General features: G+C 42.7%; 1 long non-coding RNA gene across 1 annotated transcript; it reads left to right on the top strand.

Annotated features, from left to right (window-relative positions):
- Positions 1-25,049: 25,049 nt before the first annotated feature.
- On the top strand, positions 25,050-98,548 carry LOC149857259 (uncharacterized). Its single transcript, XR_016444332.1, has 6 exons — positions 25,050-25,177; positions 25,867-25,967; positions 27,622-27,718; positions 31,081-31,135; positions 46,157-46,310; positions 98,387-98,548. It is a non-coding gene; the product is annotated as an uncharacterized LOC149857259 (long non-coding RNA).
- Positions 98,549-144,179: the final 45,631 nt, after the last annotated feature.

The raw sequence follows: 144,179 nt of genomic DNA, 5'->3' as shown, positions 1-144,179 counted from the left end.
GGGCCTTATATGTACCTAGGCCCTGCCTCCTTCCAGTCAACTGATTGGGTGCAGGTGCTGGCTAATTCCCTCATTAGCCTACTGCCAAGGCCACCTGCAGCTGTGGAGCTCTGCCTAGCTCCTAGAGCTCTCTAGCTAGGCTGCTTCTGGTCTTAAAGGAGCAGGCATGCCTTAGTGCCCTGCTGAACTTGTTCAATATACTGTCATTGGCACTGGACATTAATCAGAAGAAGCTGCTAAAGGACAATCCACATTTGGCACAATTTTCCATGACTTTCCCCATTAAAGTAGCACAGTTAATGGTCATCTTATGCCCCTAAATATGAGTTTTAATATTACTAATAAATGTCTTTTCTGATATAAATTTGGATGGTCTTATTCTTTTGCGCAAATGTCTAATGCTTTTCCAGGTCCTGATAAGCTCCTGGCTTTAATAATATCTTGTGACTGTAAGTTACACACACAAATTTTGTGTTGTATAAAATCTCTCTAGATTTGGTTTATTTTAATTTTCTCGAGTATTTTTTTCAAAGACTAGAGCTTACTGAAAACAGGTTAATAGATGCACATAATTACATAAGTGACTCTAATATTTTCATTATTAGTTTTTCCCTGCTTTAAAGTCATGAAATTAGGAAGTTCATAGGGTCCACAGGCCATCATAATAAAGGCCACTGGCAACACGTGTGGGTATATAAGGGCACTTTGGAGAGATGCCTCCCCTCATATCTCTATGTGGGGGTGTTAATCAGAGAGTTTGTTTGGGAGGGGGTGTTTTGGGTTTTTTTGGTTATTCAATTTTAGGTTTAACTTTGGACTACAGCACTTGAAAGTACTGTTGGTTTGTGTAAGTACCCACTTATGTAGATATTTACCAAACATATGGGTTCCCCTGAATCATTGTTGCCCATAGATGCAATGGACATTTTATGCAATTGGGCTTTCCTGTGAGATTTCCAGTTTTTAAACTCTAGGTTTCCAGGTTTTAAACTCTAAGGTAACTGTGAGCATATATTATCTTTAGAATGGGTACTATTTACTCAAAAACCTGTTAAAATGCCTGCTAGTTCAATCCATTATGTGGTCCTTTGTATAGATCTCTATTTGATAGAACAGCACATGGACTTGAACTCTACCTTATTTTAATTATGCACCATTTGTAGCCCTGGCTGATATCTAAGGGTCAAAGTGTATCCTTTACAGACAACTTCTCGGGAGCTATTTCTGCTAGAAATTATTTGCAAGAAAATTATTTCTAAGCAAATTTCCAAGAAACTTCCAGCTTCTACAGTAGTCTGTGGAGAGCTCTTCTTTTTTTTTTTTTAATGACATTTGTCTTTTAATATTTTAATTGCTTATACTTGAGTGTAGGCTCCTGATTGCAATATGAAACTTGGGTGAAGTCCTGCTTCTGTGAAATGTTGCCACTGACTTGAGAAGGGCTAGGATTTCACACTGGAGGGCCTATTAAAACAGCTTGAAAAAAAGGGAGTAGCCAGCCTTAGTCCCAATAGGGACTACTGCTATATAAGAAGAGGAAATAAGACTAGAACTGCCCATCATAGTCAATTGTCACAGGCATATTATAAGATCATGTATGTCTCTTGGCTCATAAACTTGAGGGAAATTGTCTAGGAAATATTTCCTGTATGACAATGTAATCTGTGCTAAGGAAGTGTCAGCCCTTGGGCATTCTAGGCTAAGTACAGATGTTCAAAAAGCCTGATGCAGAAGCACTGTAAGTGTCGCACTTTACTCAAAGCACCCTAGATTAGAGTGGGAGCCAACAGAACTAATATTCAACCTTGATGTAGGGGCAGGGGAAGCATGGAAGCAGCCTGCACTGGCTAAGGTCAGCAGGCTGGGGGCACTCTTGAATGCCTCCCAGGACACTGCCAGAAAGACCCTTTTCCCCAGGCCTGTCCCCCAACAACTGGTGGCTATCAGCAGTGGCTGGGGAGGGGGGCTTGGAATGGAGCCACCCCTACTATGTGGGCTACCTCAGTTTGCTGGCTCAGGTCTAGGGGATGAAAGCTGGGCCAGGTCTGGGCAGTGGAGGGGTCTCCTTCCCCCCTCCCCCAACACCTACCCACTCTCTAGCCTCCTGACAACTGCAGCCAGGAGCTGCAGCTCAGGGCTGCCTGGCACAGCTTTTCACCATGCTGAAACTGGGGATGGGAGGCCAGAAATTGAAATGGAGCCCCCTGCCATTGACTTGAGAAGGGCTAGGATTTCAACCTGGAAAGCCTACTAAAGCAGCTGATCGGTTGGGGTTTGAGGCAGGGGGAGTAGGCTGGGCCAGGTCCGTGAGGTGGCGGTGCTCCATTCCCCACACCCCTTCCACCCCAGCCTCCAGACAGCTGCAGCTTCGAGCCATGCATGGCTGTTCATTGTTCCAGGAGCTAGGGCAGGGGGTAGAAGAGCAGAGCCCTTCTGCTTTGGGGTGGAGGGGAGGCATACAGCAGGGGACTCTGTTTTTCTCCCTGATCCCAGTTCCTAGCACAGTGAAAAAGCAGACTGGGCAACCCTGAGCTGTAGTTCCTGGTTACAGTTGTCAAGAGGCTTGGGGAGGAGAGGTAGGGTAACAGAGCAGCCCCCACCAAACAAATCCATCCTGGCTTTCCTCAAGACCTGAGCCACCAAGCAGAGAGGTAGGGGGGATCAGGTAGCAGGCAGGCTCCCTTCCCCAGCCTCTAGACAGCTGCAGCCAGGAGTTGTGGAGCCATGGGCAGCTTTTCACTGTTCTGAAACTGGGGACTGGGGATGGTGAGGGAATGGAATCCCCCTGCTATGTGGAGCTGGCCTGTCCCCCCCAAGAGCCAAGCCAGAAGACTGGGGGGGGCACAACAGGGTGCTCCATTCCCTGCCCCCCTTCCCACCTGGCTGTGCAGGAGGAGATGGAGCTTTTTCTGAGACTGCCCAGGGGCAGGGCTGGGCTGGTGTCAACTTGGAGCAGATGAGCACCAGTCTAGGCTAGCATGCTGCCCTGGGAACCCTGGGATGCTGGAAGACTGTGACCTAAATTGAGTCATGATGGGCTCTGGTACAGGCATTTAATAAAGTGCTCGAACTTAAAGAGCTTTAGTCTGACACCAGATCCATCCAGGGTTACCTTAGAGCAGGATCCACCATTTTTAAAGTTCTCTACGTGCCTTGAACATCTGTTTAATTACAGATGTAGAGCACTCTCTGCATGGTTATCGCACAATAACTCTAACACCTGTACCTAGTCCTGAGCACACAGCTTGCTGATACTCACTGAGTGAGCAGAGTGCTGATCACTGTGCTGCTGTTTCTCACAATACTGGCCTGGGTTTCAACCCCTGGCTCCTGCCACTCAACAATAATGGAGATAAGGAGGTAGAAAAGATTCCCATTTGATCTGCAGTCTGTTTCACTAGTTTCCTTTCCATTGTCATATTCAAATCACTGGTAGAAGGTTATATATTTGCTGAGCACTTTTCTCTAACCTAAAGCAGTCCCACTGCTTCTTCCTGCTTCAGAAAGGGAGAGAAGCAAAAAAAACCCAATTTTTTCCCTTAGGGAAGCAGAAAAATAGGTTACTACTGCTGCTTCTGCTCCCACTATTCAGTGTTTATGTCTCATGTTTTGAAGGGGAATATGCCAGCACCAGTGGAGCTAGAAATAAACCAACAACTGTGGGTTATCAGCCTAATACAAAGATCACTGCATTATGCTGTCTCTCCTATATAAGGCAAGAATGGAGTTTTCCTGAGGAATGGATGCAGCACAAGTTGGATATCCTTAAGTTTACTAATGGTGAATCTCCACCCACCCACATTTATTGAAGGTGACTAATGATGACATTGGAATAATTTGAGTTCTAACCTTTGGGATCAGAGTACATGGAAACAATTGTTCCAAAAGGGACTTTTTCAAATAATTGATCTGACTGGCTTTTGAGAAAAACGTTTTATTTTTCAACTGTGTAAATTATGATAAAGAACAAGTCCTTTCTTTTATAAATGCATGTACAAACACTGAACAAAACCTGCCTCAAAGACTTTACAATCAAAATATAAGACAACAAAGAGATGCAAGCAGACAGGATACAGAATACAAGGAGACATGGCAGTGGGCAAGCATGAAAGGCTGGGAAATAACCCTCTTCTAACAGTTTTAAGAAATCTTTTTTGCAAATGCATTTATTTCTGGAAGGACTTTTTAACCAAGTCTCATATTGCAGACAATTATGAACCTGAAAGTACAGCCCTATACTAAAGGTGAGAGACAATGAGCTGAAATATAGCAGTGTGGATGCTGCCAGTAGAATGTAGGTAAATGAAGAAACACTTGTGATTCTCTTTTTAGGGGCTGGCAGCTTTGAAAACTGGCTTTCATGTGAATATCAGAAACTTTATTGCCTTGACTTGGGTGACCTCATCTACTAGAATGAAGTCATTCATCGAGTCAGGAAAGACAAACCTTCGTTCCAGAGAATTAATCAAGTCCATCAAGTGCTCTGCTTACATCCTTATCTCCAGCCAGTAAGAGAGCAAGCAGTTATAAACTTGACAGCCACCAGATAGCCTCCTGTTCTTCATGTTATGCTAACATCAAAAAGGAGCAGAGAGGCTTCCAAAAGCTCAAACTTGCTACTGGATAAGCACAGCTTGACATAATTTCTGACTTGGGGATTACATTGTTTCAAATCAAGGTATTTCTTAGAGAACAAAAACATGGCATTCCAGTGAACTTTAGCTTTTTTTTTTTTAAACTATTAACTCTGCCAGATAGGAATGCTGAGCACATAATTGCTCACCCTGCCTTTTCATCCCAAGCTATCGCAGAACCCATAAACATTCCAATTAGGCAGCCAATTAAAATGAGAAAGAACCCTCCTGAATTATACAGCAGTTGGAGGCTGTTCTGCTTTTTTAGTTGTCAGCCAGTGAAAGGTTTTTATTGCATTTGAACTGAAGGAGGTGAAAGAATTAAGTGAAACAGTGATGTTTGAAAGGCCCATGTGAAGGGGCAGAGCAGTGATAATAGTTCTCAGCACTAGTGACAGGGAGCCATTAGTAAGCTATGAAGAGCTTTGTTATGCTAAAAGGTGGACGTTATAAAAGGTAGAAAAAACATTTACTTTTTTTAAACAAAAAAAACCTTAATTTTATTATTTTATTGCTGTTGTGGCAAGTGATGGAGAAATGCACTGGGAGATGCTTAAAGGGGTTGTGTGAACTGAACACCTCTTTTTACTTCATAAGAGAGGCATTTTGAAAGGTTGTCCTGTCCTCTGAATGTCAGACAGTGATTTTTTTTTTCTGAACAATTATTTTGGATCAGAACAGTATCCATTAAGATATTAGACAGTTATTCTATTATTATTAGGGATATACAGATCCCTAGCTAGAAAGAGCGAGGTGAAGAGTTAAATATTTTCAGGTTTAGAAAAGAAGATACAGTCTAAAAAGAGGAATCAGAGTACATAATTTTCCTTTGGTTTTGTCCACAGTGTTCAGAAGGGTCCTCCTTCATCCTTCTGTATGCTGTAAAAATCGCCCTACTTATTCTGCTTTGTGCCCTAAAAGATCTATTGTGATGGCCAGGGCCCTGCTGACATGCTAAACTTAAATAAGGTCCCTCAACATCTCTCTCTAGTTAGTCAGAGAGGTGCCTTTAGAATCTTGATGACTGTCCTTACCCTCTCAAACATTTTTATCTGTTTTATTTTTTCTGCTCAGGGTTAACATTCAGACTCAAGGGGCATGTCTACACATGCATTTATTGTGCAATAACTTACTGTGCAGTAACTTACTATCAGTAAGCAGCTTTTAGGCCAGTGTCTACACATGTAACCATAACCATTAAAGTGCAGAAACACTGTGTGTGGACTGACTTGGAACTAGTTAGTCCCAAGTCAATTCACACACAGTTACTGCACAGTAAAGCATCTATACATGTATTACTATGCAGTAACTAATCAGGTGTAAATTTGATACCTGCATGATGCAGGTATTAAATATATGGCCAAATCAGTGTAAATCACCATAATTACTATGCAGTACAGGCATGCATGTGTAGATGCACCCCCATACTGTGCAGTAATTTTCAGTTACTGCATAGTAGCCTAAATTACAGTAAATGTGCATGTGTAGATGAACTCAGGGTTATTCTAGTTGTCTTCAGTGCCCTCTCCTAACAGTAGCATAAAACACAAGAAGCCAGTTGGAATTGTGACAAGGAGAACATTGTCAGTATTTTGGTCAACGTGGAGGAAGAGACATATTCCTTGTAGAAACAGCTTTTCTCCAGAAGGTGAAAATCAGACTCTACGCAAGAGTAGGCACTTAGATTATTGTTGAAGGTGGAGGCTTTGTAACAATTTATTAAATTATAAGATGCATCTGATCTGCTGTTGCATAACGTTTAGAAATAAGACTTTCATGGTATACAGGACTAGGATTACCATATGTCTGGATTTTCTCAGACATGTCATCTTTTTGGATGCTCCCATCTCTGTCTGGGCAGGTTTTTTTTTAAATATGATCAGCTCAGTTCCAAAGTTCTTTCTGGAACCTCCTATCTTGCCCTAGCAAGGAGCTGCTTGGGGCTGGGGGGAGTGGGTGAGGGTGACTAGAGGCGTGGCACAAACACACAGGGCTGGCATGCACCTGGCAGGGGAGCAAGAGCAGCCCTGCAGCTGCAGGGAGATGAGTCTGTGGGTGGGTTGGAGGGCCAGGGCTTGGGGACTGTTGGGGGGGGAAGGGGAAGTATGGGGAGGTGCCTGCCCCTCCAGCAGGGGAAGGACATGGAGGAGCCCTTCAAGGGCAGCAGGAAGCTGCATGGCCTGGCTGGTGGCACCAGGGCTGGTGCCCTTGTTCACAGGGGTGGGGCAGTAGAGAATGTCTGTAGGGTTGCGGGGGGGGCAGGAGGCTGCAGGTTGGGAGTGAGGAGTACTGGCAGGACTGAAGGGGGCAGGGGGCTACAGGTCAGGAATGATGGGCACCAGCAGGGCTAGGGGGAAGGGGGCTATGGGTTGGGAGTGAGGGACCCAGACAGGGACTCTGGGTTGGGAGTGAAGGGAACTGGCAGGGCTGTGGGGGCAGGGAGTGCCAATCAGGAGTGAGAGGTACCAGCAGGGCTGGAGGGTCAGGGAGCTGCAGGTCAGGAGTGAGGGGCACCAGCAGGGCTGAGGGGGCTGTAGGTTGGGAGTGAGGGGCACTGGGGGAGCAGGGGACTGTGGATTGGCAATGCAAGGAACTGGCAGGACCAGGGGGATGCAGGTTGGCAGTGAAGGGCATCAGCATGGCCCAGGTGGGCAGGGGACTATGGGTCAGGAGTGAGAAGTACTGGCAGGGCAAGGGGTCTTCAGGTCAGGAGTGAAGCGCAGCAGCAGGGCTGGGTGGGGGGGAGGCTTTGGCTTAGGAGTGATGGGCACTTGAATTGGCAGGGACCATCATATCACTGCCCCCCACAATCATATACCCAGTGAACCCCGCATACTATTACATGTATAATTAACAGCCTTTTGTCTATAAAATCATATAGCTGTGATGGGTTATGCACGGTCATATAAGTAAGAATGAATGGCATCATTTAAATTTAAGAGTTCATTCTTTGGTATCATCTTCTATTTTGTATAATGGTTCATAAATTAATACCACTGTTCAGCAATAGAATTCTTGTCTGCCACACACTGACCGAGGTTCAATTTCCAGATGCACATATAACAACAGCTTTTGAGGCGCTGAATGTCTGGACTGAGTCTGACCTTTAGATTCTGTCTCAATAGTCTAAGGGGGGGATGGCCTCCACTCCTCCATACTCCTGCCTATGTGCACATGTCAAAGGTCTGGGTGACCTCTCAAGCATACACCATGATCCAGAAGGATCAGTGGTTGCCTACTACTACTAAACTATGTGAGCAGAGATTTTTTTCCTGAATTACCATATTCTTTCAAGGTCATGCTTTATTTGGGGGTGGGAGGTGTCCACACACACGCATGCACGTATGTACATACGTATATGTATATATGTTTTTGATAAGGAGTTTTCATTATGAAATTAGACATAATTTATTATTTATTTTCACAAAATCGAGGGCATCTGAGAATGAAGTTTATTTTCTGATATGTAATTGTTTTTCTCCTTTTGTTTACCTCAACAAAATGTAATTCAGAAAAGTTCTATGGTTGAAGTTCTATGGATGATATTATATAAAAAGTCAACCTAGATGATCCAGTGTCCCCTTGTGCACTTAAAATAGGTGAATATAAACTTTTTTGCTTTTGTATTAAAATATAGTAGTTTTCATGCAGTAAATTGTTTCAAATTGATTTGATTTTGCAACGTTATGATAGCTAAAATGATAAGGGAACAAAGAAGACACTTGTGTTAGGACTTACCAAGCTGTTAGCCTAAGTCTACTCTGACTGAGCTCAGTGTTTAAACTTCCATTCTTTTTAGTAGGAGCAGATTTGGACCACTGCATTTCAGTTCTAAAAGATCCATGCCTTAGATATTAGTCATTCATAGCAATATCTAATTTTTAAAGTCTTGATCCATACTCACTGTAAGCAATAGAAAAACTTCCTTTGACAACAGTGCAGCTTAGATTAGGCCCTAAGTAAGCAGAAGTTCACTTATTTTATTTTAGTGTTTATCGATGCAGGTAATACCTCCACCAATAGGTGGTATTGCATCATTATATAGTTTTTAAAAATATATTTTTACTATTATGTCTTTCTTGAAAAGTTATGAATGGGTTAATAAAGAAACGTCATAATTTCCAGGTAAATTAAGGTATGGAAACATCCGTGGACCAAATTGACATACCAGCTGCAAATTATTCATCACATGGTTATTCCTTTATTCTTAATGGAATACTGCAAAAAAATGATTGCAAGTTAAAAATTAAAGGAGATCCAAGTACAAAATATTTGTGTGTCTCTTGTGAGTTGGATGACAGGGATTATTTCCTGAGTGGGTCTCAGGGCAGATGGGATTTGTTGCAGTGTGGACACACCATGGATACTAATAATGGATGATGCAGTAGAAACTTCTAATGTGACCTGTGTGAAGTGAGCTTTAGTATTCATTACTACTTGGAGATGCTGATAGCTAGAAAACCCCAGAACTGCTGGGCTCATGATCTGAAATAATTCTGATGAAAATACAGTTTGAAATGCAAGAATTAAATTAGTTACTATTCTTCATTAGCTCTGCAGACATCTCCCACTGAACTTAGGGGCCATGTATAGACATCCACTTGCCACTGGGAGAATCACCCAGTAATTGTTTTTCTCCTTTTGTTTACCTCGACAAAACTTTCAAGCTTTTCTGTCTGGTACAAAAATGGCCTCTTCTGGAGCAAAATAACTCCATCACAATGAGGAAGCAAGAACTCCTGGGAGATTTTTCCTCAGAAGACTGAACGTCTTCATGCTTTCCCCTAGCTTAAGTCCTCCTGGAAACCAGAAGGATTGGAGCCAGAGAAAAGGCTCCCATGCCTTCCAGAGACTGGGGTTACCTTAGTTTGGAGACGGCATGGGGACAGCTGCTCTCCCCTTCCAGTAGACTGGGAGGAGAGGAACAGCTGTCCACCTGCTTCTTGTTCCCGAGTTCCCAGTGTCAGGAACAGGCAGGGCCTTTGCCCTGCTGCTCCCTCCACTCCACAGCTGGCCACCAGGTGCTGTGTGCAGGGAGCAGCACAGCCCCTCTCTCTGCTTACACTGGGAATGGGAAGACTGGAGTAGCTCATGCTTTCCCCAGACTAGGATTGTCCCTATCTCAGGAAGGTGCAAGGGAGCAGGGGAAAAGGGGCAGGTTGGAACTGAATATCTATACTGCTCCCACTCCCAGAATCATTTCTAGCAGTGGAAATTTTCCACCACTAGAATTGAACATTTGTACTCAGCCAGTGTCTCTTAATATGAATGGTCTCTTGTTGCAGTGACCGGTATTTCTAAAGCTGCTTGTACTAAAAATAAATTTAGAATGCATTACAAAAACTCCTGAGGTGTTAATAGAGTGAAATTATTTGTATGACAGTATGCAGATACCCATGCTGGGTGTTGGTGGAAGGAGGTATGGATTCTGAGATGCAGTTCTTAAAGCCTTTGTCATACCCAGCAGGTGACTAAGGTGCTTCCTGTGGTGGCTCAGGATAAAGTAGTGAAGAAACCAGGTCGTGATGCAGTAGTACCCATGATGATAAAATACCATTTGAAGCTACAGATATCCAATCAGGATTGCTGTTTAGCAGAGTTCTCATTCAAACTGGACCAAGGGTGAATTCTGTGTATGAGCAATTAAGGAGACTGACCAGGAGGTTCTGCTAATAAAAAAATCAGACCCTGGGGACAGTGCTGATATAGCTGGTGTCTCAAAGACTTTCAAAGGGGTAGAGGTCAGGAGCTGTGAAGCAGCTAAGACAGTAAAAGAGCAAGGGGATAACTTGACAGAAGTATCAGTAGGAAATAGAGGGAAAAATGCTATTAGACTAGCTCTTCTTATGCTCTGTTCATATGTTCTCCAAGAAAAACGAACATTTTGGGAAATATGATCGCATGCAATATCAGACTGTGCTTAAACCATGGAGTGTTTCTGAGTCATTGTCTACAATCCACTGAAAAAGATGGTAAATACCCTGCTGGACAATGGCTGGATTGCTCAGTCTACATCACTTAAAACATCCACAATGACAAAAAAAAAAATCCAACAAAAATTCATTGATAGAAGTTGATCACAGGAGACTTAATTCACAGACAGTTCATAATAGCAGACATCTAGAATAAAAAGTCATGAACAAGGTATTTCATTAGTTCCAATCTGGTGTCTGGATACCAGCAGATTAAATTGACCTGTATATTAAGAAGAAAATGTATTTGCAACACCTTGCACCCTTTTTCAATTCTGAGGATGACTTTTGGATACCTGAATGTCCCGTGGATGTGTAGAAGCATAGCACAATGGTTCTCAACCTTGTTAGACTCAAGGCACCCATCTGAAAATGCCAGTTCTTAGTTTTCACTCATTTTTTGATGACAGAAAAATAATAGAGTGATTTTTCTGTTGCAAAGAATTCAGAAAGATCACAATAGGCCAGAATGTTTTTGACCCTATGGATTCTGTTTGAAAAATCTGGGTTACCTTGTGCATTATGTTTGCACTTTGCAGCATCCTGATTGAGAATCACTGCAATAGCATATGATTTAACCCATATTTTGAGAACAGAAGACTGCTTCACAGGCTTAGATGTCTTCATTTCTGAAAACATAAAATGTAAAAGGCATCTCTGGAAAGAGTAGAAATGTTTATAAAACATCATAATCAGCATCCAAACTTGCAGAAGACAAATATCAGTTTGTGAGGAATCTCATCACCTCCCTGGAATACATAATCAGCTAGGGTGGGTTGGAGCTTCAGTCTTAAACTCAATGTTACCAAAGGCCTGGAAGGTTTCTAAAAGCCTTGAGGAGATGCAGGTTTGTTAGCCTCTGCAGATTCCACAGAACTTTATTTTTTTGAACAGCTTGATTACCAGAAATACCATCTGGAAATCAGTATGCACTGATAGTGTATGACACCTTCTCAAACCATGAGGTGACACAGCCACTGTAGAGTAAAAAGACTGAGATTGTGAAAGATTCATTAGTGAAACATTCAGTGTTGCACATTGGCCCACCACAGTGCATTTGAAGTGATCAAGGGAAGAAATTTGAATTGTGATTATTGTATTAGGTTTGCTGACAGCAACCTATGGATAACCAGCATCAGAGTCAGTGTTGCCTACCATGCCAGCTTAATGATAACTGAAGTGCAAACCCATCCTCCTTGTGACCTGATGATCAGGCCACAAGTCCTTATAAAGCCCCATATATGTACACAGGGTGTGAAGTGAGATGGCTGACCCTTACATCTATAGCTTGAGGACAGTATTCCAAAAGATGTAATCTAGTCACACATAATAAATGCAGCTATTTTATGAGTTGGAAGTGAGCATGTTGGGCAAGATGCCAATAACAGGAAAATGATGTGCACACCCAGAATGGACAGAAGGTGCAGTTTTACAACTGGAAAAAGCAGCCACAATTTTTCCTTTTTGGAAAGGTTCTTAACAGTGGTTAAGAAACTAATCAACATCTTTGCTGGTACAAAAAGGAAGAACTCTTTCCTTTGTCATGTAGAAAATGACTGAAAGCAAGAAAAGTGAAACACTGAGGAAACCAAAGACTATCACAGCAAGAATCAAAAGAAATATGCTGGCTGGTTCCTTCTAATGGAAAACTAGTTGTGCAGGAAGAATGGCTGATTTGTCTTCTGGACCTCAGCTCATTTGGAGTATTCAGCAGACCATCTGCCCACAATGGACTGCCCTGGTTTGAAGAGGACTGATAATATGGTACCCAACTAAAGATAATGGACATTTGTACATGTGACAGGGAGTTAGTCCTCAGTGTTTTATTCTATGCGCCTCAAATTGAAATGGTGGGTTTTTAGTTGAAATCCACCATATCAATTTTTCTGTCACATTATAGTGAGGGGCCTGATCCCGCTTCTTCGTTTTTTTTGGGTTTTTTTGTCGGAGCTGGAGCCTACCTGCAGCTGGGGGGGGAAGTGGGGGCTGGGAGGGGTGAGCTGCCATAAGGCTGAGCAGCCCCTTAGCTACAGGGGCCCCTGATCCTTCCCTATGCAGCAGTAGCACCCCGTAGGGCTCCCCAGGTGGGCTGCTAGCGGGCTGGGTGCTGCCCCAGCCCAGCCCCCTTGCCACTTCTGCATTCAGCAGACTCCTGTGGCTGGCAGGATATCTGGAGCTGCCCAATAATTACCTAACTTGCCCCTGGGGCAGTGCAGGAAGGCAACAGGAGGGCGGCTGGGTTTTCTGGCATCTGAAGAAAGCAGGGATGGTGCACAGAGTGCTAGAAACCTGGGTGGACTGCAAGCTGACCAGGTGCTGCCCCAGTTCAGAGGCATCTGATCCAATGTTTCCCCAAGCCTGCCTAGGCTTCTAGTGCCTCTTGCACCATCCCCACCACCTTCTCTGGCCGCCAGTAACCCCAGCCCCCCTCCTGCTGCCTTCCCATGCTGCCTTCTTCCTCCACAATGGGCAAGCCAGCTAATTCCCAGACTGCCCTAGGCATCCTGCCAGGCTCAGGAGCCCACAGAAAGCAGAAGTGGTGATAGGCCCAATCCTGTTTTTCTGTGGAGTCTGCCTGCCTCTCCCACAGTCAGGGGGTGAGCTGATAGCTGCATCACTGCAATTTGCAATGTTGCAAATGAAACTACATTGGGATGTTGTTTAGTTTGCAATGATGCAAACTCATTTAAAACCCCCAAACTCTTGCATGTGTACAGTGTGATGCCAGTAAGCCACACAAAGTGACATTTTTGTCATGTGTACATGGTAATGACGTCATGTGTACAAGCGCCCATTGTTCTCATAATTGGATAAATGTGCAAATGGACAGACCAACAAATAAATATGGTGGGCTGTTTGGATTCTCAAGGCAATAAATCTCTGTTGCTGCTTCAAGCTTTTATTAAACTACAAGGAAGAAAGTTGTAATAAGGGTTAATGTGGACAGAACATCACCAACAGATGGTGCTGTATCATTATAGAGTTTTATGTCATGACATCTCTGATCAAGGTTTAGGTCCTGCCTATCTGCTAGCTTTTTCATTTACTGCTTTCCAATACATCATATGATTTATATCACTGAACGTTAAAGTACCTTGCTTCTTGTTAAATGTACCCTATCTGACCTTAAGTAACCACTGTTACATTTCATAATCAAGGCACATATAGGGCACATCTACATGTGCCATTAGGGGGCAGCAGTAAGCTGTGGAGCTAATTCCATTGCACTTTATTGCTCCCAGGAAGCTCCCAAGCACACATCTGCACATGTACCCAGACCACAGCACACTAAGCTGGGTCACAGCAGCCCTTAATGGCAAAGGGTAAGGGGGTTCAGTCTGCCAGCCTAAAGCTGCTCCAGCTGGGCTCAGTGTGCAGTGGACGGGCAAGCTGGGGCATGAGCATGCTTCAGTTTGGGGCTAAACAGCAGGCCGGCCCAGTACTGAAGCACCTTTGTGCCCCAGCCAGCCAATCAGTGTCTACACATGCACTGCTGTGCATAAAAAAGCTCTGCAGCAGGGTAGAACTTGTATTTACAAGTCCTACCCTGCTACAGAGTGTATTAGTTTTGTGCACTCTAATAGGGGCTCATGTGTAGATGCTGAGACATTTACTACACAGTTAATTAGTTAACTGTGCAGTAAACATCTTGTGTAGATGCAGCCATAGTGTAATAAATATCATATTATCTGCATGGTTTGTCTTTAGAAATTTAAATATCTTGCTGTGTAATTTTAAGTGACCATCTGGTGAGTTCCATCCATATTTTTTCAACTGTCAGATGACAGAAATGGTGCTATGATATGGAGGTGTTTATATATAGCCTGTGTTCAGAGTACTATATAGATGATAATTGCATTTTCCTCATTTTGGGGAAACCTTTGTAATAGTCTTTCAAGGATAATTCCATGGATATTTTAATTGGCCATTTTAAAAACTGTAACACAAATTTATTTTTTAACAGTAGGGAAAAAGGTATTATTTTGACTCTTTTTTTCTTCCTTTCTTTCTTAATCCTGTAAATTTACTGGAGAGATAATGCGGGAAGAAAGGATGACATCATGCATATACAATTGCCTTTTAAGTGCCAGGGCTGGAGGAACCACTTATAGTAATTAGGAAATCCTTAAACAAGTGTTTGTGAAGTATTGGCTCAACCTCACTGTTTGCTTTTTTTTTCTGGCACCACATTTGAAAGGTTTGACCTTGAATAATTATCTACTCACTGACTTTCTATCTTTTCCAGTTACTGGAGCACATAGGCTGCTGGCTGATTGCTTCATTGTAGTATGATACTTTCCATATTTTAAAATACAAATATAAGGGTTCAGTCCTGTGGCCATTTTCAAGCAAGTCCCGTTAAAGTCAGTAGGACTGCTCGTTTGTGCAGGGTTTGCAAAAATCGGGCCTTGAATAGTTATTACTAAGTAGCATTTCAGAACTGGTAAAGACAAATTAAATGTATTATTTTTCTGCAACATGGTTTATAGTAAATGATACAACTCTTCACATTTTGGTTACTGAAACAATTTGTATACATTTTAAATGTATCATCTCCCCTCAGAAATCCTAAAGAGCACTGAAACTATATATTTTGGGTTTTTTAAATTCAATTATAATAATTTTCATTTGTTTCACCATTTTATAGTTTGTAGGTGTCATATGAAAAATCTGTGCATCCAAAAAGAGTCCGGAGCCAGTTCTGAGTATTCAGCTCAAATGATTTAAAGTATTTTTTTAGATGGTTTTGAGATGAAGGGTTAATAACAGCATCTTTTGTCTGATCCAGTCAAGTTTCAAACTTGTCATTTAAGCATTTTAAATTCATTTCCTTATTCAGCCTGCATAGCATTCAGACTTTGGACCACTGGATGCAGAAAGCCTAGTTCACTAGTGCATTGAGCCACTTCACCAATTGGTCAAAATCATTCTTCTCAGAATTACATTATCTCACATAACAGAATATCTTTTTATCTGAAAAGTTATCACATTTTTGTGCATATGATGAAAAATGCCTTTTGGACATACTGACAGAAAACAAGAAACCAAATATTGCAACATGAATATTTTTTCCACCAATTTAAATTCATATAAGCCATTTTCCCCAAATCTAATATTTTTAGGCTAAAGAATATGAAAAAAAAATGATTAATTTTTCAAAGGAAACTTATTTTTTAAATTCTACTTTACCTCACTTACCTATTGAACAAATTCATATGATTTTCATTTATTAAATCTTTACCTTACAGTAACATTAAATTGTGTCACCCTCAGTATTTTTAAAGGTCTTTCATCTACTCTAATATATCTAAGAATCACCGCTACTGTCAAAAATCAACTAATTAAAAATGCAATGCCGTGACACTACCTCTAGAAGCAGCATCTTTTAGGAATGAGAGTGCCAGTTAAAGGGTCGAAGAACATGGCATCAGCTGCTATCTACATACTGGTACAATCTCATGGCTAAGCAGGGTTTTAATTTTCTGTTTTATATTCCAGACAATGTCTGCATAGCCCTCATAGACATCAGCAGGATTGAAATCCAGAACTTTCTATTTCTAAACTGCAGAATTTTGCTGCTAGAGTGAAAGCCATGTCTTTGTAAGTCATATTAGTACTGAGATTTGCCATGTATATTTGTGTATATAATTTATATCTTCATAGCCCTAAAATACACATATTAGGTGAAATTCTTCTAGAGGCAACTAGGGTTTCCATAGGGTCCACTGAATTGCAAGAGCAATCCCAGCCTTGGCTATTTATTTGACTGGAAGGTGGCCAGGAATTGCTCTGGTTCCTTCTTACTGTATCAAAATAAATAAATAAATAAATGAAAGGCCCGCTTAGAGCTATTCTGTGAAGAGTGGATAGGCTCTTCACAATTCACAGTCCTCACTTCTTTCTCTGTCCACTGAAGTTTATAAATTTGGTATACAATTATTTATTCTCTGTCTTACACAGAGCACCTAACTATACATATTTAGTTATTGAACAGTAATTGTTAAAATGATGCAGAGCTCAAAACAGTCCTGTCCCTTCATAAAATCATGTCTTGTGTAAGGCGTCTGGCTAACATCAAGAACAACACACAGATGGTGTTTTACTAAAGCATAATTAATGCAAAAAGCCTTTCAGCATGATCTTAATCTCAGTTCAGGCTTTCCTCGACAGGGATAGGGGCAAATTCCAGATATGGAAACCTGCAGTTGAGAATGCCAGTGGTCTAAGAACTAGCAGTGTAGGTTCAAGGAAAACTCTTCATGGTCTGTGCTAGACTTGGGCCCTCAAAGCGGCTATCTTATATTACACACAGGTTGTACACCTCAGGTTCCTATACACATGCAGGGAGCCTGCTCCAACACACTGGAAATCCAGTGCACTGGAACAGACTCGATTAACTGAGTCTACTGGAGCATGGAAACTGACACGCTCCAGCAGCCTTTCATATCATATGTATCAGTATTCTCGTGTGTGGCCGCGCTGAAAAAATGGCAGTGGGGCATTTTGAAATAAAACACATTCAATGAGCTTTAGTTTAAAGTGCCCCATCACCATTTTTTCAGTTCAGGGATGCTGATGCACGTGGGCACTTTTAATTTGTGCAGGTTGCTAATTAAAGCACCATGTCCCAGAGCATGTGTAAAAATGCCCTCCAAGTGTGGTTTTTGTAGAGCCCAGCAGCTTTTTGTAGAAGCCCTGTTGTCCCCGGATCATGTGGGTGGCCCTCCTCTGGACCCTCTCAATATTGTCCACATCCCTCCTGAAACGGGGCACACAGAACTGGACGAGTACTCCAGCTGTGGCCTGACCAGTGTCGCATAGAGGGGGAGGAATCACCTTCCTGGCTCTACTTGAATTGCACTTGTGGATGCACGACAAGGTCCAGTTAGCCCTGCCAACCGTGACCTCGCATTGTCAGCCCATGTTCTTCTTGGAGTCAATAATGACTCCAAGATCCCTTTCTGCCTCCATGCTCTCAAGAAGGGAGTTTCCCATTCTATAAGTGTGCTGCTGGTTTCTACTGCCCAAGTGCAGCACCCTGCACTTGTCAGTATTGAAACACATCCTGTTTATGTCAGCCCACTCCTGTAACCTATCCAGATCTTGCTGCAATCCTTTCCTCCCTACTAGCGTGCTCACCTCACCCCAAATTTTGGTATCATCAGTGAATGTAAACAGGTTGCATTTCACCCCATCATCCAAATCGCTGATGAAGAAATTGAACAGCACAGGCCCCAGGACCGGGCCCTGGGGGACTCCGCTGCCCACTTCCCCCCAGGTTGAATATGACCCATCCACCACCACCCTCTGAGTACGACCCTTGAGCCAATCTGCAATCCATCTGACTGTGTAGGCATCAGTGCCACAGTCACCTAGTTTTTTAATGAGGATGGGGTGGGAGACGGTGTCAAAGGCCTTGCTGAAGTCTAGAAAGACTACGTCCACGGTGACACCTGCATCTATTGCCTTTGTGACCTGATCATAAAAGGCAATCAGGTTGGTCTGACATGACCTGTCCCTAACGAAACTGTGCTGGTTGCCTCTGAGCATCATCCCTGAAGCCAGCCCATCACAGATGTGCTCCTTGAGGATCTTCTCAAAGAGTTTCCCTAGGATTGAGGTAAGACTGACGGGCCTATAGTTGCCCGGGTCCTCTCTCTTCCCTTTTTTAAAGATGGGGACCACGTTAGCTATCTTCCAGTCATCTGGCATCTGGCCCGAGCACCATGAGTGCTCGTAAACTTGTGCCAAGGGCCCTGCCATAAGCCCAGCTAGCTCCCTCAACACCCTGGGGTGGAGAGCATCTGGACCTGCTGACTTGAACACGTCCAGCCCCTCCAGAAGCTCTCTAACCCAGTTCTCCCCGACCTGAGGCCTGGAGGCATTCCCCTTGATTCTGTCTGGCATCACAGCAGGGGAGTCCCAGCCCTGCACAAGAAAACGGAGGTGAAGAATTGGTTAAAGAGTTTCTCTTTCTCCTCTAGCGCAACCACCAGATTGCCCAGAGTACTTTGCAGGGTCCCCATGTTACCCGGTGCCGTCTTCATCCTCCCTACATATTTGAAAAAGGACTTTTTATTATCCTTGATCTTGGACGCTAGTTCTAGCTCTATGTCCTCCTTAGCTTTCCGGACAGCCCCCCTATGAGCCCGAGCAGAGGAGGTATACTCCTCTTTGGAGTTAGCACCCCCCTTTGACTGGGTGTACGCCACGTTTTTGGTAAGCAGGCATTCCCAGATTCCCTTTGTGAACCAGGGGGTTTTCGGGCACTCTTGCCCCCCTTGCTTCTTGTTGGGATGGACTCCCCTTGGGCCCTGAGCATCGTTTCCTTAAGGAACGACCACTTGTCCTGGACACTGAGTTCCCCTGCCTTCAAGGACCGCAGCGCCTCACCCACTAGTCTCCTCAACTTGTTGAAGCTGGCCCTCCTAAAGTCAAGGGCTACCATCTTGCTTCAGGCCCTTGACACCCTGTGCTGGATGGTGAATTCCAGCAAGTGATGATTGCTATCGCCCAGGTGGTCAAGAACCTGGAGGCCCATTACCAGGTCATCGCCTGTGGCCAGGACCAGGTCCATCAGGGCATTTCCTCTGGTGGGACCGTGCACCTCCTGAATTAAGTGGAGGTCCTGTATCTCAGCCAGAAACCTCCTGGAATGGTCCGTCCTGGCTGACTGTTCCTCCCAGCAGATGTCTGAGTAATTAAAATCACCCATGACAACTACATCCCTTGCCTTAAGTGCCTCTGCAAGCTGGCCCAAAAATTCCTGGTCCAGCTCCTCCCCTTGGTTGGGGGTCTGTAGTAGACCCCCACCATCAAATCGCTCTCCCCACGGCCCCCTTGAATCTTGACCCAGAGCACTTCAGCCTGCCCCTCCTCTGACCCCATTCTGCTGGCAGAGGATGCTCCTTGACATACAGCACCACACCCCCACCTTTCCTTCCTTCTCTATCCCGCCTGTAAAACCTATACTCCCTAATGCTAACTGCCCACTCATGGAACGAATCCCACCATGTTTCTGTTAACCCTATGACATCTGGGTTTGAACTAGCTATTCTGAGGGCGAGTTCCTCCTTGTCCCGGAGACCAAGGTGAAATAAGACACTTACCTCCAGCAGGGGACGATGAGCCAGCGAAACCCGTGCGGCTCGTGAGCCGGCTTTTTATACAGCTGTGGCCGGCTGGTGATGTCAGCAACAGATGCCGGCCGGCGAGGATAAAAGTGGCGGCGGCGGCAGAGAGAGGGGCGGATGGCCCGAGAGTGGAGTGACTGCAGGGATCACAGCAGGGGCAAGCCCTGGAATGAACCCTACCCAGGGAAAGCAAGCCGGGTTGCAGCTGACACCACCGGAGGAGCAAGCCAGACGGCAGCAGTCACTGCCGGAACAGGAAGAGCGGGAGTGGGGGAACCAGCAACAGCTGCCAGGAGCCGGTAGTGGACGGACAGCATCTGGACAAGACGACGGGGTAGAGGAGGCATTGTGGAAGACCCACAGGAACCAGGTGCACATGGGGCATGGCAGGGTGGCAAGGGTCCTGAGGGAGGAGCCAGATCGAGGCAGGGTCGCCGCCAGAACCACAGGTGCCCGTGTCTATTAGGGACAAAGGTCCTAGGGACTGAGGGTCCGGAGCCAAACCTGTAATTGTAGAGGCTTGACCCTTTAGGTATAAGGGATAGGGATAGGGAAAGGCTGCGGAGGGGCAAGAGGAGCCACGTGTCTCCTCCTTAGGGTCTGCTTCTGAAGGTGGCGTGAGGCCGGAGTGCAGGGGTGGTTGGAGCCCTGTGTACACCTGCCAGGTCAGACCCGGGCTACGAGGGACTCGCTAGACAACCCCCACCATTGACGGTACAGCAAGATGTGGCAGGCGAGAACAGGGGTGGCGAGGCGGAGTAAGAACACGCGCGCTACCCTCAAGGGTCCTGGGGCGGGACGACATCAAAAGGGTGGTACCCTACGGAGTGAATAAACCCCGGCGGGCACAGTACTTGGTGCATTGGCCAGGAACAGTGGTTTGGGACACCAGAGATGCAGGCATCTGAAATGGGTCCCGCTGATTTGATCGCCCAGAATTTGCAGGCCTTAACCCAAATTGTGGGGTTGCAACAGAGGTGGCTAGCCCAGCAGGGCTCAGCTACCTTGGGGATGCCGAAGATGTCGGTGGAGGATGACCCCGAGGCCTTTATAGAGGCATTGGAGCAGCACACCATAGTGATGGGTTTGGATAAGCGACTGGGCAGGCCAACTGGGAGCACTGCTAGTGGGCAAGGCCCAGGAGGCATACAGGTCCCTGAATAGGGAAGAGGCCCAAGATTATGGGGCAGTGAAGGTGACGATAGTGTACTGCCTGGAGTTAAGCCAAGAACACTTCCGGCAGCTCTTCCAAGCCCGTAAAGCACCTGAGGAAAGGGGGCCACTTTGCCCAAGAATGTCCTGGGCGTGGTTGGGGAAAAGGCAATACTATGAGTATACCCAAGGGGATGAGGGAATTCCCCAGAGATGGGAATGGTGGGGAGCCAATGGATTGTAGCTTTGGGGCAGCGAATGAGAGCCCTGTGTGGGAGCGCCCTGTAGTACAGGCGTGGATAGAGGGCAGACCAGTGTGAGCTGTATTAGATTCGGGCTGTGCCCAGTCGGTGATCTGGGCAGATCTGTGGTCTGGAGATGGGGTTGGACAAGAGGATTCGGTGAAGGTGTCTTGCCTTCATGGCAACACCCAGGTCCTGCGCCACGTTAAGGCCCAGGTGAAGGTGATGGAGCATCAGGGGGAGCTAGTGGTCGGGTTGGCACCCCACCTCGCATGCAAGATGCTGCTAGGGCGAGATTGGGCCACTTTATATGAGGTACTAGATAGGGTACGAGACATCAAGGTGGCACGATGGGAGTGGAAGTACCAGGAAGGTTGGCTCGGGGATGCGAGCGGCCTGGCCAAATTGACTGAGGAAGAGGAGAGTTCTGGGGAAGAATGGAGAGATAACATCAGTGGACCTCAGTTCCGGGAAGCCCAGAGAGAAGCTTCCGAGCTACAAGAACTGTGGAACAAGGCAACGGATGGGGCCCGATGAGCATCGACGACGGTGGGTGCTGCAAGCCCCTTTGAGGTGAGACATCACCTTCTCTATCAGATAACACCAGGTAGAGGGGGACGGGAAAGTGTAGACAGGCTGTGTGGCGTATGGCCCACGCCACTCCCATGGGGGGACATCTGAGTTGGGAGCGGACCATAGATAAAATCACCCAGTGGTTCTATTGGCCTAAATTGGGGGATGATATCACGCAGCGCTGCGCCGAATGCCCGGTGTGCCAGAAAACCCGAGATGAGAGGATAGACCTCCCCATGCCCCACTTCAACCCATGCCCATCATAGATCAGCTGTTCTCTCGAATAGTGATGGATGTGGTGGGACCCTTACCGCGGAGCAGCAATGGCTACCAATTTATCCTAGTCTTTGTGGATTATGCTACTTGGTACCCGGAGGCCATACCTCTACGGTCAGTGACAGTGCCGCGCATTGCAAAAGAACTAGTGAAATGGATAGCCCGCATGGGGATTCCACAGGAGATCCTCACGGATCAAGGGTGGAATTTTATGTCGGGGGTGTTGCGAGGGGTCTGTCGGACATTATGGATTTGCCAGCTCAAGACATCAGTGTACCACCCTCAAACAAATGGGTTAGTCGAGCAAATGAATGGGACGATGAAGAGTGTGCTGCGGCGGTGTATCCAAGGCGACCCCCACCATTGGGATTTGTTGCTGCCACTGGTTCTATTTGTGCTACGGGATGCCCCGTCGGAGTCGTTAGGATACTCCCCATTTGAGTTGGTATTGGGACACCAGCCCCGGGGCCTCCTGCAGATTCTTAGGGAAGAATGGGAACAGGGCCTGGAGACCGTCCCCGAGTGGTTGAAATATCAGCAAGCATTTCAACAACGAGTGCAGATGGCATGAGAATTTGCCGTAGGGAACTTGAAACAAGCCCAACAACAGCAGAAAGCCTGGTATGATACTCGTGCGAAGAAAAGACAGTTGCGACCAGGACAGAAAGTGTTAGTCCTGTTGCCTTCTTCGACCAGTAAAGTATTAACGCAGTGGCAGGGGCCTTTTGAGGTTATAAGGCAAGTGGGGCCTGTAGACTATGAAGTATATTGCCCGGGACATTTAAAACCAAAGCAGATCTATCATATTAATTTATTAAGAGAGTGGCGGCAACCGGAAGGCTGGATGACCTTCAGGGGAGAAGACGGAGAGAAGAGTAGTGAAAACAGTAAAGGCGCCGGAACCGTCCAAATAAGCGGGGACTTGAAGCCATCGCAGCTGATGGAGGTAGACAATATTCTAGAGGAATTCAAGGCGGTATTCTCGGAGGAATCGGGGTGTGTACGGGGCACGCATCACGTCATCCGTACCCCACCTGGAGTGGTAATACGGGACCGGTGGCGGCCGCTGCCGTATCACTGGAATGAAGAGGTGAAGGCCGAAGTGGAGAAAATGCAGGCACTCAGGATAATATGACCATCCCAAAGTCCCTGGAGGAGCGCATTGGTGCCTATTCGGAAGACGGATGGGTCCCTGCGACTCTGTATAGACTTTTGCAAGTTAAACAGTGTAGCAACGTTCAATGCCTTCTGCATGCCGCGAGTGATTGAGTTAGTGGAGTGGATAGGAGCGGCTCAGTATATCACTACCTTAGACTTGGCCAAGGGATATTGGCAAATTCCCCTGAGACCCTGTGACTGCTCCAAGAGTGCTTTCGGGAACCCGTGTGGACTGTACGAGTTCATAAAAATGCCGTTTGGGTTACACGGTGCAGCAGCCACGTTTCAAAGGCTAATGGAATGACTCCTGGCACCCCATGGATGAGATGCGGCAGCGTGTATCAGTGATATAGTCATCTTCACCCGGACGTGGGACCAGCATGTGCAAGCTCTACGGGCAGTCCTGCAGGAACTAAAGGAGGCGGGCCTGACAGCGACGCCCAGAAAGTGTGCAATCACCCATAGATATACAAAGTACCTGGGGTTTCTCGTAGGACAGGGGACCATTCGACCATTACAGGACAAAGTCCAGGCCATTCGTTCCTTCCAAGCTCCCCAAACTTTGAGGTAGCTGCGGTCCTTCCTAGGGCTTGTAAATTATTACCAGAGGTTTGTTCCCAAATTTGTGGAAGTGTCTGCACCTCTGTCGGAGGCGCTAAAAGGTCCACCAAAAAGCGGGGTGCAGTGGACGGCAGACAGGTTACGGAGCTTTCAAACATTGAAACGTGCGTTGTGTGAAAAGGTAATCATTCATACCCCTGATTTTAGGAAACCCTTCTCATTGCAGACCGACGCACCTGAAACAGCTGTCGGAGCAGTGTTGACCCAGTGCGACACGGGAATAGATCGACCGGTAGCATATGCTAACCACAAGTTACTGCCCGCAGAAACCAGGTATGCGGTAATTGAAAGGGAATGCCTAGCAATCAAATGGGTGGTTGAGTATTTTAGATACTATCTCCTCGGTAGGGAATTCACCCTGGTGACGGATCACCTACCATTGAAATGGCTTAACATGGCAAAGGTAGAAAATGCACGTATCACGCGGTGGGCCTTAGCTCACCAGCCGTTTAAGTTCCGTATCCTATATCGCCCGGGGAGAACTAATATCACCGCAGATTTCTTGTCCAGATGTTTTGACAAGTGGAGCCAGGACTCAGGACAGTGAGAGGTGCAGGTCCGGCAGGAAGACACCGGTAACGGGCACGCACGATCATGGGAACCGCCACAAGGCAACTGGTGGGGGGGTTATGTCCTGGAGACCGGGGTGAAATAAGACACTTACCTGCAGCAGGGAATGACGTGCCAGCGAAACCCACGCAGCTCATGAGCCGGCTTTTTATACAGCTGCAGCCATCCAGTGACGTCAGCACCAGATGCTGGCCGGCAAGGATAAAAGCGGCGGTCGTGGCAGAGGGAGGGGCGGATGGCCTGAGAGTGGAGCGGCTACAGGAATCACAGCAGGGGCAAGCCCTGGAATGAACCCTACCCAGGGAAAGCAAGCTGGGTTGCAGCCAACACCGCTGGAGGAGCAAGCCAGACGGCAGCAGTCACCGCCGGAGCAGGAAGAGCAGGAGCAGGGGAACCAGCAACAGCTGCCAGGAGCTGGCAGTGGACGGACAGCATCCGGACAAGACGATGGGGTAGAGGAGGCGTTGTGGAAGACCCACAGGAACCAGGTGCACACGGGGCACGGCAGGGTGGCAAGGGTCCTGAGGGAGGAGCCGGATTGAGGCGGGGTCGCCGCCTGAACCACAGGTGCCCGTGTCTATTAGGGAGAAAGGTCCTAGGGACTGAGGGTCTGGAGCGAAACCTGTAATTGTAGAGGCTCGACCCTTTAGGTATTAGGGATAGGGAAAGGCTCCAGAGGGGCAAGAGGAGCCACGTGTCTCCTCCTTAGGGTCCGCTTCTGAAGGTGGCGTGAGTCCGGAGTGCAGGGGTGGTTGGAGCCCTGTGTACACCCGCCGGGTCGGACCCGGGCTACGAGGGACTTGCTAGACGACCTCCCCCATTGACAGTACAGCAGGACATGGCAGGTGAGAATGGAGGCAGCGAGGCGGAGTAAGAATACGCGCATTACCATCAAGGGTCCTGGGGCGGGACGACATCAAAAGGGTGGTACCCTACGGAGTGAATAAAGGCCGGCGGGCACACTCCTGTTTATTCCTCATACTGCGAGCATTGGTATATAGGCATTTAAGGCTTTGCAAGACTGTGTGTGCCACCCCCCGTTTAGGGAGACTGTCTGGACCCCTGTTCCTTACCTTAGCACTCCTTGCCTTTGTCACCTGTCTTGCTCGGATGGCGTCTCCTCATCTTCCTGTGGCCCCGTCCCCCAGCAAGACTAGTTTAAAGCCTCGCTGGGGGAGTTTAAAGTCCACCTGGCCCATTCCTGGATGCTGCTCCTCGCCCACCTGCAGCGCTACCCCGTCTACCCAGCTGAGTACGCCCTGCCCATGGTGGTCCCAAAGCTTGTTTCAATGAAAAACCTGCCTACTTGTCTGTTCCATCTAATTCAATAGGTACATAGTGGATGGAGCTGGATAGGATCAATTGACATCTCTCTGTCCCTTCCCCACCTGCCACACTGGGTAGTATAAATAGCCATAATGGGGGGGAGGGGCGAGGCTAGGTCAGCACACCCCTTCTCTGGGCCTCCAACAGCTCACCAAAACTCCTTATGTGGCTCTCCAACCCAAATAATTGTCTATCCCTTGCCTTACAGCTTACTGGGATAATGACTCAGCGCCGCTTGAAAAGGGAAGATTTTGCTGAGCCATCGGTTCAACACCTTTGATATTTCTTGATGGACTCCTGTCCAATCATGTATCCTATCTGAGTCTTAACTTGTGGATCTACAGAGTTCAGGAAGGGCAGGAAGAGTAAAAGTTGTTGAACACTGTGACAGGCACCTTTTATGGCAGCCTGGGAGATAAGGCGATGAATACCTCTCAGAATTATCCCTGAACATATGACTATACATTTAATGTGAACTTTATTAGTATTCCAGTGAAACATCGCAAATTCATCTGGATGCCTGTGTTGTCAGACAGCTGGGGAGTTCAGGATATCCTCTATAGGTGCTTGGGCATATAGAAAAGACAGAATATTATTTTGAGTCAAATTCAAGAGTCTGACTCAACAGAAAAAAAGGTCTGAATATATGCCAAAGTACTAATGTAAGTAATTGGAAGAGGTTCTAAGTGGCTTTAAAGTACAGATATTTTAACTACCCATTTTAAAAATATAATATACCCAACTGGAAGGATTTAAAAACAGCATGTTTGCTTTTTTAATTGCAGCCCCCCCCCCCCAAACAAAACTTTGTGCATGATTTCACTAACTATTTAATTATGTGGATTGACAGCCAGGAAGACCTAAGTCCTTTATCTGCAAAAGTAAATTGTGATCAGTGGCAGTGCAAGGTTGTCTGGAGTACACTGAAAAATATGTTCCAGTCCTGCCTTGATGAGGTTAAGTCCTCCTTACTGAGCCTGCCAACAATGGCTGTATCCACATGAGTGTGAACATTTGGTTCTCCAGGGACAACTAGCAGCAGGACCTTGTGCCACTGCTAGTTATCCCTGGGGAATGACTATGCCACGCACCCTCTGGCATTCAGTAGGTTACCCTGGGTGGGGTCGCGGAGGCACTGGGCTGGCCCCAGCAGTCTTAGGGGGGCCCCTGAGGCTGCAGCAACGGTGATCCTGCCACTTGGACCCTAACCAGCAGCTGGAGTATGGCTCCAGCTGGCCAGGTTCTCTTTCTGAGTGGTGCATGCTGTCCCCATATGCACTGCTCCACTTTTTTTTTTTGCATGGGTTTTATCCAAGGATAAAAAAACCCCACTGGACTGCTCCCTTGCAGCACAGAAAACAACTTAATGTGCAGTAAGTGGTACCAAAGACGTGCCTGCTGCACCACATACTGCACAGCCATACTCCTCTGGATGCGGCCAAGAGTGCTAACTTCAAACCCCATGTCACTCCATGGTCTTCAAGTAGCTCATTGTAAGATCAGCCAATTGGTGGTGATGTTTCTGAGAGCTGGAATGTTGTCCGTAGTATCTTGGGCTGCAAGCACTAGGCTTATTTCACAGAGACGATTGAACTATTGTGAAATGCTAAGAATTCTGATATACTGGGCTGGATTTGAATTTGAGAAGTTATTGATTTTTATTTTTTGCTATTGTGTTCAAAAGCAGAAAGAAGGGGAGACTATAGAAAGATGAAACCTCATTAAGCAGTCTAAAAGTGCAATACAGGGCCATTGCAGTCTCAAATGTATACATCAGATTCCTAAACCTTTAGCTGTATCCCCCAATATCTCAAATTTTTAAAATCCATGGTTTTGTCAAAAGATAATTAGTGCTGTGTTGGTTCACCGAGCTTCCCCACACTGACCCTTGCCTCAGCCTTTTATTTCAAGCCAAATCTGCATGCTCGCAAAACAGCCTCAACACAAGAAATTCCTTGCCCAGGAGAGCCTTCCATCATCCATCCTCCTGTGAAATGTGAAACATCATAACAAGAAAGAAGCATAATTCAATGGCCTGCTTGCCATCAGACAGCTCTGAGGTAAATAGACTGCTCCAACTTTTATCTGAGCCTATTTTGCATAAAATGAACTTTTCCAACAGGAGATCTTACGCCAGCTTTCAGCTCTCCTGTGAAATATGAATTGTTATTTCCACCTGGGAGATATTTTTAAATCTTTGCACTCCTATCCTGAGGAAGGGTACGTGTGCCTGAAAGCTTGCAAATAAGGACATTGTTTGCAACCATCTAGTTGGTCTAATAAAAGATCAGAACTCTTGGGGAGTGATATATACCATTAAGTATTTGTTGGGTTTCTCAGCTACTCCTTTTCATTTCAGCCTTCAGTAAAAATGGTACACAGTATCATTTGTACTTTCTGGTAGGACTGTGTGAAGCTTCGGTCCCTTATTCAATTCAGAGGAGATTTGGCCTGATCTCAAGTCAGGAGACCCTTTAATCTCTCTGAATCAAATTGGAACCCTCTGAATCAATTCGGGGAGATTCAGAAAGATTCGGCGATTTGGATATAGGCACAGCTTTAAATGTTTTTTCTACATACCTCAAGATACCAGATGGCTCATGAATGCTGCGATGGTAGGGTGGATGAAGTGTCCCCCAGGAGCTCAGGAGGCTCTCCAGCGCTCTTGGCAGCAGACCCAGAAGTGGACCAGAAGCACTTCTGGTTCACTTCTGGGTCCCCTGGGGAGTGCACTCCCCCCCCATGCCCTCCTGGCTGGGTGACTGATGCCTCCTGGAGCCCCCTGCATTGGACTTCCAGCATTGGTTCACTGCCAAGCATGTGGGGGCTCCCCATGCTCCTGTGGGATGCTCCATCCACCCCAGCATCACAGCATTTAGAAGCCATGCCTGGTACCTCGAGGTATGTAGAAAAAACATTTAAAACTGTGTCTATGGCCAAATCACTGATTCTCCAAATCAGCATTGAATCTTCAGATGTAGATTCAGCTGAATCAAATCAGGGACAGTGACGCAAATCAACAAATCAAATTACTGTCCCCGATTCAGACTGAATCCAAATTGAATATGGCCCATTTCGCACACCTCTGCTATCTGGCAAAGAACAAACTGTTTTTGTTTGCTGAAGTGATATATTTTGATATTCCAGAGCAAGGACAAGAAACCTTGGTGAGAAGGGGGGAGAAGAGGAACTCTTCTATGGTATTTAAGCCCCTGGCGGCTTAACCTGAGTTACAGTCAAGTGTCAGAGACTAGTTTCAAAACGTCAGAACCCAGTCCAAGATAAACGTGGGTGGATGTAGTATTGGACTCAGTTGGTTTAGGTTAGAGTAGTATTTCAAACTTCTGTCCCAGATTACATAGCAAATCACCTTAGTTCACGGTCCTCTGGCATCCCATGTGCGCCCATTGCAGGGTGGCATGCTAGCCTTGGCCTGTCCCTGTCTGCTGGGCTGCAAACTGGGTGTGGGCAGAGGAAGGAGTCAAGTCCCCAGCTGCACAGATCTGGCCTGGCCCCCTCTAGACTTGAACCAGCAAGCTGGAGGGTCCCATGCAGGGGAGGCTCTACTCCCAGTTCCTGGCACAGCAGACAGATGCACAGCCCCAACCCCCTGAAGATCTGAGCCAGCATAGCTGGGGTGGCCCAGGCAGTGGGGGGCTCTCTATTCCCCTTCCATACCAGTCACCACTCACAGCTGGCAGGGGGTGGGGCTAGGGCTGTGCTGGCCAATCAGGGGTGACTGGTTGCTCACCTACTCAGCTGGGCTTTAAATTCTCCAGTGGCCTGCTGGGAGGTACATGAGAGTGCCTGCAGCTGGCTGGCCTCAGCCAGTGCATGCCACCTCCATGCCTGCCCCTCCCCCCCCCACAAGGAGCAAATGTGAGTTCTGTTAACTCATGAACTAGCCTAGGGTGCTTTTAAAAAGCTGCAAAAGTTACTGCAAAATTGCCTCAGGAGTTTTGAACATCTGCACCTAGCCAAACACAAATATCAATGATAGGCCTGTTCCCTAGTTCCTCATAAATTCTCTTCAGTAAAGTTGGACTTGAGGTTGTTTTAAGAAATATGGCTAGTCTTTTTCTCCATACCCTCATTACAGAATGAGGAGGGGCCATATCAGATAAGGAAGAGGACAGTTCTGGGTTGGGGACTACTATCTAGTAGTAAAAGCGTCATCTTCCATAACTTGCACCATGCTCTGGTTCAGCCTTTTGTAGTTTTCAGAACCCAGGGTGTGAGATGGCTGCAAAAAGGTAGGACCTCACAGACAAATGCACATACTGAGTTCTGCTTGAGCACAACTGTGCATCTAGCTTTCTAGCTCTGTGTCTATTTTCTCACCTTCTTTTCTCATTCTACACTTACCTTGTACATCTCACCATGTTAATAAAATTATGTTAAACATCTTGTATGTTAAACATATTTACACTGAACATACACTGCTGTTCAATATTGTGAGGCCTTCATTTTAATGAATATTTTTTAAAATCATCTTCAAATAAGTTATACTGTGCTTTATTTTGTTTTTAGCAAGAAAATGATAGCCCTAGAACCACTAAAATTCTTAATAAATTTCAACAAAACACACTATAAGGAGTATTTTAAAATGTTCCTTGGGAAAATTATTCATTATTTTTTTTACATTCAATTCATCTCTTTAAAAGATTTTTCCCCACATATGTATGGTATCATTGATATAATTTACACAGCATCCCTCATATTAATACTCTGATCAATCATTGCTGACAATACAGTGTCTTTGTGTGAGGAGCTGTAGGACAAATGTTTTAGCTTGTGAGAAGAAAATTGTTAGCATTTGAATAGAGAACAGTAAGGGAAGGATTAATAGCCTACTTTGATGGATTAGAATGTAGGGAAATTGCTCAATATTAATATGAAAATGTTTGTGAATTGGCTGCATGGTGCTGTCAATGGAAAATGAAGGCCAGTGATTATGTCTCCAAGGCCTTATCAGTTCAGACTTGACTCTCACCAAAGACTTTCACACAAAAGACTGATGAGAGTACTAGAAAATAGCTGAATAAGACCTGCTACAATAGCCGAGCCATTCAACCACTAGTGTCACAATGTCAGTTTTTGTGCCCTTTATGTAATATTGTACATCTTTATATTAACATATCTGAATATGGATTTGTAATAAAACAGGCAAATGAAACTACCTGCCAGACATTTTTATTTCTATAATTTTGGTTTATCTCTGTAGTATGATTGGAAAATAAAACAGGGTTAGTTTTAATAAACAACTCTCTCTACAGATGAGATTCCTGTGTGTACATCAGGTTAAGGCTTTCAAAATATGGTTGCATATTTACACTAATATTGAAGTACTGTTTGGTCCTGAAAGGAAAATCTATTTTATATGTCAGTAGTTTCTAAGCAGATATATCTTTTGTGTCCCTAGCTCCAATTAGTGCCATTAAATTGAGTTGCGATGCCTGATTTTCGATACTCCAAAGGTAACAGTATGCCTATTTCTATGTTTGTTTCCTATGTTTTGCATTTTTTTGTGATTTTCTGAGTATTAGCCAAGCAGGTTTTGCTTCAAATGTAGTATATATCTTTACATTTTGTATCTTTAAATTGTGTATATACCAGTGAGCCACAACAAGGGTTTTCAGTATAGGTATATACTTTGTTTTGAAGCAGAAGTCAATATATTCACCATTTAAGAGGCAAACTGGCATTCTGCTATGGTACATCCTGGACGTGTCCATACATGCACTTGATTGCACAGTAATTTACTGCACAATAAAGCATCTCTATCTACATGTGTGCGACAATTCAGCCAGTGTAGTCTAATTTACAGCACTGTTGGATAGTCTTGTCAAACACAGGTACAGAGTAAATTACTGAGTTTAAACATACATGTAGGCAGTGAAGTTAGGAGTAGTTTACTCCGGCTCAAATTTCACTGGAGTTTATTTAGTTGTATTAATTGAAAATGTAGATATGCCCCCTGGGAATGATTTATTGCTGGTAGCAATATTATATTGCTTTTTTGATGAGCTTATATAGGGCATCTTTCTGCTATGAAATATAATTCCTAATAAAATGATAAACAGCAGGGAAAAGACTATGTGTATGTCTGCTATTTTCTAATCCTTTTCCTTTCTGTGCTATTTGGACTTGTTCTTCACCTCCAACACCAGAATCCCAGATTCCCTATCAGCTGTGGTTTGGAGCCCAATAATCTGTTCCAATTCATCCTATTGTCTTAAATCAAACCCTAAATTTAGAATAATAATCCCTTTCTAGTTTAGCATTTAAGCTCAGTCACTAGAGTAATGGGCCATTTTTAACAAAAAATATTTTTTAAAAAATGGCAGTCAGATGTGTTCATGAAAGTAAGTAACAATGATCATTTTTAATATTTAGCAAAAGAGAGCTGAGAATTAAATGAAGGCAACCATCAAAACATGTCCTGAAAATAAGATGAGATTTAAAATATTGGTCTTAAACCAAGTTATCTATCTCTATACTTAAACAGGATACTAGAGTTTAGTAATTAGAAGTAATTAGGACGACCCAGCCAGTATTTATAAAAAATTAGGTACCAGCAAATATAAATACAAATTTTGGAATGTAACTTTAAGTTTTTATTTTTAAAATCTTAGCTCCAATTGTCTTCTCACACTAATGTAAAATCAGGTAAAGGAGTTATCTGCAGTGGAGCTAGTATGAGTAAGAATCCATATGATATAGAATACATTAATCAGCGTACACACTCAATCTGTATACTGGTACATTAATTAAATTGCAGATCATTCATAAGCCATCAAAAATTAGGCCACGTACAAGCAGAAAACAGGCTTACAAGGAGAGCATGATGGAAGCTTATGGGGAGGAACTTCTAAGATTCCTCCTTTAAAAACAATTACATGCATATGATTTTGCTTATAGAGAAAGGATTTAAGTATAAAAAGCTGTCCTCTTGAGTATAGAAAGACTATTTTCAATTACAAGGCCATAACAGTAATTGCACAGCTTTTCTTGAGGATAGGACTTTGTACATAATTAACAATCTAGTTTCCTTTCCCTAATTATAAATCACAATTTGGTGCAAAGGTACTCTTGGCACAAAGCTATTCATAATGTAGTCTGTTTAATACCAGATCACTAAATCTTTAGAAATGATGCCTCCACTTTGCAGCAGTCACGCAGGGTATGTGTCTATGTTGTAATGAACCTAAAGTACTGGGCTAATGTTAACTGTTCCAGTTAATGGGCACTTGTACACATAACAGGGGTTTAGTTCTCAGGGTTTTATTCTATTCCTCCTACATTGAAACAGTGGTTTTTTTATTGAAACCCACCATTTAAATTTTTCCACCACATTACAGCAAGGGGCCCAATCTTTTTTTTTTTTTTGTCAGAGCCGGAGCCTGCCTGTAGCCAGGGAGTGAGCTACTGGTGGGCTGAGTGGCCCTTGAGCTGTGGCGGGCCCCGGTCCTTCCTTCTGTGGTATTAGCATACCCCTGGAGCTGCCCAAAAGACTGTTAGCAAGCCAGGTGCTGCTCCAACATGGAGGCAGTACCCAGCCTAACCCAACTCTCCACCAACCCCGACCAGCTAGCAGCTCATCCAGGTGGCCTTGGGAAGGTACCACTGCCACAGAGAGAAGGCCTGGGGCCCCCCACAGCAGGGTTCCTCATGGCTTCTTTATGGTTCAGGGGTCAGCAGTGCATGCTTTGGCCATTGGAGATGCAGGCAGGCTGCACCCTCCCCCCCCAAAAAAAGGATCAGGCCCCTCACCACTTCTGCCTTCAGCAGGCTCCTGCAGCTGGCAGGATACCTGGGGCCACCCAGAAATGGGCTGGCTTGCTCCTGGGGCAGCGCATGAAGGTGGTAGGGGGACAACTGAGTTTGCTGGTGGCCATAAACAGTGGTAGGGATGGTGCAAGGAGCCTGGGGCCACCCTGGAAGGCTGCTATCTGGCCAGGTGCTGCTCCAGCTCAGAGACACCCAATCCAATGCTTCCCTGAGCCTGCCTGGGCTTGTTGTGCCCATGCACTGTCCCTGCCACCAGAACACTGAGCTTGCCCCTGGGGCAGCACTGGGAGGAGGCAGGAGGGTGGCTAGATGTGCTGACAGCCAGAAAAAATGGTGGGAATGGTTCACTGGGTGCTAGAAGCCTGGGCAGGCTTGAAGAAGTGTTGGTGAGCTAACATCTGCATCATTGCAATTTGCAACATTGCAACCTAAACTACATCAACATGTAGTTTAGTTTGCAATGATGCAAACTAATTTAAAAACCTCCCAGACTCTTGCATGTGTACAGTGTGATGCCATTAAGCCGCAGAAAGTGACATTTTTGTCACGTGTGTGGTAATGACATCACGTGTACAAGCACCCTATAATTTAACACTGGAGAAACTGTTTAGCTTTAGTAGCTGTAGTGTTGTATTTTGTGTTTCAAAAAGTCAGCAGCTGTCAATAAAAATCTTAACCAATTTTAGAAATAAAGACAGTATAATATATATATTTTTAAATAAAGACTGTAGATATGAAGGCCTGATTTAAATGAAAAATGAGAGAAAATTTATCATGTAAAAAAAGGAAAAAAGGAAAAGTAGAATTTTAAGTAAAGTATAATTTGTGTATTTTACATGCATATAATATATAAAATATTAAAGACGTTTCATTGGCTATAATAACATTATAATTTTTACCTGTTTTTATTCAGATTATGATTGCTGCATGCATAAACCAATTGCCTCAATATTCTCTGACAATTGTAGATTCTAGTACTGGCAAAAAAATGAAGACCTTATTTTTCTGAAATAGAAATGGGTATAGCTCCATTGAGGCCAGATCCTCACTTACTGCAAATTGTCATCATCAGCATAGTTAAATCACCTATTAATAATGTATATTTTTTCAGATTAATGGTACCTAACTGTATTTCCTAGCAGTTCCAAAATGTTAATAGATGTACAAATAAAGCCAGAGAATTTTTTTAGAATGAACTATAAATACCAAGATCTAAAACTATGCCGTCATTTTTTCTATTACAAATAATGTAGTTGTTCCTACAGCAGCAACCAGATGCATTCAGCTCAGAGTGGGAGTTGTTGGTCTAAGGGTGGGAGAGTTGCAGGGATATGCAGAACACAGCCTTGGGACTGGTGGGACTGGGACTGGGGCTGGGGTTGAGGCTGGGGCTGGGGCTAGTGGTTCAGCTTTACTTCTAAGGGATAGGGATAGACATTACACATAAACTGGTTTAAGTGATCAGAAACTGGTTTAAACCTGTAACAGAACAGATGTTCAGTGCCCATAAATCTTTGAAAATGGCTGAAACCAGTTTGAGATAAACCTGGTTGAATGTAGTATCAGACTTAAGTGATTTGGCTCAAACTGGTTTATACAATATCTGTCCCAGCCCCCTTGCTGGTTTAAGTTAAATCAGAGTCCCCCAGCATCCTGGCATGCTCTCTGGGCTGGGTGGAGCTCTCTGCTCCACAGCAGAGCTGGCCCCTCCCCTCTGCTCCCTGGCCAGAGCTCCAGCAGACTTGCAGGCACAACAAGGTCTGCTGGCTTTCCCATGCTCCCCACCCCTGCCCCCTCACCACTCACTTCTTGAGCAGGGATCCCTTTCTTCTCTCTGCCATAGCATGGAGCATAGCCAGCATGTGGTATGCTAGCTAATACTGTGTAAGGCTCCAGGAGAGACTGCAGACACAGCAGGTGTTTTCCTGGTTTACCCCTCCCCCCCCCGCCCAAGCAGGAAATCCCACCCCCCCACTCCCTCCCTTCTCCCACAACATGGACCCCAGCCCCATAGACCATAGGCATGTGGTATGCTAGCTAATGCTGAGAGGTGTCTGTGTGTTTGTCTCCAATTTCACTGAACAGTGACTGCTTAGGGCTGTTTGGAGCTAATCAACAGGTCATCTGGTAAGCTGTTTAAGAAGTTTGAAGTAATAGAGCCACTGTTTTGCTAATTGGGTGATAAAGACTTATCACTATCAGCTCCCCACTGGCTTGCTTGCCTGTCAGTTTGCTGCAGAGAGTATGACGAACCAGGGAAGGAGATTGAAAAGCTCCGTATCATTAACAGATGCATGCACTGCATCCCCCTCACCTCCTTACCTCACACTGCTAGCCCGGTGGCAACACTTCTGCCCCTTGAGCAGCCAACGGGGAAAAGTGTGGGACCGTGCAGGCAGAACTCCCTAATGAGAGAGTCCTGCTGGGGCCTGGCCACTTCCCCTCAGCTCAGCTCCCTGCAGAAGGCAAGGGAGGGCTCTTCCGGCGCCCCCTGGTTTCTAGCCTGAGCCACTGCAGGCATGTGCCTGAATTTCCTCAGTCCAGAGAGAATGTCTGTCTGATTTCAAACCAGTTTAGCCTAGCCAGGTTAGACTAATCTGCAAAGATTTAATCAATTCAGGTTCAGGCTTTTTGAATGTTTGTCCTTAGCCAAGGTGCACAAATGTTCTTTAAAGCAGACTAATCTGTTTCTGATCTAAATTAGTTTACTTTCTCAGGTGAACTAAGTTAGATCAGGATAGCTATTTATTGCCCAATCTAACCTGCCCAAACAGCTATACAGATTGACACTGAGATGGACCTAAATTAAAATGTTGGGTTAATCTGATGTAATGTCTGCATGTACCCTACATGTATTAAATGCTCTAAAGACTCCCAATGAAAGAAAGTATTACAATGGTTATTTTAATAAAATAAAGGTACCATTTCCATGATATTTCACATGGACTATACTTTGCTAGAATTGGAAAATTTGAATTCCATGACTGTAAGTATATTAGATGGAGAGGAAAGGGAAGCCATTGATTCCAAAACCCTTTTCCAATATTTTTAGGTAATATCAACATACTTTGTAAATTTTCACACACCCTAACCAAAGATATTGAGTTCCAGCAGGGATGTTATTTAGGCTTTAAAGTTCATGCTTGCGGATACAGAGAAGACAGTTTTTTTCTGTTGTTTAAAATGAAAATAAAGCTATCTTTTATATTGTAATTATAATTAATACATAGATATATGCTTTGAATTCAGTGATTTTTTGTTTGTTTTTAAAGTGATTCATTTATGTAAGTATCTGTAAGACTGAAGCCTTACATTTTATAATGGATGTATAGAAGCCAAGGGATTTGAGATGTTAATACATCTATAAATATAAATTAGAATATACCACAAAATAAGTTTTGTGTGTATTGGTAATTAAAGGTTGAGAAAAGGTTTCTCTAATTTTTACAACGTTTAAATTTAATGAAAAAATCCATTTAAAGTATTATGCTAATTTCGAAAGTTTTTGAAATTATGTTTGGTTTTCATTATAACTATCTAATTTTGTTTTTCCTTGCATTTTAAAACAGAAACTTTTTTGCTCAAATGGACTGGAATTAAGATTAAAACTTAAAAATAAATTTTTGAAAAATGAAATTCACCAGATTCCAGCTTTTCCCACAAACAGCTTCAGTGTTTTTTGATTTTAAAATATTTCATAGAAAAAAATTCCAATTATCTCTAAAAACTACTTTTTTCTCTAAGGCCCGTTAAACAAAGCTTAAGAAGATGAGTGAAAACTGGATATCCAGTAACTATGAACAAAACAAAGTCTTTCAGTTATGGACCATATTTCAGTAAAAGGAACTCTGTTCTTTAGATCCCCCATCCCCTCCCCAATACATGCAGGTAAAGGTACAATGGGATCTAATGCATGATTCACACAATTGTGCCTCCTGCCATACCACATGTACATGGCAGGAAGCATGATTGTGGGATCATGCATTAGATCCCATTGCACCTTATTGCAAGTGCAGGCAGAGCCCTATTCCAGCTCCCCCACACAGCAAGAAGCAAGCCCTACTGGCTAGGAGCCCCTCAGCTGTGGAGCTCCCAGCCATGGAGGCACCCCATGAATTCCTGTGCTGCGAGACACAGCTACTGTTTATGTAACCCCCCAAGGCAGGGAGACCATTGCTGTGGTGATCTCCCCACCCCAGGGGTTTCATGATGCACTCCAGAGGCTGGGAGATCACAACCCTCCCTTATAGCTTCCAGGACCCAGCTGGAGACTCTGTGAGACCCTGTTGCATGTGCTAATTAAAGCTCGACAGCAACCAACTCCTAAGTGCACATTTTTGAGATCTAACTTCATAGTTGATTGAAGTTTTTTATGCTATGATAGCTACTTTGCACATGTAGCTGGTCTCAGGGTAACTGTGCAATTAACCAGTTAATTGTGTGATACCTGTAATGTGTAGAGGGGGGCCTTACAGTGGATAGAGATCAAAGGTAGGGGTTCTTTCAGTCTGAGCCTATAGTAGAGTATTTGATAATTACTGTATCTTTGGTGGATGGCTTAACCCAAATAACAATAACAATGATTAAGAAAATGGTTTTGAAATTATTTATAAATACTGGGCTAAATTATTTCTCTCTGTGGCCCCTTTTTGATATTCTGGTGGTGCATAGGCTTTACCATCTAAACCCTGTTTAAATATCGACCTAGGAATTTCTCCTGCATAGGACAGGAAGTAAAGTGGATGAAGTAAAGTGAACAGTGTGTAGTTGCACAACTAATCTTGTGGAGTCCCTTTCTTGTGGAGAAAGGGAGCTACAGAATTGCCACATTAGGTCAGTTAGTGGTCAGGTGCAAGTTACAAATCCTTTAGGCATAAGTCCCCCTTAACCTTTGCCTACAGGTCTTATTTTCAGTACATCTTGCCCAGGACCTCTAAATCAAGCTAGTCTAAACAGTTTGCTCTTTGTAAAAAAGACCCACCACTTTCCAATGCTGCATTGCTTTTATCAATGGGAGAAATCTGTGTCCATGTTTTAATATCATGTGATTTTTCTGTAGACAACTGAGCACACATATCAGTTTCATATCAAAGGACAGGAGTAATTTAAAAGGTGTGTAATGCAGACCTTAATTTTGAACTAAGAACAGTTTTTATGATTAGCTTTTTGAATGCACTCTTGTACCACATTCTTCTATTTACAGAATGACTTTTCAAGAAAGAAGTGATGACCTTAAAAAAATGTAAGGTGATATGTAGATAGTGTTTTGCTCAGTTAAAGGTCACCTTGACTTTTAATCTTGACTGCCATACTTTTCTTCTCATTAAAATATTTGACAAGAATTCTTTGCATGAGTGAACAGTGCAGAACACCTAAAGGCTACTCAGTTTTCACTAAAGGTGTTGCAGTGTCATAATAAATAATTGTACTGTCAGCTGAAAATCATTACCTGTGTTACACACACATTAACAAATAAAACCTGTGTTTTTACACATTTATAATTTCTTGAAGAGCACGGTTTATTTCATAGGTATATTAAGCTGCCATATTGAACATATTTCACAGATTATTTTCAGTTGCCTATAAAATAGTATACATTAGCAGTTATATAAAAAAAATCAGCACTATGAAGCCCAAACAAGTGAAGTTTTCATAATTGGCTATAAATATTTATTTTCTATTTTCAGTCTTCTATGCTTAATTCTGTTTATCAAAACCCAGTATGTACATTTTTCTAAGCATCTGAGCATGTATTTTTTAATCTAACATCATTTATAGGAAATTTTAATATAGGAGGTTTGCTATTCTCTGGATCCAGATGTCATTGTAAAATAGAACAAACTCAGGTTTAACTGTCATGAAATCTGACATCATAAATTTTATACTGCTGAATAATAAGTCAAAATGGAAATCACTATGCATAATTCAAAAAGTCTTGTAACTTGACCTTTACCTAAAAGAAATGATTATGTGTAAAAAGGGTCTTGTGAATTAAGAATGTAATTCTTTTCACCTTCTGTAGCTCTAGGGTTGCTATAGACACTGATTTTTTTAAAAATTCTACTTTATAGAATGAGGTTTCCAGCAGTAGACTATGAGGATTTACAAAAACAGAAGTGAAGGAAAATAGATCAGAAAGTGACTGCCTGAAATCAGTGTGTAATTATAGATAAATGTATTGTTTTAATATTATGTGCCTTTACCTTCAAGTCATTAGCTGGCACATTGTAGGATTATGAATAAATATCTGACATCAATGAAGAGAAAAAAACCACTATTGAATTTTAAATATTGCAAATTTCTGTGTAAAGGTCCAATCCTGCAAATTGCTGAGTCCCTAATGGGTGCTGAAAACTATTAACTCCCATTCACTCTGGAGGGGGATTAAAATGTTCCATTTCTTCCAGCAATGTTCTCCAAAAACCATAGGATTCATCACAAAATACACTGAGCATATTGATAATGTTACTTCTGTTTTGGAAATTGACCTCAGCATACTTTCTATGAATAAGAAATCCTGATCTGAAAAGTTGTTTATGGATTAAGGTCACTCTATTGCTAACTCCTGTCTGTCTGGTATTTTAAAAAATTATTTATTAGCTTTAATTTCACAAAAAAAATAAATATGATCAATGAGGAAGTATTAACCCTGGGTGCAGCTACACAAGATGCCTAATTGTACAATAGCCTAGTGTACTGCACAGTAAAAACCCTTAATTATGAGTAAATGTTACCTGCAAATCCAGGTAGCAAATTTATGTAGGATTAGTTACTGCACAGTTATGCACGTGGAGATGCGACCCAGGAGCAACTTTGCTCCTGGGTCAGCCCTACCACTAGGGGGCCAGCTTGAGGCTTGCCCCACGGCTCTAGGCTGGGAGCCTCTCCTGCCCCAGGGCTGGGCTACCTCTATGCGAACAGCTTCTGGCCCTGGAGCATGAATGGCTCAACCTGCTGCAGGAGCAGAATGCCATCCTGGCCTGGGAAGTGTAGATCACAGGTGATGACTGCTGGGTGCTGGACACTGTTCTGACCCTGTCAGTCACCTTCATGCCACCTGCTGCCCAGCCCCTGACCCTACTCCACCTGGCCCCTGGCAGCCTTCCTCCACCCAGCAGCAGACCTCTGTCTGGGCTTGGGAGGAGGTCCTATGCTTCCCCCAGGAGTCCCTGCCCTGGACCCTGCCACAGGTCCAGTGCCACCCAGTCCCTCTACCTGGGCTCAGCCCCTCCACTCACTCCAGCTCCACATGGTTGAAAATCTGGGGCTGCCTGCAGTGGGGCCAGGGCTGAAAGCTGGCGCTGCTGGTTCTGGCCACCAGCTGCTGGAGGGAGAGCTGCCCACACGAGGGGACCAGCAGCTGCCATCACCCCTGGGAGAGCCCCCAACTTGCTGCCTCACCATGGCATTTGCACCCACAGAGGAATAGCCAGAGGCCAGGATGCTAGCCACCTGCTTGTGGGCTCTCCCCCCTAAGCACTCCCACCCCAGGGCCCCCATCCCAGGCCAGCCCACAAAGGACATTGTAAATAGTTTTCATGGGAAAGAAATTTTTTTTATTGTTGGTGAGTGGGTATGGTGGTGGAGAGGCTATGTTTGTGGAAGGGACAAGGGGACTTTGGTTGATGTGAGGAAAATAAAACTTGTTCTTGTGAGACATGAGTGCAGTGAGTGTGGTGATGGGGGTAGGAGGGGTCTGTGGGCAGTGATGCAGGTGAGATAGAGCAGAAGTGCCAAAGAAGGTGGTTGGCTGGGGCCTCCTGCACCCAGTGCCCTGGCCCCCGCTCACAAGTTGTGTCTCTCCTTGGGCCTCATTGGGGAGAGGGGGGAGCCCGTTGCTGCCACCACAGGTTGTTGCTCTTGCTGCCGGGTGTCCTTTGTATGACTTACCTCCTTCACCCAGACCTCACAGAAGAGCTCCCCCCTGGGTCTTGCAGATGTTATGCAGCATAGAAACTATGATGATGATCTGGGAGAGGTTGTCCTCAGTGACTCTGAGGTGGGCAGTGACGGAGCATCAGTGGCTCTTGAGATACCTGTAACAAGTAGGCATCCCGGGCCCGATCTAAACATAGGCCCACCTACTTGTCTTAGAGCCAGCCACCCACCTCCTTTCCTGCCATGCCTTAATGTTATGAATTATCCAATGTTAATCAGGAGGGAGGCTGTCCATTTATCTGCCCTGATGACAAGGGCATATGTATATGACTCTGCCCTCTCCTTATTGTATCCCATGCCTTGCAGGTGTTTCCTCCAGCTAGTTAGCACTGGGACCCAAGCCCTGGAGACTTACGTGGGACTCTCACTCCCCACTGGAGATTGCGGTTCCAGTGCCCTTACCTTGGGTTCTCTCTTTTTTTACACACACACACACACACACACACACACACACACACACACACACACACACACACAATGGGCCCTGGGCCCCACACTGCTCTCCAAGGCCACACACACTCTCTCAGGGCTCCAACCCCACACGCTCAGGATCAGGGCTCCAAGCCCTGTCCCCAAGCCCTCCCTGAGCTATTCCCTTATCCCTGGCCCTGGGATCTTCCTTAATAGCTCTCCAAAGCTCAGGAGCTTCATGCTGGCTCCTATATGCAGCTTCTGTCCTCCACCTAGAGTCTGGGCACTGCCACAGGTCCCTCCAATGACCTGAGCCCTGCTTCAGTACTCTTGGTGAGTCTGAGCTACCTCTGCTCAATCTCAATCACCAGGGATGTGGGGCTGGGGTTAGGAGGCAACCCCATACTTGCCTTCCAGTGGGGCGGTAACTGACCTGGCATTTCTGGGGGACTGTCCCACCACAGACAGTCCCACCTGGCCACCCATTCCTGGCAAGGTGCAGTTTTCTATCATGCCTAGGACCATGGGGCCACCTCCTTCCCTATAGCCCCAGCCTTTACCTCCAAGGATGTTCCATGGGAAGCAGCTCAGCCAAGTGTTGTTCCTTCAGCTGCAGCAGCAAACTGCTGCCTCTTTGCAATTCAGAGCTCAGCTCTTATAGAGCACAGGTGGGCCCCGCTCCCAGTCAGGCCACTGCCTAATTGGCATTGCAGGCATGTGCAGGCTGCCTAGCTGCCAGTCAGGCCCCTGCTAGTAATAGCTACTAAGGCCCATGCTGTGTTACAGCACCTAAAGGTGCACACCACCAAGGTGCGGGTCGAGCCCTGGCAGCAGTTCAAGTTGGCCTGGCAGGGTCCAGGTGACTGGTGTAGGGCTGCATGAGCCAGGGCAGGAGCAGGTAGGTGGGGTCCCCAATGAGGAGGGGTAGTATGGCCATGGCACCGAGCTATAGATGACAGGGATGCAGCTCCTGTCTAGGGCCCCAGTGCACTGGGGGAATCACAGGGAAGAGAACCCTGCTATCACCACCAGAGGGTCATGCACGTGGAGCATGGTGTCCCCCAGGACATTCTGGAGGGCACTGCACTCCAGGACAGCCTCCCCAGAGGTGACCTTGTCCACATCAAACAGGTGACTGATGTACTGGAGGCTGGTGGGAGTGGCCAGCTTGAGCGGGGTGAGAGTCAGCCAGGTGTCTGTGGGTGCATACCAGTGTCCTACCACTCCAGGTGTGGCCAGAGCTGTTCCATGAAGTCCCAGAAGGTGGTCTGGGTCATGCAAAAGGTCTGTAGCCTCTGTCCATTGTCCCGGGTGTGTTAGATGATGTGCTGCCACAAGTCCTGACTGGCCTGGCAGTCCCAGACACAGCAAGGCTGGAGGTTCAAGAGGGTGACAGCAACCACAGCAGTGACATCCAGAAGCTCCTAATTGGTGTCCCTGCCAGGAGAAGCTGCACGGCAGTGGCAGCATCCCTGGGATGGTACATTGTGGCCAGGTAGGTGATCGCTGCATGGGGGGGGAGCCAGCCAGCCTCAGACAGCCATGGGCCAGGTGGCAGTCAGCATGGCAGGTTAGCAGGGCCAGCATGGCAGCCAGGAGGAAGCCAGAACACCTGTCATGACTGCCAGGGGCAGGGGCTGAAGCAGCCATAGCATGGGGAGGCAGAGTGGGCAAGTAGCTGCCGCATGCTGCCCCTGTGCTGAGCACGCTACTCCTGGGCAGTGAAGCAGCTGGCCAGAGAGGAGAAAGCAGGGTGCCTTTTGAAGAGGGCTGCTGTCTGCTGGCAGCTGTGGCTGGAGCCAGAGTTCCCCTGAGTGGTGGCAGGGACCCATTGTAGAACTACAGGAAATTTGGTGCTAAGAACAGCAAATTTGCTGCCTGGTCTCTGCATGTGTAGATGCCTGCCCAGAAGTGCTTAATCTGCAGAAGTTTACTCTTAAGTAAACTGAGCCTGGATCAAATGCATGTGTAGATGCACCAGCTGAGATTCATAAAGACTACTAGCTCAAAAAAACCTACAGGAAACTTACCTCTGAAAAAACGGATGGTCTAGATCCAGGCTTACATTGAGATGAGAAATCCTGTTGCATATTGTAAACCATAGAAAAGGTCATTTTTGTTGCATATGTTACTTCCAGTCACCTATCCATTCTTGCGTACTTGTTTTCTAATCTGAAATTTGGCAAAATTTATAGAATGATAAAGCAAATATATAATAAAAGTATCTAAGTTAAGAAAATATAAAGGTTACATTTTTCAAGTCAGTCAATGAGATGTCTCAAGGTGTACGTGCAAGCTTAATTCTGATTGTTATACATTGTGTACATGCAGATAGCAGGCTTGCAGGAGAAATTGGCACTTGGAATTTTGGGGTGTGGTATGCTGATGAAAGCTTGGAGGAGAAATATATAAGACCATCCTTTGCTTAAATGCTGTGTCCTTCCTTAAATTTTTCACTGTTCAGTTAAATTAGCTTGAAATGTACACTTTATACTTTTTAAGTGAAAAGAAATGTAAAATGTGCAACAGTCTATTTTCAAAAGCCTGCAACCCTAAACTAAAAACTATTTTTCTAGCCAAATGCTTAATATGTGCGTAAAATCAATCACCTGGGCTGTGTGAGGTTTCATGTCCGGATCGAAGCGCTGGCTTTCCAAAGTGGTTTGGAGCTTCCAAACCACTTTGGAAAAGCTCCAGAACCGCCTTGGAGATCCAGCCATAGAGTATAATGGGTAATCAATGAAATATCTATAACTTTGTTGTTTTTTGTCTCATTTGGATGAAATTTGCAGGAGTGGTAGCCTTTGCTGAGAGCATGAAGTCTGCCAAGTTTCAAGAAGATCGGGAAGACACAGTGTCACCTATGTCATGAGTTTTGCTTTTCCACAGCTTGAGGTGCAGTTCCCCCCAAGCCCCTGCACTTCTTTCTTTGAAACTTGGCAGGCTTCGTGGCCTCAGCAGGGCCCACCACCCCTGCAGTTTTCAGCCTGCTGCGTCTTAACACACACAGGGTCATCTATGTCATGAGTTTTGCCTGTCAGCAGCTTGAGATGTAGTTCCCCCCAAACCCCTCCACCTATCTTCTTGAAACTTGGTAGGCTTTGTGGCCTTACCAGGGGCTACCATCCTTGCAGTTTTCACCCTCCTATGGTGTAGCACATACAAGTGACGTGAGTTTTGCTTTCAAGAATTTGGAGTGCAGTTCTCCCTGAACCCCTACACCGATCTTCTTGAAACTTGGCAGGCTTCATGCCCGCAGCAGCCACTACCAGCCCTGAAAGTTTCATCCAAATCATACAAAAAACAACTAAGTTATAGATATTTCATTGATTTCCCATTATATCCTATGGCCAGATCTCTGAGGTGGCTCCGAAGCTTCAGAGCCGCTTTGGCCAGATCGAAGCAGAAACCCAGTCCAGAGCTCTGGATCGGATCATTGGCATCCGAAGCAGCCAGACCTGATGCCGAATCGAATAGCTGCCTACTCACACAGTCCTAATGAATAGGTCTGTTGGAATCAATGGACTATTCATGTACTTAAAATCGCAGCCTTGCTTAAGTGTTTTATTAATTGGAGGACTTAACTCTGCCTCTATAATACTGAAAGAAAGCCAGTATATACTATTGTTTCTTATTCTAAGCTAAAAGCCCTCTTTAGAATAGAACAGGTGAATTGGTTATTCAAAATAACCCCCCTAAGCCATTTGCCCCTGAAGGATACCAGGGATAGCTGCATTCTACTTTCTAGTGTATGTAGTTGAGAGCTCTATGACAGTGATTCTTAAACTGCCACATGTGGTATACACACTAAATGAAGTACTGTACATCTTTGTCCTGTCAGATGCTTTCGTTCAGAAACATGTCACTGGATCAAAGTCAAATATGTACTCTTAAGAAGATTTTTTTTCCCCAAGAATAGAACACTGTTTTGTATTAAGGAGCACTGTAAGTTAAGTGACGATGACAGAGTTTAGCAGTTCATACCCTTATAACAGCCTTGTGAATAAAGGCATGCTTTAGGACCCCTCCTCCCCGACTTTTTTTTTACTGTATATGCCTGATGTTATACCTGTCAAATATGTTATGTTAAGGGTGTCTACAATTGGCCATGCCTCACTGCTGTTAAGCAAGGCTAACCTAAGAAGATGATACATTTTGTATCTGTTTAGAAAGATTTAAATCTTCTCACTGCTGAGGAAGCTTTACTGAGGCAAGAATAGATTTACTAGCACATATGAGAGAAATAAAGTAAATGAACTGTTCTACACATTTATCCTACTTGCCACCAGCCTTCATTTCCTCACAGGTGCCACAAGTAAGCAACTAGCTTCATCTGTTTTGTCTTTCCATTGACACAGGAACTGCTTTTATCTTTGCCTGCCAACATGTCAGAGATGATCTACAGTTAATATGAAATAGGGATAGCACCATCATGAACAGCATTGGTGAATTATCTATAATCAAGATGGATGCCGATATTGCCGGTGACAACTTTCTACATCAAAAGAAATTGTGAGTACATATGTGTTCATTGTCAGGAAGAGATCAGCTTCATTTTCATAGCTCTACATTTATTCTTAAACTGACTTTTTCCATGGTTGGTAGTTTTAATGCACAACTTGCTTTTTTTAGTGCACCTGCTTCATAGAGAAGGAGTATTTTTAGTGTATAACCCTTCTGCTGGTCACTGGTTGGCGGAAAGAAGGGCCGGGTTCACATTTTGGGGTACCTCATAAATTATACCGGTGGCTGAAGCCCCCACCCAGAAATCTGGGAACACTAAATTTGTTGGGGTTGTCCTGTAAAAACAAAACCACCGCCTTGCAAGCAATGTAAGCACAAAAAAATAGAAGTATTACAGAAAATAAAGGCAAAAAAATCCAAAAGAAAACACTAAATATAATTTTAAAACACTATTAACTGCAAGGCAAAGTCTGTAGGTGGCACCCTCTTGGGTGGCTTCACCCATGCCCAGGCAGTCTGGGACTTTGGGCTCCCTAAAGGGTAGTTCTGGGGGCCCGCACCCTTCAGCAATGGGCTGGAGAGGGGGCTCACACCGGAGAGTCCTATGAGCCTCTCCTTGGGTTTACTGTCACAGAGAGCTGCTCAAGAGTGTGAGTTCTTCCGCATTGCAAAGAGCTCTGTTGCTCCTGGAGAAGTAGATCTCCACTTCTGCATGGTGGTTTTGAGGGGTTACCTGCAGCTTTCATGAGCATACCACACCTCAAAATTCCTACTGCCAATCCTAGCTCTGCTGGGCAAAAAACTGCAGACATTTGAAAGAAAGGTCAGGCCTATCTTGACTTGGACCTGAACGTCAACTAGTGCACAACCACACTTGGGTCGGGAAATAAACTGTTAAAGAGATAAAAGGAGTCACAGGCCTATCTCTCTGGGCCTGGATTGGGCAATAAAAGCCGGCCAGGCCTATATTGCACTAAGCCCTGAATCAACAACAAGAAGTGCTAGGTCTCACTCTGGTCCAAATCTGCCAGCCAAACATATGGCTGGGGTTCAGCTGCATATCTAGGCTAAAATGCAATAGTTGTAAAACAGCAAAAAGGGCCCAGGTCTGTGGCTGCAGCCTGGACATCCAGTCCCAGCTACACCACTATGTTGAGACACTACTATTACAAAACAGAAGGGGCCAAGTCCATGTGGCCAGTAACTGTCAGAACCTCATTCCTGATCAATTTGCTCCAGGGATTAATACCCCCATGGTATTATCCCCACTCAAGAAAGAAAAGGGAAAAGAGGGAGGGAATGAGGGTCTCAAACTCCAAGACAGACTTTCTCTCCCTGTACCTGAGGCTTTCCCATCACATGGCTTTCACTTGCCTCTCCAATGAAGAGGTGGGAGAGACTTCCCCCATAGGGAGCAGTTTTTTGACTCCCAATTCAGCTGTGCAACTCTTAGCAGCTCCAGGAGAAAGAGAAAAAAACCTTAGTTGAGTTGTTCTTATATACCTGGCGTCACATCACCCAAGCCTTGTCCAGTTAGACTGCACCATACTCCAGCCTCTCTCTTACTCAGTCTGCCTGGAGAATCTTCTGCTTCCTCTGACCAATTAGGCCAGAGGATTTTAAATATTTTGCCCAGATACAAGGCCCCAGCTTTCCATGTGCAGAGCCATCTTGTCCACATAAAAAAAATCAGACAACCCCCCCAATACAATACACAACCACCAAAATCACACACTTTGCCATACACAACCCAAATATGTGTGTGTGTGTGTGTGTGTGTTTCAAGTGTAATAGCAGCTAAATTTAAATCTCCACATAACATGGCTGTCAAACATGGCTTGTTTCTACTTTTTCCAGTCAATACTCTTATCAGCTCATTACAAGAGATTTGATATGTATAGCTTGATCTACCTCTTGGAACTTGATCCCACTTGCATCTCCAACAGGACATATGAAAGTGAAAATATTGACCTTGGTGATGTAGAATAAGATGAAATCTTCATAATTTGTGAAGGTGAAGCCATGTATCTGTAAAGATGAAAGAGAATTTCTCTGCACAAGCCCCCACCCCAACCTCTCTTATAATTATTGATGGAAAAGTGAACCACTTCTATCATGATTTCTCTAAAATTGTGTGGGAAGTTGAAGTGCTGTCCACAGATGCCATGGATTATTCTATTCATTGAAACTTCATTGAACTGCTTCCATGGAGGTTCAGTTGGTAAGGCAAATTATTAGGGCTGTCAAATGATTAAAAAATTTGACTGTGATTAGTTGCGCGATTTAAAAAATAGTTGCAATTAATCACAATTTTAGCTAAAAACTCAAAATTATGCAAAATTATGCAGGTACTTTGTATGGTTGGTGTGGGGGTGGAATGTGTGTGTACTGGGGGAATTTGTGAAGGTGTGAGGGGCTGTGGGTGTGTATGTGGGGTCTGGAGCCAGAGGAGGGGGGGTCCCCACATGCCCTGGCAGGATGTAGTGAACTGTGAGGTCAGGAGTGAGGGGCAGCATCAGAGCTGGAGGGGGCTGTAGCTTGGGAGTAAGGGGCAGGGGAAGGGCACGGGTATATCATTGCACCCCCCTCCCCAGTGTCCTCTTTTTTGAAACTGGAAATATGGTAATACTACAGGAACGCAGGCCAGCACTGTGTACAGCAGTGCCCAGCAGGTAAGTCTGTGGAGGGGAAGGGATGGGGGGAGAGAAAAGAAGTGGAGGGGGCAGATCAAGGCCCCCATGGTGAGGGAGGGAGTGGGGCAGGGGCTGGGATGAATGGAGCCATGGGAGGCTCATTCAGGGGTATGGAGGGCACAGCTCCCCACCTCTGTGTGCACTCCCAGGGGAGGCATGGGGAGTATGTGCCTCCTGGATTTGCATGGTGGTAGGAGACACAACATGGCATCACCCAATTCCCAAAGCAAAGGAGCAGGGCACAGAGCCCCAGCCTGCAGCAGGCAGCCTGCCTCTGCCCCATGCATAAATCCAGGGGCCACATGCTTCCCATGCCTTCCCTCGGGTGCGTGCAGTTGCAGAGAGCTGTGTTCCCTCTGCACCTCTGGATGAGCCTCCTACAGCTCCATCCCATGACCTGCCCTGGCCCCAGTGCCCCATTCACCCACACCCCTTTCCTTGCCCCTGCCCCATTCCCTTCCTCACTTTGGGCCTTCATCTGCCCCCCCCCCACGCCTTCCCCTCCACAGACTTACCTGCTGGGTGCTGCTCTACATGCCACCAACCTGCTGTATTCCTGGTTGTGTGCATGCTGCAGCTGCTCATGTGCATGTCTGTGTGTGTGTCTGTGTGTTTGTGCATGTGCTCCCCACTTTCCTGCTGCAGCAGCCTGGAGTCCATGCCTGGGCTGCCCTGCAGTTTTCTGTACTGCCACCTCTTCCCCACTGGCTTAATGATGTTTAGTGGTGGTGATGGTGGCAGAATGGAGCCTGGGTGCAGGCTTCAAAACCACATGTGCAATTGACATGTTAAAGAAATTAATGCAAGAACCAATTAACACATTAATCACACATGTTAATGGCGATTGATAGCTCTACAAATTGTCCATTGATAACTGTTTAGTTGGGCAGAAGAGGAACATTTATTTAAACAAGAACAGGCATGAGAAGAGGTAGATAGAAAATCTGTCCACCTTTCTCATGAGAAAACCTAAACAAATAGGTGAGATGATGCATCTGCTTGTCTTGAAGTTAGTACTGCTGTGGACAAAGGCCTTTTTAGAGTAAAGCCTCTAAGAAGTAAATTTTTTGTAACATTTATAGGGAAAAATGACCCAGAGACTGGAAACAGACATGCTGGGTCAGTAATAAGATCAAGTACTAGTAATATACAGATATCCATGAGAGATCCCCCATTTAAAATTCATCTCATCAGAACACAATTGGTAATAGGATCAAATCAGCATTCTAGATGGCCACACCAAAGTCTTCAGAAGAAGGTGCAGGAAACTTTGTGAAGCCACAAGTTGTTTATGGAAGAGGTGATAACAACCAACCAAAAGGGTATGCACTCCTAAGTCAATTTTCAGGGAGAATAACTGGTTGTTACACAACAGTGCTAATTAACCCACCCAAAGCACTGTATAAATATGGATAGGTTGTTACCAGTTTAGAAGATAGCCCAGGAAGATCAGTATGGTGTGCTTGACAGTGCAACTACCAGCACAGTACATTTTTCGGTGTAGATGTGACTGGAAGTGCTTTTACAAGCACTACTCTTATCAATATATTATCCCTTCTTTAAAGTGTTGTTAGTAAAATTGGTATGAATTGATTGCTATCCAAGTAACTAAAATACCCTATTCTAAAATGCACAACTCCATTATCAATATTAGCAACAAGCAGAGAATTTGCTAGAATTCCACATGTATCATTTTTGTTTTAAAGAAACATCTTACTATAGTGTATGTCTTAACCGTACAGGCAAATGTATGACTACATCTGGTGTGGGCACAGTTAAGCTAATTTTATATTAAATTGCATATGTAGCCAGAGATGCACAAAACTTAGTATAGGCTGTGTAATGTGCCTGGGGACCTGAGTGAATACTCTGTGGCTAGCTCACTCTGAATTCCATGTTGCCTCATATATACAGTTAATATTTCCCTAGTGACCTGCTTGACTGCAAGATGGTGTGTTCACAAGAGTTGTATTCACATCTTTGACTGTAGTGCAGACATATCATTAGTAAAGCCCCCCCAAATGGCTAAAAAATGTGGTTCATTCTCTATCTCCATTAGACATTACCTTCCCCAGTGACAATACCAACATGAGTCCCAGTAACAACTCTAGTTTTACCAATCTGTCTCTTCCTATACCTACTTGAAATTTGAAGCAAGGCTTCCAACCCTTTGCCTATAGGCCACTAAAAAACTGTCTCCAAGTTATAGCCTTTGGCCACTAGTGAGCCAAATTCACAGCAGTGACCTAAAATTGAAAGGCTTCAAGCTTCAGTGATTTGGATGGGGGAGTGAAAAGCTTGCTGGCCAAGTTCACGGATAACACCAAATTATGGGGCAGTGTGGTCACATCAGAAGATAGTTTGCAGATACAGACAGACCTGGACAGGCTCAAGGGTTGAGCAGTCTGGGACCAGATGAAGTTTAACACTTCCAAGAGTAAGGTGCTCCATCTGCGGGCAAACAGCCCTCAATGTCCATACAGGCTCAGTGGTGACAGCCAAAAGGGACCTAGGGGTAATGATTGGCCATCACATGATTATGAGCTGTCAGTGCAAGATGGTGGTCAGCAGGACAAACTACACACTGGCATGTATCAACCAATGTATCTTGTGTAAAATTAAGGAAGCGATACTCCCACTGTACTCAGCACTGGTGAGACCACAGTTGGAGTACTGCATCCAGTTCTGGGCACCAGAGTTCAATAAGGACATGAAAAAACTCAAGAGAGCTCAGAAAAGAGCCACCCATATGATTAGGGACTTGCAAGGCAAGTCATAGGAGGAAAGGCTGAGGGACCTGGGACTCTTTAGCCTATAGAAGAGAAGGTTGAGAGGGGACTTGATAGCAGCTTGCTACTATATCAGAGGAGTGTATCAGGAGCTCAGTGAACAACTGTTCACTAGGGCACTCCCAGGGAAGACCAGGACCAATGGATACAAACTCCTGGAAGACTGCTTCAGGCTCAATTCCAGGAAAAACTCCTTCACAGTCAGGATATCCAGACTGTAGAATAAACTCCCTCCAGTGGTGGTGCAGTCACCTACCCTGAAGGTTTTCAAGAGGAGACTGGACAGTCACCTCACTGGGGTCACCTAACCTTAGTTGTCTTCCTGTCTAGAGCTGGGGGGGGGCTGGTCCCGATGATCTGCAAGGTCCGTTCCAGCCCCTAATAATCTATGAATCTATGCTTCCATTCCTAATTGCTGAATCCATTCAGTCACCTACATATGATATTCATTAGGCCTGTTAGAAGTGGCTAGTATTCACTTCAGATTCAGATTTGGTCGATTTGGGGACAGTGATTTTATTTGGTGGTTTGAATTACTGTCCCAAATCAATTCGGCCGAATCTGATTCAGAGAATCGACCAAATCTCCAAATTGGACAGACCCCAGCCCCTGCCCACTCTCCCAGCCATGTCAATGGCTGCCCCATCTCCCAGGTATTTTTTTTAAAAAAAGCCTCTAACTCACTAGATCCTGCTAGGTGGGGGGGAGGGTGATTCCCACTGCCCCCTGCTGCCCCATGCTGTGTGGGGCGCTCTGCCATGAGTCCCAGTGCTCATCCACTCTCTCAGCTCTCCCCACGGCTGCCCTGCCTAGCTTCAGCTCCCAGTTCTTTAAAAAAAAAAAAAAAAAAAGTCCTGCACTCATTGGCTTCTGCCAGGCAGGGAGCAGTGATTGCTGCTGGCCTTCCCCACCCCACACTGCAGGGGGGGGGGTGTCTGCCACAAGCCCCCAGAAGCCCTGAGGCTGCTGCAGCAGCTGGCGAGTGGGGGGCTTTTTTTCTTTTAAAGAACCAGGGTGGGCAGGGCAGCCATGGGGGGGACTGGAAGAGCAGGCAGGGGTCAGGGTTCTTGTGGCAGAGCCCTCTATACACCATGGGGCAGTGGGGGGCAGCAGGGATCACCCTCCTGCCTGGCAGCAGCTGGTGAATTTATTCATTTTTTTTTTAAAGAGCCAGGAGCTGGGGCCAGGTGGGCAGCTATGGGGGGAGCTGGGAGAGTGGGCAGGGGTCGGGGGGGCTGGGGGAGAAGGTAGGTGATGGAGCCAGGTGGTGGTCCCCTGCCCCCTACTCCAGCCCCCCCACCCCACACACACTTACCAGGTCCAGCTCCCTATGGCAATGAGTGAGGACTTCCTGAATCTCAGAAGCTCTCCAAATCTTTTCCAAATTGATTTAGAGAGCTTCAAATTGATTCAGATCTTTTTATTGGTCTCCTGATTCAATTCAGATTTGGAGATTCAGCTGCCGAATCAAGCCAAATCTCCTCCAAATCAAAGTAGCACCCGAAGCTTCACACAACCCTAATATTCATGTATCTTTCTTTGACCAGAAATATTGAATGCTCCTTATTAAATCCACCTGGGCATGGATTTTTCCCTATATGGGCTTTGGAAAGTGTGAGAAGACCTATCTATGAGGTAAAGATGGTGAATGCAGAAGGATCTGTGTGAAACATAATGTGAAAGATTCTCTTCTGGTTTATATTCTTTCAAATGGAACTTAGCAAGTCAAAGCCGTTAATCTTGCCCACTATTTTTTGTGCTGGCTATTGATATTAGCAGCTGCAAATGATTCCCCTCTCTACCCGCTTTTCTATGGGTGTCCTGGGGTTCTCCAAAAATGTTCTGAGACTCAGAGACCTCAAGAAAAAGGAAGCAGAAAAAATTAAACTTCAGCAACTATGCATCATATTCTTGCTTGAAGAGTTTATGGTTTGTGGAGCTGAATACCGAATATATTGGTGGAATCCCTTCTGATCTTCATGTCTGTGGAATTGGGGTCCTCATTGCTACAGGAGGTAGGATAGAGAAGCCTAAATAGGTTTTCCCTGGCTATCAGCTGCCCTCACCCTATGTTGCTGAACAGTTGAATAAGATATGTGTAAACAGTGAATTTGGAACCATTTCACAAAATGAGTGTCTGAGAGATGGACTCATTATTAATGAGTCCATTTGTTGCTACAATGTACACTAATGAAAAATTGAATTGAACAGTGACGGATATTTAATAGAAATTTTACAGTTTCTCAGTTGCTCTCTTATTTCACATTAACTCTAATAAAAATAGATCAACATCTTGTTAGATATACTAGTCACCCCTAAAGAGTTAAAATAAAATATTGTTTCTATATTTGTAGCATTTACTTCAATAAGAATTGGATAAATATGTTTCAAATCTGTCTATTTAAGGCGAAGCTGGTATATTTTTAAGGGTGATCATGGTATATTTTATAAAAGGGTCAAAACTATTTGTCCCTATCATTTTTAAATGCCTTTTTACTAGCCCTCTCCAGCATTCTGTTCTTTATACAACTGCTTTCTGTCTGCTGGAGTAAGTACAAGTGTGAGATGCCTCCCCTTCAGATGTCTATTCAATATGGTAGCATTCCCTCATCTTCCTTTGAGTGAGCTGTCAGAGATCTCCCCTTCTGCTTGAGTGATTCCCTATATCTCTTACATGAAGAGTTAATGGCAGTCAGGATCCCATTCTACACTTGAGTCTTCCTTACACCCTTCAGCGCTCCATATCCTGCAAACAGTTGTAGTGCTTGTTGACCCTTTGCACCAGCAGTTGTTTCATGTGTTAGAAAATTGCATCTTCCTCTTGGTTATAAAGGAAACTGTAAGTGTTTCTGGACTGTGCATTGAACCGCTGGCATCCCTATAATGACACCTCTGAAAGCAGCAGAGACAGAAGTATAGGTAAAAATTAGAAGCAGCAGCACTACTAGCAGCTTAAACGACCTCTGTTTTGGATTCAGACTATACATTTTTAATAGATTTTAGGCTTTTACATGCACAGTATATTTACCATCCAAACCAAAAATCCATACTTATGCATTCGAAATGTTTTCTCCTTAACAGATAAAAAGCATGTAATTTTCCATATTTCCCAGCTTTGAAATAAAGCTCCAATGAGGCTATGGAATGCCACAAATTGTGTGTCTAAAATCAGACTATTGCTTATCTTGTGCATTTGCATAACCATGCAAAAGATTCCTAAGAGAAGAAAAATATGAACAAATAGGTAATGCATATGTGGTTACAAACCTTAATCATGTACCCAGAATGACCCAAAGAAAGGTTTTTTTCTATTCATTTAAGCATGATCTCTTACCTTGGAAGAAATATATTTATGTTAAATTTAGTAGTGGTTTTTAAATTACAGAAGCTATTCATATTTTTTAATAAAACTAAAACTCCCTGCCTGATAGGATTTCTTAATCCTGATAAACTGAATTTTTTTCCTAAACACCAAGATAGATTAGCTTTGCATGCTTTAAGTTCCTTTCCTGTGAATTTATATAACAAGTTATAGATACTCTTGTCTGTAAACATTGGTACCGACAGATCTATTCTTTTTTTCTTTCTTTTTTTCTCCTTTTATCTTTTCTTTCTTTTTTCAATCAAAAGTCAGAACATTACACACTTTTGCATTTTTCATTTAGCTGATATCATACTTCTCCCCCTTCGTAACTGTCCAGTCATATTTAAATACTAAAAAAATAGAATTAGTTTTGCACATCAACACTGACTTATAAGGCTATTTGAAGTTAAAGCTCTTTGCCAGTTTCCATTTTCTTCACAGTGTTCCTTTCCGCTTCTGGTTTGAAGAAGAAGAAAAAAAAAGTTATTTAACAAAACTTGATCTGTTTGAAACTGAAAAGTCCTAGCTGTCCTTCCTGTGCTACCACAGACAGAATGAGAAATGAAGGCTGAAGGGCTAGGCCGATTTCAGGAAAAAATGCCCGTAAAGGTCAGAGAGAAATGGGAGCCTGTTCATTTTGTGCTCCCCGGGTGATATTCAATAACTCTTTTAGTCTTTATACTGTAGGACATAGGCTCATTTGCTCAATTTGGGGTGACAGCAGCATGTTTTGTCAGAACATAGCTGGAGTTTTAAATGAGTACGGCATTCTGAGGCAGTAGGAAACATCCTTTATCTTAGCAACAGGAGGGCATGGAAATGCAAGTTTTTTTGGCAGCAGTAGTATAAATCTAGTGTTTTTGAGGGGCTGACCTGGACCGTGTGGAAGGAATGCTCAGTTTTCCTTTGACGGTGTGATTTCCTGCTTCACGTTTGAGAACTTGTCTGGACTGGATACTGAAGAAAGTCGACATCAATTACTTGAAAGGAAACCAACCCTGTCTCTGAAAGTTTGGCAGCAGAAATATTCATTGTTAATGGGTAAAAAAAATCCTTAATGAACTCCTTTTTCTTTTTATATTTTCAAAGTTTCTGTTATTATACTGACACCCACTGCCACTTTGGTTAAGGGTCTGTCTTCATTCCCTTTATAATAAACTCTTTTAAGGGGTTTATAATTTGACTATTACAATGAATTCTGAGACTAAATTTGAAATACAAGAGTCTTGGCTCTAAGTAATTTTTTCAGACAAAACAAGCTATGTGAAAGCTGTATGAGTCCAAACACCCTCCCAAATCTAACCCATTATGGGGTAGTTTAGGAACTTATTTCCTTTGCTCTTTGCTCCAATATTGCTTACATTGTTTATGCTTAGATTTTGGAGCGCTTCATATTGCATTGTGCATGCCAGTGTCTTTGTATAGTTTAGAATACAATAACAGATTGAAAGTGTTCTTTTTGGTGAGCTGCTACTGTGGACTAACTTTCAAGCAGCTGTTACATCTTCTGTGTCAATAATCCTAGTATTAAAGAGTCATTAAGCACCCAGTTACATGATGGATCATAATGGCTCAGTGTAAACTTATCATGTAACTCTGTATTGAGATGCCTTTTGTGCTTGTGAAGCATAATTTTGAGACAATGGGGTGTCTAAATGTGTATTTATTTTATGGACCCTAATGCTTTTCAATGAACCATTTTGGTCTATATAAATAAATAGAATTATAAACATTTGATACTTTGATCCTTCTATGTAAAAATTCATGCACCTGTATCTATTTTTACATCTATCCTTTTTAAATAGAAGGATCAAAATATCAAATGTTCATAATAAATACTTTTTTTAAAATGCCTCATCATTTTTGACCCATTTAAACTTTTGTACTTTATATTTTTTCCCAGTTCTTAGAATGTGCTAGAAGGACTTAGATGTTATTGTACTATTATTGTTGCTGTGTAGATGTGATATAGACTGTCAGAACAATGTCATAACATACATGAAGTAGGAAGAGAATTGGGCATACAGCATTCATGTGGGAAACTGCTATAAATTATGGCCCAAAGCATAAAAACCCTCTGGATGGACACTGGCTAAGCTTCCAATGCCTCCCTGCAAGGAGAGATGTACTGATGACTTAATTGATGTACTGCCATTGGTTTCATATTGTGGCAGCATATCGTGATCTTTGTCCTACCCTCACTTTGGAGGTGGTTACAGACACAAAGGGAGATTAAACACCAATATTAGGATGTTGCAATGTGCCTTGCAGATTAGGACTTCATACCCCAGAGAGGGAGGAACATGAGGCAGCTAATTCTTTATCCTGTCCCCTATGTAGTGAACTTCATCTCTGTGATGGTGAGTATATAATGATGCATTGTATAGCCATGAATGGACTGAACAAGGTAAAATGGGGCAATGGTAACATGTTGGTTAACTACTTGTGCCCCCTGCCTGATCAAATAGCCTTTTGTATGTTTTGTATGATGTCCCCTCTGCAATATGTTCTTAGCACATATGTCCCAACCTGGGCATGTCTACACATGCACTTTAATATTCAGTAGCCTATTTCACTGCACACTAGAGTGTCATGTCAAAAACGATGCTAATATGCTAATGCACAGTAAAAATAGGCTACTGCTCATTAAGCATCACTAAAGAAGTGTGTGCTTTTGCTACTGCACATGTGGGCAGCCTGCTGCACATTATTTAAAACCTTACATTAGAGGTAGTACATTTAATATGCAGTAGCAAAAGTACATTAATGAACGTGTGGATGCACCCCCTGTCCCTAGACCTCATACACATCTGAGAGATGTTTTACAGGCATAGCACCTATGGAGAAAGTCACGTACAAAATATGTTGTTCTGGTGCCAAAAGAAGAGCCCTAACTGCTCTAATCAAGGCCATGTTCACAGCACACAATTGGCTCTTTATGGATTTTGTTGGAAGGAGGAGAAAAAGACATATTAAAAGGGAAAAGGCTGTAATGCTGGAACACTAACTTCAGTGGGAACTTGTGGTAATAATACCAACTCTAGTGCTTTTCATCAGCAAAATCAAATAACTTTTCAAAAGGAACAATGTGATTACCCAATGTGATTTATGAATATGGAAGTGATGTGCCCAAGGTCATTGAGGAAATAATTGGCAGAAGTGGGCATTAATGCAGGTTTCCTGAGGCCCAGCCTAGTACTCTACTCACTAGCTCAACTTCCCCCCAAAATTCAGCAGACTTGCTGCAGAAGAATTCTATGAAGGATGTCTTTCACTCTTCTTGACACTATTAAGTATTAGTTCACCATTAATTTTGGTAACAAACCTCTTGGCAAATTTTAAAATGACACCTGATTTTCCTCAAGTTTATCATGTTTCATAGGCCTTGTCGAGACTGGAATATGACACATTTCAATGCAAAATTAGTCAGAAATCAAGTAAAATGAAGTAGAATGTTCCTTCAAGCTTTTCTGGGTGTTTGGGAACTGTATAGTGGTATAATCCTTCCTGAAATATATTGTAATCCCTCCTGCATGGGTCAACCCTACTGGGTGATCATGATGGGATATAAGGGATACATGCCCTGTTTCTGCAAATTAGGTGGCATGAACCCCCATAGGTATAGGAAAGGAAATGTCTTTACAATTTCCCAAGCACAAATTAATTTCTCTGGTCCTTTTATTATTGTCATAGCATATTATTTGCATCACCTAGTAGTCCCAGTTGAGATCTGGGCCTCACTGTATCAATGCCAACAGGTTTATAACATTCTGATTTACCAGCCTGCCAAACACTATGGTGGAATCACTGATTTGGAAAGTCGGGATACATGCAGTGCACGCAGACTGCAATTTTTTTTTCCTATTATGGTTTTTTTTTTAGTTTTTTGAAATACAAATATATATGTGTATATGTGTATATATATTTCCACAGTTTTGCAGCCAGTTTTGAAAACCAATTTATTTTTCCATACCCCGCTATACAACAATGTTGCCATAGCTTAGCATCTGGTTTAACTTAGTTTTTGACCTGGTGAAAAAGTTCATCCATTACATAGACAAATTGCTGATATTCAAATATTTTATTTGATTAATAGACTTGTTTCAACCTTTCTCTATGTTGCTGCACTTTTCCTATTAAAGGAGGGCACTAGAAATACTCAGTGTGTGCAGCTATTGTAAAAGCAAAATGTCTTTGTAATGGCATAAGTAATCAGAATGTAGTTTAGCTACAACAGGATTAAATTCTTTTTATTATCATAGTTGTCACACACACAATACAGCATTTCAAAGAGAATCTCTAATTATATTTCATATTTTATTTGGGTTTTCTATTGTGTAGTATCTTTAAAGAAACTCTTTTTTTCCTCACCATTTGAAGACCTGTTCATTAAACACTTAATTTCTACTTTGTTTTGCAATCAGAATTGCTGTGACTTTTTGAAAGGCATGAAATCTCTAAATTATGGAATTTGAGGTACACAGTTTTCAAGCTCCCAGTGCAGGGAAACAATCTGAATACACAAAATTAGAAAAACATACACAGAATAGTTATTTAAAATTCACAGCTGTCAACATCAAGTGTTTTGTGTAAGAGAAAGAATGTAAGAAACATTGAGTTAACAAAATAGCTGCAGATGGATTGGTTCTCTGTGACTTCTCCCTGGTCATTGTCTACAGTCTTTTTCAGAGATTCATTTGCATTGAAGTACAAAGGTCCTCTGTTGGAGATCTTACCCAGCATCTCCCAGTACTTTGTCTTTAAAGGGGCCTTCCTATCCATAGTTTCGATAGTTTTCATTACGCCTCTCTTCAGGAACCAACACAAATCTGTTATTTTAACATAACGTGCAACACAAAGTGGTGTTTTCACTTAGAATAAAGCTGGTGGAAGCTATAGAATGGAACCTTTTACTTCAAGGAGTTGGTCAAAGAAAGATGTATTGAACTGCAGGGGTTGTTTATAAGAATAAAGTTGTTAAGGGTTATTCAGATTGCCTGCTTTTCGTTTATACTGTATAAGGTGGCAGGAATGACATCAGTGAACATCAAGTATCAGAATATGTAATTGCATATGCTAATTATAGCCTGAGTTTTCCCACCAACATTGAGGAAATGCATTATTTATAATTTATTCTGCTTGAAAAGATGTGAAACACTTTAAAAAAACAAAAACAAACTGAATAAATATGATTATGGATAATCTAAAAGAGATAAATATATAGACTTTAACTGCTAGTTGTATAAAACTTTAATATTGGTTAATATTATACTTCAAGAACAATCAAGATGCTTTATTATTATAGCTTCTCATTCTCCCTGCTCACTTCCATCATACATTGGGTCTTGTGTAGAAAAGGACATTCCATCAGTGCTAAATAACACTGAAACTGTGTGGTACTGAAATCACATTTCATTTAAACCCGGGCAAAGTAAGCTTTTATACGCAAACTAAGTTTAGTTTTATTTTTTGTGTTGATTTTACAGAGAAGCCAACTGAAGATACAATAGGCAACAGTTTGTTAGCATTTCCATTGGGCAATTTTTGATGATTTATACTTTAGCATAAATATTTGCTGTTGGCTGAAACTTGGCAAACTGGACTGTATGTCTGAAAGGATTTAATATTTAACATGTCTGAATATTAACATGGTTAAGCAAAATTAGATGACTATATAAACCTTAACTTGATTAAAGGGTGATTAGTAATTTTTGTGCTTCAGAATAATGGCTATGCTTAGTGGGACACAGGATTGGTTTTGTTGTTTAGATTTCCTTTTGTGCTTAGGAATATATTTAGTCTCCAGTGGGACAAGCAGTATAGGGCAAGCAAAGCTGTGTCATCTAAACCTGAGCCAGGCGAATTATTGATTATTAATATTTACCCTCCAACCAAACCAGACTCATCCTTTTGGCTAATTTTCAGCCTGCAGGATTTTCCTGACATTGGAATAATTATTAAAAACGTGGGGTTTTATTTATTTTGGACATGAACAGTATTTGACATGCTAATGAAAATGTGTGTGAATGTTCACGTTGGAGAATTGAAAATGCTGCATCAAAGGCTGTCTCAGGAAATGGCAAGGTCTATGTGGATTAAGCTACCACTCAGAACCTCTGTCACTAACTGATGTTAATAACACGTTGAATTTATAGCACTTTACAACTTAAGTTACCAGGTGTGTTTCCCTTTGGAAAATGGGGAGTTGAGCCTCTTTTGTCTGAGACAGTATTATAACCTACAGTATTACAACAGAGTCCAGATATAAGGAAGACTGGCCTCTAAATCCAGTTGTCACCAATTTTCCAAATGACCATGGACAATTAATTACAGTTGATCCATGTACCTTTTTTAAATGAAAACCTTTTTAACAAGCAACTGCTTTTAAGTGTGGTGCAGTATTTTTAGTTTGATTGCATGGGGTTTTGTATTTAAGGTTTTGTTCCTTGTTTTTTTAAATCAAGAAATGAAACGCCAAACTTTTTAGAGACTTTTATCAGCTTTTGATTTTAGAAACCAACAGCATTTTATCCAAACCCTCTTCCCTGGCCCCAATTTTTTCATGAAAAGACTAGAAAAAATTACAAAATGTTATTTTTGCTATCTATGAAAGCTTTAAAAATTCTGAAAACATATTTTTAAAATCTTTTTTTTAATTTCCCATGAAAAAGTATTTATTTTTCTGTCTATTTTTTCCAATTGTCTTCATTTCCTTATCCACAAATGCAGGTAATGATTTTTCATTTGCTTTTAAATTAATAAAATGTAAAGCACTGCATAAGTGCAAGCATTACTGTAACGGGGTATAGGTTGTAGCTGTGTTGGCCTAAGGACATAGGAAGACAAGGTTCTTCGGGTGAATCATTACTGTAACTATTTTATAACTTGGAAAGATTTCAAAAATCAAATAGGCGGAATCCATACGAGTTCTGTCTCCATAGCTATCTTAGCAACTTCTTCATTTCAAACAGCAGTAACTTTAAGGGCATTCTGTAGAAAACTAGTCAGGTGTAATCATTTAACATTTATGCTCTTGGGACTACACTGGGTTCAATACCAGATAAATGCATAGAGAACCTTACTGTCTGAATAGACTATATCCTAATTCTTGTTAAGGTTATTCAGATTTTTACTCCAGATTTATCACCATGAGGTCTGATCAATTGGTTATAATAAATGGCAAAAAATTATGTTCCTATTAAAATCTATTGCAAAACTTTTGTGGGATGAGATTTTAGGGGTAGAAATCTAATTGTGTTGTTCAAATTCAGGGAAATGTTTATTTGATTGAAAAATCTGGTTAAGTATTTGGCTTTATTTGCTTATTTTTAGAATACATAAGCAAAAACAAAGTGATGCTTTAGGGCTGAAATCATACTGAAGTGATAAAATGTCTTGCCATTGACTTAAATTAGGTCAAAATTTCACCCTAGATAGGAAAGTCTTTCTCAGGTTTGAGATACCTATCTGTACCTAAAAATAGTAAGTTTTTAACAAGCATTTAATCCCATAACATGTATATATATTTATAACATGTTGTACAATTTTACATTTTAAATGTAATAGCAGTATTTCTAGAACAATAAAAATAAAAGCTAATTTAGAGGCTAATTTGAGGGAATAGACAGTGAAGGTAGAATTTTTTTAAAAGTAACTAATGAAAAAAGAGACTGTATTGATACATTTTTATCATTGCATGTGCCATTGAATTTTAATTAGAATCTAGCTACCTTACACAGCAATTAACTCAAATGAGAACTGAACACAAACCACTCAGGAAAGGGGGTGTTCATGTATGCTAATGAGAGCCATATCAGGAATGCATGATTAAACTTTGGGAGAATAAACAACTCCAAATGCATGCTAATAAATGGTGAAGTTCACAACATGAAATTAGTGTGCAACAGAAGGATGATTAGGAGCTTCTGCATCAAACACATTTTGCTTTTCAAAACTTAAGGACTTAGTCCTGCAACCACATTTCCACAAGTAACATAAGCAGTTTTTTTGAGCTAATAGGACTGCTCCCATGAGTAAAGCTTCTCATGGGGTTGGAGGATTGGGCTCTTACTGTATAATTACTTCAAGATGGCTTTCTTTTTCTCATGCAAAGATAAATAAATATTGCACATCAGACCCAGAAGAGATCACTTGCAAACTAACTCTTGATTCATATTTGGCATTTGTGTTACACATATTCAAAAGAAAGTACTGTTAAACCTCTAACTCATTTATTAAACTTGCTCATAGAGTGCCTCATTATTACAGGCAAGAGAATAAGAGCCTGATTTAGTTAAGCAATATTTTTTTTAGTTTGGCCATCTAGGGATTCTGTTGTCAGATCTCTTTTTTAAAGATTGTAGTGGTTTATTTGTTCATCTATATATGTATTTCTTGTTCCTCTCATTTAGAGAAAAAAAATGACAGGCTCCAAAATGACCACTTATCCCCAAAAGAGGAAAGTTCTTTTTGGGGGGTATTTATACTAGTACTGTTCAGCTTTATAATATGTTTGATTTAAGCAAGTATTTTAAGTAGCAAATTAACAGGAGAAAGTCTGTTTTCTAGTGGCAGTTGGGCAAGCAAACTGAATCTGCAGATTATACTTGACTGTGCTTCAGAAACTGTCTTTTGTGATGTCACCTGTAAATAGCTGAGAACTTTGACACCATCTCTGTGTGACACTATTTAAATCAGTGCCTCATTTATAGGATCCTGCTGCCTGTAAAATGGCTCTAATGGCATTATCCCCAGGCCTGAGGGGCAAGTTAAATAACAAAACCCAAAAGAGTCTCTTATGTTGTGGGGAGGGAGGAAGGAGACGAGGCTAATCTCTCATAGCGTAACCTAATCGCCTCATAATCTGATCTCACAGGACTCTGTACTGAATTTTTCTAACTGTTAAGCCATGCTTCCTGATAAGAATTATTATGTTTGAGACTCTTTAACTAAAAGTAATATTATTACTTAAAATATGCATATAATACTTAGTAGCTAGATGTCTGAAAACAAAATATATATTTTTCTTATTTTAATAACTGTTTTGCAATGTGAACTTGCAAAAGGGTAAGAAATTTCAAGGTAAAAGCTACCATTGTGATCATGTGGTTTGATATCCTGTATAACACAAGCCCTAGAATTTCACTTGTATGTACACGTATATAAAAACATAATACAGTAAAATCCCTGTTATCCAGGATTTTTCTAACCAGCACTTCTAGCAACTGGAATTTCTGGCTGGCCAGCCAGATGAGGTGGGGCTGCGGGGGTGGGGGGAGAGCACGCACACAGCCACCGCCACCCACTCTGCATGCAGCCATCACCACGCACCCCTCCCCTCCACCCCTGCTCCACATTCAGGTGGAAACCTTGTGCCATCAGTGTGATAAAGATAAAACCCCAGAGGGGAACTTACCTGGGGTTGAAGATGCATGGAGCTGGTTCAAGACCACACCGAGCTGAGAAAGCAGCAGGTGTGGAGCACCATCAAGAGACAGGGCCATAGCAGAAGAAAAAAAAACCTCAAAGAAACAGCTGAGTCAGGAGGAGCCAGGATCGGCTCCTGCACCGGCATGGTCATGCTTTATGGCCATGTGCCAGTGCCAATTTGCTGGCTGGCCCATGGAACCAGGGATAAAAACCCCAATGAGCAGGAAGCCCATAGGACCAGAAGTGAGTTCCCCTGTGAGCACTCAGTGTCCCAGGGCTGAATTGTGCCCCACGGAGAGCAAATGGTGGCAGTCCTGAAGAGGTATTTTGAGAGACAGTATAAGCCCAGGAGGGCAACAGTACTTACCAGAAGTAGACCTGTGGATTCCAGACATCTTCCAGGCAGACTGGGCTGTCTCAGAGCCTTCGGGGAAAAGAAGAGACAGCTGTCCACCTCCACCTCCCTTACACCCCACCTAGCACCAACCAATGATGTTGTATCCCAGTCTTCTGGGTTTGGTCATGGTCTTGGTACACATCTTGGCCGTTTGAAATGGTAAGCCATGTATGGATATCAGTTCGCCTCACTTGACACATGCCTCAGTGGGAGACAGCTGTCCATGTCACGGCGACAGCAAGCCAAAAGAATTGAGACCAACATCCGGAGACCGGGTAACCTGTCTCAATCATTTGACTATCACTCCCGTGGACAACGGCAACATTTGATAGACCGGCATATACCAGGTGCTCTGGTGAATGTCATGGTCACTTACACTCAGGTAACCATCATTTTTATATTACTGGCACCCCCCATTCCCCATTCGTGCTATATACCAGGGATTTTACTGTATATTCATAATAGTGTATATATATGCATGTATAAACCTGCCTAGTGTGTGACACAATGAAAATAACACTAATATCCAAAAATACCCTATATTTAAATGTATTTGACAAATGTAAATACTGTGGATCCATCCTCTTTTTCTTCACATTACTATTTATGAATCTATAGCAGAGGTACTCAACTTTCTGGTCTCATGGACTGGATGAGTGGCCCAGGGCAAGTCTGTGGGCTAAATCCTACTTGTGGGATCTATCTAGAGGCCCAAAACCACATGCTAAATCCAGCTATGTACTGGCCTGATCCTGTGTGCCAGATTTAGCCCCAGAGTAATCTCACATTCCAGCCCCACCATGCCAGCATGATCTAGCATAGAATCACATCATTCAGCCTGTTGGGCTCTCCATTAGTCCAGAAATTTTGCAGTAGGGGAGTGCTAATTAACACTGCCACTGCTCCCCCATCACCAAATGTTCAGACCCATGGGGAGCTCACAGGCCAAATGACGGCCTCACAATCTTGATCTGGCTTGCAGGCCACTGATCTAGAGAGTACCAATTGACATTTACTTAAAAAAAAAAATGATTGGTAACTAACTAGTCAATTGTATTAATGCAGGGGATGTATAATTATATAGCGTTAGTTATATTACTTGCAGTAGGCCATGTCCAAGACCAGTGGAAACTATTTAAATTGATTTTCTTAAATATGATACTTTCCATCTTTTTGCTGTAATGAAATGTTATTATTTTCAGACCACTGATTGCAATTTGTATTTAACTGTGTATTCTCCACATTTTGACCACACAGTAAAAAAAAAATCCCAACAACAATGCAAGTCAGAGGGGGAAACTGAATGGTGAGGAGAGTTGCACACAGGCTGTATGTTGATGAGAAAGGGTTATATTTTAGAATGGTTCAGCAATCAGTGAAATACTAGATCAGAAAAAATACCCATAGGCTTTAGTGTTGGTTTAGAGGTTAGATGTTAAGCTTTTCACTGGGAATGATACTAAAACAGACTATTTTACCCTATGTTTCTCAGTTTCAGGGGAAAATAAATACATTTATTTTTCAGTAAGTAATATTCATTTTGAGCACTGCCCAAGAAGTGATATTGAATACCTTCATAATTTTAATGTCAGTTTTTGAAGGTACATACAGTTATTCATGGCAGCTGACCTATGTTCACACAGTTTACTGTAAGCTGTGTGAACTAAGACCAGGAGTGGTGTGTGTTGCTCTTTGCAGCTTCTGAGAGTCATGCAGGGAACCCAGTGTAAGTCATGCAGGGTTGGGGAAGGGGTGGTTTGGATTGTGGGGTGACAGGGTCCACAAGGTGAGGCTAAAATAGTCCAGGAGGGGTTGGCAGTCAATAGGGCAGCGGTAAACAACGGTGCTTTCCCAGTCCAGGAGCTGCTCTGCAATCATATGCAAACAGGAATTCATGAGATTGGGTTAACCCTTTTTTAGATCAGGTTAACCCAGCCTTGATTTAAATTAGTTCACTGTTTGGGTGATTTAAACACCTGCACAATTAGGCATTTAGACCATTACACAGGGAAACATAGATTGAGAATATACTTTTTTTTTAAACTAATGCTAAAATAACTGGATCTGTAGAGACAAATCCCAGCAGAGAAGTGGTAGTTCTAATAGGTATAGAGACTAGCCTTGCAGTGTGTTCCTTTGTGGTTTTGTAGGAAATGATAGTCTCTGTGTCAGGAACATGGCTGTATGCGTGTTAATGGGTTATTCAGTAATTTGGTTTTTTTTTCCTTGGATATAGGCACAGTCCAGGTAACACTCCGCCTGAAGGATTATCTGTCAGTGTTTTTAGTTATGTATCTTAATGTGTTATATTTTAAGATTTACAGTGACACTTTTTTCTGGTTACTAATATCTCTGGCCTGGAAAAGATATTAAATGCAAAATGTAAGCTTAGAGTTTTACTTGGAATGAGAGGCTACTTAAGAGAGATTTATAGGTCTCTTGACCCATCTTTTAACTATATTTTTGTGCATGAGAGAATTCTGAAGATAGATGCACTTGTAAATGTTCTTTTTTATAAAAAATGAGGCTTTGGGAAACAAATGTAAAATCATATATTCAGTTTCTCTATTAAACAGATGAGGCCCAACTCAGGGTATGTCCACACTGCAGTTAAAGGTGTGATTGAAATTTATGGAGGAATACTTAAAATTACTTAAGTACTTGATATTCGGTGTAGCTGTAGCCACATGGAGACCAGCACAGGCCAACCCAGCTGAAATCCTGGGCAGTCCATGCTGAGCTCATTGTCACTGCCACTACATGGTTACCAGTCCCTCAGAATTACCAGTTTAAATCTAGCAGAGGTATGTCTACCAGCTGCATTTACACCTTTTTGACTGCAATGTAGAAATTTCTTCAGATATCTTTACTCTTCTTTTTTTTATGCCTCCTTCATTAAGTAATTATTGTGAAATGAATAGAACTGTTCACTGAGTAAGTTTCACTGAGTAATGTATGTGAATAAGCACAGGTGGTTTTGGCCCTGTTTATGCTAATGCGAACATTTGCTTTGTTTGAAGTTACTTTTTGAATTCAGGAGTAAATCCTATTCTAGTCATTACTTGCTGAAGTGTGATTGTATTCCACACTACTGGAGTCCCTGAAAAATCTGCAATACATCTGCTTTTGTGACACACTGTCATCTTAGCTTTAACCTTAAATAACAAAAAGTAGTGAGGAAGAGGAGGCCCTTCACTCCACTTATTTTAACATTTTTTCAAGGACTCATTGTCTGGTGGCCTGCACAGAGTAGGGTGTGCAGTGGCGGCCTGAAGGACTGTGCGTATGTCATGTAGAGTAGGGTTGCAGGGGCAACCAGGGGTGTGCTAAGTAGGACTGCAGGGGCAGCCTGAAGGGCAGCACATGAGCCAACCCCCACAAGAGCAAAAACATGGACGAGTGGCCCAGAGAGGGGCTAGAGGCTGAGTCCAGTCTAGTGTGAGGCATAAGACTGGTGGTCACATAGAGTAGTCTGTGAGAGGGTGGCTTGAAGGGCTGTGTGTGGACTGGCTGGAGTGTGAGTAGGAAAGGGTCATGTAGAGTAGGGCTCAAGGGGGACCTAAAGGAGATGCATGGAGTAAGATGGGTTGAGAGTGGCCAAGTGAGGGGCAGTATAAGTGTGGCACAGTGAGAGGGGGCAGAGCACAAAAGACCCAGTGAAGGGTAGAGTGCTAGGAAGAATGTTAGAGGATCTACAAGGGGAAGAGTTTAGCCCAACTCCAGATGCCATGTGCAAGGCATGGTACACAGTATAGGGGAGGTCAGAGCCATGTATAATGCCACTGGCATCAGGACACACAAAATGGGCAGCCTCCTACATTTTACACCAGTTATTTATCCACCAAGTCATGGCAGGAGAGACACAGCAGACTGCCCTTAGATGTGTGAGCAGGCCAAACTTGAGACCTGACCCTGAGATGGCCCCCTGTCACACTCATGTAGAGTAAAATAGGATCACATTTAAGGTTTAAGCACCTAATAGGTAGAATAGGAGCTGGCTGCTAGTTTATTTGACTCTTACACAACAAAGCTTTTATGCTTATATTAGGTGTTAGTAATCAGAGGGTACGTACAGATGTTACAATTAGATCGACCTAACTAGGATTAGGTTGAATAAATCCCGAACTGTACATATGTTTGGGGAGTTAAGATAGGGCAAAAAATGGCTGACCTGATCTAACTTTAGGAGGTGAACTATGTAGATCAGGCTACCCCATGCCCAATCTAACCTAAATGTGTGTACCAATGTAGCTCCAGACCCACCAGCCATCCCCATGGACTCACCAGCCCCTGCAGACACCCTAACCCCACTCCTCAACCACTCTAACTTAATTAGATCACATTCCTGGCATGACTTCCAGCACTAGAGAATGCGTGTAAATGTAGGACCTGATCTACAATTGCATGGCTTAAAGTGATCAGGTCTTGGGAATGTGTGTGTACAGTACAACCCCCGGTTGTGTTGTCCCAATCCCACCCTGCCCTCCCACCAGTGACCAGACTATCTTTAGCCCTCCAATCCCCAACTCCGGGATGGAACCCCCCACAAAGACCCACCATCCCCACCCATGTCCCATGAAATGACCCCACAGACCAACTAACCTCCCTGATCCTGATAAACCACCCTACAGACTAGGGCTATGCAAAATGCCTGCGTTTTGTTTTGGTTTCTGATTCGGCATTTCGATGGGATAGTGATTTGTTTTGGTGTTTTGAATCACTGTTTCATTTCATTTTGGCCAAAACTGTTTCAAGTTTCAATGCTGTTTCAATGCTGTTTCGGGGTTTCGGCCATAGGCTATAATGGGGAATTACTAAAATGACTAAAACTTTGTCATTTCTTGCCTGATCCTGATGAAAATTGCAAGAATGTTAGCCCCTCCTGAGGACATGAAGCCTGCCAAGATTCAAGAAAATAGGTGTAGGGGTTTCTCAGAAACTGAAGGTGCTGAATGAAAAACTCATGTCTAGTCTGTGTTAAGGCATAGTAGGGTGAAAACATGGTAGCTCCTGCTGAGACCATGAAGCCTGCCAGGTTTCAAGGAGATAGGTGGAGGGGTTTCTGGGAAACTGTACCTCAAGGTGCTGACAAGCAAAACTCATGACGTGTGACTTTTTGTGCATGTTAAAGTGGAGCAGGGTGAAAACAGCAAGTGTAGTAGCCCTTGCTGAGTCCATGAATCCTGCCAAGTTTCAAGGAGATAGGTGCAAGGGTTTCTGGGAAACTGCACTTTGTCATGGGGTAGGGTCCCAAGAGATCACCGTGATACCCCTAGGGCCCTGTGACTGTGCCAGCTCCGCCCTGCAGGTGCCTTCTCTTCTCATCTGCCACCACATCTTGTTAGAAAAGATAATAGATGAACCTATGAACTTCACTTCATCAACCTCCTGGATACAGAAACTCATGGACATCAACATAGACACTGGAATTATGACACACTACAACCTGCCAGACGTCTGACTCCCCAGGTACCTCTCCACTTTTACCTGGTACATCCCCTTCCCCCCAACATCAGCCTGCCTCTCACCCCCTGATGCCCTCATTTCTATTTTCACTGACTAGCTTTCTTGCCTGTATTGCATGCCTGTATTGTCTTTACTATTCCTTCCATCCAGGAAGAGCGCGCACACACACTAAATGCAGGCGCTTCCTCAGCTGATGAAGGGTTTTTCAACCTGAAAGCTTGCTAAGATATATTTCTCCAACTATTCAGTTAGTCTACTAAAAGATATCGGATTGACCCAAAGAACTTTGTCTGCCTGGTGTGTGATTCTACAGCTCCATACCTTCCCTACACTGCAGCCCACACCTTGCAAATGGCATCACAGGCAGATAAGCTGAGCTTGCCTGGAGCCTCACAACTCTACTGCAACCAGCTAGCCTCAGACCTCTCAAAGATATTAGGGGTTTGGGCTTTCCCCAGCCAGGACCATGCATGCATGTGGTAGCTGGAGGTTATAAGGCACTTCCTACCTGCCTTTCAACAGGGAGGTCCTCAGTCCTGGCATTTCCTGGGGGCTGATGAGCCACTGGCAGTCCCACCAGGCCTCCCAATCCTGGCAGGGTGCAGTTTTAGGTCATGCCCAGGAGCTGGGGCCTTCTCCTTCCCCATAGACCCATCCCATACCTCCAAGCTTTTCCTGGCATGGGAGCTCAGCAGGGCCATGTTCTTCCTCTGCTGGCTAGTGATGCAGTGAGTGCTGCCTGCAGTTCTAAGAGTTGTGCACTAAATGGTTTAGAAACAAAAAGCCAAAAGGAAATAGGCACATATGGAGTGAGGAGGGTGGCACTCACCTGGAGCTTGGGGAACCCCAGCAGCAGGAGGTTCCACTTGAGGAACACCAGCTGCTCCACCAAACCAGGATCCAAAAAGGTGAGGTGGGGTGTCACAGCATCCCTAGCAATGTTGAACACCCTCTCCCTCGGAGCACTCAGTGGATAGGACAGGTGTTTCTGGGCAACCATGGCCAGATCCTGTCACATCTAGCTGCAGCTTGCCCAGTAGGCTAAGCGGTCACACAGCAGTGGCTCCATGTCCTCGGCGAGATAGACAGCTACCAAGGCCTGATGGTGGGGTCTGGTGCCTCCGAACCTACCATGGAAGCCATGCCTTTGGCCCACATTGGCATACCTGTGGTGGAGGAGGAGACTGGCTGGTGGATGGTGTGCTTGTACAGGACAGTGGATCCCCCTCTTCCACATCCCCTCACCTCCATCCTTCTGCCTCCCTCACTCTGTTCACCAGCACCTCATCCAGTGATGCAGGGCTTTTCTGCCATATATGCTCCCCTTTACCCTTGTGTCGCACGTGGCGGCCAGCACATGGACTGTACTGGACCACAAGGGATCAAGCCAATTCCTGATGCCTTCTTTCATCTGCCTCACCAGCAGTTGAAATTTTGCACAGCCCTACTAGAGACCTCACCAATCCCTCTGATCCTATCAAACCTCTTCCCATGGACCTCCCCCACCGCCAAGTCCTGCCCCTGCACCCACCCCAAGTTACTTAGATAGGTTTCCCAGCACTGGTGAAGGTCTGTACAATGGCATCCGGTTTATAATCATGCTGCTTAAAGTAAGCTGTGTAACTGTAGGTTGGATCCCATGAAGTCTATTTTACCTTAGATATTAACTTAATACGAAAAATAAGTGAGAACTGTCTTCTATTTTAAAGTAAGATTTGGTTTTTAACCTGTGTGACTTCTGTAACTTTTAACATGACAAATTAAGAATAGCCTTGTTCAAAATAAAACATTTAAAATATTAAATTATCCAGGTTTATATGAGATTCACATTCATAGAATTTTTTGTTCAAATTTCTGTTGTTATTCTTAATATATTTTAATATAAATTCTTCTGTATCTGATGTCAAGTCAGTGATTTCTGACAATGACCTAAAATAAACTGCAATTTGAAATTAAACTACAAAGCCCATGCAAAATTGTAGTGGATAACCATTGCTAAAAAGAGCTTTTTTCTTGTGGTACACACAGCACCAAAGAATACTAGAATACTTATGGTGTAGAATTACATTCTTTAAGTTTTAATTTATGGATGAACAATTCAACTCTTTTAGAGAAAAAGTCTAAAAATGTAGTAGTTTATGTATATTTGATATTCTATAAGCAAAATAATACAAGGATGTACTTGCTAAATAGTTTCAAAGTGGTGGTTTATAAACATCAGATCAAGTAGTCAAAAAGTTATATATCACAGCACAAATGTAAATATACCAAATATTTTATTGTGTTATCTGAAATTAGCATTACTGTACACCATATGCCATTGCTAATGCTGTTTGAACACTTTGCATAAAGCTATAATAATATTTACTTTAATTGTATGTGGTGAGCAATAATCTTAAAACTAATTCTGGTGAATTAAGAGTTGTATTTCTGGGGAACTAACTACTGCTATTTGATTGCTGTTGTAAAATTTTATTGGGCAATACATCTGACCTCAAATTGGAAATTTGTGTTGGAACCAGTTTAGGAAATCATTATAGCTCTGTTGTTAATTTTATATTTGTCTAATAAAACATCGCAGGAACAACATGATGTGCACTAAAGCAACAGAAGATAGCTGCTATAAATGTTTTTAAACCACTCTTTTCTACCTTGGTAAGACTTGAGGTAGAAAAAGTTAATACAGTTTAATTATAGAGATTGCACTGTTCCTGATGTAAGCAAATTGCTGTTCCACAGTTAGCAAATTGAGATTAATGTTTAAAATAGTATGTCTTTTTTTAATTATGTTAAATACAGACTTGAGCTGAGTATTTCCTGTTGTTTGTTTGGTAGATTGCTTTGAGACAACCTTTATGAAAAGCAAGACTGTCTAGATGCCTCAAGTTTAAAAAAATAACAGTATTAGTCTGGGAGAAATCACCACATCGAAGATGGAAACAACTCAGACTTCAATGTTCTCAATGTGGGTGGGACCAGATAACCTCTGTCCCAGAATATAGAATCAACTGTACCTGAAATCACAAGTTTGATAGCAACAGTGTTTATTGAATTTATCAAATAGGGCAGTTGGATGCTTGAAGTTCTGTTTTTTTGCTTTAAACAGAGAAGAGCAAGTGCAGTACCAGTATTTTAGAAAGGGGGAAATATGGTCTGACCCACTACAGGTCTGTTAGTCTGACCTGAAAAGTTTGTGAGGTTTTAGAACAAGCATTGAAGCAAAAAAGTAAATCGAGAGATGAAGGGTAATAGAAATGAGGGTCCTATGCAACACAGGTTTCCCAAGAATGGCTCATGCCAGACTAACCTGATATCACTTTGATAATGGATTTTTTACACAGGGAAATGTGGGCTATCTAATCTATTCAGACATCAGTAATTTCCTACTTTGGAATTATTAGTTGAGTTAGAGAAGATGAAGATTAACACAAAACCTGTAAAGTGGAATTAGGGGGGCAGGGAAGGTATGGGAAGGAAACTGGCTGAAAAGGAAATTATATTAAAGGTTCCACCAGAAAAATTCCCCTCAAATTGGTGGGGAAATTACTAGTAGAATTTCTCAAGAATCAGTCTCGGGACTGGTCATTTAATAATTTCATTAATGACCTTGTCCCCCAAGGTATTAATTTGCTAATAAAATATATGATGATGTTGATGATGATAAAAAGTTGAGTGGCCTCTCCCATATAGCAGAAGATAGGACCACCGTGTAAAAAAAAAGTGAATGACCTTCAAGACCAAAACAATGGTATAAATGGAAGGTCAAGTGATAATGGATTGATAACAAGAATATCTGCTATTAATTGGGGATCCTTTAGTTGAAAGTGACAGAGGGGAAAGACCTTAGTGCATTAATTGATCATAAAATGGTTCCAAGTTACCAATGAGGTAGGACTCTGAAAAAGACAAATACAGTCCAAGATTATATGGGCGAGATCTTCAGCAGAGATGGGGGAAGTATACCATCATTTGAAGGACTGCTATGAATAATCCCAGTCACCCCTATTCAAGAAAGATGAATTCATCCCAGTGGTCCTTGTCTGTCCAGTTTGATCAGGAATATAGCAGAGACTAAAAGAGCTTGTCTTGTTTAGCCTAATAAAATTTAGGCTGAAAGGGACATGCCTTCCATTAATCAGTACATAAGGAAGATAAACTCTTGTGAGGGTGAAGAACTGCTTCAGCTAAGAGACAGTATTGCTCTACGAGTAACTTGGATTCCATTATCTCAGTAGTCTCCTTCTTCTAGGGTCAAATGCTCTTTAAAAAGATCACTTTGCTTTTATTGCTATTTATAAACTAGATATATCAACACCAAATTAAAATTAACCCTATTGGAAAGGAGGCTCTATAAAGATCCTGCTGTTTCATTTTTCCTTTGTTGACAATTCTTTTTATAAAAAGCTTGGTCCAAAAAAACCCAAGAAAGTGTACTTGCTAAGTGAAAAACCTAGCAAAAATTACAGTAAATTAAAATGTATTTCCCAGGAGATGGAATATATTTCAGTGGATTGAAGAAGAAACCTAATAGACTTTCCATGAAGAGCCATTTTTATTTAAAGAATAAGCTTTCAGGCAAATATAATTCTATAGTCTCTTGAGGAAAGCTGCATTTGCTGGTTAAGGACAATAGCAATTAAAAATTAAACAATTCAAAACATAAAAGTTTGTCATCAATTTAGATTGTATATGTACTAATTTTTTTTATTATGCTTCTTGATTTTTTAACATACTATATTCTGCTGATGAATCCCATGAAGTGAGTCCAGGCTTCTCTTCTGCAGATAATAATTAGATTACATTACCAGCATAAATGAATTGTGTCTTCTGATCTAACATACTAGGTAACAAATCAAACCTGCTGGAAACATATTACCATTCTTCTCAGACATTAACTAGCTGACATTGTCCTAAATGTTAAAAGTCATACTGTTTTCTGTAAAATTTTTAACCCAAGATGATCATAAAATGCATCTTTATGACAAATTGCTGAATGTTTTTTCTTTGCCTATACAGGATTTATGGGATATTTTAAAGCACTGCTTTCATTAACAATTCTTTATCTTCCAATGAAACAAGCAAAGGAACAATGATTGTCTTGAGACTTCTCTGAGCTGTTAATGATATGTAATAGCTCTCACAATTTTGTGTGCTTTTCCCTATGAAACCTGATTTCTTTTAGAATGCTCATGAAAATAGTGACCCTGTGGTATAATTCACAATTCCACTATTTATCATCCTTATTATATGAAATCACATTTAGATATAATTTCCTGGCATAGAGGAAGCTAGATTGCATTTATCACAGGGAAAACATCAGTTGAGGTAAAGGTATTTATGTGTAAAATACTTTAAAATGTATTTTTATATTAAATATAATACTTCTTTTTTTCTTTTAAAGAAAAAGCAACTCAGTTTGGATTTATAATGGCAGTTGGTGAGAAGCATTTCATAACTTTGTTTTTTGACTGTTCTAATTGCCCAGACTGCAAGCCCCTGAAAATTTTAGTTGTATTAAACACAGAAGGTCCCAGTAATTTTTTCATAACTCTTTGTATATAGAGAAAGGCGTTTCTTGTACAAAAGAATCTCAGTGTAACATGCTTAGAATGTCAGTTTTGATAGTTTATTCTTGAAGTTAAACCAAAATCAAAGAACAATATAATAAACAGTGATAAATGCAACTGTAACATAATCTGGAAATCAATACACAGAGCTAGATTTTTCCAGTCCACCATGCTGGCATCATTTCCAGTCCAAATGAGCCAGAGATTTGCAAAGGAATATTCCTCATGTCTAGGAAAAAATTTCCAACACCCCTCACCAGAAGTTAAATGTGCCTACCTCTTAGCCGTGCTTCCCACTTTCACATACGAAGTAACTGGATTAAGAACAAGCCAGGGGCCAGGACAGGTATGTTGCATCTGAACTGAATCACACTAGCGGGGAAGGAGTACACTCTGCTGTCCAAATAATGTAATGATAGAAATCAAAGTAGATGCCTGATGTTTTAACTTCTGTCTGATCCAGGTTACTCCTTGCAGCTGTGACTCTCCTGCATCCAAGCTCAGTTCCAGTTAGTGAAAATTTTGAGGGGGCCCCCTTTCATTTTCTCACTCCTTACTCTTTTTTGTCAAGCAGGCATAGAACCAGCTGCCTGGTATAACCAGCCTCAGACACCCACTTCAAAGGGTTGCAAGAATGACAGCCACCATTACTGCTGGCCTAACTGTTGCATCCAGCCTACTCCCTGCCCCAGCTGTCACTCAGGGTGCAGACCCTGGCTACTGCACCTCTGGCCATGTGCCATTACTGCACCTCCATAAGGGGTGGTGCCGATGCATGGTAAAGCTGATAAAGAACCACCCAGGTTGCAAGATTCTGCCTCTCAGACTGTACTAATTGAGCAGCAGCCCAAGCATGTCAGGGGTCACTGGACCCTTGCTTTCCTCAGATATCTTTATATGCTTAACTTGTCTACTAAATTTGCCTGTGTTTCGGGGATTGGTGCATATACAGTGTAACCCCAGGCCTTCTCAATGCTGTTATCTCTGTGCCTCTCATTGCCTTAACCTTGAGGAGAAGGTGTCTTTTTCCTGCAGTGGGAATACATGTGACAACATCAGCATTCTTATTTGTGGATTTATATAACATTTAGGAAAGATATTCCTGCAGAAATTGGTTGTTCTCTTCTAGTCTCCTTTCTAACCTCTAAATATACTGCATGTCTGTTCAACTTCTCTTCTGCACCAGGCCCTGCTACTGAGAAATAAGTCCCATTCACTCTTTCCCTTCCCCCACAACTGAGGCTGACACTTAGGGCGTGGAGGTGCCTTAGAGGGGTCTTGAGCACATGCTTTAGCCCCACTGTTAGACTCTGTCAAGAAAAACATCTTGCTGGGTGCATGATCAAGACAACCCTGAGGGCATCTGGTTGACTTTAAGCCATCTAAACCTAGACAAGAACAAGCACATGCAGACATTTGCTGCTACTGGGAGTGATGCAGGCAACCCCAGGTAAGTAACTTAGGGTAGGAGAAAGGCCTGATAGCTTTGTGGACAGCGTTGGTGGGTCTGCAGTAGGTCGGCAAGTTCAGTCAAGGTCAGGGGAATAGGAACAGCATAACCCCGGGACTGAGGCTGACTGCCTGGGTTTTCCAGGGCTATGCTTTGAACATGTGCAGGCATTTGTAGAATCAGGTTAACCTTCTGTAAATCCAGTTAACACTTTCCCACTCTAAAGTTAGTTTAGTAGTTCTCCTGAAATGAATTAACTTAGATTGGGCATGCCATTTTGGGGGAAATCTAAGCCTAGCGAACAAACACCTGCTGACTGGGCATGTAGATTGACCTAATTTTAGTTAGGTAAATCTAAATGTAATGTTTGTACATATCCTAAGTCTTTTCCTTTCACTAACTGTGGGCCTTCATCATATATTGAGCAGAAGTAAGTGAACACTGAGCTAGTCTAAGCAGCAATATAGACATGCCTATAATGTCAAAAAAGGGACTTCTGTTCCTCTGTATCCTACCCATTCTTTGACCTCATTCAATTTTTGATTTAGTCTGCACAGTTCTGACAGTTTGTTATCCTAAAGCCACATTAGATTATCAGATTACCAGTTACAATTATGAAATATAAAGTCATTGTTTCCCCTTCTTCAAGATGTTAGAACCCATAGACCCAAATGGCTTTTGGAAAGATAAATAGCTAAGGAAAAAAAAGAAATTAGTCTGAGTATTGTTAGAGTAGGAGCAAGAAAACTTCAAAGGCAGAATATATGGCAGAGGAGAACTAAATGAAAATTAGGGCTCAGAAAGAAGCCTAGCTGATGGGGTGGCAGAAAATAATCTAAATATGTTCCAATAATATCCAACAGAAGAAATGTAACAAATACTCCATTAAATCCCATTTCCCTTTTGCTTTGATATTTTAATTTCCCATTTCACTTCCTTTTTATAGTTTCCTTCTGCTATTCCCATGACACATGCATTCTCTTGTGGAAAGTTACTGTTGCAAATCATTTTCCCAGATTCTAGTCTCCTATCCCAGCAGTGTTCAGTATCTACCCATTGAGATTTAGATAACATAGCAGGACAACAGCTGTAAGGAGTGGTTCACTTCATTTGTTCTTTTATGAGCCTGTGACTGGAAACTCAGGTGTGGACAGTGGTAACAGAAACTATGCAGAAGTTGAAAATGGTAGTGAAATGTGCACACTGGTTGGGAACATAATGACATAAAATTCTTGTATACTTTAACGCATGCACGTGTGTGTGTGTGTGTGTGTGTGAACAACTTCAGGCTTTGAGTTTTTCATTGTTACTTGTATTTTATATATAATAATAATTTATTCACTTGGTTTTATCTCAGTGCAGCTACAAAAATAGGTCACAATTCAGCAAAGCACTTAAGCACTTGATTAATGTGAAGCATGTAAATCAAGCCACCATTGGATGGGGACAACAGAGAGACAGTATATGTTGCAGCAGTGTATACATTTATAAGTGTCAACAGCACTGTTTATTTGTTTGCTTTTTAGACTGTAATCTTACCAAAATTAGTAGGATTAAGATATAAGATCTTAAACAAAGCCTTTATGGTTTCACATCGGTTGAAATCTGTACTATATTTCCCTGGAATATAGGAAATCTGTTGTGCAATAACTGGATTTTAATGCAATCAAGTCACTTAACACTGCATTAAAACACATTTAATAAATTGCTTGGCTTCTTTTGACTAGTGGGTTGGAAGTGGTAGCTAACTGCTGCTAAAAATGTAGAGAGGCCGTTTTGACAGGGAAACAACATTTTGTGGGAATTTCTGCAGTTTGTCTTCATCAATCAAGCTCGATTTGTTTACCAAGCAACATGTTGTCAGTGTTAATTTTATGGATATTCTAATGGATCCAGAACAAAGCCATCCATCCCAGCAGGCAGTTGAAGTAAACATTGTATCTGTTGCATTGTGGGTGCTCCAGTTGGTGAAGATAATTGACATGGTCAATTTTATGGTTACGTTATTTTCTTCTAAGGGGAAAAACCCTCAATAGCACCTATTTTTCCTACTTTCAATTTTTTAATACTTTCAATTACAGATTGTTACCAAGAAAAACACAGTAGTGAAACCAATACATTTTTATTTCCACAGTCCTCAAACCAAAAGGGTTCTCTGTTCCTAATAAAAAATAATTGCTGAAGTAACATGCATTCAAAATGTGCAATGTTGTAAAAGAGACCTAACTGACTTAAAATATCCCCCAGTACCCTATCACCCCATTAATATTACAAACACTACCCCCCAACAAAAACTAGAAAGGAAACAGAAATGTCTTTTGTCATGATACGTCAGACATAGCTGTGCCTGCTGAAGCAAATAGAGTTAATAATTTGTCTGTTCAGAATTCATTTTTTAAAACGATTTACAAATATTAAGATATTAGCCCAGGAGCAAAATGTTGTGGTTTTTTCCCTCCAAAATTTGACCAGTTTAAAGTAGCTAATACTATCTATTAAATAATTATATGGTTGTTCAATACATTTACTTATGAAAGTGCTGTTACGTTGAGTTGGCATGGTTCTTTGAGTAGATGTGATATCTTTTATTAGACCAGCTGAGTAGTTGGAAAAAAGTTCTTAGCAAGCTTTCGGGCAGAGTCGCACTTCTTCAGGCATAGGGAGTCTGCTGTTCTGAGACTCCAAGAAATGAGAGAAGCTAAAAGAGTGGCAAGATGCCAGTGAGAATGTAAATAGGTATCAATTAGGAAGACAAAAGGTAAAGCAGAGAGGGAGGGGGAAGAGAGCAGGGGAAAAAGGCTTAAGGGAGACATTACAGTGATAGAATACAAGGTGGAAAAGAGGCTGTCAATGAAAAAGAAAATAGTTGGAGGTGAGGAAAACAGAAATGAGAGAAGCTCAAAATGTAAGAGGATGCAGTGAAACTATAAATACATAGAAAGGAGAAACAAAATATAAACTAGGGGAGGGTGGGGGAAGAAGAGGGGGGAGGCCAAAGGGAAACATTACAGAGGTAATAATACAGGGTAAGAAAGAGGCCCTCAATGAAGAAAGAAATACAGTAAAAGCTCTGTTATCCGGCATCCCCCGGGAATGGAGGACGCTGGATAACAAAATATGCTAGTTAATTGAGTGTCCCTGTCTGCTGCTTCTCCCGCCATGTCTGGGGCATCCCTCCACCTCTCCCATGGCATTGACATCCCTCCCATTGTATCACCTCCCCGCACAGCCCCACATAGCCTGTTATGCCCCTGAGTTGTGGGGGCTCGGCAGTGCAGGCTGCTTTGCCCCCAGCTGTGGGGGCTCAGAGAAACTGGAAATTCCACGGTGGGCACTTCCAGTTTCACTTTATCTTACAGGCTGACATGCCAGTTAGAGCATGCCAGCTTGTAAGATGCAGGATAGTGCAGCTTTTACTGTAGTGGGAAATCAGGAAGACAAAGGGAAGAAAAGTAGGGGAGGGGAGAAAAGGTTGGGGAAAAGAAGAACGTAAAAGGTCAGGTCAGGCAGGTACCTGTTGAAACAGATGTCAGGCAGGTTGTAATGTGTCATAAAACCAACGTCTAGATTGAGTCCATGATTTTTTGTATTCAGTAAATTTATGAAGTGAAGTTCATAGGCTTGTCTATGGAAGGTGTTTTGTAAATTTCCTTTGAGGATCAGAACTGAGAGATCAGAGAGGGTGTGATTGTCCTGTGAGAAGTGTATCCCCACAGGTAGTTGGGTATTCTTGTCTTTGATGGATTTTCGGTGTGCATTCATTCTGATGCACAGTTGTTTGGTTTCTCCTACATATTTGCCATCAGTGCATTTGAACATGAGCCTCCAATGCGATGCTGCGGCTAGTAAAGCGACAAAAACGCTGGCTTGCATTCATAGATGCTTCTTGAGCAAATCCCGGGACATCATTCTCCCCTTGTACTCGGCCTTGGTGAGGCCGCAGCTGGAGTACTGCGTCCAGTTTTGGGCTCCACAATTCAAAAAGGATGTGGAGAAACTTGAGAGTCCAGAGGAGAGCCACGTGCATGATCAGAGGTCAGGAAAACAGATCTTATGATGACAGGCTGAGAGCCATGGGACTCTTTAGCCTGGAAAAGCGTAGGCTCAGGGGTGATCTGATGGCCACCTATAAGTTTATCAGGGGTGACCACCAGGATCTGGGGGAACGTTTGTTCACCAGAGCGCCCCAAGGGATGACGAGGTCAAACGGTCACAAACTCCTGCAAGACCGTTTCAGGCTGGACATAAGAATTTCTTTACTGTCCGAGCCCCCAAGGTCTGGAACAGTCTGCCAGCGGAGGTGGTTCAAGCACCTACATTGAACACCTTCAAGAGTAAATTGGATGCTTCTCTTGCTGGGATCCTATGACCCCAGCTGACTTCCTGCCCTTTGGGCAGGGGGCTGGACTTGATGATCTCCCGAGGTCCCTTCCAGCCCTAATGTCTATGAAATCTATGCACTGGATTAGAGATATAACATTTCTGGAGGTGCAGGTGTAAGATTCAGGAATGGTGATGGTTCTGTTGTGGGGTGTAGTTATAGTGGGGGTGGTAGAGATGTGTTGGCAGGTTTTGCATTTCTTGTCCTGGCATGGTCTGGACCCATTTGGTGTGGTTTGTGTCATAGGGAGTTTGCTTCTGGTGATGACATTAGTGAGGCTCAGTGCTTGTTTCAAGGCTAGGACAAGTGGTTCTGGAAAGATCTCTTTAAGAGAGGGGTCTTCTTATGGGCAACTGGTGCTGTCTTAGTCAGGGGGAGCACATGCCGCCCCCCCCCCCCAGCGACCAGTCAGCATCGACAGGGGCGGGGGCGTTCCCCCTGCAGCCAATCTTGCTAACCAGAGCAGGGGGGTCCCCCCACAGCCAGTCCCACCAACCTGGGGGATCCCCCCGACAGCAGAACTCACTGACTGGGAAGCAGCCACAGTGCTACATCAGGCACTCCCACTACCCAGCTGGTGCTCACGGGGGGGGGGCACTGGCACTCCCCCCTGCCCCTCTTGCACATCACCTAAGTGGGGGGTGCGGCCAGTCAGGGGGTGCACCAGTGCTCTCAAGGGGTGCACGAGCACCCCTGTGCACCCCTTACATGTACACCACTGGGTCTTTTTCTAGCATGGGTTGCAATCGGTTGAGGATTTTCTATGTCAGGGAAGGGTGATATGTCATAACTAATGATGTGCAGTTTGTGGGGATTTTTTTTGTACTGCAGCAAATGTTTATGTCGTATCCGGGTGGCTCTTTCAGAAGTGTGATCTATCTCTCTGGAGGAGTGTCCTTGTTGGCTGAAGGCCCTCTTGGGATTTGTGAGGTGGTAGTCACAAGTGAGGTATTCTCCTCACTGCAAGTTCAGAGAGTTTGGCTGTATATTACAGTTTTCTTGGTATATTTATGGTGATTGCTGGTTTTATGTAAATATGTATGTTGGCCTGTGAGTTTTTTTATATATGGTGGTTTGAATTTTACCATCATGGATATTGATCATAGTATTCAAAAGGAAATGCTGGTGTTAGAATATTAAAGCAATAGTCTGATGGAGGGGTGATGACTGTTGAATTTTTGATGGAAATCAATCAAAGACTGCAGGGTTTCAGTCCAAATGATGAATATGTCATCTATGTATCTCAGGTATAGTAAGGGTTTGATGGTGCAGTTCTTGAGTTAACATTTGTGCAATAATAAGTCGATGTTTCCCAGTTTTGAATTCACTTTATGCTTCACGAGTCATTGCTGTATTTGGCATAGACATATATCGGAATCAGAAGAACTTCATACTGACTTACTCTTAGGCCTTGATCCACGGATCCATTTATTGTAATCCCTGGAATTTTGCAATGACAATGGGAGGTGTTTCAATTATTGGGATGTAATTTCAAGGGTCTTGTACTGATTTCTGCAGAAGCACTTTGATCTATGTTCTGGTTATGAAGGAGCAGCACAATCTACAATTCAGAGCTCAAGCTCTCTGCACTTTTGCAGCTAGTTGTCCTATAAAATTGACAATAATGAATTTATTCAGATCTGCCTATCAAGAAGCTTCTATCCTGCCTGGTCCTTGAAGTCGGATTCAGCACTGTATTATTTACCCACTTCTGTAACTTAGTTCTGAGCATACCTTTACATGTTTGGTTTGCCTTCCCCACTTACAGATGTCACCAACTTCTTTTCTGCCTATATGACACTTGGCATCTTGACTGATACCCTAAGAACTGAACTATGATCTTGAGAGTTAAAAGCATGTGTCTACAACTTAGGCTGAAAAACAAGGTTCTGCAGCCAGGGACTGCAACATTTATGTCCTCCAGACTTCAGGCACCAAGGGAGAAATATAAAACACACTGATTAGTTATTACACCTACATGGCAACTGACATTCAATTTGCACGCTACAGTCAGTACTGTGACTGTAACAGTGAGTGCATCTATACAAGACGCTATATCACCACAGCAATGAGCTACAGCAATATAGCTCATCACTACAGTGAGGTAGAATCAGTGGGCACAAACCGTGATGCTGACGCCACGTCACTGTAACTCATCACTATAGTGATATAGCATCTAAAAATACCTGTGCATCGCTGGAACTGCGCAGTACTGAATGCAGTCAGGGGCATGTGTAGATGCACCCACTATAGATGTAACTAACTAACTTTAAATTACTCAGCAGATATCAGTAGCAGTCTAGTCACAGCAACACAAAGCCCAGTTTTGGCAACAAAGCCTAATTGAGAAGCTGGAAAAATACTTGTTTTTCTAGGCTTGGAGGAACTAACTGCCACAACCAAACTTTAAAAGTACTTGAGTTAGTGAGTTTAAAACTAGCTTTGATGTTTTTAAACATCACTTTAATTGACATCCCGATCAAACGGAATACTATCCTTGCCTCCTTTTCAAAGATTTTCTGTAGCTTCTATTTCTATTGATGAAGGTTGGCATCCATTTTTATAAGAGAACATTCCCTAAAAATTCTGTATAAGCCAAGAGTATTTTTATTAGTGGTTCCATCATGGATTATGATCAAGCTTTGGTTTTTTTCCCTTGTTAAATTCCAAAACATTTGTTTTACTGAAAATTAGCTGGCATTGCCCTACAGTCCTTCTGTATCATCACTTTTATGTTCAAACTTAATTTAATTGAGTTCCCATTATTTTTAAAGATATTGGACCTTATTCAGGAATACTCCCATCTTACTCAGCTAAATCTCCAGTTGAATTTGGTATGAAACTGCTTGAACAAAGAAAAGTGCATCTCTTTGACATAGTTAATATCTATAAATTTTGGTTTCAAAGTGCTGAGTATCCTGAGCTATGGCTGAAGTTTACCTAAGTGACTGCTGAGCCCTAATTCATCCTCTGGGGTTGCATCTTCATCAAAGTGGGTGAGGAGGGACTTGAGAGTAGGGAGAGCCACCCTCATCTGTGCCCACCTGCAGAACTGCTTAGCTGCATACGAAGAGGGAAATACTTTTAAAGGGATGTGTGCTGATTGTGTGTGTTCTACCTATATGGGAGCTCTGTGCGACATCCTTCCTCAAGCATGACTGTAGTTCTACAAGTAGAGAGAAGCAGTTAGCCTGTCCTGCCTAACACCACAAGTGGGGCAGTGTGAGGAAGTTTCCATGTACCATTGTTTCCTGATTTGTTAAGCAGGATAGATAGTGGCAGACCATGGCAGCTTTTGAAGAGCTGAAGATGCCTCCACTTAAAAAAGAAAAAGTAAAGAAATGACATATGAAAGACTCATGCCTGCAAAAAAGGTCCTCCTAGGCAGACTCCATCATCTTTGGTTTGGCAAGATCAGGGCCAGCAATACTAGTGAAATTTTAGTCCTCCTGACTTTACTAGGATCAAGAAATTCACAGTGAATTTGAAGGAGCCAAGATTTTTAGTGTGTGTGTTATTGCAAGAGAGAAAGGATGTGGAAAATGGGCAATTTCAACTTTTATTGAACTTCCTGATTTCTGTGTGCTTCATTCCTCTCCCTTCTTGTTGCCTTATTTTTAAATATATATATTCTATTAGAAATAAATTGGCCAGTAACTGCAGCCCATAAATTAAATACATTCCCAGAATGGATTTAATATAATCTCCATCTCAAATGAAATTTTCAGAGGCCTTTTATCATTTTAAATATTTCTGTTTAAACAAATAGATATAAACACATGCACTCATGTGTGTATAAATATATATAATGCATCTAGATATTATTCATGTTTCTCAGAAAAAGAATGCCACAATATATTCAAGATGCAGTTATTTATTACTTTTCTTATTGCTTTAAAAAAGCCTTGGATGCTTGTAGAATATGGTTTAGTAGGTCAAACATGCCTTTCCTCTCATTTATCAGGCTTTTGATCTCATGTCAGTTCTAAATGTTGGCACGGCTACACCATAACAGTGTGCTGCAAGATCACAAAAAGGCATAGTTACATCTTTAAAAACTTATGGGCATCCTGGTGCTACATCCCAGCTTAGTTTAGCAGATGTGGTATTGAGTTCCCTCCAGTCTTCACTACCCCTTTGTCTATTATTATTTTATAGTTTTGTTCTGCATTCCTTCCACTCAACCTCAAGTAGATGGAAGCCTGTTATTTTATTACTTACATATGTCTGCACCCTTTTACCTCAGCAGGGAAAGACAAAATATTGAGAAGGACTGTAGGTTTGGGATGGTCAACTAATCCTTCCCCACCTTGAACTAATCGGCAGGCTGATGTGTTATTGTGCTGAGCCCTGTTCTGCAGTGCATAGCCAGTGGGGTTTCAATTTGTAGAAGCATAAACAGATACTAAAGTAAAAAGAATGGTGCAGTGATTTGTTAGCAGAGTTCAGATCAAATTATCACAGCAGTTCCCTGCTGACAGTCCTAACAATTACCTCCTTTTTTCCTGCTCTCTTAAATGTTTTCTGTTTCACTTAAGTCTTGGTAAATAGTGTACTTCTCACCATGTTTTATTTATTTACCTATAGAAGTTCAATTCTTTTCCACTATAACTTTTGCTGAAATGTCTCACTAAACTCTCCATAGATTTTATCATTAGATGCATTAGCAAGTTTGTACACACTTTAAAAAAGCAAACAAAAGTCAAGTTAATAAAAATGTTTTCAGTGAAGAGATCCATGTTTCCATATATTTCTCTTCCCTTCTTATAACATTGATTGTACGCAGATATTGTTGGACTTGAAACTCTTCAGAGAACAACATCTATGAAACAGAAAGCAAACAGACACTAACTAATTTTCAGGAAAATGTCATGGTTAAGTCTTTATAAAACATTTGCATGTTCTTTTCAAGGTAAAATAATAATATATTAGCAGGTATTTTGTTATTTCTGTGGAATATAGCCACTTGACATTCTGCATAAATTGTCCAGAATTAACTTCAACATTTGTTTCCACTCTTTTTTCCTCCCTTCCCTGTTTTCAACCCTTGACTTTCACTCTTGCATAGTTACATTTGTCTGCTTCTTACAATTCTACTGGGACTGATTTATCATCATTTGCTAACATATCTGTCTCAAAATCTGAGCTTTGATCAGCTTGTATTTTATAACTTACATCTGTTCTATGTTTAACCTTTTGTAATGCTGTTTTTCAAAAATATTACCTGGTATAACAAAAGAATCGTGTTAGTCCAAGCATTCTGTTAAACCTAAAGGAAAAAAAAAACCCCTCTATGTACCTGTCTAATTTGCCATATTTTTGTTATTGTTTCATAGTCTCCTTTTCATTAAATCTATAAATCTGTCACTTTCTAACTTTTTCCTGTGACCCATGTTGAACCATAAACTCCATCTTCCCATTTCCAGCCTAGTTCCCTTTTCTCTACTTACAGCTTGACATGATTCACAGTGTCACTACTAGAAATACTGCCACTCTAGTCCAACTGCTGCTGCAAGAGCCAACTCTGGTTTCCAAAGAGGTGATTGTTGTAATTTTAAAAAGTGTTCTTATGGTCTGATAGGTCATTTGACAAGCAGTTTGTTTTTCAGATAAAACTCACTAAGTTAATTTTTTTCTGACTTCTGGCCTGTGTAAACCCAATACCATGAGGTTTGCTGGATAGTACGTATGCCTTATTATAGTTTGTCTTTGGGAAAAGGGGAAAAATTGGGAAAACAGAAAAAGATCCGAGTCTGCTGCCCATGATGTTGGTAAAAGCTACCTACCTATTCAATGTTGACCTTAGAATATGAGCTCCACATTGACGTTAGAATACTATAAACTGTTCCCAGTTTAAATTTCAGGACCTGTGTCGAGTGCTGAATATATTCACAGAATAATAACAAGCATGCAAAATTCCCTAAAAGAATGTTTTGCTTTTTCATATCTGAGAGAAAAATAAGCCTAATCTTTCATCCTTTCAGAATCATTGTAGCTGTCAGTAAAAACCAACAACAAGGTAAATTACGACACCCATGCCTGGAGAAAGCCACTAGAGCAAGAAGCCTCTGTTGCCCATACTGCCACCCATTCATAGTATCCGATGACGTAAGCTATCATATGCAAAGCTTATAAGTATATATCATACACAAAAGCCTATGAAAAGCTCTGAATTAGTTAGTCTCATAAGATCCCTCCCACCCCCATCTTCTGTGTAACAGTGTAAAGGGTTGGAGCAGGCTTGAGGCAGGAGGAGGTATGCCTGGGGCACTCCTATACCTGGACTATTTTCCAACCACTGCAAGACCTCTTAAGATCAGGGACCAAACAGGTCATGACTCCCCACAAGATATTGGAAGCGCAAATTGCCTAAACAAAGCTCAAAGATGATAGAATTGCTGAGAAAGAAAATGCTCATAAAATCTAGGTAATTATGACTCAACAATGTTTCCTGTGCCCTGAATGCATGCCAAGCAACCACTTTTATTTATCTCAGTGACAATTACCTTTGCATCAGACTGAGATTCCCAGTATAAATGGAGGTTGACAAGGAGCCGTGCTCCTTTGCGCCAAGTCTGAATTTGGGCTGTGGAGAGGATGGTCGACAAGGCAGATGAGCTGACATGCCCAATGCTACATGGGTGATCAATGGCAGTGTCAGGAACTGAACCTACATTCCTTCACATACCATAATAAAAATCATTGCATGGCAGCTGAGTCTGCTTCCAAGTCCTTCTTCCTTCCCATGAAAATTACTGTGATAATAACTCATCTTAATTTATCTTTGTTATAAAAGCATGGCTGCTGTCTCCACTGACTGATCTTGGATTCAATCATTGCCACCAAAATGGTGGAATTTCCACATGTAATTTTGGTTTTTTTGTTAATATCTATTATCCCTATTTAACAGGTTTATATATCAAAACCTGTGTAATCTGGCTGGTACACAGTTGGTACCCCCTCTTCAATTGAAGGGATGGTTGGTGTGGGTGTGTATGTTCTGCGAGTGTAGCTCCTTGACCTATGCCAATTTGCTGTCCTCCCCTACAGAGCAGAGGAGAAACTATGGTCACTCAGTAGCATTTAACTATTTACAGAACTTTATTTACAGGACCCATGGAACTTATTAAGTATGTACACAAATATATCCTAGAACTATATACATAATTATATTACTAAGGCAGGTAAAACTCATGTACACAGGCAGGAATAAGTGGATACAACAAACAGAGATGCTTTATCCAGGTAAGCCTGGCTCTCAGTGGTCTTTTTATTGAGATATAGTCCCTCACTCCCAGGCCTTGCAGGCCACAGGTGAGGAAACAAATAACAGTGGCACCTGGTTAAACAGTGAACTCAACAATAAACAATTAACAGTTAAACTAAGTAGAACTCAACAATAAGTAAACAATGGTTAAAACATACATGAATAAGGCTACCGCAACACGAACCCACACCTGAGCATAGCAACCACTTGAATCCAAAGTGATAATCACAAGACTCTCCACATCATTTTAGCAGCTAAACAATTAATAGACAGATCAAGCAATACATAAACATCTTATAATACAATATTGAATTAAATAATTTCACAGTACAAGGAACAACTTACAACTCACCCCACATACACACTTAGGGACCCTGGGCAACCTTAAACATTTACATAAACCTTAGTAATTACATCCAAAAATCAACACCGGCACAGCATGGAGAAGTAATACCTAGGAAAAAAAACAGGTGACCCCCTAAGGGACAACACTAACTGCCCCTAATCCCCTTGACTGGGTGGACTCCAAGGACACAAAATCTCTCCTGAACACCAGGGCCCCACTCCTCCCCTGTGGAGACCTTTGCCTCTTCTCCTGTGGGGACCCTGATACCCTACCCAGGCACTCGCAGCTCCTGGGCCCTCCAGTGGAGGGCCTCTCTCTCTTTCTCTCAGGGTGGGCTGGTCAAAACTCCTGCCTTGCCGGGGAACTTTGGCTTCATCCAGTTGCTGCTCTCAGTGGAAAGACCTGAGTTGCCTCATGCAGCTACTCGGGCCTACTGGCCTCTGCCTCCTGCAGGGATGCTGGCCCGTGCTACCTTGTGCTGCTACAGGATTTTCTTTGGCTTTCTCCAACCCCCATGCACCAATCCGTGCACTGGGGCAGACCTTGGCCACTCATAGGGTCAGGGACCTGCACTGTTTCGTGCAGCTGTGGAGTCCTTTCAGCTTGGCTTTGGCTCTGTGCACTGATCCATGCATCTTGGGACCCCTGCCACTTGTGGGGTTGAGGACCCGGGTTGCCTTGTGCAGTCCCAGAGTCCCGTCAGCTCTCCAGCCCTGTGCACCTGTCCCTTCAGCTCCCAAAGCTCCATGCACCACTCTGTGCACTGAAGGGGCTGGGCTTCTGCCTAATGAAGAGGTGGGGACTAGTGCTATCTCACGCAGCCACCAAGGTCCCATCCACCCTCCAGGGCATCCATGCACTGACCCATGCACCACTGCTGTGCTCCTTCCATGGCGGCTGGGATGCAGCTGCCCACTGCTTCTCCCTTGCCAAAGGCATCTTCAGGGTGCTTCTGGGGCAATGGCTCCACCCTCACTGGTCAGCTCTACCAGCTCTTCTGCAGCCCTCGTTTTTGTCATCCCTTGTCAAAGCTGCCTGTGTGCTTAGCACACTGGCTTTTATTCCCTCTGAGACTCCATTTCCAGATTGGGAACTGACCAATGGAAAGCCTGAGGAGGTAGTTCCCTCTCAGGTCCTCCTTTTCATCTCACCGCCTAGGTAAGGATGGGGCAAGCCTTTCTTCCTCCCTCTTCTGATTGGTGGGGAAGGGAAATAGCCCCACCAATCAGCCTGAGCCATCTGCCTCAAACCAGCAAGCCGGGCTACAAGCCTGCTACACACAATTTGTTTAAAAAAGCACTGGAGTTTTTCTTTAAAAGAGTCTCTATTAAATGGTGTCCTGAAACCCAGTCTGTGCCTGGTAAGTTACTTGGAATAATTTATTACTTTTTGATGTGTGACAGTCTCAGGCAAATCCCAGTTCCTATACAAGTGGTGGATTTTATGTTGATTTTTATTTTGACAGTGTACCTGTCTATGTACTTCCTCTCTGGAAGGCAGTATAGGAACACTGACTAAAAGTTATAGAATGTATTTCTTGTTTAACAGACTTCACAAAACACTAATCTTTGAAAAATGCAGAAGCCCATTAAAGATAAAGAATATAAGCATAAAGCAGTTCTTAAAGTCTTTTACAAAGGTTGCAGGTGTAGGGAGGTCAAAGTGATATCTTGTTCTTCTAAATAGTTCAACAGATAGACAGACTTTTGATTGCATTATCTATTAAAAAATGGCTTTGAACCATCCGCCAATGCAGACCACTTGTGCTTTCTCAAACCAACAAAGGTTCGGTCAGCAGATAAGAATTTCTGACCACAAAATGGGCAGCTGCTTTCCTTTCATCTTTCTTCTGCTGTGTACTTGAAATGTTTGCCTAGCCTGGCCCTGCTATCATAAGGATTCTTTTTTAATCCTCCCTCTAATTTGAATCCTACACCCAATCTGAAAATAAATTACGAAGAAAATTTAGAGTTCAGCATAATAGGCTCAATCCTGTAAAGTGCTAAACATCCTACGCCAAACACCACCACAGGTAAATATGTGCTTAAAAGCTTGGCTGATTTGAATCTAAATGCTCAGTCCTTTTAGCCCTATGAGAGCAGTGTGTCTTGCAGGCAATATTTCATTGTTATTTCTATTTTATAAAGCACGTTTAAGTATAATAGCCAGTTATCCTACTAACTCATGTTTTACCTTGGAAAGGTGCTCAAGAATGGGATATTTTGAAATGTGCCCAGCAATTAGTAAATATTTTAGATCAGATTCATCTTGGAAATGTAGTCTGAGGCCTAATCCTGCAGGCTACTTAAGTGATAATTAGGATCCTTTTAGATGTCCAGGTAAAGGCTGATGCACAAGCCAATTGTGCCTCCTGCCATACCACATGTTCATGGCAGGAGACATAATTGTGGGATCCAGCATCATATCCTATCATGCCTTATTGCCAGTACAGGGATGTGGGGTGCTGCCTAGATGAAAAGTCCTGTCAGGTATGGGACTCTGTTCCAGCAGCTATAGGGCACAGCCAGGGCTGAGAGTCCCCTCAGCTGTGGGACTCCCAGCCCCCTGCTACACATACAAATTAAAGCTGGATGGCAGCCAGCTGTAAAGTTATTGCACATTTTTAAGCCCTAACTTTATAGCTGGTTGGACCTTTTTAATGGCATGATAGTTACTTTGCACATGTAGCCAGTCTAAATTAATTTTGCAATTAACCAATTCATTGTGTAATGCATGTAATGTGTAAAAGGGGCCTTACTCCCATATCTCTGCTTGAAAGTAAACTTAAGTTCTAGAAATTTTGCCACCAATATCCAGGTATATCTTTTCCCACACAAGGAGCCTAATCTGTGTGATGTTAATGAGAAAAATATTAAGACAAAATGCGTAAAATTGCTTCCTAGAAATGTTCAATCTATATGTAAATGAAACATTGCATTCAAAGGAACTAGCTAGCAATGTACTAAAGAAAAGGTAGTAGTCATAGACTAGATGAGTGTATAAATGTATACTTTCAGATGAAACACACTTTACTGTCAAATGGTTTCCCAGAGGAAAAAAAATCCTGTATTATTTAACTTTTTTCTGTTTTTGGAAGCTAATACTAATATACAGGGTGGCGTGAGGAACAAGAATGGGGTAAGAAAGCCAGGTTTCTCAGGGATTTGGTTTGGCATGGCACCTGGCACTCAAGAATACAGGCTGGTGCTGAAATAGCTAAGGTTGTGAAAGTAGCTTGTCTTCATACACAGTAAAAATTTCTTTTGCTACAGTTCTGTTAATCTTTTGTACTGGTGGACTAAGGTGCAAAGCTCAAACAGATGTTGTATCAGGGAACAGGCTACACATTTCCAGATACTTCACTGAGATACTGGGGACTCTGCCTTTAAAGGGTCTTGAGGAGGCAAATACGAAGCTCCTATTGTTATGCCTAGCCAGTTGGAATGATAAACAAAATAAAACAAAGCTATTCCAAGCATCATATAAGCTCTGAGCAATCACTGAATATCATGTTCATGAGCCTCAAATCAGGAGATAGTTCTTAAGGACACCAGCCCTTCATGTTATGTTGATGAAAAGAAAGCCTGTTGTGGCACATATCTTAGATGAGTGTTTATGGATAAAGTTTCTTCCTATCAGCCCCATTCCTTCCTCCCCATCATCATTTTAGTCCCCTGCTTCTTGCTGAAGTCTCTGAAGGTCTCCAACTACAGAGATTGAGAAGGGGAGGCATGGCAAAAAATATGCAAAGCAAAGCAGAATATTCCCATCTGATAAGTAATAACTAAGGGCATAGATAGACATACAACTTCCCACTGTAACTAAGAATGCTTTGGAGAAAATGTTCTGAGTTACAGTGATTCCCCCAGATCAAACAGAAGTTCACTGTTGGTTCCAGGGGAGAGGAATCTAGCTGGTGGCTGGGAGCCTGCAGCCAGGTTCCCATAGAAATAGCCCCTTCTCCCTGCCAGCCCCTGCAGTTTTCAGAATGGGAATGGGGAAAGGGAGCAGAGGGAACACATTCTAGGGGTTCCCCAGTCAATGCTGGACATTAGGTTGGGTGAATTGGAGCCTCCCTATCTCCAGGGGGCTCCAATATACCTGCCCCACCCTCCAGCAGGGGCTGGAAAAAACCCAGACTGAACTCCCTCCACTCCCTTTCCTCCCTCCCATTCTGAAAACAGTGACAGGCTGGGAGCCACAGACACAAGTTACAGAAGATGACGTGTTTTAACATATCTTCATTAGATTTTCACCTGATCAACCATTTTTAAGTGGTCTGCAGCCATACACTTGAGTTTGGTCATGGCTATAAATCACTTTTTGTGACCAGATTGGGCAAAAATTGTCACTTCCGTCTGTGCCCTAAGAGCTTCCTTTCTCATTTTTTTGGCTGAGGACATTTTTCTGCATCTTGTATTCTACTCTGCACTTCTAATACAAAAACTTGTATAAGAATGTCTCTTTGTGCTTATTTTCCATGCTGTGTAAATAATAAAGTCTAAGCTAGTTACTCTAACAGGAGCTTGACAGTGCCCTCCCCTGCTTTCCCTGTGGCATGTTGAAAGGGTGTTTTGATATTATTTGGCATTATACCTGGTAGTTGTATGCATGGGTTGGTTGTTCCTGGAGTTTTTAGGAATAAATTAGATATAACACTTTCTGGGATGGTCCTTTAATTTGGTACTCAGAGTGAATTTCACAAAGAGCCATATTTGTAAGTCTGACAGGAGCCCATCAATGATGTCTTGACATTGTGCTTTGCATAGTCAGACTTTGGCCCTGATCATGTACCATAGAAATCAACAGGAATTTTCCTCACTCACTTCAGGGACTGCAAAATCAGGAGTTCATGAACAAAACATATGTAAAGAAGTATGACATTTTAGAATTAATTCTCTCACCAGTTGTTCTATTTTTCATGGTCTCTTTACTATTCTTTGGCATCTTGACTTACTCCTCCAGCATTGTTCAATACTGAGAACCAAAACTCTTTGTAACATGACTTATATCAGTTAATCTTTTTCATAAATGTCAATTTTTCTCATTCTGAAGTGAACTTTATATCCTTTCAGGTTTTTAAATATGAACAAGGCCTACTGATGAAAAGCTAAGCCGTAGTGTGGCTATGGAGTGAGCAAACAAACAAATTCTGCCACTCATATATTCAAGACCAGAAGGAATACTTAAGACCACCTAGTCTGACCTCCTACTTAAACAGGTCATAGGCTTTACTTAGTGCTAAATGAGGTCTGTGGGCTAGTTCTCCATTGGAAAGAGCTGACTGAATACCACAAAATAAATTATTTCAAGAATATTGCCAATATTAAATTAGGAAATTAAACATGAATTGAGCAAATAGTGTTTGACTAGTTTTAGGGCTGGTATGGCCAAGAGGTCCATGATTTCAGTGGCTGCAAACCTCCCTAGAGATGGCTACAGCTCTGTAAAATCTCAGTTGCTCCACATTCTACCCAAAAGCTGTGCATCAGTTCTATTACCCAATCCTTTTGTAGTTCTCTCCACAAATCTGTTTTATATACCAGAAAAGGGAATAGGGTGGAATAGGGAATCTCATACATCCTAAAAAAACAAAACATTGGCATTATTGTATTTGTACTTGCTGAACTTATTTCAGCAAGCATCTTGTGCTCATACTAGATGCAGTTTCATTTTCAGTATTACATGGTAACTTTTGCCTTTTCATGGAAATATTTCAATTTATGAGGTCCATTTTGATTATGCAGATCCCAGCAAGCATTGCTAATTGTATTAGGCTGAGTGGCTACAATTCAGTTGGATTTCTTTTGTTCTGTCCTGTCTAACCTTTGTTAAGATTAAACATCAGTTTGAACTAAGTGGAATACTCAGCAGTATTAGTCATACAGGATTTTATTCAGGGCAGTTAGCATTTAGAACATTTCTCTGGGTTTTGCACTGATGACATATTTAAATAATATGTATTCTAATATTAAGGGGAAAGGTGCAGGAGCATGCAACTATATGAATCTGTGCTGTACTTCACATGAAAGAAAACAAGACGTGTTTTCCACCTGTTAATTTGGCTATCTGCACATATTGCGCTCTCTTCAGCTCCCTCAGATGGGAAATCCCAGGTGCAGATAGAGTCTTTATATTCACAAAGACAGTTTATCCAGCAGGTTCCTGTGCATTCCTGCTTTTGGCAACAAAATGGAAGCCTTTACATCCATAAAGGAAAGAAAGAAATATAGATGTACTGCTCCCAGTTAGACCTTAATAAATTGGGCCATTTTTTTATTTTTACAACAGCTAGCACTAGAATCCTTTGACCATTTTCTCTTGCTTTTTTATAGCAATGTAATGTAAGGTTTTAGTGCAAGAGGTTCTCTAACGAAGCCTGATGGTTTCTGTCACTTTATTACAATTTTATTTTTATGGCAGCATGCCCATGTGTAATTGTGCATGTTATTTTTCCTTCAGTTGATTATTCTTGTCATCTAGTCTGCCATGTTATTTATTTGATAATGTTAAATTGCTGGGTTTTTAAAGAGCTACCAGAAATGTATTTGAGTCTTCTAGGATTTCTATATGATGTGATGTTTTGTTCAGCATACTTGTACTTCACTTTTCCATTTCTAAAGGCTTTTCAGGCAAATTGGCACAACTATATATTTTGTCATTCAAAGAATCATAGAAAATTATAGTTGGAAAGGACCTCAGCAGGTCATCCAACTAACTCCCTGCTCAAGGTAAGACCATCCCCAACTAGTTCATTCCAGCCAGGGCTTTGTCAAGCTGGGCCTTAAAAATCTCCAAGGATGAAGATTTCACTGCCTCTCTAGGTAACCTGTTCTACAAATTCCATGTAAGCTGAGCAGTTAGCATAATTTCATGACTTTCAGTGGAAGTTGTGTCCTACCTTTCCTTTGCATCTTGGAAAATATCCCCTAAATACATACATACAGTACATGTGGATGCCACTGCTGAGTACTGTAGATTGTTTCAGCTAGGCCTGAGGGGGGAAAAAAGATATTATATGAATGCTCATCCAGATTCAGAAGTTTGATGTTCAGATTGTTGGTCAGAATTGAACAAAACAAGAACTTAATCTCTTAGGGTGCCTGTACATAAGTGTGGAGGCTGCTCTGACGTGCTGTAATTACAACACATCAGACCAAACTCAGTTAATTGAGTCTGTTGAAACATGGTCATTATCGCTCTCCAGCAGCCTCCCACATCTCATATATCCATGTTCCTGCACTTCAAAATGGCTATAGGGGTGCTTGAACTAAAGCTCATTGAACAAGCTTTAGTTCAAGTGCCACTGCTGCCATTTTGAAGCACGGGAATGCTGATACACAATGCTGCAGCACTTTAATTAGAGCAGCTTTCGTACCTGCTCTAATTAAAGTGTCACCCTCCCCTCATCTCTGGAATGTGTAAAAGTGCCCTTACATCCTAGATGAGTTCCATAACCACTGGGCTATATTGACCTTTCTCAGCTGAATCACAAAATTTCTTGTCAGACTAACTGAAGACCCTAACTGATATATCCTTGTACTTTTTAAAATTTGACAAATTAGCATTTTATCCCAAAAAAGAAATCTGTTAGAAAATTCCTAATCTTAAGGAGCTTCAAGCACTTTTGATTATATAGAAGTTGAAGATTTTTTCCAGATTCTAGGCTCCAGGTTCCATGTAGTCTCTACCATTCTTGCAGGAAATAATTTTAATGAAGAAAGTTAGTAAAATTTAAGAAAGATAAAATAAAATATTGAGGGTGCTAAGTCATCACTTTTACAGTAAAACTAAAATAAAATAATGCTTACTTATAAAAGGTATTCTTAAAAAAAGGAAAAATGCTAACTTTTTGAAAATGTTATTCCTCCTTTTGAAGGAAATTTTCATTTTTTTCTGAGAAACTATATTAAAAAAATACATCAAACAACATAGGAAAACATACAACCAAGCATTCTTCATAAAGTATCCCTTTTTATGAGCAATTCAAAAATTCTAGCTTTACTCATATTTCATTGCTGTTTATAAATTCTACCTTTAATTTATGTGACCAGATCACTTTTGTGGCCTTTCTATGCCTAGTATGCTTCATAGCATGTTCATTAAATTCCATCCCCATCCTGATTTACTATAAAGTCCTGTAAAATTTGTGTAGAAACCATTTTTGCTTAGAAAGTATGTAATTGGTATATAATCTAATGAGACACATGCATATCAAAATAAAAGACTGCTGAAAAGTATTTTGCCAGTGAATCAACCACATTGCACAGAAATTACTTTGGAAGAAGATGGGGGGACAGTTTTTTTTCCTGCTTGCAAGCATTCAGCAGTAGGAAATATTATGGGAACCATGCAATCTAAAAAGAAACATGCTTGATGACAGGTTGTCAAGCATTGAGAGAGGAGGGTGGATCATGTGAAGATTAAAGTTTTTCTCTTCTGAATGGTTATGGAAAGGGGAAAGGAGTGTTCTGACCTCCTACCAACCCTGCCCTGACACACTTTGGTTGGGAGATGCCTAATAAGAGCAGGGGCACGCAGTTTGTGGCACCACAGACCTCTTTGTGGTGTAACAATCCACACATGGTGAACATTAAAACATGCACCATATTTCAAATCTGCTGGGATTTCCCAGTAGCAAAAAAACCCCATTGAAATAAAAAGTGGCACAGTGCACACACAAGAAAAGCATGTGTTGGCACAAATGGAGGCTTGGCCATCCAGAACAATGCTGTGGCTGCTGGCTGAGCCTCTATGCTGTAACGATATGTATGGATCTTAGAGGCAAAACCAGCAGCAGCAGAAAGGAGGAGTCTAAAGGAGGAACAGGATGTGTGGGGGAGGAGACAGGAAGAGGAGGAGAGTTAGGGAGTCTGGGGCAGAACAGCAGGCCCTGTAATGGCTCTGTAAGTAACTCCTATAATAAACACATTGTTTATATTAAGTAGGAAGCTGTTCCTTGATTACCCACACAGGGTCACATGAAACATGGTGGCAGCAGAAAGTCTGTGAGGAAGCCCAAGAGAAGAGAGAGACCTGGGCCCAGCAGTCACTCAAACAGATTGCAAGAAGCATGGAGGGACTGAAGCCCCCTGGACAGCTGGACTGCAACACAAAGAGCCTGGCACAGGCATGGAAACAATGGAAGAATTAATTCAGTCTGTATACAGAATTAACCATGGCTGATAAAAAAGAAAAAATGAAGGTAAATCTGTTTTACTATCTAGTAGGGAAAAAAGGCCATAAAGTAAGTGCAACAGTGATGCCAGGGAACCCTGACACACTAAAACAGTTAATAGAAGCATTTGATGCATACTGCAACCCCAGGAAAAATGAGACTGTAGAGAGATATCAGTTTTTCACCTGAAACCAAGAGGAAGAAGAAGGAATAGAGGCCTATATCACAGCACTGAAAACTCTGGCATCCCCATGCAACTTTGGAAACATAAAAGACTCCCTAATCAGGAATAGGATTATGTGTGGCACATGGGATTCTGCCCTGAGGGAGAGACTTCTAAGGGAGGTAGATCTAACCATGGTAAACTGTCACCAAATTGCAAGGGCAGCAGAATTGTCTAAACAGAGGATCAAAATGATATCAACAGCCACATGTATAGAGCAGGTTCACAGGCTCAGCTTAAAGGACTTTGGAAAGCAGGAACCTGGCAGGCCAACTTCAAACACCAACAGTATGATTCAGTACATGTACTGTGGGAAGCTACATGAAAGGTGGAAGGACAAATGCCCAGCCTATGGAAAAGAGTGCAAAAAATGTGGAAAAAAGAATCATTTTAGGGTTTAGTGTCATAGCCACGCAAATAGGAAAAACACAGTCCATACAGTGATGAGAGATTGGGAGACTCAACGAAGGAGAAAGCTTTCAGTGTAAATTTAACCAATTCATAGACTCACAGGATACACACATTACAGGAAAAAAAGTAGGCAACAACTCAGCCATATTTGCAACTGTGATGCTAGAGCAAAGACCTACAAGATTCCAGGTGGACTGTAGAGTCATTTGCAATGTCCTTCCTGTGAATCTATTGAATAGCAGCATCAGAATGGAAAAATGTCACAAAGTCATGTTAATATATAACAAAACAACTGTGAGGCTACTGGGAAAGTGCCGGCTGACTATAATAAATCCACGCAACAAGAAACAGTACCATCTGGAAGTTATAGTGATTGACAGGGTGGACATCCGTCCACTGCTGGGGAGCCGGGCAGCACAGGCCATGGATTTAATTACAGTGCAACACCACAACATCCTCCAGGTCACAGAAGAGCAAGAATGGTCATTAGGTTCACTACCTAACATTCTGTTAAGATACGGAGACATATTCCAGGGCACTGGACTCTTTGAAGGCAAACTGAAGTTAGAAATAGATCCACTGGTGCAACCAGTACAACTACCAAAACACAGAGTTCCACTAGCCCTGCTGGAGCCACTGAAGAAAGATTTGACAAACCTGCAGAAAAAAGGCATCATCACACCAGTTGAAAAAAGCAATGACTGGATCAGCAACCTAGTAGTAGTAAGGAAGCCGTCAGGCAAACTGAGAATCTGCATTGATCCAAAACCACTTAACAGGGCACTCAAAAGAAGCCACTACCCAGTACCAACAATTGAGGATGTACTACCTGACCTGTCTAGGGCAAGTGTTCACAGTTTGCGATGTCAAGAATAGATTTTGGCATGTGAAGCTAGATTAAACTTCCAGCCACCTGACAACCTTTAGGCAGGTATCACTGGTTAAGGATGCCCATGGGGATCAGTCCAGCTCCGGAAGTTTTCCAGTGAAGTGAAGCAGGAGCTAGAAAGTCTTCCAGGTATCAAGATTGTGGCTGATGATATTCTTGTCATAGGAGAAGGGGATGATAAGGAAGATGTGATCAATGACCATGATGCCAAACTGTAACAACTCCTTAACAGATGCCAGGAGAGGAATGCCGACAAAATACAGCTAAGAAGAACAGAAGTAACCTACATTGAATATCTACTGATTTTGGAAGGACTATGGCCAGACCCAGAGAAGGCAAGAGCCATTATGGAGATGCCTAGGCCACAAGATGTCAAAGGAGTCCAGCGCCTTATTGGGATGGCTAACTATCTGTCCAAATTTTGTGCACACTTGTCTAATGCTTGTGAGCCACTCAGGTTGCTAACACACACTGATGCAGCCTGGGAATGGGCACAGACCCAAGAGGAGGCATTTAAAAGAATTAAAAAACTCATCAGTGAGGCCCCAACACTGAAGTATTAGAACACAGCTGAGCAGCTAGTACTACAGTGTGGTGCATCAGAAGGAGGTCTGGGAGCAGTACTGATGCAGAACCAGCAGCCTGTAACTTTTCCTAGTAGAGCAATGACTGAAATGGAAAGGAGATATGCACAGATAGAAAAGGAGTTACTAGCAGTATTGTTTGGACTGGAACGGTTCCAGCAGTTCACTTCTGGACAGAGAGTAGATGTGCAATCAGATCACAAACCATTAGAGATCATAATGAAAAAACCCTTGCTGAGTGCTCCTAAGAGACTTCAATGCATGCTGCTGAGACTCCAGGCCTGTGATGTGAATATAAAATACTACCCAGGGAAGTCCCTGCAAGTGGCAGATGCACTAAGTAGACCATACCTTCCAGAGTTCAGCACAGATGGATCTGTAGAACAGGAGATAGAGTCCATTAATATGGTACAACACTTGCCTATCTCCAAAAGCAGTCTCAAGGCAATACAACAGAGTATGGAACAGGATGGTGTGCTACAAGCAGTTAAAAGGATCATCCTAGAGGGTTAGCCACAGCACAAGGCACAAGTAGAAGTTGCCGCATACTGCCAATAGAAGGATGAACTATGTACACAGGATGGAATTCTGTTTAAGGGAGGCAGGGTAATGATCCCAGCAGCTCAGCAGCGAGGCACCACATTGTAGTACTAGCTGCTCAGCTGTGTTCTAGTACTTCAGTGTTGGGGCCTCACTGATGAGTTTTTTAATTCTTTTAATGCCTCCTTTTGGGCCTGTGCCCATTCCCAGGCTGCATCAGTCTGTGTTAGCAACCTGAGTGGCTCACAAGCATTAGACAAGTCTGCACAAAATCGACTCCATGCTTCACATATGGGGATAGAGTCTTGCCTGAGGAGAGCACAGGAGCGCATCTACTGGCCAGGCATGAATGCCCACTTGAGAACATACATGGAGCAGTGTGAGGTGTGCAAGAAATACAGTGACAAACAGCAAAAAGAGACATTGAACCCTCATGATATCCCCTCTCAGCCCTGGGAGAAGGTAGGGACTGACTTGTTCAATGTCAATGACAGAAACTATATGATCACCATAGATTACTATTCCAATTTTTGGGAGGTGGATTACCTCAAAGACACTCAGGCAAGAATGGTAATCAGGAAGCTGAAGGCTCATTTTGCATGGCATGGGATACCTGACACTGTTCTCAGACAATGTCAAGAGAATTCAAACAGTTCTGTACTAAATGGGAATTCCAGCACAAGACATCATCCCCTGGGTACCCACAAAGCAATGGGAAGGCTGAATCAGTGGTAAAGACAGCTAACAGTCTCTTGTTGAAGGCAAATAAGACTGCAGGGGATCTTTACCTGGCTCTATTGGATCATCGCAACACACCCTCCCAAGGAATGGACAGTAGCCCAGCCCAAAGATTAATGGGCCAGAGAACTAAGACATTACTCCCCATGAGAGACTGTCTGCTACAACCCCAGGGGGGAAGGGGTGTCAGTACAGGGAAGCAGCTAAAAAAGCAACAGTCTCAGCAAGTATGACAGTATAACAAAGGAGCTAGGGATCTGAGACCACTGTGCAGAGGGAAAAAGGTCTGGGTAGAACTAGTAAGTCCACATGTGAAAGAGTGGCAAATGGCCACCGTTGAGGGTGCAGTGGGAGATAGATCCTACAAAATTGTCACAGATAGTGGACAGCAACTGAGATGTAACTGGAAACAGCTGCAGAGCGCTGACAGTGGAAATACAAATGAGCAAAAGATTCCGGATCAGGACCAAGACAACTTTGACAACTGGTCAGTCATCAGTGAGCCCCAGACAGGGGAGAAAGATGCCATGGACTCCACAAAGGAAAGAGGCAAAATGAGCAGCAGCAGAAAGGAGGAGTCTGAAGGAGGAACAGGATGTGTGGGGGAGGAAGCAGGAAGAGGAGGAGAGTTAGGGAGTCTAAGGCAGAACAGCAGGCCCTGTAACAGCTCTCTAAGTATATAATAAAGACATTGTTTATATTAAGTGGGGAGCTGATCCTTGATTACCCACACAGGGTCACATGAAACACATGAACTATGTCCTGAACTATGCCCCTGCTGCTCCAGCATGTCATCAGAACTCCAGTTAATACTGCTGGAGTCATCACAGGTTTTGGCCACAGCCTCTAGCAGTCCCTGGATGAAGAGCCAGGATGAGCTGGGGAAGGATGGTTTGCCCCAGGAGGGATAATGTGTCCCGCAGCAAAGCTCACATGCAGGGGTATATGCTGTGGCACAAAGTAGCACTATTTGTGCCTCTGTCTTGACATAGGCTAAGAGTGCAATGTCCATCCTCACTGTGTCTGAAGGAGAGAAAAAGATGAATGTCCTTTTTTCATACCTGGTAGAAACCTAGCAGGAAACAAAGTTCTCTGGAGCTGGGGAGTTTTGGAGGAGTCTAAATTAGCGCTTCAGTAACAATCTAACATCTACCCACATAGTGAGTGTTAGACTTTCTCTATAGTTGGGTGACTACCTTGTGAATAGTCTGCACTGTGTACAATCAACTTTTACATTATTCTAGGAGCCTATATCAGCCTTATGTTTGTATTAGATGCAACTGTAACAAGTATTAGGAAGTAACTTTTTCTTTCATAGCAGTATTTGTATTGCTTAGTTCCATTTTGATTATGCTGATACAAGGAAGTATTCTTGATTGTAGGCAATCAGCTTTTGCATTATTCTTGGTACCTTGTGCCTAATAGGATGAACATAGCCCCTTGAAGTCAGCACCTGATAATCAGGGATCCTGGTTTTCTCTGATAAAAAAATTCCAAATTCCTTGATAACCCCCCTCCAATCGATTATTAAAATGAAACTTCCCCCCCATGGCCCCCCTGGTCCTGCTAGTGCCCCTCACTTACCTCCACATCCTGCCAGCCCTGCTCCTGTGCCTCACTCCTCCTACAAGCCTTGCTGGTGTCCCTCGCCCCCACCCACAGCTCTTGCTCTCCCAGCTATGCTGGAGGGGGATCCCAACTGCCAGGACTATGGGGCTATGGGTCAACAGCCCCCTGCCCCTGGCAGGAGGTGGCAATGCTGCAGCAGAGCACAGCCTGGCTCCCTTCTGCTACCTGCTGCCCCTGGGCCCCAAGGCCCAGGCACTGCCCAGCTGGGTGGCAGCCTCAGCCCCAGCTCAAGCCCTGCTCAACTCCCTCCCTCCCTCCCTATTGGGGCCTCAATCAGTTACACACCCAACTTACCTGAAGGAGCTGCTCTCCAGGCTGCCTGAGGCCATATGTATGTAGATGCACATGGTGCCCTCTTCCTGACCACCCTCCTCCCACTCCTGGAACTGTGCCTGCCTGCAGAGGGCTCATTGTAAAACTGCAAAATCCATGGGTTTCTCCTGTAAAATGAGAAATCTGCATTTGCCTTTGGGAAAAGATATAATTTGTGGTTTAGTCCTTTTTTCCATGGGAAACGGAAAACCCGGATCCCTGCTGATAATGCTTACATTAAAGTCAATAGCAACACTATTGTTGAATTCAATGGGAGCAGTGGAGTGATTATGTCCTCTTCCTATAATTCTGCTTATTGCTCTAAGATTCATATACAGTGTTGAGGCTGCCTTTATTCTCTCTACAAAAAGCATTTTCTAGCTCTAATATAACATGATATGTTTATTTCAGCTGATCTCAAAGTGTGAATTTTCTGTTATAGGCTCTGGTTAATGTTTCTTCCTGTTCACTAGGGAAAACAGCAAATGTGATCAATAGAAGTAAACTTTAATTTTTTTCTCATCTAACCAAGGTTTAGATGTTTGCTTTAAAAATAATACTTAAAACAGTATTGTTATGAATGATAGTTTGGGGTTTTGTTTGTTTTGTTTTGTTTTTTGCCTTGAGGAACGAATGATGTTTCTTCAATTTTGTCTTGAGTTAAACTTGATGCAAACATCAACTATAAATGGGTCAGGCAGTCATTAAAGTGAACAGTTGGCCACATTTGTGCTAACTCTAGTCTTTTTGTTTTTTGCCAGAGGAAAAAGAATTCTAATTTCTATCAGTCTAAATTGTGCTGGGCAGCATTATCAGCTGGAAAGACCCCTCTGATTTGACAGGCCCCACTGTATGATGATTAATTACTACTCAGCTTCATTGGACTTTTCTAATTTCCTTTTGCCACTAGCTGTAGGCAACAAGCGATAAGTACTGCTCTTATTATTTTGTGCAAAGGAAAATGTCTATTACTGCTCTGTCCTACAAGTAATCAGAATAAAAAGACAGCTGATCAGGAAACCTGTGAGGATCATTCTGTCTTTATTTATCCTCGCCCTGCTTTATTTCTATGCTGCTTCTACACAGAAGTTGTTTTACACAGTTGCCTGTCAAAATAAGAAGATAAAATCATAAGCTTTATCAAAGTAGTTGACATTTTGAAATTTGTATAATGATTTCTTGAGAATTAATCCACAACCTCCAAATAAATCCCCTCAAAATGCTAATATAACTACAAATCATACACCACAGAATGTAAAACAATTCTTAATCTGCCTTTTCTATTTTGCCATAAATGTATTATATCAGGAGGCTGCCTTGTTGAGAAAAAAGTACAGCATTATCAGTGAATGCAAAAAGGGTAAGTACTTTACATAACGTTCAAATTATGATAATTTTTCTCAGGCACCAAACATTTTTTTTATATATCAGCAGGAAGATGGGCTGCTAATAACTTGTCAAGATGATCATGGCATTTTGTTACTTTGATACATTTGCCTACTATCAAAAGATCATAAATTGTCTTGCAAAGATTAATAAAATTCCATGCAGTCCTCTGTGGTAGCTAAGTACTATATCCCCATTTAACATGGATGCTGAGTTTACTTTCATGGATACCTGAAGCATTAAAGAGATATTGGGTAAACTTTTCAAATGTGCACAAGTTCTGATTTCAAAAAGTGACTTATGCACTTATAAATTATAGGGATTTTTAGGTCCCACACAAACCTCTAAAAAGTGCATATGGGAAGAGAAAATAGTAATACTACTTCTTCAGTCCCTGCTTGTTCACTATTCCAAAGGATTATGATGATCTTGAATCCTCAAGCTTCGTGCCTTGGCCTATTCAAAAACACCTTTTGATAGGCCTTTGCTGCAGTTTTGCATGTAGCCAGACTGAAGATTTTAGACATGTTCTTGACAGGAGCATTCTTCTAGAGCAACAGCAAAAGAGTAGCACAAAAACCAGGTGACATATCTCATGCCATAGATGTCATTTAAGCAGAGATGGAACATGAGGCAAGAGGTGGCAAGGTTCCCTCTTTGAAGAAATGTATAATTTTTAGAGAACCAAAGATCAGGAGGAATTTGTATCTTAGGATAAATATACCTATGATGCTTATCACCCCAAACTGCTTTAAGCCCTTTGCAAAAAAACACTTGTAATTGAATTTTGCATGGGGAAAATATGCAGGGGTTTGGAGAAGTGGATACCAATTTGATTGTAACTCTTTCTTGACAGCAGATGTGAGGCACACTTCCTCAAACACTCAAGTGAAGTTTGTAGCCATCAGAAAAGGACAGGGTGTGGGACCTGTGGGCACTCTGGGACCTGTGGGCACATCCAACATCATTAAAATGATGTTGGATGTGTGTATGTGCATGGCTTCTACAATTTCACTTCATGAAGCAAGGTACCATGTCCAGCCTTCTGTGGCCACAGCAGAATGGAAAAAGGATGTTATCCAAAAACATTAAGAAGCTTGATATAAAAAAACATGGGAAGGTATAGTAAGTGCTAACCATTTGAAAGGCAGTGGGAAGGAGATTTAGTCATTGGTTCAATCAAGCAGCAGTTGGTGAATTCCTTTGATATTCTATGGAACTTGAAGAGATATTGTGCTTCCCAGGAGCTCCTTGAGTTCAGATTTTTTTTCCTGCCGAAGTGGTTCATTGCTGTACCAGCCATAACACAGAGCTGTTACCAAAACTTGACACTGATAGAACCTTTTTAATTAAGTTATTTCCTAGTCCTCAAGGTCAACAGCAAATGAGATCATTGCGGAACTGGAAATAGGACCTTAATTCCATTCCTTGATTACTTTAGACTGGTAAATAGTTTGGTAAATTAAAATATAGTGATAGACCAAAAAGCAGCACAGTATCACTGCTCTTGCCATAAAGCTTCTGCTTCCTTCAGGTGACTTCTATTACACCCTTAATTTTTCAATTTATACTGTTACGCCAAAAAAGAAATAGAATGCAATGTTAAAGTGCTTTTCATTTTTCTAATAAAAGGTACAAGTTAGTTAAAAGAGAGCCTCAAATTAACTCACATGGTGGGAGAAGAAAAGAGACATTTCAAATCGTGTGGGAGGAAAACAAATTCCTTATGCTATTTTTTAATTTGAAGTCAACAGTTTTTTGTAACATTCATAGATTTAAAATCCACCAGGTTTTTATAGGCCAGGCAATTATACTATTAAGAGTTTTTGGTTAAATTTGGAAGAATGTAGAAAGTGAACTATATAATGGTACAGCTGCTTTGTTCTTTTTTTCTAATAAAAGGTGGGAGCTTTAGAATATTGTTATTAGGCTGAGATAAGCTATGCTTCTGTATAGCACATTTTTGTAAGTCTGAACTAGTAAAAACCTTTGAAGTGCAATGAATCCTTCTGCTTGTTAATTCTTCCATTTGTTTGATTTTTGGTACAAAGAAAATGAAAGTATATGATGAGATTATGGCATTTTAAGTCAATATTTATTAAAAAATCAATCTCGATGAAAATCTGCCCATCCCTCTAATTAGATGAGGCAACTTGAGGTTGATTTTTAATTGCAAAAGTAATTACACGGAGCAGATAGCCAGTGACATTTGATTATCTAGGTGATTGATTAAAAAGCCTAGCTCTCAGAGCAGATTGTCAGCCAGGGGAATCGAGACAAAAGAGCAAATTAAAAAAGTTGTCCTGTTAGTAATCACAAAATTCAAGGATGAAATTACAAAGCCAAACACCTCCAATCCTCCTCATCTTCATCACTCAAACGTACGCAGCATGCCTTAGCTCAAAAAGGAGTGATAAAGAAATGGATTACTTTTAAAAGCAATTGAGGAAATATAAAAATGAAAGAGCAAAATCACAGCTGAGGATAGGGAATTATTTAACCACAAGAGGAAAGAAATAAAAATGTCTCTTTAGTTCTAATAAAGAGTTTATTTTTCCTTGCTTTTATAAAAGCATGCTAAGCATAACTAATATTAGTTGAATGAAACAGAAGGGGCTTGATATAGAAATATCATTTGTTAATTAATGTACTGGACAAATTTTAATGATTATTTAAGGACCTAGTCTGGGTTTTCCCTTCTATATGTTGGATACAACATGGATTCATTTAGCCCTGTTAATGACTGACTTTTATTAAGTAAAATTTAAGCAGATTTGGTTAAATAATTTAACTTAAATTTCTGGTCTTCTGCTTCAGTGAAGATTATTGCAAAATATATTTGATAAAGTCATACACGGTGTACCTACATGTGCCCCAATTAAACCATTGTTACTGCGCTGTGCACAAGGTGCACCGTTATTTTTAGCTGCTACGTCACCATAGCAATGCGTTATACTGAGGGAGTTTGTCGCTAGGCAATGTCATGGTCTTTGCCTGTGGACGCTACATCACTGTGCGCTGTATTGTCACATGTAGATGCACCCACATACAAGCATTTAAACAAAACAAAATTGAAGAATAGAAAGCGTTGGTTTCCACTTTCTTTTCTTAAATTGATAATTTAAATGATACAGCTACTGTTATCCAAAGAAATACAATTTACTATAATAATAAGATGATCCCTAGTCTGTTTTGTGGTCAAATAATGAATTGGGATTTGTTGTTTACTGTAAAAATAAAAAGATCCTGCATTTAAGAAATAAACTCAACAGCAACAGATTTTGGTGCATGCAGCATGATCCACTTAACCATTTCATCCACCTCATGGGCTTCACATCAAAACCATAGTAAATGATTCACTGAAGGGGTTTCTCTTCAGATTATGCTATTCTTTGTGGTACCTGACTCTGTAGGGAGAGTATTTTGGCTGAACAGTCCATTGGCAAAGCCTATATAATTTTCTCAAAATGGCATTTAAAGAATACAAGCAATTTATAAAAAATAATAAGATGTTCTGAAAACTGAATACACTTGTGGTCTGAAATATTGTGCTGCAGCTTACTGGTACTTTTATGTTACTTCAGAAAATGTTTAGCATTTTCTATACCAGTGGTGCTCAACCTTTGGGCCCTATGGACTAAAAGAGTGGGATGGGGACAGTCCATGGGCCACATATGGCCCCATGTTACCTCTGTTCAGCCCATGTGCACCTGAACTGGCTTTGTGCAGCTAATTTAGTGTGCAGGGCCATGCTATCCAGCCCACAGGTGTCCCCACAGGTCTGGAAATTTGACAGCAAGGAAACAACGGCCTCTCTCCCTATTCCAAATTTCTGGGCCCATGGGGAGCCCTGTGGTCCAGATGATATGGCTCCACAGGCCAAATCTGGCCTGCAGGCTGGGGCCACAAATGGTCAAAAGTTGTTATTTAAAAGATATAGCAAAGTTGATATAGTTAATCTGGTTATAGTATTTTAACATGTGGTTCCTAAATCTGGAGCAAAAATAACCAAATAAATAACCATAGTGGGCAGAGGGGTGAGGTAGACAGGGAGTGGAGAGAGGGTTGTGCCTGTCCTCTTAAAAAAAAATCCCAAGAGGAAGAAGAAGAAGGGGCCCAATAGACATCAGGACAGAGGAGTATCTGGGGGGCTTAAATGTCTCTACACTAATGCTAGGAGCATGGGGAACAAGCAGAAGGAACTTGCATTCCTACTTGCAAGCAACAACTTTGATCTGGTTGGACTAACTGAAACCTGGTGGGACCCTACTCATGATCAGGCAGTAGGCATTGAGGGTTACAGGCTGTACGGATGGGATAGAATGGGGAAACAAATGCAGCGGGGGTTGCTCTTGTATGTTAAGGAACAATATACATCCTCTATAGTCAAGATGGGATCAGAGGAGAACCAAACTGAGGTACTGTGAATCAAGATATAAGGAAGTTGGGGGGAAAGGGACTTGGTAGTGGGGTTTTACTATAGACCACCACACCAGGAGGTGGAGCTAGACCTGGAATTCTTCAGACAGTACTCAGAAGCTGTACAGTCAAGAGATATGGTTGCCATGGGTGACCTAAACTATCCTGACATCTGCTAGGAGGAGCAGTCAGCCAAATCTAATTGCTCAGGTAGGTTCTTAACCTGCATACAGGACCTCCACCTAATGCAGGAGGTGTATGATCCCACTAGGAGAAAAGCCTTGCTGGACTTGGTGTTAGCTACAGGGGATGACCTGGTGGGGAATCTGCAGGTACAATGTAACCTAGGGGATAGTGACCATTGATTGATTGAATTCACTATTTGGCAAAGGGTGGATTAACTAACCAACAGGGATGAAATGCTAGACTTCAGAAAGGCTAACTTCAGTGTGCCCAGGAGATTAGTTAGTGAGGTGTTAAAACTCAAGAGCATTGGTGAAATGGGGGGCCAGGAAGTGTGGTCATTCCTCAAGGGAGTGATCATATGGGCACAGAAGGAGACAATCCCATTACTCATAAAAGGGGGCAAAGGGGACAAGAAGCCAACTTGGCTGAACAGGGAAGTCCAGGAAAGCCTAAGGGCAAAGAAAGATGTATACAGGCTGTGGAAACAGGGGGTAGCTACCAAGGAGGAGTATACCTCCCTGCCTTGCACTTGCAGGGAATCGGTTAGGAAGGCCAAAGAACTCAGGCTCATGACAAAAATTAAGGACAACAAAAAGTCCTTCTTCAGGTATATAGGGAGGAAAAGGAAGGCGTAGGATAGCATAGGACCCCTACAGGACAAACTAGGGCAATTGGTGACAGAGAGGCGGGATAAAGCTGAGCTCTTCAATGAGTTCTTCGCATCTGTATTCCTAGACACAGACTAAGACAAATCTCCCAATTGGATCATAGAATGACATAGGAGGGACACCAGCCCACCAGCTGTTAGCGCAGACTTAGTGAAGGGGCACTTGGAGGGGTAGGATGTGTTCAAATCAGTGGACCTGGATGAACTTGATCCAAGGGTGCTGAAAGAATTGGCCAGTGTCATAGCAGAGCCACTGGCATGGCTGTTCAAACACTCATGGTGCTCTGGTTGGGTCCCAGAGAACTGGAAAAGGGCCACTGTGGTCCCTATTTTCAAGAAGGGGAGGAAGGCGGGACTGGGACACTATAGGCCAGTTAGTCTCACCTCTATCCCTGGGAAAATTCTGGAAAAAATGCTTAAGGATCACATTTGTGGGAGCCCAGCAGGGGAAATAATGCTGAAAGGAAATCAGCACAGGTTCACTGCAGGTAGATCCTGCCTGACTAACCTTATTTCTTTTTACAACCAGGGAAGAAAATGCTTAGACGCAGGAATCAAGATAGATGTCATCTACCTAGACTTTAAGAAGGCCTTTGGTACAGTATCTCATTCTGTTCTCATAAATGAACTGACAGGATGTGATGTGATGATTACATGGTCAGTGCAAATTAGCTTAGGAGTCACACCCAGAGAGTGGTGATGGATCAATATCGACCAGGAAAGATGTGGGCAGTAGAGTCACGCAAAGTCCTTGGACTGGTGTTATTCAATGTCTTCATCAGTGACTTGGACGAGGGCATGGAGAGCATCCTTTCCAAGTTCTTATATGATATCAAATTATGGGGCAAAGTTAACACACCAGAAGATAGGGAATGGATCCAGGCAGATGTGGACAGATTGGAAAAATGAGTAGAACAAAATAGGATGCAGTTCAACAAAGACAAGTGCAAAGCGCTGCACCTGGACAAAAAGAACCACCAACACACTTACAGGCTGGGGGGTGACCTTCTCAGCAGCACAGCAGTGGAAAGGGATCTTGAAGTCATCGTTGACTCCAAAATGAACATGAGTCGTCAATGTGATGAAGTGACCGACAAGGCTAACCACAGTTTATCATGCATTAACAGATGGATAACAAACAGGTCTAGGAAGGTGATGCTTCCCCTCTATGTGGCACTGGTCAGGGCACAGTTGGAGTACTGCATCCAGTTTTGGGCGGCACACTTTGAGAGGGATTCAGAGAATTTTGAGAAGATTCAGAGGAGGGCCACAGGTATGGTCAGAGGTTTGCAGGCAAGGCTGTACAAGAAGAGACGGGGACCTAGATCTCTTCAGCCTTCTCAAGAGAAGGCTGAGAAGGATCTTGTGGCTGCTTATAAATTCATTGGGGAGGGCAGCAGGAAACAGGAGATGCTCTATTTATGAGGGCACCCCCTGGAGTAACTAGGACCAATGACCACAGGTTGACAGAGAGCAGATTTAGGTTGGACATTAGAAAGAACTTCACAGTAAGGGTTGTCAGAATTTGGAAAGGGCTTCCAAGGAAGGTGGTGTTCTCCCCTACCTTGGAGGTCTTCAAAAGGAGACTGGACAAGCACCTAGCTGGGGTCGTCTGACCCCAGTGGTCTTTGCTGCCCACAGCAGCGGGTCAGACTCGATCTATTGAGGTCCCTTCTGACCCTAACATCTATGAATCTAAGTAAGATTATCGCACAATTCCTAACCCATGTCAGACATTGTAGATACTACTTTTCACACTATTACTTATCTACTGATTATGGACTGCTATATATGAAGGGAAAGTTGGTTTTACCTGAAGTCAAAATGAGTTTTAGCACTGAGTTCTGAGGAAACATGATCAGGTCCTCCATCCATTCTCTAGCATTCAGTCTGTGCAGTCTTTGTGATCCTGTTACTAATCCCGCAGATAACACCTGAATATTATCCCATTGTAGCATCACTGAGAAAAAGAAGTCATTACGAGACTGTTGAATTTGTTAAATGCCAACTCTGTATTGTTATTTTATGAGGCCCTATTACCTGTCATCCACCAAAATGTAACCTGGCAAAGGGTGAAAGCAAATTCAATTGATTAAAGGCACTTTCTTGCATATTACAATGTTTTACAATTTTCCAGGCCCTTTTTTATAAGGATCGTATGAACAGTGAACTGGAGGTGAAATTTAGGCCTTGTTTTGTTCTTAATTCTTTTGATTTAGAAAGATCTATAGCATGGTAGATGCATGTAACTTTAAGACAGTGAAGCCAGTTGTGAAAAACAAATATATGGAAATCTTCAGAGAGTAATTCAAATGAAGTAATACCAAATCAAAAACAGTACCTACTTTCAAAAAACTAAAGTGAAGATGCATGTCTTAATTCAGTCCACTACAACAGTGATCTTAATTTTTATTCACATTCTTTTGGATGGGAGGAAAAACTGTAGACAGACATTTCTATTATGCACCCTTGCTTGGCAAACAAAATGCCAAATTAATTTACACAATTTGATCATTTCAAACCTTTCTACAGACTGTCTTGCCTCCCTGTTCTTCCTGTGGCTCAGAATGGACCCAGATTTGCATTTCTTTTAGAAGAAATATGCCTACTGTGCATAAAGTTGAAATAATCAGCATTCTTCTTTATTATAATAGTTACAGTACGGGTATTACAGTAAGACAAGGTGTTTTCATCCATAGTTTGAGCTAGGTAATCTTTACATAGCTTAATTTTTATTTGCTATTGCATTTTGTCACCCACAGTAGTTAAAGAAACAAACTCTTGCAAAGTGTATGTATGGAATCCTCATTGAGATAGGCAAAACCTATAAAAAGTTGCTCTGCAGTTGCTTGTTCAGGCTAATATCTAGCATTTTCTGACCAGTTCTCAGTCTTTACTTATTTAAATATGTCTAGTTTCATATTTCCCTCCACTAAATAAGAAATTCAGATGTTGGTAATTAGCTGGAGTATCCCTTCTGCCAGCCCAAATTCAGTTCCAAAAAAAGTCCTGTATACTGCTACTACTGCATTTGTTAACAATGTCCAGACAACAGGTCTGCAATTAGATTCCCATCTGTTAGCTGAACATTTAGCATTGCCAATGGATGCAAATGAACTTGGTTCCCTCAGTGGAGTGGATCCCTAAGCAGAGGTATTGTATATAGGAAAAAGACCTAACAGTAAATGGTTGGGAAAGGGTTCAACTACAGTAGTATCACATTAATTAAAATGGAGGGGAAGAGAAAATATGGTTTGTTATGATTCCTATAACAAATCTCAAAAGATATTTAAGCATACCAATCTTTTCCTCAGTATAAATTGTATGAAGCTCAGAGAAAAAAAATACTAATTTTTAAGTGGTAAGCATAACATGTAAAGAATAAAATAATGTTATACAAATCTAAACATGTTATGATTCTACATAAAATGTTGTTTGGGACACTTAAAGGAATATTTTAAAATATTAGATATTTTAACAGGATGAAACTGAGAATGCAGAGAAGCATATTTAGCAATTCCAGTGTTTAATCTCAAACTGCAATTTTGTATCAGTTCTAACAGCATTATAATAAGGGATAATCCTACAAAGTCCATAGGCTGCGTGTTGAGGGATTAGTTAAAGCTTGCATATTTAAATGTTCCATTTTCTGCTGGAATGTCTATAAGATAGACAGTAAAACCCACTTAAACTAATACCTGTTGAAGGGCTAACACAGTGAGGGGGAAACAAACTGTGTACTCAGATCTTTCTTTTTAAGTTTTTGTTCTACTGCATTCTTACTTGCTTCAGAACTTTAAGACCAAAATACAATATCTGATATAGAGTCTGAAATTCAGTTTCAGCATGAATTTAAATAAAATGTGCAAAAGCAGCAGCTATAGCAGTCCAATCCATACACACACACATACACACACACACTAACATCCAAAGCTAATAATTAATCCATTTTAATATGGATGCTGTGGAAAAAACTTTTAAAAATCCTGTCAATTTCACATAGTAAAAATGAGTCTTTTTAACTTTATGAAACCAACAGAAATATAACTACAACCATTCACTTAGAATGTTAGTATATATTGCATCTTTTGCTATCCACTAAATTGATTTAGAAATGGCTTTTTCTAAATTATACTTTCAGTAATAAAAGTGTGTGTGTGTGAATATTATATAATATTTTCAATAACAAAAAAGAATATATACATACACAAAATCTTTTTTGAAGATTATATATACACACACACACACACACACACACACACACACACACACATATATACACGTATATATATACGCACACACGTTCTTTTTTGTTATTGAGGGTATAATTTAGAACATTTCTAAATCAGTTAAGTGGATGGCAAAAGATGCAATATATATTAGCATTCTAAGTGAACAGTTGTAGTTATATTTCTGTTAGCTCCATAAAGTTAAAAGGCTCATTTCTACTTTGCAAAATTGAGAAGAATTAAAAAAAAATTCTGTGGCATCATTATTAAAATAGATTAATTATTAGCTTTAAGTGTTTGCTTATTTTTTGCCCTTTGCTGATGATGTATTGCATTCTAAAGATGAAATCCTGACCTTGCTGTTCATAAAAATTTTCCATTAAGGTCACTAGAAGCTGAAATTGACTTGGTCTCCTTTTTTATATAAAATGCCAGGGTTGTAAAGAACTTCCTAAGGATTTAGAAATAATTGTCAAAACTAAAATAGAAATCAAGTAATTCTTTATACATAACATATCAACCTGTTATCTTCTTTGACCAGAGTGTCACTGTTTACACACTAGAAATTAGGGCTGTGCAAATTTCGCCAACTGTTTCGATTCAACACTGTTTTGATGCATTTTTAGCTTGAAACAAAAAAATTAAATTGAAACAAAGGATTTTGAAATGGCCTTGAAACAAAAAGAGGCCAGTCAAAATGTTTCAAAAGTTTCAAAACTTTTCGAGTTTTGAAGCAACCAGCAGCGAGGTGGTGGGAGACAGGGGGGAACCAGGGCTGCGCTCCCAGCAGAAGCTGGGAGCGCAGCCCTGGCTCTCCCCATCTCCCACCGCTGGGCTGTGGGAAGCCAATCACAGTACAGAGGAAGGGAACTGAGCACAGACTCATTTCCCCTCCCAAATGCTGAGATTGGGCTGGGGACAAGAACTGAGCTCTTTCGCTCAGTTCCCTTCCCCAGCCCTATGATTGGGCTGGAGATCGGAACTCAGCCCAGCTGGGCTGAGTTTGTTTTTCCCACTCACCCAATCGTGGGGCTAGGATTGAGAACTCAGCCCAGCTGGGCTGAGTTCATTTCCGCAACCTGACGGTTGGGCAAAACATCGACAAAGCAAAATGGAACAGCTTTTTTGACTCAAAATGAAATTTGAAACAAAACACTGTTGCGTCCAAACCTCGAAACTGAAGTCAAAATGGTACAGCGCCGTTTCACACAGTCCTACTAGAAACAGTAAGAGACTGTTTTCCTCCCCTCCCAAATCTTAGATCCAAAATAGACAATGGGTGAAGTGATTAGATCATGAATCTTCTAACTCCCAGTACGTGGCCTTGTTCATTTGGCTGCATAAGTTACACCAAGTTAAAATAACTGTGGTCTTTTTCTTTCTTTATAAACCAGCTCATATTTTGTGCTTTACTGAAGAGTATTTAGTTATAAGAACTAGTTTGGCACATTCACAGGTAGAGCTTTGCATATCAAATGAGCTATCCCAGTTCCTTATGGATAAAAGGGGTATCACTGTGCCATGAAAATGACATAGTTCTGGTGGGGTGGGTAAACTTTGATCATTGTTAGCTGTTTAATGAGCAGCATCAGGAGTACTGTGTTGCTGTCTTTGGATGCTATTACATTATTTATATGCTTGGGAGAGCTTTGAAAAAGGCTGTGCTTTCCATCTTTTTTTCTTTTTTTCCACCAGTCTAACTGTGGAATTCTACAAGATAAGGTGTGTGCAGTGTTTGTCACCATGACTAAGCTGTAGCTCCTTGCCTATATGGGGATTCCGCTTTCCAGGAGCTGGCAGGAGATGTGTGGGATTCAGAATTCCCTGCCAGGCAAGCTATTGGCCCAGGCAAGCCTGCAGCAGGGTGAGGGGCTTGTGATTGCCTGGTCCATTGCCTGCTAATCTTCTGGATTAGTCTATGCTTTATGCCCCAGGGGATAAAAGGCCATCAGCAAGAAGTAAGAGCAATCCCTCTCTCCTTCAACTGAGAAGCCAATCAGCTGGTAGTAGCAGCAGCTGGAAAGCTCACAGTGATACAGTGTGGCTCCAAAAATATGTGTGATTGTGGCAGTTTGCAGTTCAATCAGTAACTCCATTTTTCTGTTCTGAATTGGAAATTGCTCAGTTACTATGATGATGAGGTGAATGAAGTTACCTAACTTCATAAACAGACAGCATGTACAGGCATTGGCTCTTTCAGGAGAAACCCTCCTGGGAATTATTTAACCCTGGTTGTTCCCAAGTCTCCCCAAAAAGCAACCACTGTTGCTCTGGGAGAAAAAACATGAACATCAGTACACTCTCCCAGGAGAAACGGAATGTCTGTACAAGGCCAGAGATACTTTTGGAGTGGAAAATTTGGTCTGGCCAGAGCTTAACTGATTGCTGTACTGTGTCACCATTGACTGCCACTTTGTGCCCAGCAGCACAGGGTGGTCATACCCATGCTCCAGGAGGCAGGGGAGGGGGGAGCTTTAATTAGAGTGGCTCTGAAAGGTGCTGTATTTAAAACTCCCAGAGCATCATGTGTATCAGTGTCCTCATGCTGAAAAATGTTAGCAGGGGCACCTTAACTAAAGCTTCTCAAATGAGCTTTAATTAAAGTGCCCCTGCCACCATTTTTCAGTGTGGGGATGCTGATACATGTGACATTGGAGTCTACTGAAGCATGGTAATTACCATGCTCTAGCAGACTCAATTAATTGAGTCTACTCCAACAAACCATAACTACAGCAGGTTGGAGCAGCCTCAACGCACATGTATAGGCACCCACAGTAGCTAACTGGGAACAGCCCTTTGGAAAGTTTGATTTTTCTAATGGGAGAGGAAAGCTCCCTAGCATGGACTTACAGGGATAGGTTACAGATCCTAGGTCAGAAGAGTAGTGAGCATAATGATGCATTCCTTATACAGAGGGGAAGTGAAAGCAATCAGAGCCTCTAATGCCAGATGGATGCAACAGAATGGTGGCAAGAATGTTGCAGGGAGCCTTTATCCAGCTCTGATAGTGGCTTCAGGCCATGTAAGCTGTTGCAGGCAGCTGTGGGAAGAGACCCAAAGTTCCCCTTGGGAAACCTAGTTGATACAGCATTTGCCAACCATGTGATGGGCTGCAGACATGCATGCAGTTAGAGCAGAAGCCTTTTTACACCAAGTAACTTTACCACCTCTGTCAGGTTGTTTTTCCCTATTCTCAGGATTCCTGTACAGAAATAGGCAGCTCCAAAATTATTCTGGACATCTTGCATTCTCCACTACTTACTCTCTAGGTATTACTTTTATCTGCTTAAAAAAATTGCCTAAGATAGAATGCAGTTCTTCCTTCCAATAAAATGTACCTTAAACAGTTTCTCCTGCTTCATACACATTCTTCTGATTTGGAGATGCCATCAGGTTGAGATGAGCACCCATGATATAGGTGAGGAAATGAACTTAGTATTCATTTCTCCAAGCTTTTTCTTCACTATGAAATTAGATCTAGGAATCATGTTAACTAATACAATGTTAAATGTAACTTTGCAGCCATTGAAGCCAAGGATGCTTAATTTTAATATGGTGTCAGCAAGTTGTGATTAACCCTACAGGTGATGTTCTAACATGGCCTAATTTCTCTAATGAAGACAAGCTCTTATTGATGAGCCAACAAAAAATGGGTAAAAACAACATATTTAGTTGGGCCCTGTGGTGAAGCTGACTGCAGCGTGGATAGACATAATTGAGACAACTTTAAATCACATACCTTAAATACCAGTAGCAGTCTAGCCACAGCAGCATGAAGCTCAGCATGGGTAGTAAAACACACCTGAGGTACTGGGCAGATACTTGCACTGTTCATCTGTACTGACCTCCATGCACAGAACCCTGGCTAGATGGTTGAAAGCTGGCTAGGGTACTTGGACACAAGCTGCAGTTACCCCTTTAACTTCTGTGTAAATAAGAGGGTAAGGGATCTGGGGCATCTCATTTTCTCTTAGATTGGACTTAATGGAGTTTGTTTTTCTCTGTTATGTTTGCCTTCTTGGTTGACTTTCCTCAAGGGCAGGGGCTTTTCCTGGGCTCTTCTTTCTTATTCAGTTTAGCAATAGCAGTGCAGGGCTACTCAAATGATTGTCCCCCTGCAGAAATAATTCACTTTCTCCCCCTCTCCCGTCAAACTCCCCCTTCCCCCAATTTTTCTCCTTTCTGAACATGAGACCCCATCAGTTCTGACACGTTGTGTTGTAGGGCAGACAGACAGAGAAATCATGGAAAGGTCTCAGTAGTTGGTTAGTTATATCCCAGAAGGCACTTTGGAATTCATTGGCACTTACATTATTAACTCCTGAGGAGAACTACAGCATAAACATAGGTGTTTTTGGATGTGGGACATCTAAGTTCTTGCAGGCAAATTCCTCTGTTGTTTTTATTTAGGATTATAAAAATAAGAGTTGGTTCTGAATTTATGGAGGGGAGGCTGTGAAAGGAGCTCAGGCCTCTCTAACCCAATAGCCGCCATTAAGGCTTCACAAAGCTTCGGTCCCTGATTCAATCTGGCAGAGATTCAGCCTGATTTAATGGCTGAATCTACAAATCCAAATCAAATCAGAGGACCCTTTAATCTCTCTGAATCAAGTCAAAACCCTCTGAATTGATTCAGAGAGATTCGGAGACAGTCAGCAATTCAGACATAGACAAAGCTTTAAGTGGTTTTCCTACATACCTCTAGGTAGCAGGCAGCTCATGAATGCTGTGATGCTGGGGTGGATGAAGCATCCAACAGAAATGTGGGAAGCATCCCAGCGTGCTTGGCAGAAGACCCAGAAGTAGACCAGAAGCACTTCTGGTCCATTTCCAGGTCCACCAGGGAGCATGCTGGGGTCCTGCACCCCCACCCAGCTCAGCGACTGGTGCCTCCTGGGTTGGGGGGAGGCACCCAGGTCATGGCTGATTGCTGAGTGGGGGGGGCACAGGGGAGGGGACCCCCACACACTCCTTGGCAGACCCAGAAGTGGACCAGAAGCACTTCTGGGTTCACTGCCGAGCATGTGAAGGCCCCCCCACCCCACACTCCTGTGGCATACTCTATGCGCCCCGGCATCACAGCATTCACAAGCTATGCTGGTACCTTGAGGTATGTAGGAAAAACATTTAAAGCTGTGTCTCCGAATCAGCATCAAACCTTCAAATTCAGATTCAACCAGATCGAATCACGGACAATGATCTGAATCAATGAATTGAATCACTGTCCCTGATTTAAGTTGAATCTGAATCAAATGGGGCCTACCTTGCACACCTCTAGCTGCCATCCCTGGCAGGTCTATGATGAGAGCAAGTAGCCTCTCATTTTCTAGGCATGGCTTGCTGGCCGGACGAAAGCCACAACTTGTAGGTGTCCCCAGTTCCCATTTGACCCATATCATCATTGTTGAGAACATTTGACTTCGCATTTTCTGGTTCTGTTGGGACCCACAAAGATATCAGACATACATATTGTGAAGGAGTGAGACAGAACTTACAGCATGGAGGGCCGGCAGGGTTGCAGCTGCAGCCCGGAAAGGAAGGAAAAAAGCCACCCAATTTCCGGAGCAGCATCTTGTTCAGGATTGGCGGAGGAAGGCCAGTCAAATGTATTTCCGGCCCCTGAGAGGGGCAGAGAAGGGTCAATTCCCTGCAGGCCACAGGGAGAGAGGAGTGGCTGAGCGTCTGGGCAGCCAGAAACTGGGGAATGTGCCTGAGAAACACTGCTGGAGTGACCCTGAGGCAGGCAGAGGCCTGCAAACACAGGGCTAGTGGTAATCCTTGGAGCGGAGCTGCACCTGAGGATCTGGAGTGAGGGAGTCCACAAGGCCTGAGAGAATCTCTGGACTGGAGTTTTCCAATAGAGGATCTGGAGGAGGGCCTGAAGCAAAACTCTACAGCCACAGGTAGAGCCTTCCTGCACAGGGGGAGACCCCAAAGAGACTGTGAACATTCATAGGGGTGCAGGACAGGCTAGCACACATCAAACAATGGACTAAAGGATTGTTTTGCCTGAATTATGATGATTAAGAGGTTGACCACCTGATCACAAGAAAAGGGACATTGCCAGAGCCTGACAAGAAGGCTGAGAAGCAGCCGGGGTTTTCTGTGATTTCTTTTGCTGTTTCTTTTGCTTTTTTGGAGCACAGTCCAAGACCGGTCCCTGAAAGGGTGTACCCAAAAGAGGCACTAGGACACCCCAGGGTAGGGGAAATAAGTTTACAACAGGCAGCACTGCAACCTGGCTGCAGAAGTATATTGTAAAACACCATCTGGAGAGGCTAGGCTGGGGTAAAAGGGAGGTTTGGAGCCCCACAGAAAACACGGGGATCAAGACCAGGCAGGATCACCATGGGCATTGCCTCCTGGGATTATATAGGTCATCAAGGCTGTGGCAAGTGAGAAAATGTAAGATCCACTTCCTGACAGACCTGGTGATGCAGAGCCTGTCATCACCTGTAGGCAGATGAGCTTAGGGCAGTACTAGAAAGCCCTATAATACCTACAGACATCACACATATATACTACCAGCTACATGCATCAACCTGAGCTACATACATGCCTGTCACAAACAGTAAGCATTAAGGGGAAAAGAGAAAAAGGTAGGTAGAAGGGAAGAGGTTTGGATAGAAGAGGAAAATAGAAGTATAATAGGACTAATAATTTAGTTACCAAAGTGCACCAAACTTTTTGAAACCATTCCACCTTCAAAACTTGACTCTCTCCATGCATGTGCCATCTCACCATACTAGGTTTCAACCTTTGGAAATGCCCTCCTTTTTGAGTGGAGTAATATAATCTTGTGTGTCATTAATAAGGTCTGCTGTTAGTAGTGTAACTAAATGGACAAGTAGGGCACTGGTGTTTCCTCCCCCTGCCATTCTTTGTCATGGCAGTCCTTGACTGCTCAGGTGTAAGAGGTGGGCTGGAGCAGATCTGCACAGATATGTACCACTCATCCAGAAGAGCTGCATGCCAGGCAAGTAAAACTACCCTACTTCTGCCTCCCTCACTCTGCTTCTGCTTTTCTGTGCCAAGGCATCTGCTTGGGGGAGTTTGCCCAGGATGCAAAATACACTAATTATGTCTCTGTCTTTTAAAGTGCCATAGTCTTTATTGGGAAGTTAGGGGGAAATGGTTTTTGATTAATCACATTACATAGATGATCTTTTTGAAGGTGAAAGTGGATGAAAGTCAGGTATTCATTGAATTTCAGCTGCCATAATTTCCATCCATGGCATGGGTAGGTACCCCATGAAGCAGGGTGAAGACTAAGAAGGCCCTTTGCTCTATTTATTCTCTTAGGCCTTCAGCTTAAGTCTGCTTCAGATTCTCTAGGGACTGGGTTGAAAGAGGAATTGATTCACTCCAGTCCTGTATATGAAAGATTATACTATGCCTCTTTATAAAACTGTGTGTCTGTGTGTGCATATAAAATGTTTCCATAAACACTGCAATATTGGTGTATGTTTTTAGGCATAATACTATAGCCTATGGTATTTGACCAAAGGACAGCCAAAATATTTTATAATAGTTGTTTTAACTGGATCTAGCACAGAGGCCTAACACAGGAGGCAGCCATAATTCTGACTAATGATATAATTTGTGAGACTGAGCTTATGGGAGTGAGGGAGTGAACAAAGGGAGTCTAAACCTATTTCTAACCTACTTCAGTAATGGTTTAGCAACCATAAAAAGAGCTTTGATGTTTTTATTATTCATGTTTATTATTTGCATCATGACAGCACCTATACTCTCTGTTGGGTGCGGTTTGCACACAATAGTACCTATACTCTCTGTTGGGTGCTGCTTGGGAAAAAGAGCTCCTCTGCCCTCTATAGCTTGTTTTCATTCTTAAACAGTTATTGAATCAGACTGGAAATTGGTTTGCAGCATCTTTCACAGTCATTGTCACAAACAGCATCAATCTCTGAATAAGATGGCCTCCTCCAGGAGTGAACCACAATGCCAACTGCAGTTAAACACTTAAGTTAAATATTGCACCCTGGAATAGCCAGTGTAAACTAGGTAAACACATAAACAGCTACCTTGGCCTGTGGTCAAAGTATTGGCACCCACTCCTATTAACTGTAACTACAATATTTCAGAGATGGTTGGTTTAAGCTAAAATCCTAACAAATGCATGAGTTGTACACCTTCATATTGATGAGCACAGCTTACCCTGTGAACTTGATGGAATCAGCAAAACAATTGCAGATTTCTTTCAAGTTACTGAATCCAAAGACAGATGTATTTTTTTGTTAAAATGTTTTTGTTAAAATGTTTGTTATTATTGTAACCTGGGTGGTACGCAGAGGGTACTCCCGCTCCAATTGAAGGGATGTCAGTGGGTGCAGGAATGCTGCAGGAGTGTGGCAGTTTAGCTGAAGGCCAGCGCACCTCCTTACCCTACAGAATGAAGCCAAGACCAGAACACCCAGTGATACTTAACCATTTACAGGTTTAATAATACGACATAACATAAAACTTATAACCATAAACTTACATTCAAATCTCTCTCTCTCTCTCTCTCTATATATATATATATATATATATTTTTTTTTTACATATATATTATTTACACATAGAGATTTACCCCCAGAATACTTTTATTCACTCTTATCTTAGGCACAGGCACAGTCCTCTGTGGATCCAGCCCCTGCCCCTCAACAGGCAAAAAAGCAGCTCTCAACAGCAAAACTCAGGTTAATCACAATTTAGCAGGGCCAGGACAATAACTGAACAGAACACAATAAGGTTATATCACATATACAGAAATAACCAATAAAATAGATTCAGGCATAAGCAGCTTACAGTCCTCTCATATAACAGTAGGAAAACAATATTATAAACAGAATCCCATAGGCATAAATACCCAGACCACAACTATTGGCACAGCAGCAGTGCCCAAAGAAGAAATGGCAACCCAGGGAAAGATCCCATTACCTGATTAAACATCATTACCCTCTCTCAGATTGCTCAGCTAAGAGGGGCCCATAACAATGAAGCCACCCTTAACAAACAGGGACCCTAGACTCCCTTCTGTGCCCAGGGGTGAATCGTCCCCACTTCTCAGGGGCTTCCCCTTGATCCCCAGAGTGAGGAAGACCCCTCCTCCCCTGTGGAAATCCTCTTTCAGGGTAACTCACAATTCCCGGCATCGCAGGGGTGGTTGGACCATCCAGTCACTGCTCAAAGCAAGGTGCGAGCTACCTGGTGTAGCCTCTGGGGCCTATAAGCCCTCTCTCAGCCTGTTGCCCACCGCCCTGTGCACCGGGACCCGTGCCACCTTTTGCAGGCACGGCAACCTGTCAGCTCTACAGCCCCGTGCACCGATCCATTCACCAATGGCCCAGCTCCTGCCTAGTGTAGGGCTGGAGACCCACGCTGCCTTGTGCAGCTACTGGGATCCTGTCCGCTTTTAGACCCTCTGTGCACCGATCTCTGCACCACCACTCCTGCATCATACAGGGTTGGAGACCTGCGCTGCCTCATGCAGCTGCCACAGCCCCGACCTCTCCCAGACCCTCCATGTACCAATCTGTGCACTGTCACCGCGGCTCCCTCATGGCAGGACAGGGACACAGCCACTTGCTGCTCCCTTCAGGGCTCTTCTGGGGCAACTGCTCCACTCTGCTAGTTAACTCCACCTGCTCTTCTCAGCCCTTCTTCATAGTCCCTTGACAAAAACTCCCTGGTTGCTGGGCATACTGGCTTTTTATCCCTTTTTGAGGCTCCACCATCGGATTGAGAGCAGACCAATAGGAAAGCCCGAGGGATTAATTTAAGCCTAAATTGTTCCTATTCATAATTATTTCCCTTTTTCATTGCCATACCTGGCACAGGCCAGAGAGGTGTGTTTTGGATTTCTTTACACCAACTTCAAAGTATAGTTTCTACAGAGTGAGGGCGCTGTCCATAACATATTCTCAGAAAGAGTCTGTAATTAGCCAGAAGAAAATTCATTCTTAGTTCTGAGAGCAGCAGACAGCAAGGGAAACAAAAGAACAGCAACAAAATAATTAGATATTATAACTCATATAAAAGTACAGAAATATGTTGGCCAGTTGAGATGTAGCATAATTGATTCTAATATGGTACTTCATGTATGTATTGGCATGGGGAATCAAACACTGTTTGAAAAGATGTGCTTTCAAAGTAATGCAGTTTACCCACTGTCAGGAACTGCTTTGAACCACATCCTTACCCCAGATGCTGTTTACCTGGAGGATGTGCACAGTATATACTCTCTTCAGCTATAAGGGCCCCAGGCTTGAGCAGAAGTAACTACAGTATCTTCCAAAAAAATGCTTGTAAATCATCACATATGTGCCTTGCAGCACCAGACTGTTTGCTCAGCAGGCAAACACAATGCAGCAGCATTATTAAATTTCCATGAAGTTTACCAAATTTGCAGGATCAGTAGGGTGGACCCAACAGGGAGGCTCTCCCACTGCCTACAGCCCCTTTAAAGCAGCTGATGGTGCTGCTGATACTTTGCATTCTGCTGTTACTCCACTGCTGTAGCCATCTACTTAATCTCCACAGCAAAGATTAGTTTATTCGATTAAGTCTGTTCCCTATAGACTGTCCCTGTAGCTCCTTGGAAAGCATCAAGACTGCGTGTCTCCAACCTTTACCAGCTAAAAAGATTCAATAAAGTAATCTTTTCCCCCTTCCTTTTATATGATTGGAAAATAAATTGAAAATGAATTTCAGTTATTGCTTGTGTTTTAAATATGAGATAAAGGTCAGCCCCCTCTAGCTATCTCCATAGATGGAGATTAACATGAGCATGTTCCATTATAAAATCATATAGCAGTTTTGTAAATCTGTCAAGTCATCTACAAATATATAATTAGTCTGTTAGGTTTTGAAATCAATAAACAATGACTTTTTCAGTCCTGTACCTAGAAAGCCTCACTAGAGGATGCTTTTAGCATAAGAGTCCAAATAACAAAAATGTTTGTGCTTTTTCCATTAAGTAGCTATCTGAATCTATTTACATGTCTAAGGTCAATTGAAAATTAAATGTATGTATTCTGTTTGTCATATTTAAAAGAAAAAATAAAACTCTGCTTTTGACTATGTTTTAAAGAAGTCAATTTAAACTTAGATTTTTCTTTATTTTAAAGAAAGTGATGTGTCTGTCAAACAGTAGACATTTTTAAGCTTAAACTTCACATTTTTTGTTTCACATTCGGCAAGAGTGAAACGGTGACTGTGAATGTTTGTAATGCAACATTCATAGACATATTTATACAAGGCATGTGCTCAGCGTTTGTCATCACTGTCACAGAACATGATTTCCCGGGTCAGAAAATTGACTTCAAAGCTTGACCCTGAAGATTTGACTTGCCTGTTTGCTTATTCTGGTTCAAGATGTGATGTCAAAAGCTGTCCTATTAGTGGCACCTTTTCACATTTAGTTTGCTCAGGTTGATAATAATGATACTGGAAGGACCGCATTTTTATGTTGAAAGAGATAGGGAAAGGAGTACTGCTAAAATTGATGGTGTTGACAGTAGGAGATGAGATTGAGAAAAGAGGTATTAAAATGTGGATGTTACTTTAAGTGACAGTACTCCTTTAGTAACAGATTATATACATCATCATCAAATTAATTTTATAGGGTCATTCAAATGCCTAAACGAAGGAAAAGATTCTTAACCTAATACAAACACTTATCTAGCATTTGCAAATGTATATTTTTGAATGGTTTGTACACAGTTTAAATACACAGGACTCTCAAGTGGACTACACTATTTATTTTAATTCCTATAATTATTCATTTTAGCACCAAACCCTGGCATACAGAAAGTCTTTTCCCTAGATTCATAATAATCAAGTAATGATATTTGACCTTACCTCATGAAATAGATATGATATTACTTACCTCCTGATTACTACAGGTTGTAGAGTGCACATGAGTGAAATTCCAGTAGCCTTCATGAAGAATAAAATATTCTAAAATTAAGCTATTAAAAAACTTGGCTGAGAAAACACTAATGGCTGAGGAAATGTCAAATAAGCAGGGATGTGGGTTTTCTGTTTGCTGTGGAAAAACATGACAAAATGCAGATTCTCTCCATGAAAGGAGAAAAACACATATTTTCTCTTTTAAAGGAAAAAAAAACCTGGGAAAACCACAGGTTTCCCCTTGCAGGATTGCAGAGTTTGAGCCTGCAAAAGGCTGCTTGGGGCTGGGGAGAGTGGGATGCAGGGAACAGGGGGCATCATGTGCATGTGGCAGCTAGGCAGTGCAGAGGAGAGCAGCTCCCGCAGCTCCCTCAAGGTAAGTGTACAGAGGTGGGGAGGGGCATAGGTGACATGTGAGGAGGTGGGGAGGCACAGGTGATGTGTCAGGAGGGAGAGGGGACATATGCCCCTCCCCCCCAGATTTCTGCACCCACAGCAGGGCATGGGGCTGCAGCTGGGCTGAGACAACTCTGGGCATGGTCTGCCCCTGTGACCCAATGGGTGGGACCTGGCATGGAAGGGAGGGCTATGCTGCCATGGCTGCCAAGGTGAAGTGCCCCCCACCTAACCTGGCAGCAATGGGGAAGACAACTTCACACCACTATTGTGCCTCACCTTGGCGGACAGGGAGGTGGCTCCTGCATGGAGCTGGTCCAGCCAGGCCGCAGACCATGTGCCCCATGCCCCGCTGTGGGCACAGAAATTTGGGGGATCACATGCCTCCCCACCCACCTGACACATCACCTATGCCCACACCTCCTCTACCCACACACCCACCCCTTCCTCACAAACTGGGGTGCTGAGGCCAGGGGTGTGGGGCAATGGGCCAGGAATGCGGGGCACTGATTTGGCTGGGGGTGGGGGATGTTAGGAGTGAGGGGCACCAGCAGGGGCAGGAGGCTGTGGGTCAGGAGTGAAGGCCACCAGCAGGGCCAGGGAGCTGCAGGTCAGGAGGGAACAACCAACTGGGAGAGAGGGGTACCAGCAAAGCCAGGAAGTTGTGGGTCAGGAGTGGGGGGCACGAGCAGGGCTGAGAGGGGCAGGGGCCTGGTGGCCAGGAGTGAGGGGTAGTGGTGGGAACAGGGGAATGTGGGTTGGGAGTCAGGGGCACTGGTAGGGCCAGGGGGCTGTAGGTTGGGAATGAGGGGTAACAGCATGGGCAGGGGTAGGACACCAGCATATCAGGGCTCTTCAGGGCCACATAGTGGAGGGGGCAGGAGGGGAGGGGGAGCTGGATCTGCAGCTGGATCTGCATCTTAGTGAGCAAAGGGCACAGGGGGAGTTCTGATTTTCTCAGATAAAGAAAACAAAATCAAATGGCAAAATGTATAGGTATTTAGAATTTATTTTATTATAATGATTGAGGCACTGGTAGGCTTCCAAATTGCTTTAAAATTGTAAATATATCAATAAAACATTGTGTTGAATTGATACCTATATATAAAGTGGCATTTCATTTTAATTGTGGAAAAACACAGATTTGGGGGGTTTTAATCAGTGAATTTCGGATAGTTTATCAGAGAATTTTGGATTTTTAAACAAAGAAAACCAAGATCCCTGCAAATCAGTAATTTAAGACTATCACAATTTTGAAAGATTTAATTTCTCTGATTTCTGGTGTGATTATCTGATAAATATTGTGGATTATTGTTCTAGCATGGGTCATCAGTTAAGTGATATTATAAAATGCAGTAGAATAATGGCTGTTGTTTTTTTGTTTTCTTGGGTGTTTTTTTAATTAAACAATACAAAATTTGAAGGACTGTCGACCAGCATAAATAAAAACATAACCAAATTAAATCTACTAAGGTTGCCTATTGTCACTAAGGTTAAAATATCCAGGCCTCCCTTACTAATCTGGCATCATAACAATTACATTATATAAGGTCACATTCTAAAAAGTTTTGAAGGTATTTAGCTGTCTCACTGCTGTTTACCACAGCTGAATCTAAAGTAGCAATTACATGAGGTCGCATACAAAGGAGAATCACAACTGTGATCAATGCTTGGGTTGTATGTTTAATCAGCACTTTTTTCCTGTATATTAATAGTAAAACTAAGGACATAACTATTGATTTAAAATTACTATTAATAATAATAATTCTAATTTGATTCTGTATATTTTTATAATTGCTCTGTGGTTATCTCTGGGCTCCGGGCATAAGCAGCCTCTGTGGCCCAGTGGGTGGGTCCCATTGTGGGTGCCCACATCCCCCATTGGCTCTGCTCTGGCAGTGCAGCCCACTGGGGAGGGGATGGTAGTGGGGGAAAGCTGGGCTCTGCACTCCGTTCCAGCTGCAGCCTGCAGCTGGTAACAGCTGGAGCTTGGGCTCTGCCTGTGGAGGGCAGGGAGCTGTGGGACCTGGTCCTGGGGCCCTTGGGGATGTGGGGGGCTGCAGGTTGGGAGTGAGGGGCCATGCTGAGGAAAAGTTTGTGAAGCATTGCTGTAGGATGTCCAATTTACACTCCATAAACAATCCTGTGATAGCCCAAAATTACTATAACAGAGACCAAATCATATTGAATGGGACTCTACTGGAGTCAGTGAAGTCTGATCAAGTTGAGTTTGGACACCAATATATATAGAGCTAGATCCTTAGCTTATGCCAAATCACTGTAAGTCCACTGCAGTCAAAGTAGCTGCTTAAATATATGGCTTTTGATGATCTGGCACTCACTGGATGTGCATGCATGAGTGTATGATCTGTGTAGCCCACAATACATGGAGATGTTTTTTTTCTCCTCCTTTTAAAACCAACTACATCAGTAAGAATGTGACTCAGATTGAACAGCAAATACCCAATGCTCGTGTTGTGTGTTCCTCCTACCTGCTTTCAAATAAATAAATAAGACTCTGATGCTTCTCCGATGTGGACATGTTAGGAGGTAGGGAGGAGGAAAGATGTGAAATCAAATCAATAAAAAACTATTAAATGTGACAGATTTCCCCCCCACCCGCCCCCACCCCCTCACTTCAGTTGTTGTAATTAGAGAAATTCAGCTTTAAGGAAAGTCACCTTGACTTTGGAAACTAAACAAGTCCTGAATGATATGCTAATTAGGATGCATCTCTTTGAAAACTGTCTAAATGGCTGAATACATTTTTAAGCACCCTTTTGGTGTAAGTAGTTTACATAAAGTTCTTCTCTACTTTTTTTTTCCTAAAGAGAGTTGGTTGGTCAAGTTGATCCCTTGTTTGAAATTCAATCAAGGGCATTAAAGTGTAAACCATTTGGAAAAACAAAGAGCTTAGGGAAATCAGTTGCTTAAACAACAACAAACAAGCACTCTGTAATCTTCTTATAGAAATTAATGAAGGGAGAAACCCCCTTAGCTTGGGTGGATAATGATCCTAAGCTATCATATAACAAGCCTAGAAGGTTCAGGGAGAAGGTGAGAATTAAGAAAGCTGGATTAAACTGAACTTCCAGAGGAACAAAAAAGAAATTTTGGATAAAGATCAGAGTTCTCCCAAGTTAAGATTGAAAAGTAGTTCTAAACTGAAAGCAGTGAGTCTTAAGCTTTTGTGTAAATCTTGTTTAGAGTTCAGTTGCATCTCAGAATGTTTGATTTTTCCCATGCAATTAATACAAGATGTTTATAGCTGTGAAGTATTTAAAGTACTTCAGAGAATTGTTTGCTTGCTCTATGCAAACACAGTCTTTTAATGAAGGAACGTGTATGATTTGTGAATTGTAAGAATTGTATTATCTGTATCTTCTCTTGACTGTTTTTAATAATATTATTTATTAATTAAGTTATTTAAATTATTTAACTGACAAAATGAGATCGCTTTACTTTATAGCCCTACACAGGAGGGTAGTCATAGGAGACTTGTTGATAACTAAATCTAATTAGGTTTCCTGGTACCTGCTATAAAAGTACTCTTAAACTTTTTGTAAAAAACTATCTTCCCTTCCCTATTTCCCTTTCTCATTATGTGCAGAATATGTTCTTATTGGCACATATACAATAGTGTGATAGCACAGATATTGTTATATATAATAGCTGGATTATCTCATATTTAAAGATATTTTCAGCTATTTTCTTGCAGTCTTTGCTTGAACAACATTGTGTTTTTTCTGCTTTACATTTCTGAAAATCATACAGTAGTGTAATAGTTGGTTTTTTTCCTCCAAATAAAGAGAATAAATTGCCTTGCGTTTTTTTCCTAATCTTCAGGCTGATTAAATCCTGAGGTTTTGTTTTGAGTCAGTGGAAGTGATGAAAACCAAATGTTAATGAAAATGCATGTGGTATTATGCAGCTAGAACAGATAGAAAGATCACATGCCAAAATATTGCACTTAAACTTTTCCAGTGAAACAAAGGAATGATATCTACACTATTATTTGGACTTCATGCTTCAAGTCTACAGTGACATAGGAGATGACAGTTTGGGAAGCTCCATTCCAGTCTTGCATTCCCAATACAATGGAGCTGATATGTGAAATGGTAACATGCATTCATTTAAACTCTAATCTTAAAAAGACTTGCATACATGCTTAAATTTATGGGACTATTACAATATATCATATGTCTCTACGGGATTGGGACAACGCTATCACATCTTGCTAACCAATGTTGAGGGCAAAGATGGTATTGTGAAATGTGAGAAGAATTGAGGCTATCAGCTAAACATTCAGATCTGTAAAACAAACTAGGTGTAATGTAAACATTGCAGAAAATATTATTTAATGCTGGGGAAAATATAAGTGATTATAAAATTCTCATCAGAGCAATAACAGCTTTAATGGTTAATACTGTGCTATTACCCTACCATTAAACATAAATTCCTAGCTAGGGAATATATTTTACATTCTTTATGGTGCAGTATTACTTTGTTAACTCATTCTGGAATTCATTTAAAACATCAAATCAATGAGATGTAGTTGGTGACACTTCAAAGTTCTTGGAAACTGATATGAATTCTTTCAGATTTCAGTGTAAAATGAGATCAGATTGAGTGGAAATCACTTCAAATGAAAAATCGTACAGTCAAATTTATGTATTTATCTCTAATTCAATTTTATTTAATTGAGAGGATTAAAAAAAAGAAACTCTGCATGTTTTCTTCATTTAACCTTTTTTCATGGTATGTGGCTGATTCTACATGCACAGCATGCATGGTGTTGTAGGTTTGGGGTTGCTCTGCAGTTTTTTTCACAGAAAGTTTGTCTGTTTTGGTTATTCTTCAAGGGTTTGTAAGGGTGTTACATAGAATTGTAAAACTCTAAAATAACCATTGTGTGCTGTCCTGCAATTGCTGAGGATGTGAAAAGAGGATCATTGAACCAGGTGTAAGCCTCACATTCTTCATGGTTTACTTTTAGTTATTTTTTATTTAAGAAGTGAATATATTAATGTTTTGGCTTCCATGTGACAGTAATTAATATTTTAAAGAAAAATACAGGGCTGCATTTCCCTATGTCAGGCCTCCATCACCATAGTTTTCGATTGCCTCTAACTCTTAAGTGTGTTTTATCCTCACAACATGTCTGTGTTGTTTATTCCAGTTTACAGAAGGAGAATTGAGGCACTGAGAGACTAACAGCCAGGTCCTCCCTCTGCATATAGCTTCTGTCTGACTTCAGTAGGGGTGAAGTGCAACTAATAAGAGCTTAAGTACCTCTGAGGATTTTGAGCCTAAGTATCTTGTCCAAGATCAAGCAGGAAGTCTCTGGTAGACCAGGGATTGAAATCCAGGGAACCCAAGGCCTAGGCTAATACTCTAAACACTGAAATTATAGTTTCATAGTTTCTAGGGTCGGAAGGGACCTGAGCAGATCATCTAGTCCAAACCCCCGCCATGGCAGGAAAGAATATTGGGGTCAAACGACCCCAGCAAGATGTTCATCCAACCTCCTCTTAAACACCCCCAGGGTAGGAGCCAGCACCAGTTCTCTTGGAAGTTGGTGCCAGATCCTAGCCGCCCTGACTGTGAAGTAGCGCCTCCTGATATCTAACCTAAACCTACCCTCTGCCAGCTTGTGACCGTTATTCATGGTCACTCCTGGTGGTGCTCGGGGGAACAGGGACTCCCCCAGTGCCTGCTGGTCCCCTCTGACTAGTTTGTAACAGGCCACTAGATCCCCCCTCAGCCTTCACTTGTGGAGGTTGAACAGATTTCATAGATTTCATAGACATCAGGGCTGGAAGGGACCTCGGGAGATCATCGAGTCCAGCCCCCTGCCCAAAGGGCAGGAAGTCAGCTGGGGTCATAGGATCCCAGCAAGAGAAGCATCCAATTTACTCTTGAAGGTGTTCAATGTAGGTGCTTGAACCACCTCCGCTGGCAGACTGTTCCAGACCTTGGGGGCTCGGACAGTAAAGAAATTCTTCCTTATGTCCAGCCTGAAACAGTCTTGCAGGAGTTTGTGACCGTTTGACCTCGTCATCCCTTGGGGCGCTCTGGTGAACAAACGTTCCCCCAGATCCTGGTGGTCACCCCTGATAAACTTATAGGTGACCATCAGATCACCCCTGAGCCTACGCTTTTCCAGGCTAAAGAGTCCCGTGCCTTTCCCTCTAAATTACATGCCTGCAAAGCTATGCCCATAATCAGTTTCAGGTACAAGTGGAAATTAGACAGCTAATATCTACCTGATTATAGGTGCAAATTTCCCTTGCACTAACAGATCAAGTAATTACCTGTTCAGATTCTAGTAGTGTAACATTGACATGTTAATTGTGCTGGTCCAGAAATTATCCAAGAGGCAAGAATTTTAATTGGACCAACTGTACAGTATTTGAATGTAAGACATTCTTCAACAGGACACCATCGCAAACCCATCTGTGGGGGACCCCTGGAGCGCCAAGTTTCTACCCAGTTGCTCGAAGGAACAGGCCGAGGTTTCCCTGAGATAGCTCTCTTTCCCAGCACCTCAGTTCCTTTGCCTTTACCTGGACTCAGCAACTGCAGTGAGCAATCTCTGTCACTGCCCACTTGCGCCCTATCCATTTAGTGTTGTGGATGAAATTATAGGTCCCTGTGATGGGGCAAAAGACCTGAGCCAAAGGCATCCAGTGGCAGCTGCAAAAGCCCCGAGCCATGGGTGCCATCCCTGCATGCCAAGCTGGGGAAGCATGGTGGCTGTGGCAAGATCACCACACCATGAGCAATGCTGGCAACCCCACCGGCAGCAGCCCAGCCCCCCCAAGACCTGGGAGCGAGACGGTGGCGGCAGACTACAAGACCTACCAAGAACACTATGGCCTCCTTCACCACAGCCAGAAGGAACCTGGAGATGGGCTGAAGAAAACAAGCTGGCGCCAGCATGGACGCACTTTGTAAGCACGTACCGCTGCTGATTTGCCAGCCAGGGCAGTGAGGTGGCGATAAAAGCCCCATGCTCCAGTCCAACAGGGGGCCTGGAAGGAAGTCCCTAGCAGCCTAGGGGAGGCTGCAACCGGAGCAGAGAGCAGGAGAGTGATGGTTGGTGGCAGCCTCCGTATTTGAAGCTGCCCCCACACTGACTCAGCAGAGTCAGTGGACTTACCTGAAAAGGATACCTGGAAACCTGGCTGTGGAAAGGGCCAAAAGGATGATGACAGACCTACAGGATGGAATGAGAGTGATGACTGGTAAAAATACTGTGTCCAGGCAACATCAAAGTAACAAAGGGATGGCACTAAGTAAGGTGTAGGAGAGGTGGAGCCCCAAAATCCTCATGCTGACAAGTGACCTTAGATACCATTGAGCTGGGAGTAACACCAATCCCAAGATTAAAATTTCCATCAGAGGTGTGGCAGGAGAAAAGCTTCAGTGGTCTAGGTAACTGGTGCCAGGGCAAACTGTCGGCCTGCAGGACCATGGTTGGCTCTGAGTGGCTAGAAAAGGCTAAGCAAGGAGCTCCAGACAGGCATGGCAAGTTACAGTCCCCCTCTCAAGCGAGAGAAATATTACCTGTTCAGAAGTCACTCCTTCCACAAGCATTCAGTAAGGAGACATACACCAAAAGTATGTATTACATAGGATGAAAAAGTTATGCAAACAAAACAGACCACAGGTTAGGAAACAGAAAACAAAACAAATACAGATTCTTATACTCTCATCTGGCTACTGTTAGCCATCTGTCCTTGCAAGATTTTAAAGACCAGCCAACCCTATGAGTCCTGGGGTGAGTGAACCATAGAATCATAGAAGTAGGGTTGGAAGGAACCTTGTAGATCTTCAAGTCCAACCCCATGCCTGGGCAGGAGAAAAAACTAGGCTCAAATGATCCCAGCTAGGGAGACATGAAGCCTCCTCTTAAAGATCTTCAGGGTAGGAGCCAGCACCACTTCCCTTGGAAGTTGGTTCCAGATCCTAGCCATCCTAACTGTGAAGTAGCTCCTACAGATGTCTAATCTAAACCTACTCTCCAACAACTTGTGGCCGTTTTTCCTTGTTATGCCAGGGGGTGCTAAGGGAAACAAGGTCTCTCCCAAATCCTTCTGGTCCCACCTAGTGAGTTTACAGACAGTCACCAGGTCCCCCCTCAGCCTTCGCTTGTGAACAGGTTCAGGTGCCGCAGTCTCTCATTGTAGGGTCTGCCCTGTTGTCCCCAGATCATGCAGCTGGCCCTCCTCTGGACCCTCTCAATGTTGTCCACATCCGTCCTGAAGTGGGGCGCACAGAACTGGACACAGTACTTCAGCTGTGGCCTGACCAGTGTTGCATAGAGGGGGAGGATCACCTCCTTGTCCCTGCAAGAGATGCACCTGTAGATGCACTACAAGGTCCGGTTAACCCTGCCAACTGTGACCTCGCATTGTCGGTCCATGTTCATCTTGGAGTCAATAAAGACTCCAAGATCCCTTTCTGCCTCCATGCTCTCAAGAAGGGAGTTTCCCATCTTATAAGTGTGCTGCTGGTTACTACTGCCCAAGTGCAGCACCCTTCACTTGTCAGTATTGAAGCACATCCTGTTTTTGCTAGCCCACCCCTGTAACCTATCAAAGTCTTGCTGCAGTCTTTCCCTCCCTACTAGCGTGCTTACTTCACCCCAAATTTTGGTATCATCAGCGAATTTAAACAGGTTGTTTTCACCCCGTTGTCCAAATTGCTGATAAAGAAATTGAACAGTGCGGGCCCAAGGACCGAGCCTTGGGGGACTCCACTGCCCACTTCTCCCCAGGTCGAATATGACCCATCCACCACCACCCTCTGAGTATGATCCTTGAGCCAATCTGCAATCCATCTGACTGTGTAGGCATCAGTGCCATAGTTGCCCAATTTTTTAATGAGGATGGGGTGGGAGATGGTGTCAAAGGCCTTGCTGAAGTCCAGAAAGACTATATCCACAGCAACACCTGCATCCAATGCTTTTGTGACCTGATCATAAAAGGCAATCAGGTTGGTCTGACATGGCCTGCCCCTAATGAAACCATGCTGGTTGCCCTTGAGCATCATCTCTGAGGCTGGCCCATCACAGATGTGCTCCTTGAGGATCTTCTCAAAGAGTTTCCCTAGGATTGAGGTAAGACTGACGGGCCTATAGTTGCCCGGGTCCTCTCTCTTCCCTTTTTTAAAGATGGGGACCACGTTGGCTACCTTCCAATCATCTGGTACCTGGCCCGAGCACCATGACTGTTCGTAAAGCTGTGCCAAGGGCCCTGCAATAACCCCTGCTAGCTCCCTCAACACGCTGAGGTGGAGAGTATCTGGACCTGCTGACTTGAACATGTCCAGCCCCTCCAGAAGCTCTCTAACCCGGTCCTCCCCAACCTGAGGTCTGGAGGTGTTCCCCTTGAGTCAGTCTTGCATCACGGTGGGGAAGTCCCAGTCCCTGCCCAAGAAATCGGAGGTGAAGAATTGGTTAAAGAGGTCTGCTTTCTCCTCTGGCATAGCCACCAGATTGCCCAGAAGATCTTGCAGGGGCCCCACATTTCCTGGTGCTTTCTTCATCCTCCCTATATATTTGAAAAAGGACTTTTTATTATCCTTGATCTTGGACGCCAGTCCTAGCTATATGTCCGCCTTAGCTTTCCTGACAGCCCCCCTACAGGCCCAAGCAGAGGAGGTATACTCCTCTTTGGAGATAGCATCCCCCTTCCACCGGTTGTATGCTGCCTTTTTGGCAATCAGGCATTCCCGTACACCCTTGGTGAGCCAGGGGGGCTTACGGGCACTCCTGCCTCCCTTGCTTCTTGTTGGGATGGTCACCCCTTGGGCCTGGAGTATCGTCTTCTTAAAGAATGACCACTCATCTTGGGCACTGAGCTCCCCTGCTCTTGAGAACCCCAATGCCTCTCCCACTAATCTCAACTCGTTGAAGTTGGCCCTCTTGAAGTCTAGGGCTACCGCCTTGCTGTAGGCCCTTGACACCCTGCGCTAGATGATCAATTCCAGCAAGCGATGATCGCTATCACCCAGGTGGTCAAGGACCTGGAGGCCCCTTACCAGGTCGTCACCTGTGGCCAGGACCAGGTCCAACAGGGCATTTCCTCTTGTGGGACTGTGCACCTCCTGAATTAAGTGGAGGTCCTGTATCTCGGCCAGGAACCTCCTGGAATGGTCCGACCTGGGTGACTTCCTCCCAGCAGATATCCGGGTAATTTAAATCACCCGTGACAACTACATCCCTTGTCTTAAGTGCCTCTGCAAGCTGGCCTGAAAATTCCTGGTCCAGCTCCTCCCCTTGGTTGGGGGTTCTGTAGTAGACCCCCACCGTTAGATCCCTCTCCCCACGGCCCCCTTGTATCTTGTAACCCTGAAAGCCTGAGATTCAAAAATCTGATGAAGAATGGCTTGCATTTTAAAGTTTGTCTAACTCTAGCCCAACCAGACAGTTGGTCCAATAAAAGATATTACCCTGTTCAAATGCTCTCATTTGTTCATATGAATCTACAAAGCTGAGGTGTTTGAGTGAATAAGAATAGTGAGCCATAGAAGTCCTGGCTCACTACCCTCACAAAAGAAGCACTAGCGGTTTTTAAAGCAATAAGTAATATTGAACCATGTCATATTGGCCTGGTGGCATCTAAGTGAAATATGTCCTTGTATATAAAAGCCCATAGTTTAATGACTTTGACATACATGAGCAGGAGTTGTTATGTCATCTCTTGCTTTGTTAGGGTTTTCTGTAACACCTATAACTATAGCTTCTATGTGTTTCTGAAGGTACAAACTTTAGCCCATGCCTAACTGGAAGTAGTGTCATAAAAGGCCAGTCTACCAGGTAAAATGTCTTGGAATTATCTTGGGGAAGGTACCACCACCAAAATGTGTGCAAATAGAAGATAGCATTGGTCATACATGAAATAGTGAGAGGCCTTCAACTATTGGCTATGTCCTCAACTTGTCCTTAGCTAATTTGAGACTGTGTTTTATCAATGAACCACTGGACCCTTACAGAGTGTGGAAAATCCATGTCTCAAATAAACAAGGAACCTAACAATAAGGTTATGTATAATTGGAGTTGGCTTATCCTTATATATGTACACTCCACTTTGCCTTTTTTTGGTCCTTAGTTGAATTCCTTGAAAAGTCTCCACAGAACATTCACCTCAGTGGCTGATTTTTATCTCCCCAGACCCACAAGAGGCTCACATTGGGTTCCATATGTGTCTTAAACATGTCTACAATTTCATGTATTGCATGCCAGAAACCTGTATGCTTGTCCATTTCCTCCCCCTTCTCCAATGCTGATAAGACAGGATTCCTAATTTTTGCCCACCCATGAACTGCCCACAACTTTGGCTGGCCCTTGCAAATTATATTATTACACTGATTATGAAATTCAAAAGTAAAAATAAATAACTAAAATAGAAGTAACTAAAATAAGCCAATGTAATTCCAACATAACGTAACTGTGGGATCTTAAACACCTGTGAGTAGTTATTATTGGCTAGTGCTGACATTATTACCTACTATTATCAGGCCCTGCACTGTATCTATGTTCACACATTGTGCTCAGCTTGCCATTTACAAATGATGTTAGCCAACATGGGAGAAGCTAGCTTGGAGTTTGAAACAGCCATATTGAGACAGCCATGTCTCAGTTCAAATGGTTGTTGTTGATGTAGGGAGCTGTCTTTGTCCATTTTCCAAATCTTTCCCTTTGTTTCCTTTGGTACATTTCTGTTTTAGCTATTGTGTATCTTAGAGAGAGATCTGTGGACATGTTTGAATAGGTTAAAAATCACCCACCTGTATATATACCTCTGAGACGATAGACCCTTATCTGTCTAGTGAAAGACAGCTCCTGCAGCCATCAGTTCCATCCCAAGACCTGAAAACTCTTATGGTAAAGAAGATGAATTGCAGGACTCCTGCTGTGATGCGCTGGACACAAATATGGTCTTGACCATCACGGGAGCTACCTTTCATGATACTGGATGAAGAAAGAAGGAGCTATAAGGCTGATCATAGTAATTCAGTAGCTGTTGCTGAAGACCCACAGACTGCAGACACAATAGTGTATTCTATGATTGCCTCAATTTGAAACCATTAGCTAGTTTAGAAGGAATTTTGATTTCTGCCTGCTTGCTAGCTGCCTATGCTTCTGCTGGCTATTCCTGAATATTGCTTTTGATCAGCTACTCCAGTTATTGCTATTTATTGGGTCCAAAGTTGGGAGATACAGTTTCCGGCTTTAAAAATTCTTGGGGATGAAGGGTGGTACTCAGTTTCACTGACCCTTTCAGTTTGAATGTTGCTGAGTATCATAGAATCATAGAAGTAGGGTTGTAGATCTTCAAGTCCGACCACCTGCTTGAGCAGGAGAAAAAACTGGGCTCAAATGATTCCAGCCAGGTAGGCATCAAGCCTCCTCTTAAAGACCCCCAGGGTAGGAGCCAGCACCACTTCCCTTGGAAGTTGGTTCCAGATCCTAGCTGCCCTGACTGTGAAGTAGTTCTTACAGATGCCTAATCTAAACCTGCTCTCCAACAACTTGTGGCCGTTATTCCTTGTTATGCCAGGGGGTGCTAGAGGAAACGAGGTCTCTCCCAAACCCTTCTGGTCACCCCTAGTGAGTTTATAGACAGTCACCAGGTCCCCCTGGTAGAGTCCCTTAGTCACCACATGGGATTTTTTGGATAGAACTGCCATCTGGCAGAGAAGAATTCTGTAGGTATTAGCAGGAAAATGACAGACCTACAGCTATAAACCTTCCTGTGCCTTTTGGTTAGATTGCACTGTCCTTGAAAACATGGACTAGAAAAGAATAAATGCAAAACTTGCTAAAAACTTCTTCTATTGCCTTATTCTTGGGACATAGTACCGTGAAATCCAAAGACCCAGTCGGAAAACAAAACCAGTAGTAGAATCCCTAGTAGATAATGTAGTGAGTTTAGAACAGATTTCCGGTTTAAAACACTTGTAAAGCATTTTGCTAAAATGCATTACAAAGGTGGTTAAAGTAACTCCTACTCTAAGCAGGGTAAAAGGCTGCACAACACACAGCCTTATACCCAGTGGAAGTGACAGTACTCCAGGGTCAAGCCAACTATTACAATGTGAGTAACTACACACCAGTGTAAGTAACACCAGTGTACCAGTTATGTGTCTATTCCCTGTAGTTAGTTTCATACCAGAGATTGCCCCTTTCTCAGTGCAAACTGGGACTGATACCACCCAGTGACAGGTACAGCAACAGCACCAACTGCAGACAGCTTAGGGCAGCTAGTCGTGTGTCCTGTCTTTACTGCAGAGTGGACAAGTTTACACATGCACACAATCTGGGAAAAGTTTACTCTGGAGTAAACTTGAGAGTAAACTCTCCCAAGTATATGTCTACATGTGCAGGGATGTGGGAGCAGATCTGCTGCTCCTAGCAGCAGACTGCTTCCGCTCCCTATGGCCTAGATTTGAATAATACAGTCAGCACCTGCAGCATCTAGGGGGAGCTCTAGGATCCCCATGGGTGTTAGCCCAGGAGCCAGGAGAGATTGTCTCCTGGTGGGGGCTGGGACATTACTCCCTACCCACTGGAGCTGCCTGCTGCCCCCTGGGAACTGCCTGCTGCTGGGGCAGGCTCCACCATTGGACCCTGGATGTGGATAATGTCCCCCTGCCCCAGCAGCAGGGAGCTCCCAGCCCCAACTCTAGAAGCCAGGACTGAGAGTTCCTTATCTCCCAGCACCAGCCCTGGGATGCACTGATGAGGATCTCCCAGCCTGGTTCTTGTGATTGCAGGGCTCAGGCTGGGAGATAAGGATCTCCCAGCACCAGTCCCATGATTGCAGAGTGAGGACTGTGAGCCAGTGAGACATTGTCCCTGTGGAGTGGGGGCTGGGCTCCCTGCTGCTGGGTCAAGTGGCAGAGCCCACCCTGGCAGTAGGCAGCTCCTGGGTGTGAGGAGCAACCTCCTACCCCCTGATGCCCGGCTGATTAGGAGCACATTTGCTCCTGGTCAGGCATCTACGCATGCATTACTGAGAAGTTACTAATCATGACTAAATTTACTTCTTGCATTTTCAGATAGCTAGAGCATTTACTCACAGTTAGAGCCAATTACTGTGCAGTAAGCATCTGCATATGTAGACATATGCTTTCTGTACAGTAATTACCTGTACTGCATAGTAAAGTATCTCATGTAGCTACACCCAGTAAAAACCTTGCCTATCTGATTTTTATTTGAAATATAGCTCTCAGTTAAATCATTTCCACATTTAATAAGAATTCAGACAATGTGTAACCAAGGTTATAGGGCAAGTTTCTCAGCCTGTGGTATGTGTACCTCTGGGGGTACGCGAGACACAGGCAGGGGGTACGTGAGTACCCCAACACTCCCTCTCTCACCCTCTTTTCCTCTCAAAACTATGGCAAGATCTTTGGTGCAATTAAAAAATTAAATTTCCTAGTAATAATTTGGTGTACCACACTTTGCATGGCACTGTGTTCAGCCCTCCTAGCTTTGGCCAACATCACCTCTAGCCCAGGTACATACTTGAGCTGTACATGCAGGTGTAAAAGATGGCAACCCTACCCACACCAGATAGACATCTGTCATATCACATTAGTCTGTAGATATAAAATCCCTTGGAAAATCGAGTGTTGGGGTACTTATTAAAATTTTCAGAAGTTAGGGGGTACTTGCTACTTAAAAGGTTGAGAAACACTGTTATAGGGAATGGCTTTAATCTCTCTCCCTTGCACATAAGGATTCTCTCTCTCTCTTTCTCTCTCTCTCTCGCTCTCTCTCTCTCTCGCTCATGTCTTAAACCTAATGAAAAGTAAAGATTGGATGGTAACATGTAAATCTCAATAAATGTAACTGGTTGAGGTTATTGCCTGAACAAGTAAAAGGGAATATTGTTTTTCGTCTGTGAAATATGGCTTGAGGACTTTTTAAATAGACCCTTATCAAGTAGGAATGCTTTAATAGGCATCCATGTTAGAGGGTCTGTGCTGTGTAGTCTTGGTACAGACCATATGGGCAAAAGGCACATTGTATGGCTACAACTGCCCTGCTTGTCATCCCCGATCACACTTGTTCTAATCCTTGTTTTAATTTACTCTGCTTGTACAGCACCAATCCTGCCAGTGCAGTCCTTAGGGTCCCTTCATTCCTGCCATTTATGACAAGGAATATGCAAAGGCACAATTATTCATCCACTAAGGTGACAGAGAAGGGCTCTGCTTGGGAATATGTTTCCAGGCTTCCAGCATCATAATGTCAGTTGTTAAAGCACTTTGCAGTTGCAAACAATTCTTGAGAGACCATTTTTTTTAAATATTTTTGAGCACAGAAGTGCTATGATTTGAACTGGTCTAAATGAATCTTTATTGATTCAGAAGAACAACAGTGTTGGGAAGTTTTCCTACACAGTGTTGTACACTTCTGTCTTTTATTTAGATGGGATGGGATTTGTCTTTCTCTCCCTAGTTAATTATTAAGCTCTCCTCATTTGTTTAACTTCAGAAAAAGGATAATATATTTAGCTACCCTTATTAAGTCTTACAGATTTTATATTGTTTATATTCTGATGTATACCACATTCCTAAGCAGGGAAAAATAAAAAACCCACCAACAAAAAACCCTCTAGTGTAGCATTCAGCTTCTCAAGTCCATGATGTATTTCATTTGCTACGGTCAGAGCAATTTTAACAATGCCTTTCATTTTCTTATAGCCTAAAATGATTTTCTTTCTGTGAGGCCATTCTCCAAAACTTCTCTTCCCCTTTCAGGGTATCATTTGCAATTTAAAGCTAACCTGGTGAGTGTACTAACAATAGGCTTGCCCATAAAATGGTTCTAGGCCTGCCTGCATGCCTAATGAGGTTGATGTTGAGCTATTTAGCTCTTTGTCCTTCCATAATATCTACTTAATGCAGTTCAATGGGAGTGGATTGTTAGAAGCATTAAAGATTCTATTAAGTCTTTACTAAAGCCACTCTATTCTACTCCAGCTGTATAGTGGCAAGAGCATTAAATTTGAGAATGTAGTGGGAACAAGGGGCTTGAAAAAGCACCTATAAAAAAAGGACAAATTTCCTAACCAAGTAAGACCACACTCAATTTAAGACCTGTTACTGTTGTATTTAGATCCAAAGGTTTTCATGACTTGAACCTTACATTATTCTAAATTAGCTTCATAGCCACTTACCAGAGAAGCAAGATATAATGTTAAATCTGTTTATTTCCTAAACAGGTTTATGTTTAATTGAGGGCGGGATGAATAATATTATCATCTTCATTTCAAACAAAATACAGAATGGTTATAAAGGCCTCACTTTAGATCACTTGGAAATTAAATGTACCATTAATCTAAATTAAATAATGAGATTGATCTGAATGGGTAAATGCCCACATACTTCATAATACTGCTATACTTTGAGGCAGGAAAACAGTGCTTTTTCCTTCAATACAATTGTTTAGCTGAGGGGATTGCTTTGTTGTTGTTGTTGTTGTTGTTGTTGTTGTTTTGTTTTGTTTTGTTTTATCAGCCCTGTATGGTGCTAGCCACCAGCATTGAAAAAAAAAAGTGGGGGGTGGGGGCAGGCATAGAATGGCCAGGATTTCACACAGTTGGCATTGACTTGGCTTGAAGAGGCAAGCACTAAGCTGTCTTTTCAACCATAGTAAAAACCCTCCATCTGGCCACCCTAAAACTCTGTTAGCTTGTTCAACTTGCTGTCGGCTGATTGGGCTTTGTGAAGCAGAAGTAACAACATCAATGGTATAAACCCTTGCCACTTGAGAGTATTACATTTCATTTCATGCTTGACTTAATCAAAACTGGGGAAATGAAATTTACACCTTTTTGATGTTCTTTTCCCTGCTGTTTAAGGAGAAGAATCTTAACCCATTTGATCTTCACATGCACCCAATAAATGACCAAATATGCCAAGCTGCCAAAAGCAGACGGCTGCCAGTTGCCAGTTTATGTCAGGTCACCGTGAAAGAGCTTAATGCAGAAGGTCTTAAGTTTCCATACCAAATACTTCAATTTGCAATACAGTATTTTAATCC

Source organism: Crocodylus siamensis, chromosome 9, assembly GCF_052110815.1.
Source record: "Crocodylus siamensis isolate JL-2025a chromosome 9, ASM5211081v1, whole genome shotgun sequence".
NCBI lineage: Eukaryota > Metazoa > Chordata > Crocodylia > Crocodylidae > Crocodylus > Crocodylus siamensis.
The sequence above is the reverse complement of the archived record's forward strand: the minus strand, read 5'-3'. Positions and strand labels throughout refer to the sequence as shown.